Here is a 144,179-nt window from a genome sequence, read left to right on the forward strand (position 1 = left end):
ACAAGAACTGTCTTAGCGAAAGGCTTCTTGAGGGGAAAGCTGTAACTCTGTGAGATGATTTCAAAGAACACAAAGAAGTTTCTCAGAAAACTTCTTTCTCTTTGTTATCGGAGGATTTTTCCTTTGGACCTATAGTCTTCAAAGGGATCCGAAATATCTGTTCTCAGATTCCTCAGAAATAAGGCTAGCAAGGAGATCCACGAAACACCGATGTAACTCTGTGAGATGAATTAAGAGAACACTCAGCAGTTTCTCAGAAAGCTTTTTTCCAGATTTCATCGAAGGATATTTCCTTTTTCACCATAGTCCTCTATGTGCTTCCAAATATGACTTTGCCAATTCCACAAGAACTGTCTTAGCGAAAGGCTTCTTGAGGGGAAAGCTGTAACTCTGTGAGATGATTTCACAAAACCAAAGAAGTTTCTCAGAAAGCTTCTTTCTGTTTGTTATCGGAGGATATTTCCTTTGGCCCTATAGTCTTCAAAGGATCCGAAATATCTGTTCTCAGATTCCACAGAAAGAAGGCTAGCAAAGAGATCCACGAAATACAGATGTAACTCGGTGAGGTGAATTAACAGAACACTCAACAGTTTCTCAGAAAGCTCCTTTCGAGATTTCATCTGAGGATATTTCCTTTTTCACCATAGCCCTCTTTGGGCTTCCAAATAGCACTTTGCCAATTCCACAAGAACTGTCTTAGCGAAAGGCTTCTTGAGGGTAAAGCTGTAACTCTGTGAGATGATTTCACAGAACACAAAGCAGTTTCTCAGAAAGCTTCTTTCTCTTTGTTATCGGAGGATATTTCCTTTGGACCTATAGTCTCCAAAGGGATCCGAAATATCTGTTCTCAGATTCCACAGAAATAAGGCTAGCAAAGAGATACACGAAATACAGATGTAACTCTGTGAGATGAATTAACAGAACACTCAGCAGTTTCTCAGAAAGCTTCTTTCCATATTTCATCAGAGGATATTTCCTTTTTCACCATAGCCCTCCATGGGCTTCCAAATATCACTTTGCCAATTCCACAAGAACTGTCTTAGCGAAAGGCTTCTTGAGGGCAAAGCTGTAACTCTGTGAGATGATTTCACAGAACACAAAGAAGTTTTTCAGAAAGCTTCTTTCTCTTTGTTAGCGGAGGATATTTCCTTTGGCCCTATAGTCTTCAAAGAGATCCGAAATATCTGTTCTCAGATTCCACAGAAATAAGGCTGGAAAAGAGATCCACGAAATACAGATGTAACTCTGTGAGATGAATTAACAGAACACTCAGCAGTTTCTCAGAAAGCTTCTTTCCAGATTTCATTTGAGGATATTTACTTTTTCACCATAGCCCTCTAAGGGCTTCCAAATATCACTTAGCCAATCCCACAAGAACTGTCTTAGCGAAAGGCTTCTTGAGGAGAAAGCTGTAACTCTGTGAGATGATTTCACAGAACACAAAGATGTTTCTCAGAAAGCTTCTTTCTCTTTGTTATCGGAGGATATTTCCTATGGCCCTATAGTCTTCAAAGGGATCCGAAATATCTGTTCTCAGATTCCACAGAAATAAGGCTGGAAAAGAGATCCATGAAATACACATGTAACTCTGTGACATGAATTAAGAGAACACTCAGAAGTTTCTCAGAAAACTTCTTTCCAGATTTCATCTGAGTATATTTCCTTTTTCACCTTAGCCCTCTATGGGCTTCCAAATATCACTTTGCCAATTCCACAAGAACTGTCTTAGCGAAAGGCTTCTTGAGGGCAAAGCTGTAACTCTGTGAGATGATTTCACAGAACACAAAGAAGTTTCTCAGAAAGCTTCTTTCTCTTTTTTATCGGAGGATTTTTCCTTTGGCCCTATAGTCTTCAAAGGGATCCGAAATATCTGTTATCAGATTCCTCAGAAATAAGGCTAGCAAGGAGATCCACGAAATACAGATGTAACTCTGTGAGATGAATTAACAGAACACTCAGCAGTTTCTCAGAGAGCTTCTTTCCGGATTTCATCTGAGGGTATTTCCTTTTTCACCGTAGCCCTCTATGGGCTTCCAAATATCACTTTGCCAATTCCACAAAAACTGTCTTAGCGAGAGGCTTCTTGAGGGTCAAGCTGTAACTCTGTGAGATGATTTCACAGAACACAAAGAAGTTTTTCAGAAAGCTTCTTTCTCTTTGTTAGCGGAGGATATTTCCTTTGGCCCTATAGTCTTCAAAGGGATCCGAAATATCTGTTCTCAGATTCCACATAAATAAGGCTAGCATAGAGATTCACGAAATACAGATGTAATTCTGTGAGATGAATTAACAGAACACACAGCAGTTTCTCAGAAAGCTTCTTTCCAGATTTCATCTGAGGATATTTCCTTTTTCACCATAGCCCTCTATGGGCTTCCAAATATCACTTTGCCAATTCCACAAGAACTGTCTTAGCGAAAGGCTTCTTGAGGGGAAAGCTGTAACTCTGTGAGATGATTTCAAAGAACACAAAGAAGTTTCTCAGAAAGCTTCTTTCTCTTTTTTATCGGAGGATTTTTCCTTTGGCCCTGTAGTCTTCCAAGTGATGCGAAATATCTGTTCTCAGATTTCACAGAAATAAGGCTAGCAAAGAGATCCATGAAATACAGATGTAACTCTGTGAGATGAATTAACAGAGCACTAAGCAGTTTCTCAGAAAGCTTCTTTCCAGGTTTCATCTGAGGATATTTCCTTTTTCACCATAGCCCTCTATGGGCTTCCAAATATCACTTTGCCAATTCCACAAGAATTGTCTTAGCGAAAGGCTTCTTGAGTGGAAAGCTGTAACTCTGTGAGATGATTTCAAAGAAAACAAAGAAGTTTCTCAGAAAACTTCTTTCTCTTTGCTATCGGAGGATATTTCCTTTGGCCCTACAGTCTTCAAAGGGATCCGAAATATCTGTTCTCAGATTCCTCAGAAATAAGGCTAGCAAAGAGATCCACGAAATACAGATGTAACTCTGTGAGATGAATTAACAGAACACTCAGCAGTTTCTCAGAAAGCTTCTTTCCAGATTTCATCTGAGAATATTTCCTTTTTCACGATAGCCCTCTATGGGCTTCCAAATATCACTTTGCCAACACCACAAGAACTGTCTTAGCGAAAGGCTTCTTGAAGGGAAAGCTGTAATTCTGTGAGATGATATCACAGAACACAAAGAAGTTTCTCAGAAAGCTTCTTTCTCTTTGTTATCGGAGGATATTTCCTTTGGCCCTATAGTCTTCAAAGGGATCCGAAATATCTCTTCTCAGTTTCCACAGAAATAAGGCTAGCAAAGAGATCCACGAAATACAGAGGTAACTCTGTGAGATGAATTAACAGAACACTCAGCAGATTCTCCGAAAGCTTCTTTCCAGATTTCATCTGAGGATATTTCCTTTTTCACCATAGCCCTCTAAGGGCTTCCAAATATCACTTTGCCAATTCCACAAGAACTGTCTTAGCGAGAGGCTTCTTGAGGGGAAAGTTGTAACTCTGTGAGATGATTTCACAGAACACAAAGAAGTTCCTCAGAAAGCTTCTTTCCCTGTCTTTTCGGAGGATATTTACTTAGGCCATATAGTCTTCAAAGGGATCGGAAGTATCTGTTCTCAGATTCCACAGCAATAAGGCTAGCAAAGAGATCCACGAAATACAGATGTAACTCTGTGAGATGAATTAACAGAACACTCAGCAGTTTCTGAGAAAGCTTCTTTCCAGATTTCATCTAAGGATATTTCCTTTTTCACCATAGCCCTCTAAGGGCTTCCAAATATCACTTTGCAAATTCCAGAAGAACTGTCTTAGCCAAAGGCTTCTTGAGGGGAAAGCTGTAACTCTGTGAGATGATTTCACAGAACACAAAGAAGTTTCTCAGAAAGCTTCTTTCTCTTTGTTATCGGAGGATATTTCCTTTGGCCCTATAGTCTTCAAAGGGATCCGAAATATCTGTTCTCAGATTCCAAAGAAATAAGGCTAGCAAAGAGATCCACGAAATACAGATGTAACTCTGTGAGATGAATTAACAGAACACTCAGCAGTTTCTCAGAAAGCTTTTTTCCAGATTTCATCTGAGGATATTTCCTTTTTCACCATAGCGCTCTATGGGCTTCCAAATATCACTTTGCCAATTCCACAAGAACTGTCTTGGCGAGAGGCTTCTTGAGGGGAATTCTGTAACTCGGTGAGATGATTTCACAGAACACAAAGAAGTTTCTCAGAAAGCTTCTTTCTCTTGGTTATCGGAGGATATTTCCTTTGGCCCTAAACACTTCAAAGGGATCCGAAATATCTGTTCTCAGATTCCACAGAAATAAGGCTAGCAAAGAGATCCACGAAATACAGAGGTAACTCTGTGAGATGAATTAACAGAACACTAAGCAGTTTCTCAGAAAGCTTCTTTCCAGATTTCATCTGAGGATATTTCCTTTTTCACCATAGCCCTCTATGGGCTTCCAAATATCACTTTGCCAATTCCAGAAGAACTGTCTTAGCGAAAGTCTTCTTGAGAGGAAAGCTGTAACTCTGTGAGATGATTTCAAAGAACACAAAGAAGTTTCTCAGAAAGCTTCTTTCTCTTTGTTATGGGAGGATATTTCCTTTGGCCCTATAGTCTTCAAAGGGATCCGAAATATCTGTTCTCAGATTCCACAGAAATAAGGCTAGCAAAGAGATCCACGAAATACAGATGTACCTCTGTGAGATGAATTAACAGAACACACAGCAGTTTCTCAGAAAGCTTCTTTCCAGATTTCATCTGAGGATATTTCCTTTTTCACCATAGCCCTCTACGGGCTTCCAAATATCACTTTGCCAATTCCACAAGAACTGTCTTAGCGAAAGGCTTCTTAAGGGGAAAGCTGTAACTCTGTGAGATGATTTCACAGAACACAAAGAAGTTTCTCAGAAAGCTTCTTTCTCTTTGTTATCGGAGGGTATTTCCTTTGGCCCTATAGTCTTCAAAGGGATCCGAAATATCTGTTCTCAGATTCCACAGAAATAAGGCTAGCAAAGAGATCCACGAAATACAGATGTAACTCTGTGAGATGAATTAACAGAACACTCAGCTGTTTCTCAGAGAGCTTCTATCCAGATTTCATCTGAGGATATTTCCTTTTTCACCATAGCCCTCTATGGGCTTCCAAATATCACTTTGCCAATTCCACAAGAACTGTCTTAGCGAAAGGCTTCTTTAGGGGAAAGCTGTAACTTTGTGAGATGATTTCAAGGAACACGAAGAAGTTTCTCAGAAAGCTTCTTTCTCTTTGTTATCGGAGGATATTTCCTTTGGCCCTATAGTCTTCAAAGTGATCCGAAATATCTGTTCTCAGATTCCACAGATATAAGGCTAGCAAAGAGATCCACGAAATACAGATGTAACTCTGTGAGATGAATTAACAGAACACTAAGCAGTTTCTCAGAAAGCTTCTTTCCAGATTTCAATTGAGGATATTTCCTTTTTCACCATAGCCCTCTACGGGCTTCCAAATATCACTTTGCCAATTCCACAAGAACTGTCTTAGCGAAAGGCTTCTTAAGGGGAAAGCTGTAACTCTGTGAGATGATTTCACAGAACACAAAGAAGTTTCTCAGAAAGCTTCTTTCTCTTTGTTTTTTTGTTTTTTTTTTTTTTAATTTATTTATTATTATTATACTTTAAGTTGTAGGGTACATGTACATAACGTGCAGTTTTGTTACATATGTATACTTGTGCCATGTTGCTGTGCTGCACCCATCAACTCGTCATTTACATCAGGTATAACTCCCAATGCAATCCCTCCCCCCACCCCCCTCCCCCCTCCCCATGATAGGCCCCGGTGTGTGATGTTCCCCTTCCTGAGTCCGAGTGATCTCATTGTTCGGTTCCCACCTATGAGTGAGAACATGCGGTGTTTGGTTTTCTGTTCTTGTGATAGTTTGCTAAGAATGATGGATTCCAGCTGCATCCAAGTCCCTACAAAGGACTCAAACTCATCCTTTTTTATGGCTGCATAGTATTCCATGGTGTATATGTGCCACATTTTCTTAATCCAATCTGTCACTGATGGACATTTGGGTTGATTCCAAGTCTTTGCTATTGTGAATAGTGCTGCAATAAACATACGTGTGCATGTGTCTTTATAGCAGCATAATTTATAATCCTTTGGGTATATACCCACTAATGGGATGGCTGGGTCATATGGTACATCTAGTTCTAGATCCTTGAGGAATCGCCATACTGTTTTCCATAATGGTTGAACTAGCTTACAATCCCACCAACAGTGTAAAAGTTTTCCTATTTCTCCACATCCTCTCCAGCACCTGTTGTTTCCTGACTTTTTAATGATTGCCATTCTAACTGGTGTGAGATGGTATCTCATTGTGGTTTTGATTTGCATTTCTCTGATGGCCAGTTATCGGAGGGTATTTCCTTTGGCCCTATAGTCTTCAAAGGGATCCGAAATATCTGTTCTCAGATTCCACAGATATAAGGCTAGCAAAGAGATCCACGAAATACAGATGTAACTCTGTGAGATGAATTAACAGAACACTCAGCAGTTTCTCAGAAAGCTTCTTTCCAGATTTCATCTGAGGATATTTCCTTTTTCACCATAGCCCTCTATGGGCTTCCAAATATCACTTTGCCAATTCCACAAGAACTGTCTTAGCGAAAGGCTTCTTTAGGGGAAAGCTGTAACTCTGTGAGATGATTTCAAAGAACATGAAGAAGTTTCTCAGAAAGCTTCTTTCTCTTTGTTATCGGAGGATATTTCCTTTGTCCCTATAGTCTTCAAAGTGATCCGAAATATCTGTTCTCAGATTCCACAGATATAAGGCTAGCAAAGAGATCCACGAAATACAGATGTAACTCTGTGAGATGAATTAACAGAACACTAAGCAGTTTCTCAGAAAGCTTCTCTCCAGATTTCAATTGAGGATATTTCCTTTTTCACCATAGCCCTCTACGGGCTTCCAAATGTCACATTCCCAATTCCACAAGAACTGTCATCGCGAAAGGCTTCTTGAGGGGAAAGCTGTAACTGTGTGAGATGATTTCACAGAACACGAAAAAGTTTCTCAGAAAGCTTCTTTCTCTTTGTTATCGGAGGATATTTCCTTTGGCCCTATAGTCTTCAAAGGGATCCAAAATATCTGTTCTCAGTTTCCACAGAAATAAGGCTAGCAAAGAGATCCACGAAATACAGAGGTAACTCTGTGAGATGAATTAACAGAACACTAAGCAGTTTCTCAGAAAGCTTCTTTCCAGATTTCATGTGAGGATATTTCCTTTTTCACCATAGCCCTCTAAGGGCTTCCAAATATCACTTTGCCAATTCCACAAGAACTGTCTTAGCGAAAGGATTCTTGAGGGGAAAGCTGTAACTCTGTGAGATGATTTCACAGAACACAAAGAAGATTCTCAGAAAGCTTCTTTCTCTTTGTTATAGGAGGATATTTCCTTTGGCCCTATAGTCTTCAAAGGGATCCGAAATATCTGTTCTCAGATTCCACAGAAGTAAGGCTAGCAAAGAGATTCACGAAATACAGATGTTACTCTGTGAGTTGAATTAACAGAACACTAAACAGTTTCTGAGAAAGCTTCTTTCCAGATTTCAACTGAGGATATTTCCTTTTTCACCATAGCCCACTATGGGCTTCCAAATATCACTTTGCCAATTCCACAAGAACTGTCTTAGCGAGAGGCTTCTTGAGGGGAAAGCTGTAACTCTGTGAGATGATTTCACAAAACACAAAGACGTTTCTCAGAAAGCTTCTTTTTCTTTGTTATCGGAGGATATTTCCTTTGACCCTATGGTCTTCAAAGGGATCCGAAATATCTGTTCTCAGATTCCACAGTAATAAGGCTGCCAAAGAGATCCACGACATACAGATGTAACTCTGTGAGATGAATTAAGAGAACACTCAGCAGTTTCTCAGAAAGCTTCTTTCCAGATTTCATCTGAGGATATTTCCTTTTTCACCGTAGACCTCTATGGGCTTCCAAATATCACCTTGCCAATTCCACAAGAACTGTCTTAGCGAAAGGCTTCTTGAGGGGAAAGCTGTAACTCTGTGAGATGATTTCAAAGAACACAAAGAAGTTTCTCAGAAAACTTCTTTCTCTTTGTTATCGGAGGATTTTTCCTTTGGACCTATAGTCTTCAAAGGGATCCGAAATATCTGTTCTCAGATTCCTCAGAAATAAGGCTAGCAAGGAGATCCACGAAACACCGATGTAACTCTGTGAGATGAATTAAGAGAACACTCAGCAGTTTCTCAGAAAGCTTTTTTCCAGATTTCATCGAAGGATATTTCCTTTTTCACCATAGTCCTCTATGTGCTTCCAAATATGACTTTGCCAATTCCACAAGAACTGTCTTAGCGAAAGGCTTCTTGAGGGGAAAGCTGTAACTCTGTGAGATGATTTCACAAAACCAAAGAAGTTTCTCAGAAAGCTTCTTTCTGTTTGTTATCGGAGGATATTTCCTTTGGCCCTATAGTCTTCAAAGGATCCGAAATATCTGTTCTCAGATTCCACAGAAAGAAGGCTAGCAAAGAGATCCACGAAATACAGATGTAACTCGGTGAGGTGAATTAACAGAACACTCAACAGTTTCTCAGAAAGCTCCTTTCGAGATTTCATCTGAGGATATTTCCTTTTTCACCATAGCCCTCTTTGGGCTTCCAAATAGCACTTTGCCAATTCCACAAGAACTGTCTTAGCGAAAGGCTTCTTGAGGGTAAAGCTGTAACTCTGTGAGATGATTTCACAGAACACAAAGCAGTTTCTCAGAAAGCTTCTTTCTCTTTGTTATCGGAGGATATTTCCTTTGGACCTATAGTCTCCAAAGGGATCCGAAATATCTGTTCTCAGATTCCACAGAAATAAGGCTAGCAAAGAGATACACGAAATACAGATGTAACTCTGTGAGATGAATTAACAGAACACTCAGCAGTTTCTCAGAAAGCTTCTTTCCATATTTCATCAGAGGATATTTCCTTTTTCACCATAGCCCTCCATGGGCTTCCAAATATCACTTTGCCAATTCCACAAGAACTGTCTTAGCGAAAGGCTTCTTGAGGGCAAAGCTGTAACTCTGTGAGATGATTTCACAGAACACAAAGAAGTTTTTCAGAAAGCTTCTTTCTCTTTGTTAGCGGAGGATATTTCCTTTGGCCCTATAGTCTTCAAAGAGATCCGAAATATCTGTTCTCAGATTCCACAGAAATAAGGCTGGAAAAGAGATCCACGAAATACAGATGTAACTCTGTGAGATGAATTAACAGAACACTCAGCAGTTTCTCAGAAAGCTTCTTTCCAGATTTCATTTGAGGATATTTACTTTTTCACCATAGCCCTCTAAGGGCTTCCAAATATCACTTAGCCAATCCCACAAGAACTGTCTTAGCGAAAGGCTTCTTGAGGAGAAAGCTGTAACTCTGTGAGATGATTTCACAGAACACAAAGATGTTTCTCAGAAAGCTTCTTTCTCTTTGTTATCGGAGGATATTTCCTATGGCCCTATAGTCTTCAAAGGGATCCGAAATATCTGTTCTCAGATTCCACAGAAATAAGGCTGGAAAAGAGATCCATGAAATACACATGTAACTCTGTGACATGAATTAAGAGAACACTCAGAAGTTTCTCAGAAAACTTCTTTCCAGATTTCATCTGAGTATATTTCCTTTTTCACCTTAGCCCTCTATGGGCTTCCAAATATCACTTTGCCAATTCCACAAGAACTGTCTTAGCGAAAGGCTTCTTGAGGGCAAAGCTGTAACTCTGTGAGATGATTTCACAGAACACAAAGAAGTTTCTCAGAAAGCTTCTTTCTCTTTTTTATCGGAGGATTTTTCCTTTGGCCCTATAGTCTTCAAAGGGATCCGAAATATCTGTTATCAGATTCCTCAGAAATAAGGCTAGCAAGGAGATCCACGAAATACAGATGTAACTCTGTGAGATGAATTAACAGAACACTCAGCAGTTTCTCAGAGAGCTTCTTTCCGGATTTCATCTGAGGGTATTTCCTTTTTCACCGTAGCCCTCTATGGGCTTCCAAATATCACTTTGCCAATTCCACAAAAACTGTCTTAGCGAGAGGCTTCTTGAGGGTCAAGCTGTAACTCTGTGAGATGATTTCACAGAACACAAAGAAGTTTTTCAGAAAGCTTCTTTCTCTTTGTTAGCGGAGGATATTTCCTTTGGCCCTATAGTCTTCAAAGGGATCCGAAATATCTGTTCTCAGATTCCACATAAATAAGGCTAGCATAGAGATTCACGAAATACAGATGTAATTCTGTGAGATGAATTAACAGAACACACAGCAGTTTCTCAGAAAGCTTCTTTCCAGATTTCATCTGAGGATATTTCCTTTTTCACCATAGCCCTCTATGGGCTTCCAAATATCACTTTGCCAATTCCACAAGAACTGTCTTAGCGAAAGGCTTCTTGAGGGGAAAGCTGTAACTCTGTGAGATGATTTCAAAGAACACAAAGAAGTTTCTCAGAAAGCTTCTTTCTCTTTTTTATCGGAGGATTTTTCCTTTGGCCCTGTAGTCTTCCAAGTGATGCGAAATATCTGTTATCAGATTCCTCAGAAATAAGGCTAGCAAAGAGATCCACGAAATACAGATGTAACTCTGTGAGATGAATTAAGAGAACACTCAGCAGTTTCTCGAAAGCTTCTTTCCGCATTTCCTCTGAGGGTATTTCCTTTTTCACCATAGCCCTCTATGGGCTTCCAAATATCACTTTTCCAATTCCACAAGAACTGTCTTAGCGAAAGGCTTCTTGAGGGGAAAGCTGTAACTCTGTGAGATGATTTCACAGAACACAAAGAAGTTTCTCAGAAAGCTTCTTTCTCTTTGTTATCGGAGGATATTTCCTTTGGCCCTATAGTCTTCAAAGGGATCCGAAATATCTGTTCTCAGATTCCACAGAAATAAGGCTAGCAAAGAGATCCACGAAATACAGATGTAACTCTGTGAGATGAATTAACAGAACACTCAGCAGTTTCTCAGAAAGCTTCTTTCCAGATTTCATCTGAGGATATTTCCTTTTTCACCATAGCCCTTTATGGGCTTCCAAATATCACTTTGCCAATTCCACAAGAACTGCATTAGCGAAAGGCTTCTTGAGGGGAAAGCTGTAACTCTGTGAGATGATTTAGAAGAACACAAAGAAGTTTCTTAGAAAGCTTCTTTCTCTTTGTTATCGGAGGATATTTCCTTTGGCAGTGTAGTCTACAAAGGGATCCGAAATATCTGTTCTCAGATTCCACAGAAATAAGGCTAGCAAAGAGATCCACGAAATACAGATGTAACTCTGTGAGATGAATTAACAGAATACTCAGCAGTTTCTCAGAAAGCTTCTTTCCAGATTTCATCTGAGTATATTTCCTTTTTCACCATAGCCCTCCATGGGCTTCCAAATATCTCTTTGCCAATTCCACAAGAACTGTCTTAGCGAAAGGCTTCTTGAGGGCAAAGCTGTAACGCTGTGAGATGATTTCACAGAACACAAAAAAGTTTCTCAGAAAGCTTCTTTCTCTTTGTTACCGGAAGATATTTCCTTTGGCCCTGTAGTCTTCAAAGGGATCCGAAATATCTGTTCTCAGACTCCACAGAAATAAGGCTAGCAAAGAGATCCACGAAATACAGATGTAACTCTGTGAGATGAATTAACAGAACACTCAGCGGTTTCTCAGAAATCTTCTTTCCAGATTTCATCTGAGGATATTTCCTTTTTCACCATAGCCCTCTATGGGCTTCCAAATATCACTTTGCCAATTCCACAAGAACTGTCTTAGCGAAAGTCTTCTTGAAGGGAAAGCTCTAACTCTGTGAGATTATTTAACAGAACACAAAGAAGTTTCTCAGAAAGCTTCTTTCTCCTTGTTATCGGAGGATATTTCCTTTGGCCCTGTAGTCTTCAAAGGGATCCGAAATATCTGTTCTCAGATTCCACAGAAATAAGGCTAGCAAAGAGATACACGAAATACAGATGTAACTCTGTGAGATGAATTAACAGAACACTCAGCAGTTTCTCAGAAAGCTTCTTTCCAGATTTCATCTGAGGATATTTCCTTTTTCACCATCGCCCTCTATGGGCTTCCAAATATCACTTTGCCAATTCCACAAGAACTGTCTTAGCGAAAGGCTTCTTGAGGACAAAGCTGTAACTCTGTGAGATGATTTCACAGAACACAAAGAAGTTTCTCAGAAATCATCTTTCTCTTTGTTATAGGAGGATATTTCCTTTGGCCCTGTAGTCTTCAAAGGGATCTGAAATATCTGCTCTCAGGTTCCACAGAAATAAGGCTAGCAAAGAGATCCACGAAATACAGATGTAACTCTGTGAGATGAATTAACAGAACACTAAACAGTTTCTCAGAAAGCTTCTTTCCAGATTTCATCTGAGGATATTTCCTTTTTCACCATAGCCCTCTATGGGCCTCCAAATATCACTTTGCCAATTCCACAAGATTGTCTTAGCGAAAGGCTTCTTGAGAGGAAAGCTGTAACTCAGTGAAATGATTTCACAGATCACAAAGAAGTTTCTTAGAAAGCTTCTTTCTCTTTGTTATCGGAGGATATTTCCTTTGGCAGTGTAGTCTACAAAGGGATCCGAAATATCTGTTCTCAGATTCCACAGAAATAAGGCTAGCAAAGAGATCCACGAAATACAGATGTAACTCTGTGAGATGAATTAACAGAATACTCAGCAGTTTCTCAGAAAGCTTCTTTCCAGATTTCATCTGAGTATATTTCCTTTTTCACCATAGCCCTCCATGGGCTTCCAAATATCTCTTTGCCAATTCCACAAGAACTGTCTTAGCGAAAGCCTTCTTGAGGGAAAAGCTGTAACTCAGTGAGATGATTTCACAGAACAAAAAGAAGTTTCTCAGAAAGCTTCTTTCTCTTTGTTATCGGAGGATATTTCCTTTGGCCCTATAGTCTTCAAAGGGATCCGAAATATCTGTTCTCAGATTCCACAGAAATAAGGCTACCAAAGAGATGCGCGAAATACAGATGTAACTCTGTGCGATGAATTAACAGAACACTCAACAGTTTCTCAGAGAGCTTCTTTCTAGATTTCATCTGAGGATATTTCCTTTTTCACCATAGCCCTCTATGGGCTTCCAAATATCACTTTTCCAATTCCACAAGAACTGTCTTAGCGAAAAGCTTCTTGAGGGGAAAGCTGTAACTCTGTGAGATGATTTCACAGAACACAAAGAAGTTTCTCAGAAAGCTTCTTTCTCTTTGTTATCGGAGGATATTTCCTTTGGCCCCGTAGACTTCAAAGGGATCCGAAATATCTGTTGTCAGATTCCACAGAAATAAGGCTAGCAAAGAGATCCACGAAATACAGATGTAACTCTGTGAGATGAATTAACAGAACACTCAGCAGTTTCTCAGAAAGCTTCTTTCCAGATTTCATCTGAGGATATTTCCTTTTTCACCATAGCCCTTTATGGGCTTCCAAATATCACTTTGCCAATTCCACAAGAACTGTATTAGCGAAAGGCTTCTTGAGGGGAAAGCTGTAACTCTGTGAGATGATTTAGAAGAACACAAAGAAGTTTCTCAGAAAGCTTCTTTCTCTTTGTTATCGGAGGATATTTCCTTTGGCACTGTAGTCTTCAAAGGGATCCGAAATATCTGTTCTCAGATTCCACAGAAATAAGGCTAGCAAAGAGATCCACGAAATACAGATGTAACTCTGTGAGATGAATTAACAGAATACTCAGCAGTTTCTCAGAAAGCTTCTTTCCAGATTTCATCTGCGGATATTTCCTTTTCCATAGCCCTCTATGGGCTTCCAAATATCACTTTGCCAATTCCACAAGAACTGTCTTAGCGAAAGGCTTCTTGAGGGCAAAGCTGTAACTCTGTGAAATGATTTCACAGAACATAAAGAAGTTTCTCAGAAAGCTTCTTTCTCTTTGTTATCGGAGGATATTTCCTTTGGCCCTGTAGTCTTCAAAGGGATCCGAAATATCTGTTCTCAGATTCCACAGAAATAATGCTAGCAAAGAGATCCGCGAAATACAGATGTAACTCTGTGAGATGAATTAACAGAACACTCAGCAGTTTCTCAGAAATCTTCTTTCCAGATTTCATCTGAGGATATTTCCTTTTTCACCATAGCCCAATATGGGCTTCCAAATATCACTTTGCCAACTCCACAAGAACTGTCTTAGCGAGAGGCTTCTTGAGGGGAAAGCTGTAACTCTGAGATGATTTCACAGAACACGAATACGTTTCTCAGAAAGCTTCTTTCTCTTTGTTATCGGAGGATATTTTTTGGCCCTATAGTCTTCAAAGGGATCCGAAATATCTGTTCTCAGATTCCACAGAAATAAGGCTAGCAAAGAGATCCGCGAAATACAGATGTAACTCTGTGAGATGAATTAACAGAACACTCAGCAGTTTCTCAGAAAGCTTCTTTCCAGATTTCATCTGAGGATATTTCCTTTTTCACCATAGCCCTCTATGGGCTTCCAAATATCACTTTGCCAATTCCACAAGAACTGTCTTAGCGAAAGTCTTCTTGAAGGGAAAGCTCTAACTCTGTGAGATTATTTAACAGAACACAAAGAAGTTTCTCAGAAAGCTTCTTTCTCCTTGTTATCGGAGGATATTTCCTTTGGCCCTGTAGTCTTCAAAGGGATCCGAAATATCTGTTCTCAGATTCCACAGAAATAAGGCTAGCAAAGAGATACACGAAATACAGATGTAACTCTGTGAGATGAATTAACAGAACACTCAGCAGTTTCTCAGAAAGCTTCTTTCCAGATTTCATCTGAGGATATTTCCTTTTTCACCATCGCCCTCTATGGGCTTCCAAATATCACTTTGCCAATTCCACAAGAACTGTCTTAGCGAAAGGCTTCTTGAGGACAAAGCTGTAACTCTGTGAGATGATTTCACAGAACACAAAGAAGTTTCTCAGAAATCATCTTTCTCTTTGTTATAGGAGGATATTTCCTTTGGCCCTGTAGTCTTCAAAGGGATCTGAAATATCTGCTCTCAGGTTCCACAGAAATAAGGCTAGCAAAGAGATCCACGAAATACAGATGTAACTCTGTGAGATGAATTAACAGAACACTAAACAGTTTCTCAGAAAGCTTCTTTCCAGATTTCATCTGAGGATATTTCCTTTTTCACCATAGCCCTCTATGGGCCTCCAAATATCACTTTGCCAATTCCACAAGATTGTCTTAGCGAAAGGCTTCTTGAGAGGAAAGCTGTAACTCAGTGAAATGATTTCACAGATCACAAAGAAGTTTCTTAGAAAGCTTCTTTCTCTTTGTTATCGGAGGATATTTCCTTTGGCAGTGTAGTCTACAAAGGGATCCGAAATATCTGTTCTCAGATTCCACAGAAATAAGGCTAGCAAAGAGATCCACGAAATACAGATGTAACTCTGTGAGATGAATTAACAGAATACTCAGCAGTTTCTCAGAAAGCTTCTTTCCAGATTTCATCTGAGTATATTTCCTTTTTCACCATAGCCCTCCATGGGCTTCCAAATATCTCTTTGCCAATTCCACAAGAACTGTCTTAGCGAAAGCCTTCTTGAGGGAAAAGCTGTAACTCAGTGAGATGATTTCACAGAACAAAAAGAAGTTTCTCAGAAAGCTTCTTTCTCTTTGTTATCGGAGGATATTTCCTTTGGCCCTATAGTCTTCAAAGGGATCCGAAATATCTGTTCTCAGATTCCACAGAAATAAGGCTACCAAAGAGATGCGCGAAATACAGATGTAACTCTGTGCGATGAATTAACAGAACACTCAACAGTTTCTCAGAGAGCTTCTTTCTAGATTTCATCTGAGGATATTTCCTTTTTCACCATAGCCCTCTATGGGCTTCCAAATATCACTTTTCCAATTCCACAAGAACTGTCTTAGCGAAAAGCTTCTTGAGGGGAAAGCTGTAACTCTGTGAGATGATTTCACAGAACACAAAGAAGTTTCTCAGAAAGCTTCTTTCTCTTTTTTATCGGAGGATTTTTCCTTTGGCCCTATAGTCTTCAAAGGGATCCGAAATATCTGTTATCAGATTCCTCAGAAATAAGACTAGCAAGGAGATCCACGAAATACAGATGTAACTCTGTGAGATGAATTAACAGAACACTCAGCAGTTTCTCAGAGAGCTTCTTTCCGGATTTCATCTGAGGGTATTTCCTTTTTCACCGTAGCCCTCTATGGGCTTCCAAATATCACTTTGCCAATTCCACAAAAACTGTCTTAGCGAGAGGCTTCTTGAGGGTCAAGCTGTAACTCTGTGAGATGATTTCACAGAACACAAAGAAGTTTTTCAGAAAGCTTCTTTCTCTTTGTTAGCGGAGGATATTTCCTTTGGCCCTATAGTCTTCAAAGGGATCCGAAATATCTGTTCTCAGATTCCACATAAATAAGGCTAGCATAGAGATTCACGAAATACAGATGTAATTCTGTGAGATGAATTAACAGAACACACAGCAGTTTCTCAGAAAGCTTCTTTCCAGATTTCATCTGAGGATATTTCCTTTTTCACCATAGCCCACTATGGGCTTCCAAATATCACTTTGCCAATTCCACAAGAACTGTCTTAGCGAAAGGCTTCTTGAGGGGAAAGCTGTAACTCTGTGAGATGATTTCACAGAACACAAAGAATTTTCTCAGAAAGCTTCTTTCTCTTTGTTATCGGAGGATATTTCCTATGGCCCTATAGTCTTCAAAGGGATCCGAAATATCTGTTCTCAGATTCCACAGAAATAAGGCTAGCAAAGAGATCCACGAAATACAGATGTAACTCTGTGAGATGAATTAAGAGAACACTCAGAAGTTTCTCAGAAAGTTTCTTTCCAGATTTCACCTGAGGATATTTCCTTTTTCACCTTATCCCTCTATGGGCTTCCAAATATCACTTTGCCAATTCCACAAGAACTGTCTTAGCGAAAGGCTTCTTGAGGGGAAAGCTGTAACTCTGTGAGATGATTTCAAAGAACACAAAGAAGTTTCTCAGAAAGCTTCTTTCTCTTTTTTATCGGAGGATTTTTCCTTTGGCCCTGTAGTCTTCCAAGTGATGCGAAATATCTGTTATCAGATTCCTCAGAAATAAGGCTAGCAAAGAGATCCACGAAATACAGATGTAACTCTGTGAGATGAATTAAGAGAACACTCAGCAGTTTCTCGAAAGCTTCTTTCCGCATTTCCTCTGAGGGTATTTCCTTTTTCACCATAGCCCTCTATGGGCTTCCAAATATCACTTTTCCAATTCCACAAGAACTGTCTTAGCGAAAGGCTTCTTGAGGGGAAAGCTGTAACTCTGTGAGATGATTTCACAGAACACAAAGAAGTTTCTCAGAAAGCTTCTTTCTCTTTGTTATCGGAGGATATTTCCTTTGGCCCTATAGTCTTCAAAGGGATCCGAAATATCTGTTCTCAGATTCCACAGAAATAAGGCTAGCAAAGAGATCCACGAAATACAGATGTAACTCTGTGAGATGAATTAACAGAACACTCAGCAGTTTCTCAGAAAGCTTCTTTCCAGATTTCATCTGAGGATATTTCCTTTTTCACCATAGCCCTTTATGGGCTTCCAAATATCACTTTGCCAATTCCACAAGAACTGCATTAGCGAAAGGCTTCTTGAGGGGAAAGCTGTAACTCTGTGAGATGATTTAGAAGAACACAAAGAAGTTTCTTAGAAAGCTTCTTTCTCTTTGTTATCGGAGGATATTTCCTTTGGCAGTGTAGTCTACAAAGGGATCCGAAATATCTGTTCTCAGATTCCACAGAAATAAGGCTAGCAAAGAGATCCACGAAATACAGATGTAACTCTGTGAGATGAATTAACAGAATACTCAGCAGTTTCTCAGAAAGCTTCTTTCCAGATTTCATCTGAGTATATTTCCTTTTTCACCATAGCCCTCCATGGGCTTCCAAATATCTCTTTGCCAATTCCACAAGAACTGTCTTAGCGAAAGGCTTCTTGAGGGCAAAGCTGTAACGCTGTGAGATGATTTCACAGAACACAAAAAAGTTTCTCAGAAAGCTTCTTTCTCTTTGTTACCGGAAGATATTTCCTTTGGCCCTGTAGTCTTCAAAGGGATCCGAAATATCTGTTCTCAGACTCCACAGAAATAAGGCTAGCAAAGAGATCCACGAAATACAGATGTAACTCTGTGAGATGAATTAACAGAACACTCAGCGGTTTCTCAGAAATCTTCTTTCCAGATTTCATCTGAGGATATTTCCTTTTTCACCATAGCCCTCTATGGGCTTCCAAATATCACTTTGCCAATTCCACAAGAACTGTCTTAGCGAAAGTCTTCTTGAAGGGAAAGCTCTAACTCTGTGAGATTATTTAACAGAACACAAAGAAGTTTCTCAGAAAGCTTCTTTCTCCTTGTTATCGGAGGATATTTCCTTTGGCCCTGTAGTCTTCAAAGGGATCCGAAATATCTGTTCTCAGATTCCACAGAAATAAGGCTAGCAAAGAGATACACGAAATACAGATGTAACTCTGTGAGATGAATTAACAGAACACTCAGCAGTTTCTCAGAAAGCTTCTTTCCAGATTTCATCTGAGGATATTTCCTTTTTCACCATCGCCCTCTATGGGCTTCCAAATATCACTTTGCCAATTCCACAAGAACTGTCTTAGCGAAAGGCTTCTTGAGGACAAAGCTGTAACTCTGTGAGATGATTTCACAGAACACAAAGAAGTTTCTCAGAAATCATCTTTCTCTTTGTTATAGGAGGATATTTCCTTTGGCCCTGTAGTCTTCAAAGGGATCTGAAATATCTGCTCTCAGGTTCCACAGAAATAAGGCTAGCAAAGAGATCCACGAAATACAGATGTAACTCTGTGAGATGAATTAACAGAACACTAAACAGTTTCTCAGAAAGCTTCTTTCCAGATTTCATCTGAGGATATTTCCTTTTTCACCATAGCCCTCTATGGGCCTCCAAATATCACTTTGCCAATTCCACAAGATTGTCTTAGCGAAAGGCTTCTTGAGAGGAAAGCTGTAACTCAGTGAAATGATTTCACAGATCACAAAGAAGTTTCTTAGAAAGCTTCTTTCTCTTTGTTATCGGAGGATATTTCCTTTGGCAGTGTAGTCTACAAAGGGATCCGAAATATCTGTTCTCAGATTCCACAGAAATAAGGCTAGCAAAGAGATCCACGAAATACAGATGTAACTCTGTGAGATGAATTAACAGAATACTCAGCAGTTTCTCAGAAAGCTTCTTTCCAGATTTCATCTGAGTATATTTCCTTTTTCACCATAGCCCTCCATGGGCTTCCAAATATCTCTTTGCCAATTCCACAAGAACTGTCTTAGCGAAAGCCTTCTTGAGGGAAAAGCTGTAACTCAGTGAGATGATTTCACAGAACAAAAAGAAGTTTCTCAGAAAGCTTCTTTCTCTTTGTTATCGGAGGATATTTCCTTTGGCCCTATAGTCTTCAAAGGGATCCGAAATATCTGTTCTCAGATTCCACAGAAATAAGGCTACCAAAGAGATGCGCGAAATACAGATGTAACTCTGTGCGATGAATTAACAGAACACTCAACAGTTTCTCAGAGAGCTTCTTTCTAGATTTCATCTGAGGATATTTCCTTTTTCACCATAGCCCTCTATGGGCTTCCAAATATCACTTTTCCAATTCCACAAGAACTGTCTTAGCGAAAAGCTTCTTGAGGGGAAAGCTGTAACTCTGTGAGATGATTTCACAGAACACAAAGAAGTTTCTCAGAAAGCTTCTTTCTCTTTGTTATCGGAGGATATTTCCTTTGGCCCCGTAGACTTCAAAGGGATCCGAAATATCTGTTGTCAGATTCCACAGAAATAAGGCTAGCAAAGAGATCCACGAAATACAGATGTAACTCTGTGAGATGAATTAACAGAACACTCAGCAGTTTCTCAGAAAGCTTCTTTCCAGATTTCATCTGAGGATATTTCCTTTTTCACCATAGCCCTTTATGGGCTTCCAAATATCACTTTGCCAATTCCACAAGAACTGTATTAGCGAAAGGCTTCTTGAGGGGAAAGCTGTAACTCTGTGAGATGATTTCACAGAACACAAAGAAGTTTCTCAGAAAGCTTCTTTCTCTTTGTTATCGGAGGATATTTCCTTTGGCACTGTAGTCTTCAAAGGGATCCGAAATATCTGTTCTCAGATTCCACAGAAATAAGGCTAGCAAAGAGATCCACGAAATACAGATGTAACTCTGTGAGATGAATTAACAGAATACTCAGCAGTTTCTCAGAAAGCTTCTTTCCAGATTTCATCTGCGGATATTTCCTTTTCCATAGCCCTCTATGGGCTTCCAAATATCACTTTGCCAATTCCACAAGAACTGTCTTAGCGAAAGGCTTCTTGAGGGCAAAGCTGTAACTCTGTGAAATGATTTCACAGAACATAAAGAAGTTTCTCAGAAAGCTTCTTTCTCTTTGTTATCGGAGGATATTTCCTTTGGCCCTGTAGTCTTCAAAGGGATCCGAAATATCTGTTCTCAGATTCCACAGAAATAATGCTAGCAAAGAGATCCGCGAAATACAGATGTAACTCTGTGAGATGAATTAACAGAACACTCAGCAGTTTCTCAGAAATCTTCTTTCCAGATTTCATCTGAGGATATTTCCTTTTTCACCATAGCCCAATATGGGCTTCCAAATATCACTTTGCCAACTCCACAAGAACTGTCTTAGCGAGAGGCTTCTTGAGGGGAAAGCTGTAACTCTGAGATGATTTCACAGAACACGAATACGTTTCTCAGAAAGCTTCTTTCTCTTTGTTATCGGAGGATATTTTTTGGCCCTATAGTCTTCAAAGGGATCCGAAATATCTGTTCTCAGATTCCACAGAAATAAGGCTAGCAAAGAGATCCGCGAAATACAGATGTAACTCTGTGAGATGAATTAACAGAACACTCAGCAGTTTCTCAGAAAGCTTCTTTCCAGATTTCATCTGAGGATATTTCCTTTTTCACCATAGCCCTCTATGGGCTTCCAAATATCACTTTGCCAATTCCACAAGAACTGTCTTAGCGAAAGTCTTCTTGAAGGGAAAGCTCTAACTCTGTGAGATTATTTAACAGAACACAAAGAAGTTTCTCAGAAAGCTTCTTTCTCCTTGTTATCGGAGGATATTTCCTTTGGCCCTGTAGTCTTCAAAGGGATCCGAAATATCTGTTCTCAGATTCCACAGAAATAAGGCTAGCAAAGAGATACACGAAATACAGATGTAACTCTGTGAGATGAATTAACAGAACACTCAGCAGTTTCTCAGAAAGCTTCTTTCCAGATTTCATCTGAGGATATTTCCTTTTTCACCATCGCCCTCTATGGGCTTCCAAATATCACTTTGCCAATTCCACAAGAACTGTCTTAGCGAAAGGCTTCTTGAGGACAAAGCTGTAACTCTGTGAGATGATTTCACAGAACACAAAGAAGTTTCTCAGAAATCATCTTTCTCTTTGTTATAGGAGGATATTTCCTTTGGCCCTGTAGTCTTCAAAGGGATCTGAAATATCTGCTCTCAGGTTCCACAGAAATAAGGCTAGCAAAGAGATCCACGAAATACAGATGTAACTCTGTGAGATGAATTAACAGAACACTAAACAGTTTCTCAGAAAGCTTCTTTCCAGATTTCATCTGAGGATATTTCCTTTTTCACCATAGCCCTCTATGGGCCTCCAAATATCACTTTGCCAATTCCACAAGATTGTCTTAGCGAAAGGCTTCTTGAGAGGAAAGCTGTAACTCAGTGAAATGATTTCACAGATCACAAAGAAGTTTCTTAGAAAGCTTCTTTCTCTTTGTTATCGGAGGATATTTCCTTTGGCAGTGTAGTCTACAAAGGGATCCGAAATATCTGTTCTCAGATTCCACAGAAATAAGGCTAGCAAAGAGATCCACGAAATACAGATGTAACTCTGTGAGATGAATTAACAGAATACTCAGCAGTTTCTCAGAAAGCTTCTTTCCAGATTTCATCTGAGTATATTTCCTTTTTCACCATAGCCCTCCATGGGCTTCCAAATATCTCTTTGCCAATTCCACAAGAACTGTCTTAGCGAAAGCCTTCTTGAGGGAAAAGCTGTAACTCAGTGAGATGATTTCACAGAACAAAAAGAAGTTTCTCAGAAAGCTTCTTTCTCTTTGTTATCGGAGGATATTTCCTTTGGCCCTATAGTCTTCAAAGGGATCCGAAATATCTGTTCTCAGATTCCACAGAAATAAGGCTACCAAAGAGATGCGCGAAATACAGATGTAACTCTGTGCGATGAATTAACAGAACACTCAACAGTTTCTCAGAGAGCTTCTTTCTAGATTTCATCTGAGGATATTTCCTTTTTCACCATAGCCCTCTATGGGCTTCCAAATATCACTTTTCCAATTCCACAAGAACTGTCTTAGCGAAAAGCTTCTTGAGGGGAAAGCTGTAACTCTGTGAGATGATTTCACAGAACACAAAGAAGTTTCTCAGAAAGCTTCTTTCTCTTTGTTATCGGAGGATATTTCCTTTGGCCCCGTAGACTTCAAAGGGATCCGAAATATCTGTTGTCAGATTCCACAGAAATAAGGCTAGCAAAGAGATCCACGAAATACAGATGTAACTCTGTGAGATGAATTAACAGAACACTCAGCAGTTTCTCAGAAAGCTTCTTTCCAGATTTCATCTGAGGATATTTCCTTTTTCACCATAGCCCTTTATGGGCTTCCAAATATCACTTTGCCAATTCCACAAGAACTGTATTAGCGAAAGGCTTCTTGAGGGGAAAGCTGTAACTCTGTGAGATGATTTAGAAGAACACAAAGAAGTTTCTCAGAAAGCTTCTTTCTCTTTGTTATCGGAGGATATTTCCTTTGGCACTGTAGTCTTCAAAGGGATCCGAAATATCTGTTCTCAGATTCCACAGAAATAAGGCTAGCAAAGAGATCCACGAAATACAGATGTAACTCTGTGAGATGAATTAACAGAATACTCAGCAGTTTCTCAGAAAGCTTCTTTCCAGATTTCATCTGCGGATATTTCCTTTTCCATAGCCCTCTATGGGCTTCCAAATATCACTTTGCCAATTCCACAAGAACTGTCTTAGCGAAAGGCTTCTTGAGGGCAAAGCTGTAACTCTGTGAAATGATTTCACAGAACATAAAGAAGTTTCTCAGAAAGCTTCTTTCTCTTTGTTATCGGAGGATATTTCCTTTGGCCCTGTAGTCTTCAAAGGGATCCGAAATATCTGTTCTCAGATTCCACAGAAATAATGCTAGCAAAGAGATCCGCGAAATACAGATGTAACTCTGTGAGATGAATTAACAGAACACTCAGCAGTTTCTCAGAAATCTTCTTTCCAGATTTCATCTGAGGATACTTCCTTTTTCACCATAGCCCAATATGGGCTTCCAAATATCACTTTGCCAACTCCACAAGAACTGTCTTAGCGAGAGGCTTCTTGAGGGGAAAGCTGTAACTCTGAGATGATTTCACAGAACACGAATACGTTTCTCAGAAAGCTTCTTTCTCTTTGTTATCGGAGGATATTTTTTGGCCCTATAGTCTTCAAAGGGATCCGAAATATCTGTTCTCAGATTCCACAGAAATAAGGCTAGCAAAGTGATCCGCGAAATACAGATGTAACTCTGTGAGATGAATTAACAGAACACTCAGCAGTTTCTCAGAAAGCTTCTTTCCAGATTTCATCTGAGGATATTCCTTTTTCACCATAGCCCTCTATGGGCTTCCAAATATCACTTTGCCAATTCCACAAGAACTGTCTTAGCGGAAGGCTTCTTGAGCGAAAAGCTGTAACTCTGTGAGATGATTTCACAGAACACAAAGAAGTTTCTGAGAATGCTTCTTTCTCTTTGTTATCGGAGGATATTTCCTTTGGCCCTATAGTCTTCAAAGGGATCCGAAATATCTATTCTCAGATTCCACAGAAATAAGGCAAGCAAAGAGATCCGCGAAATACAGATGTAACTCTGTGAGATGAATTAACAGAACACTCAGCAGTTTCTCAAAAAGCTTCTTTCCAGATTTCATCTGAGGATATTTCCTTTTTCACCATAGCCCTCTATGGGCTTCCAAATATCACTTTGCCGGTTCCACAAGAACTGTCTTAGCGAAATGCTTCTTGAGAGCAAAGCTGTAACGCTGTGAGATGATTTCACAGAACACAAAGAAGTTTCTCAGAAAGCTTCTTTCTCTTTGTTATCGGAGGATATTTCCTTTGGCCCTATAGTCTTCAAAAGGATCCGAAATATCTGTTCTCAGATTCCACAGAAATAAGGATAGCAAAGAGATCCACGAAATACAGATGTAACTCTGTGAGATGAATTAACAGAACACTCAGCAGTTTCTCAGAAAGCTTCTTTCCAGATTTCATCTGAGGATATTTCCTTTTTCACCATAGCCCTCTATGGGCTTCCAAATATCACTTTGCCAATTCCACAAGAACTGTCTTAGCGAAAGTCTTCTTGAAGGGAAAGCTGTAACTCTGTGAGATTATTTAACAGAACACAAAGAAGTTTCTCAGAAAGCTTCTTTCTCTTTGTTATCAGAGGATATTTCCTTTGGCCCTGTAGTCTTCAAAGGGATCCGAAATATCTGTTCTCAGATTCCACAGAAATAAGGCTAGCAAAGAGATCCGCGAAATACAGATGTAACTCTGTGAGATGAATTAACAGAACACTCAGCAGTTTCTCAGAAAGCTTCTTTCCAGATTTCATCTGAGGATAGTTCCTTTTTCACCATAGCCCTCTATGGGCCTCCAAATATCACTTTGCCAATTCCACAAGATTGTCTTAGCGAAAGGCTTCTTGAGAGGAAAGCTGTAACTCAGTGAAATGATTTCACAGATCACACAGAAGTTTCTTAGAAAGCTTCTTTCTCTTTGTTATCGGAGGATATTTCCTTTGGCCCTATAGTCTTCAAAGGGATCCGAAATATCTGTTTTCAGATTCCACAGAAATAAGGCTAGCAAAGAGATCCACGAAATAGAGAAGTAACTCTGTGAGATGAATTAAGAGAACACTCAGCAGTTTCTCAGAAAGCTTCTTTCCAGATTTCATCTGAGGATATTTCCTTTTTCACCATAGCCCTCTATGGGCTTCCAAATATCACTTTGCCAATTCCACAAGAACTGTCTTAGCGAAAGTCTTCTTGAAGGGAAAGCTGTAACTCTGTGAGATTATTTAACAGAACACAAAGAAGTTTCTCAGAAAGCTTCTTTCTCTTTGTTATCGGAGGATATTTCCTTTGGCCCTGTAGTCTTCAAAGGGATCCGAAATATCTGTTCTCAGATTCCACAGAAATAAGGCTAGCAAAGAGATCCGCGAAATACAGATGTAACTCTGTGAGATGAATTAACAGAACACTCAGCAGTTTCTCAGAAAGCTTCTTTCCAGATTTCATCTGAGGATATTTCCTTTTTCACCATAGCCCTCTATGGGCCTCCAAATATCACTTTGAAAATTCCACAAGATTGTCTTAGCGAAAGGCTTCTTGAGAGGAAAGCTGTAACTCAGTGAAATGATTTCACAGATCACAAAGAAGTTTCTTAGAAAACTTCTTTCTCTTTGTTATCAGAGGATATTTCCTTTGGCCCTATACTCTTCAAAGGGATCCGAAATATCTGTTCTCAGATTCCACAGAAATAAGGCTACCAAAGAGATCCACGAAATACAGATGTAACTCTGTGAGATGAATTAACAGAATACTCAGCACTTTCTCAGAAAGCTTCTTTCCAGATTTCATCTGAGGATATTTCCTTTTTCACCGTAGCCCTCGATGGGCTTCCAAATATCACTTTGCCTATTCCACCAGAACTGTCTTAGCGAAAGCCTTCTTGAGGGAAAAGCTGTAACTCAGTGAGATGATTTCACAGAACACAAAGAAGTTTCTCAGAAAGCTCCTTTCTCTTTGTTATCGGAGGATATTTCCTTTGGCCCTATAGTCTTCAAAGGGATCCGAAATATCTGTTCTCAGATTCCACAGAAATAAGGCTACCAAAGAGATCCGCGAAATACAGATGTACCTCTGTGCGATGAATTAACAGAACACTCAACAGTTTCTCAGAGAGCTTCTTTCTAGATTTCATCTGAGGATATTTCCTTTTTCACCATAGCCCTCTATGGGCTTCCAAATATCACTTTTCCAATTCCACAAGAACTGTCTTAGCGAAAAGCTTCTTGAGGGGAAAGCTGTAACTCTGTGAGATGATTTCACAGAACACAAAGAAGTTTCTCAGAAAGCTCCTTACTCTTTGTTATCGGAGGATATTTCCTTTGGCCCTATAGTCTTCAAAGGGATCTGAAATATCTGTTCTCAGATTCCACAGAAATAAGGCTAGCAAAGAGATCCACGAAATACAGATGTAACTCTGTGAGGTGAATTAACAGAACACTCAGTAGTTTCTCAGAAAGCTTCTTTCCAGATTTCATCTGAGGATATTTCCTTTTTCACCATAGCCCTCTATGGGCTTCCAAATATCACTTTGCCAATTCCACAAGAACTGTCTTAGCGAAAGGCTTCTTGAGGGGAAAGCTGTAACTCTGTGACATGATTTCAAAGAACACAAAGAAGTTTCTCAGAAAGCTTCTTTCTCGTTGTTATTGGAGGATATTTCCTTTGGCCCTATAGTCTTCAAAGGGATCCGAAATATCTGTTCTCAGATTCCAAAGAAATCAGGCTAAAAAAAGAGATGCACGAAATACAGATGTAACTCTGTGAGATGAATTAACAGAGCACTCAGCAGTTTCTCAGAGATCTTCTTTCCAGATTTCATCTGAGGATATTTCCTTTTTCACCATAGCCCAATATGGGCTTCCAAATATCACTTTGCCAACTCCACAAGAACTGTCTTAGCGGAATGCTTCTTGAGGGGAAAGCTGTAACTCTGAGATGATTTCACAGAACACGAATACGTTTCTCAGAAAGCTTCTTTCTCTTTGTTATCGGAGGATATTTTTTGGCCCTATAGTCTTCAAAGGGATCCGAAATATCTGTTCTCAGATTCCACAGAAATAAGGCTAGCAAAGAGATCCGCGAAATACAGATGTAACTCTGTGAGATGAATTAACAGAACACTCAGCAGTTTCTCAGAAAGCTTCTTTCCAGATTTCATCTGAGGATATTCCTTTTTCACCATAGCCCTCTATGGGCTTCCAAATATCACTTTGCCAATTCCACAAGAACTGTCTTAGCGGAAGGCTTCTTGAGCGAAAAGCTGTAACTCTGTGAGATGATTTCACAGAACACAAAGAAGTTTCTGAGAATGCTTCTTTCTCTTTGTTATCAGAGGATATTTCCTTTGGCCCTATAGTCTTCAAAGGGATTCGAAATATCTATTCTCAGATTCCACAGAAATAAGGCTAGCAAAGAGATCCGCGAAATACAGATGTAACTCTGTGAGATGAATTAACAGAACACTCAGCAGTTTCTCAGAAAGCTTCTTTCCAGATTTCATCTGAGGATATTTCCTTTTTCACCATTGCCCTCTATGGGCTTCCAAATATCACTTTGCCAATTCCACAAGAACTGTCTTAGCGAAATGCTTCTTGACAGCAAAGCTGTAACGCTGTGAGATGATTTCACAGAACACAAAGAAGTTTCTCAGAAAGCTTCTTTCTCTTTGTTATCGGAGGATATTTCCTTTGGCCCTATAGTCTTCAAAAGGATCCGAAATATCTGTTCTCAGATTCCACAGAAATAAGGATAGCAAAGAGATCCACGAAATACAGATGTAACTCTGTGAGATGAATTAACAGAACACTCAGCAGTTTCTCAGAGATCTTCTTTCCAGATTTCATGTGAGGATATTTCATTTTTCATCATTGCCCTCTCTGGGCTTCCAAATATCACTTTGCCAATTCCACAAGAAGTGTCTTAGCGAAAGTCTTATTTAGGGGAAAGCTGTAACTCTGTGAGATGATTTAACGGAACACAAAGAAGTTTCTCAGAAAGCTTCTTTCTCTTTGTTATCGGAGGATATTTCCTTTGGCCCTATAGTCTTCAAAGGGATCCGAAATATCTGTTCTCAGATTCCACAGAAATAAGGCTAGCAAAGAGATCCACGACATACAGATATAACTCTGTGAGATGAATTAACAGAACACTCAGTAGTTTCTCAGAAAGCTTCTTTCCAGATTTCATCTGAGGATATTTCCTTTTTCACCATAGCCCTCTAAGGGCTTCCAAATATCACTTTGCCAATTCCACAAGAACTGTCTTAGCGAAAGCCTTCTTGAGGCAAAAGCTGTATCTCAGTGAGATGATTTCACAGAACACAAAGAAGTTTCTCAGAAAGCTTCTTTCTCTTTGTTATCGGAGGATATTTCCTTTGGCCCTATAGTCTTCAAAGGGATCCGAAATATCTGTTCTCAGATTCCACAGAAATAAGGCTAGCAAAGAGATCCGCGAAATACAGATGTAACTCTGTGAGATGAATTAACAGAACACTCAGCAGTTTCTCAGAAAGCTTCTTTCCAGATTTCATCTGAGGATATTTCCTTTTTCACCATAGCCCTCTATTGGCTTCCAAATATCACTTTGCCAATTCCAAAAGAACTGTCTTAGCCAAAGGCTTCTTGAGGGGAAAGCTGTAACTCTGTGAGATGATTTCACAGAACACACAGAAGTTTCTCAGAAAGCTTCTTTCTCTTTGTTATCGGAGGATATTTCCTTTGGCCCTATAGTCTTCAAAGGGATCCGAAATATCTGTTCTCAGATTCCACAGAAATAAGGCTAGCAAAGAGATGCACTAAATACAGATGTAACTCTGTGAGATGAATTAACAGAACACTCAGCAGTTTTTCAGAAAGCTTCTTTCCAGATTTCATCTGTGGATATTTCCTTTTTCAACATAGCCCTCTATGGGCTTCCAAATATCACTTTGCCAATTCCACAAGAACTGTCTTAGCGAAAGGCTTCTTGAGGGGAAAGCTGTAACTCTGTGAGATGATTTCACAGAACACAAAGAAGTTTCTCAGAAAGCTTCTTTCACTTTGTTATCGGAGGATATTTCCTCTGGCCCTATAGTCTTCAAAGGGATCCGAAATATCTGTTCTCAGATTCCACAGAAATAAGGCTAGCAAAGAGATCCACGAAATACAGATGTAACTCTGTGAGATGAATTAACAGAACACTCAGCAGATTCTCAGAAAGCTTCTTTCCAGATTTCATCTGAGGATATTTCCTTTTTCACCATAGCCCTCTATGGGCTTCCAAATATCACTTTGCCAATTCCACAAGAACTGTATTAGCGAAAGGCTTCTTGAGGGGAAAGCTGTAACTCTGTGAGATGATTTCAAAGAACACAAAGAAGTTTCTCAGAAAGCTTCTTTCTCGTTGTTATCGGAGGATATTTCCTTTGGCCCTTTAGCCTTCAAAGGGATCCGAAATATCTGTTCTCAGATTCCACAGAAATAAGGCTAGCAAAGAGATCCACGAAATACAGATGTAACTCTGTGAGATGAATTAACAGAACACTCAGCAGATTCTCAGAAATCTTCTTTCCAGATTTCATCTGAGGATATTTCCTTTTTCACCATAGCCCTCTATGGGCTTCCAAATATCACTTTGCCAATTCCACAAGAACTGTCTTATCGAAAGGCTTCTTGAGGGGAAAGCTATAACTCTGTGAGATGATTTCAAAGAACACAAAGAAGTTTCTCAGAAAGCTTCTTTCTCGTTGTTATCGGAGGATATTTCCTTTGGCCCTTTAGTCTTCAAAGGGATCCGAAATATCTGTTCTCAGATTCCACAGAAATAAGGCTACCAAAGAGATGCACGAAATACAGATGTAACTCTGTGAGATGAATTAACAGAACACTCAGCAGTTTCTCAGAAAGCTTCTTTCCAGATTTCATATGAGGATATTTCCTTTTTCACCATGGCCCTCTATGGGCTTCCAAATATCACTTTGGCAATTACACAAGAACTGTCTTAGCGAAAGGCTTCTTGAGGGGAAAGCTGTAACTCTGTGAGATGATTTCACAGAACACAAAGAAGTTTCTCAGAAAGCTTCTTTCTCTTTGTTATCGGAGGATATTTCCTTTGGCCCTATAGTCTTCAAAGGGATCCGAAATATCTGTTCTGAGATTCCACAGAAATAAGGCTAGCAAAGAGATCCACGACATACAGATGTAACTCTGTGAGATGAATTAACAGAACACGCAGCACTTTCTCAGAAAGCTTCTTTCCAGATTTCATCTGAGGATATTTCCTTTTTCACCATAGCCCAATATGGGCTTCCAAATATCACTTTGTCAATTCCACAAGAACTGTCTTAGCGAGAGGCTTCTTGAGGGGAAAGCTGTAACTCTGAGATGATTTCACAGAACACGAAGACGTTTCTCAGAAAGCTTCTTTCTCTTTGTTATCGGAGGATATTTCCTTTCGCCCTATAGTCTTCAAAGGGATCCGAAATATCTGTTCTCAGATTCCACAGAAATAAGGCTAGCAAAGAGATCCACGATATACAGATGTAACTCTGTGAGATGAATTAACAGAACACTCAGCAGTTTCTCAGAAAGCTTCTTTCCAGATTTCATCTGAGGATATTTCCTTTTTCACCATAGCCCTCTATGGGCTTCCAAATATCACTTTGCCAATTCCACAAGAACTGTCTTAGCGAAAGGCTTCTTGAGGGGAAAGCTGTAACTCTGTGAGATGATTTCACAGAACACAAAGAAGTTTCTCAGAAAGCTTCCTTCTCTTTGTTATCGGAGGATATTTCTTTTGGCCCTATAGTTTTCAAAGGGATCCGAAATATCTGTTCTCAGATTCCACACAAATAAGGCTAGCAAAGAGATCCGCGAAATACAGATGTAACTCTGTGAGATGAATTAACAGAACACTCAGCAGTTTCTCAGAAAGCTTCTTTCCAGATTTCATCTGAGGATATTTCCTTTTTCACCATAGCCCTCTATGGGCTTCCAAATATCACTTTGCCAATTCCACAAGAACTGTCTTAGCGAAAGGCTTCTTGAGGGGAAAGCTGTAACGCTGTGAGATGATTTCACAGAACACAAAGAAGTTTCTCAGAAAGCTTCTTTCTCTTTGTTATCGGATGATATTTCCTTTGGCCCTATAGTCTTCAAAGGGATACGAAATATCTGTTCTCAGATTCCACAGAAATAAGGTTAGCAAAGAGATCCACGAAATACAGATGTAACTCTGTGAGATGAATTAACAGAACACTCAGCAGTTTCTCAGAGATCTTCTTTCCAGATTTCATGTGAGGATATTTCATTTTTCATCATAGCCCTCTATGGGCTTCCAAATATCACTTTGCCAATTCCACAAGAAGTGTCTTAGCGAAAGTCTTATTTAGGGGAAAGCTGCAACTCTGTGAGATGATTTAACAGAACACAAAGAAGTTTCTCAGAAAGCTTCTTTCTCTTTGTTATCGGAGGATATTTCCTTTGGCCCTATAGTCTTCAAAGGGATCCGAAATATCTCTTCTCAGATTCCACAGAAATAAGGCTAGCAAGGAGATCCACGACATACAGATGTAACTCTGTGAGATGAATTAACAGAACACTCAGTAGTTTCTCAGAAAGCTTCTTTCCAGATTCCATCTGAGGATATTTCCTTTTTCACCATAGCCCTCTAAGGGCTTCCAAATATCACTTTTCCAATTCCACAAGAACTGTCTTAGCGAAAGCCTTCTTGAGGCAAAAGGTGTATCTCAGTGAGATGATTTCACAGAACACAAAGATGTTTCTCAGAAAGCTTCTTTCTCTTTGTTATCGGAGGATATTTCCTTTGGCCCTATAGTCTTCAAAAGGGATCCGAAATTTCTGTTCTCAGATTCCAGAGAAATAAGGCTAGCAAAGAGATCCACGAAATACAGATGTAACTCTGTGAGATGAATTAACAGAACACTCAGCAGTTTCTCAGAAAGCTTCTTTCCAGATTTCATCTGAGGATATTTCCTTTTTCACCATAGCACTCTATGGGCCTCCAAATATCACTTTGCCAATTCCACAAGATTGTCTTAGCGAAAGGCTTCTTGAGAGGAAAGCTGTAACACAGTGAAATGATTTCACAGAACAAAAAGAAGTTTCTTAGAAAGCTTCTTTCTCTTTGTTATCGGAGGATATTTCCTTTGGCCCTATAGTCTTCAAAGGGATCCGAAATATCTGTTCTCAGGTTCCACAGAAATAAGGCTACCAAAGAGATACACGACATACAGATGTAACTCTGTGAGATGAATTAACAGAACACTCAGTAGTTTCTCAGAAAGCTTCTTTCCAGATTTCATCTGAGGATATTTCCTTTTTCACCATAGCCCTCTAAGGGCTTCCAAATATCACTTTTCCAATTCCACAAGAAGTGTCTTAGCGAAAGCCTTCTTGAGGCAAAAGCTGTATCTCAGTGAGATGATTTCACAGAACACAAAGAAGTTTCTCAGAAAGCTTCTTTCTCTTTGTTATCGGAGGATATTTGCTTTGGCCCTATATTCTTCAAAGGGATCCGAAATATCTGTTCTCAGATTCCACAGAAATAAGGCTAGCAAGGAGATCCACGAAATACAGATGTAACTCTGTGAGATGAATTAACAGAACACTCAGCAGTTTGTCAGAGAGCTTCTTTCCAGATTTCATCAGAGGATATTTCATTTTTCACCATAGCCTCTATGGGCTTCCAAATATCACTTTGCCAATTCCACAAGAACTGTCTTAGCGAGAGGCTTCTTGAGGGGAAAGCTGTAACTCAGTGAGATGATTTCACAGAACACAAAGATGTTTCTCAGAAAGCTTCTTTCTCTTTGTTATCGGAGGATATTTCCTTTGGCCCTATAGTCTTCAAAAGGGATCCGAAATTTCTGTTCTCAGATTCCACAGAAATAAGGCTAGCAAAGAGATCTACGAAATACAGATGTAACTCTGTGAGATGAATTAACAGAACACTCAGCAGTTTCTCAGAAAGCTTGTTTCCAGATTTCATCTGAGGATATTTCCTTTTTCACCATAGCCCTCTATGGGCCTCCAAATATCACTTTGCCAATTCCACAAGATTGTCTTAGCGAAAGGCTTCTTGAGAGGAAAGCTGTAACACAGTGAAATGATTTCACAGAACAAAAAGAAGTTTCCTAGAAAGCTTCTTTCTCTTTGTTATCGGAGGATATTTCCTTTGGCCCTATAGTCTTCAAAGGGATCCGAAATATCTGTTCTCAGATTCCACAGAAATAAGGCTACCAAAGAGATCCACGAAATACAGATGTAACTCTCTGAGATGAATTAACAGAATACTCAGCAGTTTCTCAGAAAGCTTCTTTCCAGATTTCATCTGAGGATATTTCCTTTTTCACCGTAGCCCTCTATGGGCTTCCAAATATCACTTTGCCTATTCCACCAGAACTGTCTTAGCGAAAGCCTTCTTGAGGGAAAAGCTGTAACTCAGTGAGATGATTTCACAGAACACAAAGAAGTTTCTCAGAAAGCTTCTTTCTCTTTGTTATCGGAGGATATTTCCTTTGGCCCTATAGTGTTCAAAGGGATCCGAAATATCTGTTCTCAGATTCCACAGAAATAAGGCTAGCAAAGAGATCCGCGAAATACAGATGTAACTCTGTGAGATGAATTAACAGAACACTCAGCAGTTTCTCAGAAAGCTTCTTTCCAGATTTCATCTGAGGATATTTCCTTTTTCACCATAGCCCTCTATGGGCTTCCAAATATCACTTTGCCAATTCCAAAAGAACTGTCTTAGCGAAAGGTTTCTTGAGGGGAAAGCTGTAACTCTGTGAGATGATTTCACAGAACACAAAGAAGTTTCTCAGAAAGCTTCTTTCTCTTTGTTATCGGAGGATATTTCCTTTGGCCCTATAGTCTTCAAAGGGATCCGAAATATCTGTTCTCAGATTCCACAGAAATAAGGCTAGCAAACAGATACACGAAATACAGATGTAACTCTGTGAGATGAATTAACAGAACACTCAGCAGTTTCTCAGAAAGCTTCTTTCCAGATTTCATCTGTGGATATATCCTTTTTCACCATAGTCCTCTATGTGTTTCCAAATATCACTTTGCCAGTTCCACAAGAACTGTCTTAGCGAAAGGCGCTGGAGGGGAGAGCTGTAACTCTGTGAGATGATTTCACAGAACACAAAGAAGTTTCTCAGAAAGCTTCTTTCTCTTTGTTATCGGAGGATATTTCCTTTGGCCCTGTAGTCTTCAAAGGGATCCGAAATATCTGTTCTCAGATTCCACAGAAATAAGGCTAGCAAAGAGATCCGCGAAATACAGATGTAACTCTGTGAGATGAATTAACAGAACACTCAGCAGTTTCTCAGAAAGCTTCTTTCCAGATTTCATCTGAGGATATTTCCTTTTTCACCATAGCCCTCTATGGGCTTCCAAATATCACTTTGCCAATTCCACAAGAACTGTCTTAGCGAGAGGCTTCTTGAGGGGAAAGCTGTAACTCTGTGAGATGTTTTCACAGAACACAAAGAAGTTTCTCAGAAAGCTTCTTTCTCTTTGTTATCGGAGGATATTTCCTTTGGCCCCATAGTCTTCAAAGGGATCCGAAATATCTCTTCTCAGATTCCACAGAAATAAGGCTAGCAAAGAGATTCACGAAATACAGATGTAACTCTGTGAGATGAATTAACAGAACACTCAGCAGTTTCTCAGAGAGCTTCCTTCCAGATTTCATCTGAGGATATTTCATTTTTCACCATAGCCCTCTATGGGCTTCCAAATATCACTTTGCCAATTCCACAAGAACTGTCTTAGCGAAAGGCTTCTTGAGGGGAAAGCTGTAACTCAGTGAGATGATTTCACAGAACACAAAGAAGTTTCTCAGAAAGCTTCTTTCTCTTTGTTATCGGAGGATATTTCCTTTGGTCCTATAGTCTTCAAAAGGGATCCGAAATATCTGTTCTCAGATTCCACAGAAATAAGGCTAGCAAAGAGATCCACGAAATGCAGATGTAACTCTGTGAGATGAATTAACAGAACACTCAGCAGTTTCTCAGAAAGCTTCTTTCCAGATTTCATCTGAGGATATTTCCTTTTTCACCATAGCCCTCTAAGGGCTTCCAAATATCACTGTGCCAATTCCACAAGAACTGTCTTACGAAAGGCTTCTTGAGGGGAAAACTGTAACTCTGTGAGATGATTACACAGAACACAAAGAAGTTTCTCAGAAAGCTTCTTTCTCTTTGTTATCGGAGGATATTTCCTTTGGCCCTATAGTCTTCAAAGGGATCCGAAATATCTGTTTTCAGATTCCTCAGAAATAAGGCTAGCAAAGAGATCCACAACATACAGATGTAACTCTGTGAGATGAATTAACAGAACACGCAGGATTTTCTCAGAAAGCTTCTTTATACATTTCATCTGAGGATATTACCTTTTTCACCGTAGCCCTCTATGGGCTTCCAAATATCACTTTGCCAATTCCACAAGAACTGTCTTAGCGAAAGTCTTATTTAGGGGAAAGCTGTAACTCTGTGAGATGATTTAACAGAACACAAGGAAGTTTCTCAGAAAGCTTCTTTCTCTTTGTTATCGAAGGATATTTCCTTTGGCCCTATAGTCTTCAAAGGGATCCGAAATATCTGTTTTCAGATTCCTCAGAAATAAGGCTAGCAAAGAGATCCACAGCATACAGATGTAACTCTGTGAGATGAATTAACAGAACACGCAGCAGTTTCTCAGAAAGCTTCTTTCGAGATTTCATCTGAGGATATTTCCTTTTTCACCATAGCCCTCTTTGGGCTTCCAAATATCACTTTGCCAATTCCAAAAGAACTGTCTTAGCGAAAGGCTTCTTGAGGGGAAAGCTGTAACTCTGTGAGATGATTTCACAGAACACAAAGAAGTTTCTCAGAAAGCTTCTTTCTCTTTGTTATCGGAGGATATTTCCTTTGGCCCTATACTCTTCAAAGGGATCCGAAATATCTGTTCTCAGATTCCACAGAAAAAAGGACAGCAAAGAGATCCACGACCTACAGATGTAACTCTGTGAGATGAATTAACAGAACACGCAGCAGTTTCTCAGAAAGCTTCTTTCCAGATTTCATCTGAGGATATTTCCTTTTTCACCATAGCCCTCTATGGGCTTCCAAATATCACTTTGCCAATTCCACAAGAACTGTCTTAGCGAGAGGCTTCTTGAGGGGAAAGCTGTAACTCTGTGAGATGATTTAAGAGAACACAAAGAAGTTTCTCAGAAAGCTTCTTTCTCTTTGTTATCGGAGGATATTTCCTTTGGCCCTATAGTCTCCAAAGGGATCCGAAATATCTGTTCTCAGATTCCACAGAAATAAGGCTAGCAAAGAGATCCACGAAACACAGATGTAACTCTGTGAGATGAATTAACAGAACACTCAGCAGTTTCTCAGAAAGCTTCTTTCCAGATTTCATCTGAGGATATTTCCTTTTTCAGCATAGCCCTCTATGGGCTTCCAAATATCACTTTGCCAATTCCACAAGAACTGTCTTAGCGAAAGGCTTCTTGAGGGTAAAGCTGTAACTCTGTGAGATGATTTAACAGAACACAAGGAAGTTTCTCAGAAAGCTTCTTTCTCTTTGTTTCGGAGGATATTTCCTTTGGCCCTATAGTCTTCAAAGGGGTCCGAAATATCTGTTCTAAGATTCCACAGAAATAAGGCTAGCAAAGAGATCCACGATATACAGATGTAACTCTGTGAGATGAATTAACAGAACACTCAGCAGTTTCTCAGAAAGCTTCTTTCCAGATTTCATCTGAGGATATTTCCTTTTTCACCATAGCCCTCTATGGGCTTCCAAATATCACATTGCCAATTCCACAAGAACTGTCTTAGCGAAAGGCGTCTTGAGGGGAAAGCTGTACCTCTGTGAGATGATTTCACAGAACACAAAGAAGTTTCTCAGAAAGCTTCTTTCTCTTTGTTATTGGAGGATATTTCCTTTGGCCCTATACTCTTCAAAGGGATCCGAAATATCTGTTCTCAGATTCCACAGAAATAAGGTTAGCAAAGAGATCCACGACATACAGATGTAACTCTGTGAGATGAATTAACAGAACACGCAGCAGTTATTCAGAAAGCTTCTTTCCAGATTTCATCTGAGGATATTTCCTTTTTCACCATAGCCCTCTATGGGCTTCCAAATATCACTTTGCCAATTCCACAAGAACTGTCTTAGCGAAAGGCTTCTTGGGCGGAAAGCTGTAACTCTGTGAGATGATTTCACAGAACACAAAGAACTTTCTCAGAAAGCTTCTTTCTCTTTGTTATCGGAGGATATTTCCTTTGGCCCTATACTCTTCAAAGGGATCCGAAATATCTGTTCTCAGATTCCACAGAAAAAAGGATAGCAAAGAGATCCACGACATACAGATGTAACTCTGTGAGATGAATTAACAGAACACGCAGCAGTTTCTCAGAAAGCTTCTTTCCAGATTTCATCTGAGGATATTTCCTTTTTCACCATAGCCCTCTATGGGCTTCCAAATATCACTTTGCCAATTCCACAAGAACTGTCTTAGCGAAAGGCTTCTTGAGGGGAAGCTGTAACTCTGTGAGATGATTTAAGAGAACACAAAGAAGTTTCTCAGAAAGCTTCTTTCTCTTTGTTATCGGAGGATATTTCCTTTGGCCCTATAGTCTCCAAAGGGATCCGAAATATCTGTTCTCAGATTCCACAGAAATAAGGCTAGCAAAGAGATCCACGAAATACAGATGTAACTCTGTGAGATGAATTAACAGAACACTCAGCAGTTTCTCAGAAAGCTTCTTTCCAGATTTCATCTGAGGATATTTCCTTTTTCAGCATAGACCTCAATGGGCTTCCAAATATCACTTTGCCAATTCCACAAGAACTGTCTTAGCGAAAGGCTTCTTGAGGGGAAAGCTGTAACTCTGTGAGATGATTTCAAAGAACACAAAGAAGTTTCTCAGAAAGCTTCTTTCTCTTTGTTTTCGGAGGATATTTCCTTTGGCCCTATAGTCTTCAAAGGGATCCTAAATATCTGTTCTCAGATTCCACAGAAATAAGGCTAGCAAAGAGGTTCACGAAATACAGATGTAACTCTGTGAGATGAAATAACAGATCACTCAGGAGTTTCTCAGAAATCTTCATTCCAGATTTCATCTGAGGATATTTCCTTTTTCACCATAGCCCTCAAAGGGGTTCCAAATATCACTTTGCCAATTCCACAAGAACTGTCTTAGCGAAAGGCTTCTTGAGGGGAAAGCTGTAACTCTGTGAGATGATTTCACAGAACACAAAGAAGTTTCTCAGAAAGCTTCTTTCTCTTTGTTATCGGAGGATATTTCCTTAGGCCCTATAGTCTTCAAAGGGATCCGAAATATCTGTTCTCAGATTCCACAGAAATAAGGTTAGCAAAGAGATCCACGACATACAGATGTAACTCTGTGAGATGAATTAACAGAACACGCAGCAGTTTCTCAGAAAGCTTCTTTCCAGATTTCATCTGAGGATATTTCCTTTTTGACAATAGCCCTCTATGGGCTTCCAAATATCACTTTGCCAATTCCAAAAGAACAGTCTTAGCGAAAGGCTTCTTGAGGGGAAAGCTGTAACTCTGTGAGATGATTTAACAGAACACAAAGAAGTTTCTCAGAAAGCTTCTTTCTCTTTGTTATCGGAGGATATTTCCTTTGGCCCTATAGTCTTCAAAGGGATCCGAAATATCTGTTCTCAGATTCCACAGAAATAAGGCTAGCAAGGAGATCCACGAAATACAGATGTAACTCTGTGAGATGAATTAACAGAACACTCAGCAGTTTCTCAGAGAGCTTCTTTCCAGATTTCACCAGAGGATATTTCATTTTTCACCATAGCCTCTATGGGCTTCCAAATATCACTTTGCCAATTCCACAAGAACTGTCTTAGCGAGAGGCTTCTTGAGGGGAAAGCTGTAACTCAGTGAGATGATTTCACAGAACACAAAGACGTTTCTCAGAAAGCTTCTTTCTCTTTGGTATCAGAGGATATTTCCTTTGGCCCTATAGTCTTCAAAAGGGATCCGAAATTTCTGTTCTCAGATTCCACAGAAATAAGGCTAGCAAGGAGATCCACGAAATACAGATGTAACTCTGTGAGATGAATTAACATAACACTCAGCTGTTTCTCAGAAAGCTTCTTTCCAGATTTCATCTGAGGATATTTCCTTTTTCACCATAGCCCTCTATGGGCCTCCAAATATCACTTTGCCAATTCCACAAGATTGTCTTAGCGAAAGGCTTCTTGAGAGGAAAGCTGTAACACAGTGAAATGATTTCACAGAACACAAAGAAGTTTCTTAGAAAGCTTCTTTCTCTTTGTTATCGGAGGATATTTCCTTTGGCCCTATAGTCTTCAAAGGGATCCGAAATATCTCTTCTCAGATTCCACAGAAATAAGGCTACCAAGGAGATCCACGAAATACAGATGTAACTCTGTGAGATGAATTAACAGAACACTCAACAGTTTCTCAGAGAGCTTCTTTCTAGATTTCATCTGAGGATATTTCCTTTTTCACCATAGCCCTCTATGGGCTTCCAAATATCACTTTGCCAATTCCACAAGAACTGTCTTAGGGAAAGGCTTCTTGAGGGGAAAGCTGTAACTCTGTGAGATGATTTCACAAAACACAAAGAAGTTTCTCAGAAAGCTTCTTTCTCTTTGTTATCGGAGGATATTTCCTTTGGCCCTATAGTCTTCAAAGGGATCCAAAATATCTGTTCTCAGATTTCACAGAAATAAGGCTAGCAAAGAGATCCACGAAATACAGATGTAACCCTGTGAGATGAATTAACAGAACACTCAGCAGTTTCTCAGAAAGCTTCTTTCCAGATTTCAACTGAGGATATTTCCTTTTTAACCATAGCCCTCTATGGGCTTCCAAATATCACTTTGCCAATTCCACAAGAACTGTCTTAGCGAAAGGCTTCTTGAGGGGAAAGCTGTAACTCTGTGAGATGATTTCACAGAACACAAAGAAGTTTCTCAGAAAGCTTCTTTCTCTTTGTTATCGGAGGATATTTCCTTTGGCCCTATAGTCTACAAAGGGATCCGAAATATCTTTTCTCAGATTCCACAGAAATAAGGCTAGCAAACAGATCCACGAAACACAGATGTAACTCTGTGAGATGAATTAACAGAACACTCAGCAGTTTCTCAGAGAGCTTCTTTCCAGATTTCATCTGAGGATATTTCCTTTTTCTCCATAGCCCAATATGGGCTTCCAAATATCACTTTGCCAATTCCACAAGAACTGTCTTAGCGAAAGGCTTCTTGAGGGGAAAGCTGTAACTCTGTGAGATGATTTCACAGAACACAAAGACGTTTCTCAAAAAGCTTCTTTATCTTTGTTATCGGAGGATATTTCCTTTGGCCCTATAGTCTTCAAAGGGATCCGAAATATCTGTTCTCAGATTCCACAGAAATAAGGCTAGCAAAGAGATCCACGAAATACAGATGTAACTCTGTGAGATGAATTAACAGAACACTCAGCAGATTCTCAGAAAGCTTCTTTCCAGATTTCATCTGAGGATATTTCTTTTTCACCCTAGCCCTCTATGAGCTTCCAAATATCACTTTGCCAATTCCACAAGAACTGTCTTAGCGAAAGGCTTCTTGAGGGGAAAGCTGTAACTCTGTGAGATGATTTCACAGAACACAAAGAAGTTTCTCAGAAAGCTTCTTTCTCTTTGTTATCGGAGGATATTTCCTTTGGCCCTATAGTCTACAAAGGGATCCGAAATATCTTTTCTCAGATTCCACAGAAATAAGGCTAGCAAACAGATCCACGAAACACAGATGTAACTCTGTGAGATGAATTAACAGAACACTCAGCAGTTTCTCAGAGAGCTTCTTTCCAGATTTCATCTGAGGATATTTCCTTTTTCTCCATAGCCCAATATGGGCTTCCAAATATCACTTTGCCAATTCCACAAGAACTGTCTTAGCGAAAGGCTTCTTGAGGGGAAAGCTGTAACTCTGTGAGATGATTTCACAGAACACAAAGACGTTTCTCAAAAAGCTTCTTTATCTTTGTTATCGGAGGATATTTCCTTTGGACCTATAGTCTTCAAAGGGATCCGAAATATCTGTTCTCAGATTCCACAGAAATAAGGCTAGCAAAGAGATCCACGAAATACAGATGTAACTCTGTGAGATGAATTAACAGAACACTCAGCAGATTCTCAGAAAGCTTCTTTCCAGATTTCATCGGAGGATATTTCCTTTTTCACCATAGCCCTCTATGGGCTTCCAAATATCACTTTGCCAATTCCACAAGAACTGTCTTAGCGAAAGGCTTCTTGAGGGGAAAGCTGTAACTCTGTGAGATGATTTCAAAGAACACAAAGAAGTTTCTCAGAAAGCTTCTTTCTCGTTGTTATCGGAGGATATTTCCTTTGGCCCTATAGTCTTCAAAGGGATCCGAAATATCTGTTCTCAGATTCCACAGAAATAAGGCTAGCAAAGAGATGCACGAAATACAGATGTAACTCTGTGAGATGAATTAACAGAACACTCAGCAGTTTCTCAGAAAGCTTCTTTCCAGATTTCATCTGAGGATATTTCTTTTTCACCCTAGCCCTCTATGGGCTTCCAAATATCACTTTGCCAATTCCACAAGAACTGTCTTAGCGAAAGGCTTCTTGAGGGGAAAGCTGTAACTCTGTGAGATGATTTCACAGAACACAAAGAAGTTTCTCAGAAAGCTTCTTTCTCTTTGTTATCGGAGGATATTTTTTGGCCCTATAGTCTTCAAAGGGATCCGAAATATCTGTTCTCAGATTCCACAGAAATAAGGCTAGCAAAGAGATCCGCGAAATACAGATGTAACTCTGTGAGATGAATTAACAGAACACTCAGCAGTTTCTCAGAAAACTTCTTTCCAGATTTCATCTGAGGATATTCCTTTTTCACCATAGCCCTCTATGGGCTTCCAAATATCACTTTGCCAATTCCACAAGAACTGTCTTAGCGAAAGGCTTCTTGAACGAAAAGCTGTAACTCTGTGAGATGATTTCACAGAACACAAAGAAGTTTCTGAGAAAGCGTCTTTCTCTTTGTTATCGGAGGATATTTCCTTTGGCCCTATAGTCTTCAAAGGGATCCGAAATATCTGTTCTCAGATTCCACAGAAATAAGGCTAGCAAAGAGATACACGAAATACAGATGTAACTCTGTGAGATGAATTAACAGAACACTCAGCAGTTTCTCAGAGATCTTCTTTCAGGATTTCATGTGAGGATATTTCATTTTTCATCATACCCTCTATGGGCTTCCAAATATCACTTTGCCAATTCCACAAGAAGTGTCTTAGCGAAAGTCTTATTTAGGGGAAAGCTGTAACTCTGTGAGATGATTTAACAGAACACAAAGAAGTTTCTCAGAAAGCTTCTTTCTCTTTGTTATCGGAGGATATTTTCTTTGGCCCTATAGTCTTCAAAGGGATCCGAAATATCTGTTCTCAGATTCCACAGAAATAAGGCTAGCAAGGAGATCCACGACATACAGATGTAACTCTGTGAGATGAATTAACAGAACACTCAGTAGTTTCTCAGAAAGCTTCTTTCCAGATTTCATCTGAGGATATTTCCTTTTTCACCATAGCCCTCTAAGGGCTTCCAAATATCACTTTGCCAATTCCACAAGAACTGTCTTAGCGAAAGCCTTCTTGAGGCAAAAGCTGTATCTCAGTGAGATGATTTCACAGAACACAAAGAAGTTTCTCAGAAAGCTTCTTTCTCTTTGTTATCCGAGGATATTTCCTTTGGCCTTATAGTCTTCAAAGGGATCCGAAATATCTGTTCTCAGATTCCACAGAAATAAGGCTAGCAAAGAGATACACGAAATACAGATGTAACCCTGTGAGATGAATTAACAGAACACTCAGAAGATTCTCAGAAAGCTTCTTTCCAGATTTCATCTGAGGATATTTCCTTTTTCACCATAGCCCTCTATGGGCTTCCAAATATCACTTTGCCAATTCCACAAGAACTGTCTTAGCGAAAGGCTTCTTGAGGGGAAAGCTGTAACTCTGTGAGATGATTTCAGAGAACACAAAGAAGATTCTCAGAAAGCTTCTTTCTCGTTGTTATCGGAGGATATTTCCTTTGGCCCTATAGTCTTCAAAGGGATCCGAAATATCTGTTCTCAGATTCCACAGAAATAAGGCTACCAAAGAGATGCACGAAATACAGATGTAACTCTGTGAGATGAATTAACAGAACACTCAGCAGTTTCTCAGAAAGCTTCTTTCCAGATTTCATCTGAGGATATTTCCTTTTTCACCATAGCCCTCTATGGGCTTCCAAATATCACTTTGCCAATTCCACAAGAACTGTCTTAGCGAAAGGCTTCTTGAAGGGGAAGCTGTAACTCTGTGAGACGATTTCACAGAACACAAAGAAGTTTCTCAGGAGGCTTCTTCCTCTTTGTTATCGGAGGATATTTCCTTTGGCCCTATAGTCTTCAAAGGGATCCGAAATATCTGTTCTGAGATTCCACAGAAATAAGGCTAGCAAAGGGATCCACGACATACAGATGTAACTCTGTGAGATGAATTAACAGAACACGCAGCAGTTTCTCAGAGAGCTTCTTTCCAGATTTCATTTGAGGATATTTTCTTTTTCACCATAGCCCAATATGGGCTTCCAAATATCACTTTGCCAATTCCACAAGAACTGTCTTAGGGAGAGGCTTCTTGAGGGGAAAGCTGTAACTCTGAGATGATTTCACAGAACACGAAGACGTTTCTCAGAAAGCTTCTTTCTCTTTGTTATCGGAGGATATTTCCTTTGGCCCTATAGTCTTCAAAGGGATCCGAAATATCTGTTCTCAGATCCCACAGAAATAAGGCTAGCAAAGAGATCCACGATATACAGATGTAACTCTGTGAGATGAATTAACAGAACACTCAGCAGTTTCTCAGAAAGCTTCTTTCCAGATTTCATCTGAGGATATTTCCTTTTTCACCATAGCCCTCTATGGGCTTCCAAATATCGCTTTGCCAATTCCACAAGAACTGTCTTAGCGAAAGGCTTCTTGAGGGCAAAGCTGTAACGCTGGGACATGATTTCACAGAACACAAAGAAGTTTCTCAGAAAGCTTCTTTCTCTTTGTTATCGGAGGATATTTCCTTTGCCCTATAGTCTTCAAAAGGATCCGAAATATCTGTTCTCAGATTCCACAGAAATAAGGATAGCAAAGAGATCCACGAAATACAGATGTAACTCTGTTAGATGAATTAAAAGAACACTCAGCAGTTTCTCAGAGATCTTCTTTCCAGATTTCATGTGAGGATATTTCATTTTTCATCATAGCCCTCTATGGGCTTCCAAATATCACTCTGCCAATTCCACAAGAAGTGTCTTAGCGAAAGTCTTATTTAGGGGAAAGCTGTAACTCTGTGAGATGATTTAACAGAACACAAAGAAGTTTCTGAGAAAGATTCTTTCTCTTTGATATCGGAGGATATTTCCTTTGGCCCTATAGTCTTCAAAGGGATCCGAAATATCTGTTCTCAGATTCCACAGAAATAAGGCTAGCAAAGAGATCCACGACATACAGATGTAACTCTGTGAGATGAATTAGCAGAACACTCAGTAGTTTCTCAGAAGGTTCTTTCCAGATTTCATCTGAGGATATTTCCTTTTTCACCATAGCCCTCTAAAGGCTTCCAAATATCACTTTGCCAATTCCACAAGAACTGTCTTAGCGAAAGCCTTCTTGCGGCAAAAGCTGTATCTCAGTGAGATGATTTCACAGAACACAAAGAAGTTTCTGAGAAAGGTTCTTTCTCTTTGTTATCGGAGGATATTTCCTTTGGCCCTATAGTCTTCAAAGGGATCCGAAATATCTGTTCTCAGATTCCACAGAAATAATGCTAGCAAAGAGATCCACGACATACAGATGTAACTCTGTGAGATGAATTAACAGAACACTCAGCAGATTCTCAGAAAGCTTCTTTCCAGATTTCGTCTGAGGATATTTCCTTTTTCACCATAGCCCTCTATGGGCTTCCAAATATCACTTTGCCAATTCCACAAGAACTGTCTTAGCGAAAGGCTTCTTGAGGGGAAAGCTGTAACTCTGTGAGATGATTTCAAAGAACACAAAGAAGTTTCTCAGAAAGCTTCTTTCTCGTTGTTATCGGAGGATATTTCCTTTGGCCCTATAGTCTTCAAAGGATCCGAAATATGTGTTCTCAGATTCCACAGAAATAAGGCTACCAAAGAGATGCACGAAATACAGATGTAACTCTGTGAGATGAATTAGCAGAACACTCAGTAGTTTCTCGGAAACCTTCTTTCCAGATTTCATCTGAGGATATTCCTTTTTCACCATAGCCCTCTATGGGCTTCCAAATATCACTTTGCCAATTCCACAAGAACTGTCTTAGCGAAAGGCTTCTTGAGCGAAAAGCTGTAACTCTGTGAGATGATTTCACAGAACACAAAGAAGTTTCTGAGAAAGCTTCTTTCTCTTTGTTATCGGAGGATATTTCCTTTGGCCCTATAGTCTTCAAAGGGATCCGAAATATCTGTTCTCAGATTCCACAGAAATAAGGCTAGCAAAGAGATCCGCGAAATACAGATGTAACTCTGTGAGATGAATTAACAGAACACTCAGCAGTTTCTCAGAAATCTTCTTTCCAGATTTCATCTGAGGATATTTCCTTTTTCACCATAGCCCTCTATGGGCTTCAAAATATCACTTTGCCAATTCCACAAGAACTGTCTTAGCGAAAGGCTTCTTGAGGGCAAAGCTGTAACTCTGTGAGATGATTTCACAGAACACAAAGAAGTTTCTCAGAAAGCTTCTTTCTCTTTGTTAGCGGAGGATATTTCCTTTGGCCCTATAGTCTTCAAAAGGATCCGAAATATCTGTTATCAGATTCCACAGAAATAAGGATACCAAAGAGATCCACGAAATACAGATGTAACTCTGTGAGATGAATTAACAGAACACTCAGCAGTTTCTCAGAGATCTTCTTTCAGGATTTCATGTGAGGATATTTCATTTTTCATCATAGCCCTCTATGGGCTTCCAAATATCACTTTGCCAATTCCACAAGAAGTGTCTTAGCGAAAGTCTTATTTAGGGGAAAGCTGTAACTCTGTGAGATGATTTAACAGAACACAAAGAAGTTTCTCAGAAAGCTTCTTTCTCTTTGTTATCGGAGGATATTTTCTTTGGCCCTATAGTCTTCAAAGGGATCCGAAATATCTGTTCTCAGATTCCACAGAAATAAGGCTAGCAAGGAGATCCACGACATACAGATGTAACTCTGTGAGATGAATTAACAGAACACTCAGTAGTTTCCCAGAAAGCTTCTTTCCAGATTTCATCTGAGGATATTTCCTTTTTCACCATAGCCCTCTAAGGGCTTCCAAATATCACTTTGCCAATTCCACAAGAACTGTCTTAGCGAAAGCCTTCTTGAGGCAAAAGCTGTATCTCAGTGAGATGATTTCACAGAACACAAAGAAGTTTCTCAGAAAGCTTCTTTCTCTTTGTTATCGGAGGATATTTCCTTTGGCCCTATAGTCTTCAAAGGGATCCGAAATATCTGTTCTCAGATTCCACAGAAATAAGGCTAGCAAAGAGATACACGAAATACAGATGTAACTCTGTGAGATGAATTAACACAACACTCAGAAGATTCTCAGAAAGCTTCTTTCCAGATTTCATCTGAGGATATTTCCTTTTTCACCATAGCCCTCTATGGGCTTCCAAATATCACTTTGCCAATTCCACAAGAACTGTCTTAGCGAAAGGCTTCTTGAGGGGAAAGCTGTAACTCTGTGAGATGATTTCAGAGAACACAAAGAGGATTCTCAGAAAGCTTCTTTCTCGTTGTTATCGGAGGATATTTCCTTTGGCCCTATATTCTTCAAAGGGATCCGAAATATCTGTTCTCAGATTCCACAGAAATAAGGCTACCAAAGAGATGCACGAAATACAGATGTAACTCTGTGAGATGAATTAACAGAACACTCAGCAGTTTCTCAGAAAGCTTCTTTCCAGATTTCATCTGAGGATATTTCCTTTTTCACCATAGCCCTCTAAGGGCTTCCAAATATCACTTTGCCAATTCCACAAGAACTGTCTTAGCGAAAGCCTTCTTGCGGCAAAAGCTGTATCTCAGTGAGATGATTTCACAGAACACAAAGAAGTTTCTCAGAAAGCTTCTTTCTCTTTGTTATCGGATGATATTTCCTTTGGCCCTATAGTCTTCAAAGGGATCCGAAATATCTGTTCTCAGATTCCACAGAAATAATGCTAGCAAACAGATCCACGACATACAGATGTAACTCTGTGAGATGAATTAACAGAACACTCAGCAGATTCTCAGAAAGCTTCTTTCCAGATTTCGTCTGAGGATATTTCCTTTTTCACCATAGCCCTCTATGGGCTTCCAAATATCACTTTGCCAATTCCACAAGAACTGTCTTAGCGAAAGGCTTCTTGAGGGGAAAGCTGTAACTCTGTGAGATGATTTCAAAGAACACAAAGAAGTTTCTGAGAAAGCTTCTTTCTCGTTGTTATCGGAGGATATTTCCTTTGGCCCTATAGTCTTCAAAGGGATCCGAAATATGTGTTCTCAGATTCCACAGAAATAAGGCTACCAAAGAGATGCACGAAATACAGATGTAACTCTGTGAGATGAATTAACAGAACACTCAGCAGTTTCTCAGAAAGCTTCTTTCCAGATTTCATCTGAGGATATTTCCTTTTTCACCATAGCCCTCTATGGGCCTCCAAATATCACTTTGCCAATTCCACAAGAACTGTCTTAGCGAAAGGCTTCTTGAGGGGAAAGCTGTAACTCTGTGAGATGATTTCACAGAACACAAAGAAGTTTCTCAGAAAGCTTCTTTCTCTTTGTTATCGGTGGATATTTCCTTTGGCCCTATAGTCTTCAAAGGGATCCGAAATATCTGTTCTGAGATTCCACAGAAATAAGGCTAGCAAAGAGATCCACGACATACAGATGTAACTCTGTGAGATGAATTAACAGAACACGCAACAGTTTCTCAGAGAGCTTCTTTCCAGATTTCATCTGAGGATATTTCCTTTTTCACCATAGCCCAATATGGGCTTCCAAATATCACTTTGTCAATTCCACAAGAACTGTCTTAGCGAGAGGCTTCTTGAGGGGAAAGCTGTAACTCTGAGATGATTTCACAGAACACGAAGACGTTTCTCAGAAAGCTTCTTTCTCTTTGTTATCGGAGGATATTTCCTTTGGCCCTGTAGTCTTCAAAGGGATCCGAAATATCTGTTCTCAGATTCCACAGAAATAAGGCTAGCAAAGAGATCTGCGAAATACAGATGTAACTCTTTGAGATGAATTAACAGAACACTCAGCAGTTTCTGAGAAAGCTTCTTTCCAGATTTCATCTGAGGATATTTCCTTTTTCACCATAGCCCTCTATGGGCTTCCAAATATCACTTTGCCAATTCCACAAGAACTGTCTTAGCGAAAGGCTTCTTGAGGGCAAAGCTGTAACGCTGTGAGATGATTTCACAGAACACAAAGAAGTTTCTCAGAAAGCTTCTTTCTCTTTGTTATCGGAGGATATTTCCTTTGGCCCTATAGTCTTCAAAAGGATCCGAAATATCTGTTCTCAGATTCCACAGAAATAAGGATAGCAAAGAGATCCACGAAATACAGATGTAACTCTGTGAGATGAATTAACAGAACACTCAGTAGTTTCTAAGAAAGCTTCTTTCCAGATTTCATCTGAGGATATTTCCTTTTTCACCATAGCCCTCTAAGGGCTTCCAAATATCACTTTGCCAATTCCACAAGAACTGTCTTAGCGAAAGGCTTCTTGAGGGGAAAGCTGTAACTCTGTGAGATGATTTCACAGAACACAAAGAAGTTTCTCAGAAAGCTTCTTTCTCTTTGTTATCGGACGATATTTCCTTTGGCCCTATAGTCTTCAAAGGGATCCGAAATATCTGTTCTCAGATTCCACAGAAATAAGGCTAGCAAAGAGATGCACGAAATACAGATGTAACTCTGTGAGATGAATTAACAGAACACTCAGCAGTTTCTCAGAAAGCTTCTTTCAAGATTTCATCTGTGGATATTTCCTTTTTCAACATAGCCCTCTATGGGCTTCCAAATATCACTTTGCCAATTCCACAAGAACTGTCTTAGCGAAAGGCTTCTTTAGGGGAAAGCTGTAACTCTGTGAGATGATTTCAAAGAACACAAAGAAGTTTCTCAGAAAGCTTCTTTCTCTTTGTTATCGGAGGATATTTCCTTTGGCCCTATAGTCTTGAAAGGGATCCGAAATATCTGTTCTCAGATTCCACAGAAATAAGGCTAGCAAAGAGATCCACGAAATACAGATGTAACTCTGTGAGATGAATTAACAGAACACTCAGCAGATTCTCAGAAAGCTTCTTTCCAGATTTCATCTGAGGATATTTCCTTTTTCACCATAGCCCTCTATGGGCTTCCAAATATAACTTTGCCAATTCCACAAGAACTGTCTTAGCGAAAGGCTTCTTGAGGGGAAAGCTGTAACTCTGTGAGATGATTTCAAAGAACACAAAGAAGTTTCTCAGAAAGCTTCTTTCTCGTTGTTATCGGAGGATATTTCCTTTGGCCCTATAGTCTTCAAAGGTATCCGAAATATCTGTTTTCAGATTCCACAGAAATAAGGCTAGCAAAGAGATGCACGAAATACAGATGTAACTCTGTGAGATGAATTAACAGAACACTCAGCAGTTTCTCAGAAAGCTTCTTTCCAGATTTCATCTGAGGATATTTCCTTTTTCACCATAGCCCTCTATGGGCTTCCAAATATCACTTTGCCAATTCCACAAGAACTGTCTTAGCGAAAGGCTTCTTGAGGGGAAAGCTGTAACTCTGTGAGATGATTTCACAGAACACAAAGAAGTTTCTCAGAAAGCTTCTTTCTCTTTGTTATCGGAGGATATTTCCTTTGGCCCTATAGTCTTCAAAGGGATCCGAAATATCTGTTCTGAGATTCCACAGAAATAAGGCTAGCAAAGAGATGCACGACATACAGATGTAACTCTGTGAGATGAATTAACAGAACACGCAGCAGTTTCTCAGAGAGCTTCTTTCCAGATTTCATCTGATGATATTTCCTTTTTCACCATAGCCCAATATGGGCTTACAAATATCACTTTGCCAATTCCACAAGAACTGTCTTAGCGAGAGGCTTCTTGAGGGGAAAGCTGTAACTCTGAGATGATTTCACAGAACACGAAGACGTTTCTCAGAAAGCTTCTTTCTCTTTGTTATCGGAGGATATTTCCTTTGGCCCTATAGTCTTCAAAGGGATCCGAAATATCTGTTCTGAGATTCCACAGAAATAAGGCTAGCAAAGAGATCCGCGAAATACAGATGTAACTCTGTGAGATGAATTAACAGAACACTCAGCAGTTTCTCAGAAAGCTTCTTTCCAGATTTCATCTGAGGATATTTCCTTTTCCACCATAGCCCTCTATGGGCTTCCAAATATCACTTTGCCAATTCCACAAGAACTGTCTTAGCGAAAGGCTTCTTGAGGGCAAAGCTGTAACGCTGTGAGATGATTTCACAGAACACAAAGAAGTTTCTCAGAAACCTTCTTTCTCTTTGTTATCGGAGGATATTTCCTTTGGCCCAATAGTCTTCAAAAGGATCCGAAATATCTGTTCTCAGATTCCACAGAAATAAGGTTAGCAAAGAGATCCACGAAATACAGATGTAACTCTGTGAGATGAATTAACAGAACACTCATCAGTTTCTCAGAGATCTTCTTTCCAGATTTCATATGAGGATATTTCATTTTTCATCATAGCCCTCTATGGGCTTCCAAATATCACTTTGCCAATTCCAAAAGAACTGTCTTAGCGAAAGTCTTATTTAGGGGAAAGCTGTAACTCTGTGAGATGATTTAACAGAACACAAAGAAGTTTCTCAGAAAGCTTCTTTCTCTTTGTTATCGGAGGATATTTCCTTTGGCCCTATAGTCTTCAAAGGGATCCGAAATATCTGTTCTCAGATTCCACAGAAATAAGGCTAGCAAGGAGATCCACGACATACCGATGTATCTCTGTGAGATGAATTAACAGAACACTCAGTAGTTTCTCAGAAAGCTTCTTTCCAGATTTCATCTGAGGATATTTCCTTTTTCACCATAGCCCTCTATGGGCTTGCAAATATCACTTTGCCAATTCCACAAGAACTGTCTTAGCGAAAGACTTCTTGAAGGGGAAGCTGTAACTCTGTGAGATGATTTCACAGAACACAAAGAAGTTTCTCAGAAAGCTTCTTCTTCTTTGTTATCGGAGGATATTTCCTTTGGCCCTATAGTCTTCAAAGGGATCCGAAATATCTGTTCTCAGATTCCACAGAAATAAGGCTACCAAAGAGATGCACGAAATACAGATGTAACTCTGTGAGATGAATTAACAGAACACTCAGCAGTTTCTCAGAAAGCTTCTTTCCAGATTTCATCTGAGGATATTTCCTTTTTCACCATAGCCCTCAATGGGCCTCCAAATATCACTTTGCCAATTCCACAAGAACTGTCTTAGCGAAAGGCTTCTTGAGGGGAAAGCTGTAACTCTGTGAGATGATTTCACAGAACACAAAGAAGTTTCTCTGAAAGATTCTTTCTCTTTGTTATCGGTGGATATTTCCTTTGGCCCTATAGTCTTCAAAGGGATCCGAAATATCTGTTCTCAGATTCCACAGAAATAAGGCTAGCAAAGAGATCCACGACATACAGATGTAACTCTGTGTGATGAATTAACAGAACACGCAGCAGTTTCTAAGAGAGCTTCTTTCCAGATTTCATCTGAGGATATTTCCTTTTTCACCATAGCCCTCTATGGGCTTCCAAATATCGCTTTGCCAATTCCACAAGAACTGTCTTAGCGAAAGGCTTCTTGAGGGCAAAGCTGTAACGCTGTGACATGATTTCACAGAACACAAAGAAGTTTCTCAGAAAGCTTCTTTCTCTTTGTTATCGGAGGATATTTCCTTTGCCCTATAGTCTTCAAAAGGATCCGAAATATCTGTTCTCAGATTCCACAGAAATAAGGATAGCAAAGAGATCCACGAAATACAGATGTAACTCTGTTAGATGAATTAAAAGAACACTCAGCAGTTTCTCAGAGATCTTCTTTCCAGATTTCATGTGAGGATATTTCATTTTTCATCATAGCCCTCTATGGGCTTCCAAATATCACTTTGCCAATTCCACAAGAACTGTCTTAGCGAAAGTCTTATTTAGGGGAAAGCTGTAACTCTGTGAGATGATTTAACAGAACACAAAGAAGTTTCTCAGAAAGCTTCTTTCTCTTTGATATCGGAGGATATTTCCTTTGGCCCTATAGTCTTCAAAGGGATCTGAAATATCTGTTCTCAGATTCCACAGAAATAAGGGTAGCAAAGAGATCCACGACATACAGATGTAACTCTGTGAGATGAATTAGCAGAACACTCAGTAGTTTCTCAGAAACCTTCTTTCCAGATTTCATCTGAGGATATTTCCTTTTTCACCATAGCCCTCTAAGGGCTTCTAAATATCACTTTGCCAATTCCACAAGAACTGTCTTAGCGAAAGCCTTCTTGCGGCAAAAGCTGTATCTCAGTGAGATGATTTCACAGAACACAAAGAAGTTTCTCAGAAAGCTTCTTTCTCTTTGTTATCGGATGATATTTCCTTTGGCCCTATAGTCTTCAAAGGGATCCGAAATATCTGTTCTCAGATTCCACAGAAATAATGCTAGGAAACAGATCCACGACATACAGATGTAACTCTGTGAGATGAATTAACAGAACACTCAGCAGATTCTCAGAAAGCTTCTTTCCAGATTTCGTCTGAGGATATTTCCTTTTTCACCATAGCCCTCTATGGGCTTCCAAATATCACTTTGCCAATTCCACAAGAACTGTCTTAGCGAAAGGCTTCTTGAGGGGAAAGCTGTAACTCTGTGAGATGATTTCAAAGAACACAAAGAAGTTTCTCAGAAAGCTTCTTTCTCGTTGTTATCGGAGGATATTTCCTTTGGCCCTATAGTCTTCAAAGGGATCCGAAATATGTGTTCTCAGATTCCACAGAAATAAGGCTACCAAAGAGATGCACGAAATACAGATGTAACTCTGTGAGATGAATTAACAGAACACTCAGCAGTTTCTCAGAAAGCTTCTTTCCAGATTTCATCTGAGGATATTTCCTTTTTCACCATAGCCCTCTATAGGCCTCCAAATATCACTTTGCCAATTCCACAAGAACTGTCTTAGCGAAAGGCTTCTTGAGGGGAAAGCTGTAACTCTGTGAGATGATTTCACAGAACACAAAGAAGTTTCTCAGAAAGCTTCTTTCTCTTTGTTATCGGTGGATATTTCCTTTGGCCCTATAGTCTTCAAAGGGATCCGAAATATCTGTTCTGAGATTCCACAGAAATAAGGCTAGCAAAGAGATCCACGAAATACAGATGTAACTCTGTGAGATGAATTAACAGAACACGCAACAGTTTCTCAGAGAGCTTCTTTCCAGATTTCATCTGAGGATATTTCCTTTTTCACCATAGCCCAATATGGGCTTCCAAATATCACTTTGCCAATTCCACAAGAACTGTCTTAGCGAGAGGCTTCTTGAGGGGAAAGCTGTAACTCTGAGATGATTTCACAGAACACGAAGACGTTTCTCAGAAAGCTTCTTTCTCTTTGTTATCGGAGGATATTTCCTTTGGCCCTGTAGTCTTCAAAGGGATCCGAAATATCTGTTCTCAGATTCCACAGAAATAAGGCTAGCAAAGAGATCCGCGAAATACAGATGTAACTCTTTGAGATGAATTAACAGAACACTCAGCAGTTTCTGAGAAAGCTTCTTTCCAGATTTCATCTGAGGATATTTCCTTTTTCACCATAGCCCTCTATGGGCTTCCAAATATCACTTTGCCAATTCCACAAGAACTGTCTTAGCGAAAGGCTTCTTGAGGGCAAAGCTGTAACGCTGTGAGATGATTTCACAGAACACAAAGAAGTTTCTCAGAAAGCTTCTTTCTCTTTGTTATCGGAGGATATTTCCTTTGGCCCTATAGTCTTCAAAAGGATCCGAAATATCTGTTCTCAGATTCCACAGAAATAAGGATAGCAAAGAGATCCACGAAATACAGATGTAACTCTGTGAGATGAATTAACAGAACACTCAGTAGTTTCTAAGAAAGCTTCTTTCCAGATTTCATCTGAGGATATTTCCTTTTTCACCATAGCCCTCTAAGGGCTTCCAAATATCACTTTGCCAATTCCACAAGAACTGTCTTAGCGAAAGGCTTCTTGAGGGGAAAGCTGTAACTCTGTGAGATGATTTCACAGAACACAAAGAAGTTTCTCAGAAAGCTTCTTTCTCTTTGTTATCGGACGATATTTCCTTTGGCCCTATAGTCTTCAAAGGGATCCGAAATATCTGTTCTCAGATTCCACAGAAATAAGGCTAGCAAAGAGATGCACGAAATACAGATGTAACTCTGTGAGATGAATTAACAGAACACTCAGCAGTTTCTCAGAAAGCTTCTTTCCAGATTTCATCTGTGGATATTTCCTTTTTTAACATAGCCCTCTATGGGCTTCCAAATATCACTTTGCCAATTCCACAAGAACTGTCTTAGCGAAAGGCTTCTTTAGGGGAAAGCTGTAACTCTGTGAGATGATTTCACAGAACACAAAGAAGTTTCTCAGAAAGCTTCTTTCTCTTTGTTATCGGAGGATATTTCCTTTGGCCCTATAGTCTTCAAAGGGATCCGAAATATCTGTTCTCAGATTCCACAGAAATAAGGCTAGCAAAGAGATCCACGAAATACAGATGTAACTCTGTGAGATGAATTAACAGAACACTCAGCAGATTCTCAGAAAGCTTCTTTCCAGATTTCATCTGAGGATACTTCCTTTTTCACCATAGCCCTCTATGGGCTTCCAAATATCACTTTGCCAATTCCACAAGAACTGTCTTAGCGAAAGGCTTCTTGAGGGGAAAGCTGTAACTCTGTGAGATGATTTCAAAGAACACAAAGAAGTTTCCCAGAAAGCTTCTTTCTCGTTGTTATCGGAGGATATTTCCTTTGGCCCTATAGTCTTCAAAGGTATCCGAAATATCTGTTTTCAGATTCCACAGAAATAAGGCTACCAAAGAGATGCACGAAATACAGATGTAACTCTGTGAGATGAATTAACAGAACACTCAGCAGTTTCTCAGAAAGCTTCTTTCCAGATTTCATCTGAGGATATTTCCTTTTTCACCATAGCCCTCTATGGGCTTCCAAATATCACTTTGCCAATTCCACAAGAACTGTCTTAGCGAAAGGCTTCTTGAGGGGAAAGCTGTAACTCTGTGAGATGATTTCACAGAACACAAAGAAGTTTCTCTGAAAGCTTCTTTCTCTTTGTTATCGGAGGATATTTCCTTTGGCCCTATAGTCTTCAAAGGGATCCGAAATATCTGTTCTGAGATTCCACAGAAATAAGGCTAGCAAATAGATCCGCGAAATACAGATGTAACTCTGTGAGATGAATTAACAGAACACTCAGCAGTTTCTCAGAAAGCTTCTTTCCAGATTTCATCTGAGGATATTTCCTTTTCCACCATAGCCCTCTATGGGCTTCCAAATATCACTTTGCCAATTCCACCAGAACTGTCTTAGCGAAAGGCTTCTTGAGGGCAAAGCTGTAACGCTGTGAGATGATTTCACAGAACACAAAGAAGTTTCTCAGAAACCTTCTTTCTCTTTGTTATCGGAGGATATTTCCTTTGGCCCAATAGTCTTCAAAAGGATCCGAAATATCTGTTCTCAGATTCCACAGAAATAAGGTTAGCAAAGAGATCCACGAAATACAGATGTAACTCTGTGAGATGAATTAACAGAACACTCAGCAGTTTCTCAGAGATCTTCTTTCCAGATTTCATATGAGGATATTTCATTTTTCATCATAGCCCTCTATGGGCTTCCAAATATCACTTTGCCAATTCCAAAAGAACTGTCTTAGCGAAAGTCTTATTTAGGGGAAAGCTGTAACTCTGTGAGATGATTTAACAGAACACAAAGAAGTTTCTCAGAAAGCTTCTTTCTCTTTGTTATCGGAGGATATTTCCTTTGGCCCTATAGTCTTCAAAGGGATCCGAAATATCTGTTCTCAGATTCCACAGAAATAAGGCTAGCAAGGAGATCCACGACATACCGATGTATCTCTGTGAGATGAATTAACAGAACACTCAGTAGTTTCTCAGAAAGCTTCTTTCCAGATTTCATCTGAGGATATTTCCTTTTTCACCATAGCCCTCTAAGGGCTTCCAAATATCACTTTGCCAATTCCACAAGAACTGTCTTAGCGAAAGCCTTCTTGAGGCAAAAGCTGTATCTCAGTGAGATGATTTCACAGAACACAAAGAAGTTTCTCAGAAAGCTTCTTTCTCTTTGTTATCGGAGGATATTTCCTTTGGCCCTATAGTCTTCAAAGGTATCCGAAGTATCTGTTCTCAGATTCCACGGAAATAAGGCTAGCAAAGAGATCCGCGAAATACAGATGTAACTCTGTGAGATGAATTAACAGAACACTCAGCAGTTTGTCAGAAAGCTTCTTTCCAGATTTCATCTGAGGATATTTCCTTTTTCACCATAGCCCTCTATGGGCTTCCAAATATCACTTTGCCAATTCCAAAAGAACTGTCTTAGCGAAAGGCTTCTTCAGGGGAAAGCTGTAACTCTGTGAGATGATTTCACAGAACACAAAGAAGTTTCTCAGAAAGCTTCTTTCTCTTTGTTATCGGAGGATATTTCCTTTGGCCCTATAATCTTCAAAGGGATCCGAAATATCTGTTCTCAGATTCCACAGAAATAAGGCTAGCAAAGAGATCCACGAAATACAGATGTAACTCTGTGAGATGAATTAACAGAACACTCAGTAGTTTCTCAGAAAGCTTCTTTCCAGATTTCATCTGAGGATATATCCTTTTTCACCATAGCCCTCTATGGGCTTCCAAATATCACTTTGCCAATTCCACAAGAACTGTCTTAGCGAAAGGCTTCTTGAGGGGAAAGCTGTAACTCTGTGAGATGATTTCACAGAACACAAAGAAGTTTCTCAGAAAGCTTCTTTCTCTTTGTTATCGGAGGATATTTCCTTTGGCCCTATAGTCTTCAAAGGGATCCGAAATATCTGTTCTCAGATTCCACAGAAATAAGGCTAGCAAAGAGATCCGCGAAATACAGATGTAACTCTGTGAGATGAATTAACAGAACACTCAGCAGTTTCTCAGAAAGCTTCTTTCCAGATTTCATCTGAGGATATTTCCTTTTTCACCATAGCCCTCTATGGGCTTCCAAATATCACTTTGCCAATTCCACAAGAACTGTCTTAGCGAAAGGCTTCTTGAGGGGAAAGCTGTAATTCAGTAAGATGATTTCACAGAACACAAAAACGTTTCTCAGAAAGCTTCTTTCTCTTTGTTATCGGAGGGTATTTCCTTTGGCCCTATAGTCTTCAAAAGGGATCCGAAATATGTGTTCTCAGATTCCACAGAAATAAGGCTAGCAAAGAGATCCGCGAAATACAGATGTTACTCTGTGAGATGAACTAACAGAACACTCAGCAGTTTCTCAGAAAGTTTCTTTCCAGATTTCATCTGAGGATATTCCTTTTTCACCATAGCCCTCTATGGGCTTCCAAATATCACTTTGCCAATTCCACAAGAACTGTCTTAGCGAAAGGCTTCTTGAGCGAAAAGCTGTAACTCTGTGAGATGATTTCACAGAACACAAAGAAGTTTCTGAGAAAGCTTCTTTCTCTTTGTTATCGGAGGATATTTCCTTTGGCCCTATAGTCTTCAAAGGGATCCGAAATATCTGTTCTCAGATTCCACAGAAATAAGGCTAGCAAAGAGATCCGCGAAATACAGATGTAACTCTGTGAGATGAATTAACAGAACACTCAGCAGTTTCTCAGAAAGCTTCTTTCCAGATTTCATCTGAGGATATTTCCTTTTCCACCATAGCCCTCTATGGGCTTCCAAATATCACTTTGCCAATTCCACTAGAACTGTCTTAGCGAAAGGCTTCTTGAGGGGAAAGCTGTAACTCTGTGAGATGATTTCACAGAACACAAAGAAGTTTCTCAGAAAGCTTCTTTCTCTTTGTTATCGGAGGATATTTCCTTTGGCCCTATAGTCTTCAAAAGGGATCCGAAATATCTGTTCTCAGATTCCACAGAAATAAGGCTAGCAAAGAGATCCGCGAAATACAGATGTTACTCTGTGAGATGAATTAACAGAACACTCAGCAGTTTCTCAGAAAGTTTCTTTCCAGATTTCATCTGAGGATATTCCTTTTTCACCATAGCCCTCTATGGGCTTCCAAATATCACTTTACCAATTCCACAAGAACTGTCTTAGCGAAAGGCTTCTTGAGCGAAAAGCTGTAACTCTGTGAGATGATTTCAGAGAACACAAAGAAGTTTCTGAGAAAGCTTCTTTCTCTTTGTTATCGGAGGATATTTCCTTTGGCCCTCTAGTCTTCAAAGGGATCCGAAATATCTGTTCTCAGATTCCACAGAAATAAGGCTAGCAAAGAGATCCGCGAAATACAGATGTAACTCTGTGAGATGAATTAACAGAACACTCAACAGTTTCTCAGAAAGCTTCTTTCCAGATTTCATCTGAGGATAATTCCTTTATCACCATAGCCCTCTATGGGCTTCCAAATATCCCTTTGCCAATTCCACCAGAACTGTCTTAGCGAAAGGCTTCTTGAGGGCAAAGCTGTAACGCTGTGAGATGATTTCACAGAACACAAAGAAGTTTCTCAGAAACCTTCTTTCTCTTTGTTATCGGAGGATATTTTCTTTGGCCCAATAGTCTTCAAAAGGATCCGAAATATCTGTTCTCAGATTCCACAGAAATAAGGTTAGCAAAGAGATCCACGAAATACAGATGTAACTCTGTGAGATGAATTAACAGAACACTCAGCAGTTTCTCAGAAAGCTTCTTTCCAGATTTCATATGAGGATATTTCATTTTTCATCATAGCCCTCTATGGGCTTCCAAATATCACTTTGCCAATTCCACAAGAAGTGTCTAAGCGAAAGTCTTATTTAGGGGAAAGCTGTAACTCTGTGAGATGATTTAACAGAACACAAAGAAGTTTCTCAGAAACCTTCTTTCTCTTTGTTATCGGAGGATATTTCCTTTGGCCCTATAGTCTTCAAAGGGATCCGAAATATCTGTTCTCAGATTCCACAGAAATAAGGCTAGCAAAGAGATCCGCGAAATACAGATGTAACTCTGTGAGATGAATTAACAGAACACTCAGCAGTTTGTCAGAAAGCTTCTTTCCAGATTTCATCTGAGGATATTTCCTTTTTCACCATAGCCCTCTATGGGCTTCCAAATATCACTTTGCCAATTCCAAAAGAACTGTCCTAGCGAAAGGCTTCTTCAGGGGAAAGCTGTAACTCTGTGAGATGATTTCACAGAACACAAAGAAGTTTCTCAGAAAGCTTCTTTCTCTTTGTTATCGGAGGATATTTCCTTTGGCCCTATAGTCTTCAAAGGGATCCGAAATATCTGTTCTCAGATTCCACAGAAATAAGGCTAGCAAAGAGATCCACGAAATACAGATGTAACTCTGTGAGATGAATTAACAGAACACTCAGCAGTTTCTCAGAAAGCTTCTTTCCAGATTTCATCTGAGGATATTTCATTTTTCACCATAGCCCACTATGGGCTTCCAAATATCACTTTGCCAATTCCACAAGAACTGTCTTAGCGAAAGGCTTCTTGAGGGGAAAGCTGTAATTCAGTAAGATGATTTCACAGAACACAAAGACGTTTCTCAGAAAGCTTCTTTCTCTTTGTTATCGGAGGATATTTCCTTTGGCCCTATAGTCTTCAAAAGGGATCCGAAATATCTGTTCTCAGATTCCACAGAAATAAGGCTAGCAAAGAGATCCGCGAAATACAGATGTTACTCTGGGAGATGAATTAACACAACACTCAGCAGTTTCTCAGAAAGTTTCTTTCCAGATTTCATCTGAGGATATTCCTTTTTCACCATAGCCCTCTATGGGCTTGCAAATATCACTTTGCCAATTCCACAAGAACTGTCTTAGCGAAAGGCTTCTTGAGGGCAAAGCTGTAACGCTGTGAGATGATTTCACAGAACACAAAGAAGTTTCTCAGAAACCTTCTTTCTCTTTGTTATCGGAGGATATTTCCTTTGGCCCAATAGTCTTCAAAAGGATCCGAAATATCTGTTCTCAGATTCCACAGAAATAAGGTTAGCAAAGAGATCCACGAAATACAGATGTAACTCTGTGAGATGAATTAACAGAACACTCAGCAGTTTCTCAGAGATCTTCTTTCCAGATTTCATATGAGGATATTTCATTTTTCATCATAGCCCTCTATGGGCTTCCAAATATCACTTTGCCAATTCCAAAAGAACTGTCTTAGCGAAAGTCTTATTTAGGGGAAAGCTGTAACTCTGTGAGATGATTTAACAGAACACAAAGAAGTTTCTCAGAAAGCTTCTTTCTCTTTGTTATCGGAGGATATTTCCTTTGGCCCTATAGTCTTCAAAGGGATCCGAAATATCTGTTCTCAGATTCCACAGAAATAAGGCTAGCAAGGAGATCCACGACATACCGATGTATCTCTGTGAGATGAATTAACAGAACACTCAGTAGTTTCTCAGAAAGCTTCTTTCCAGATTTCATCTGAGGATATTTCCTTTTTCACCATAGCCCTCTAAGGGCTTCCAAATATCACTTTGCCAATTCCACAAGAACTGTCTTAGCGAAAGCCTTCTTGAGGCAAAAGCTGTATCTCAGTGAGATGATTTCACAGAACACAAAGGAGTTTCTCAGAAAGCTTCTTTCTCTTTGTTATCGGAGGATATTTCCTTTGGCCCTATAGTCTTCAAAGGTATCCGAAGTATCTGTTCTCAGATTCCACAGAAATAAGGCTAGCAAAGAGATCCGCGAAATACAGATGTAACTCTGTGAGATGAATTAACAGAACACTCAGCAGTTTGTCAGAAAGCTTCTTTCCAGATTTCATCTGAGGATATTTCCTTTTTCACCATAGCCCTCTATGGGCTTCCAAATATCACTTTGCCAATTCCAAAAGAACTGTCTTAGCGAAAGGCTTCTTCAGGGGAAAGCTGTAACTCTGTGAGATGATTTCACAGAACACAAAGAAGTTTCTCAGAAAGCTTCTTTCTCTTTGTTATCGGAGGATATTTCCTTTGGCCCTATAGTCTTCAAAGGGATCCGAAATATCTGTTCTCAGATTCCACAGAAATAAGGCTAGCAAAGAGATCCACGAAATACAGATGTAACTCTGTGAGATGAATTAACAGAACACTCAGTAGTTTCTCAGAAAGCTTCTTTCCAGATTTCATCTGAGGATATATCCTTTTTCACCATAGCCCTCTATGGGCTTCCAAATATCACTTTGCCAATTCCACAAGAACTGTCTTAGCGAAAGGCTTCTTGAGGGGAAAGCTGTAACTCTGTGAGATGATTTCACAGAACACAAAGAAGTTTCTCAGAAAGCTTCTTTCTCTTTGTTATCGGAGGATATTTCCTTTGGCCCTATAGTCTTCAAAGGGATCCGAAATATCTGTTCTCAGATTCCACAGAAATAAGGCTAGCAAAGAGATCCGCGAAATACAGATGTAACTCTGTGAGATGAATTAACAGAACACTCAGCAGTTTCTCAGAAAGCTTCTTTCCAGATTTCATCTGAGGATATTTCCTTTTTCACCATAGCCCTCTATGGGCTTCCAAATATCACTTTGCCAATTCCACAAGAACTGTCTTAGCGAAAGGCTTCTTGAGGGGAAAGCTGTAATTCAGTAAGATGATTTCACAGAACACAAAAACGTTTCTCAGAAAGCTTCTTTCTCTTTGTTATCGGAGGGTATTTCCTTTGGCCCTATAGTCTTCAAAAGGGATCCGAAATATGTGTTCTCAGATTCCACAGAAATAAGGCTAGCAAAGAGATCCGCGAAATACAGATGTTACTCTGTGAGATGAATTAACAGAACACTCAGCAGTTTCTCAGAAAGTTTCTTTCCAGATTTCATCTGAGGATATTCCTTTTTCACCATAGCCCTCTATGGGCTTCCAAATATCACTTTGCCAATTCCACAAGAACTGTCTTAGCGAAAGGCTTCTTGAGCGAAAAGCTGTAACTCTGTGAGATGATTTCACAGAACACAAAGAAGTTTCTGAGAAAGCTTCTTTCTCTTTGTTATCGGAGGATATTTCCTTTGGCCCTATAGTCTTCAAAGGGATCCGAAATATCTGTTCTCAGATTCCACAGAAATAAGGCTAGCAAAGAGATCCGCGAAATACAGATGTAACTCTGTGAGATGAATTAACAGAACACTCAGCAGTTTCTCAGAAAGCTTCTTTCCAGATTTCATCTGAGGATATTTCCTTTTCCACCATAGCCCTCTATGGGCTTCCAAATATCACTTTGCCAATTCCACTAGAACTGTCTTAGCGAAAGGCTTCTTGAGGGCAAAGCTGTAACGCTGTGAGATGATTTCACAGAACACAAAGAAGTTTCTCAGAAAGCTACTTTCTCTTTGTTATCGGAGGATATTTCCTTTGGCCCAATAGTCTTCAAAAGGATCCGAAATATCTGTTCTCAGATTCCACAGAAATAAGGTTAGCAAAGAGATCCACGAAATACAGATGTAACTCTGTGAGATGAATTAACAGAACACTCAGCAGTTTCTCAGAGATCTTCTTTCCAGATTTCATATGAGGATATTTCATTTTTCACCATAGCCCTCTATGGGCTTCCAAATATCACTTTGCCAATTCCACAAGAAGTGTCTTAGCGAAAGTCTTATTTAGGGGAAAGCTGTAACTCTGTGAGATGATTTAACAGAACACAAAGAAGTTTCTCAGAAAGCTTCTTTCTCTTTGTTATCGGAGGATATTTCCTTTGGCCCTATAGTCTTCAAAGGGATCCGAAATATCTGTTCTCAGATTCCACAGAAATAAGACTAGCAAGGAGATCCACGACATACAGATGTATCTCTGTGAGATGAATTAACAGAACACTCAGCAGATTCTCAGAAAGCTTCTTTCCAGATTTCATCTGAGGATATTTCCTTTTTCACCATAGCCCTCTAAGGGCTTCCAAATATCACTTTGCCAATTCCACAAGAACTGTCTTAGCTAAAGGCTTCTTGAGGCAAAAGCTGTAACTCTGTGAGATGATTTCACAGAACACAAAGAAGTTTCTCAGAAAGCTTCTTTCTCTTTGTTATCGGTGGATATTTCCTTTGGCCCTATAGTCTTCAAAGGGATCCGAAATATCTGTTCAGAGATTCCACAGAAATAAGGCTAGCAAAGAGATCCGCGACATACAGATGTAACTCTGTGAGATGAATTAACAGAACACGCAGCAGTTTCTCAGAGAGCTTCTTTCCAGATTTCATCTGAGGATATTTCCTTTTTCACCATAGCCCAATATGGGCTTCCAAATATCACTTTGCCAATTCCACAAGAACTGTCTTAGCGAGAGGCTTCTTGAGGGGAAAGCTGTAACTCTGAGATGATTTCACAGAACACGAAGACGTTTCTCAGAAAGCTTCTTTCTCTTTGTTATCGGAGGATATTTCCTTTGGCCCTGTAGTCTTCAAAGGGATCCGAAATATCTGTTCTCAGATTCCACAGAAATAAGGCTAGCAAAGAGATCCGCGAAATACAGATGTAACTCTTTGAGATGAATTAACAGAACACTCAGCAGTTTCTCAGAAATCTTCTTTCCAGATTTCATCTGAGGATATTTCCTTTTTCACCATAGCCCTCTACGGGCTTCCAAATATCACTTTGCCAATTCCACAAGAACTGTCTTAGCGAAAGGCTTCTTGAGGGCAAAGCTGTAACACTGTGAGATGATTTCACAGAACACAAAGAAGTTTCTCAGAAAGCTTCTTTCTCTTTGTTATCGGAGGATATTTCCTTTGGCCCTATAGTCTTCAAAAGGATCCGAAATATCTGTTCTCAGATTCCACAGAAATAAGGATAGCAAAGAGATCCACGAAATACAGATGTAACTCTGTGAGATGAATTAACAGAACACTCAGTAGTTTCTCAGAAAGCTTCTTTCCAGATTTCATCTGAGGATATCTCCTTTTTCACCATAGCCCTCTAAGGGCTTCCAAATATCACTTTGCCAATTCTACAAGAACTGTCTTAGCGAAAGGCTTCTTGAGGGGAAAGCTGTAACTCTGTGAGATGATTTCACAGAACACAAAGAAGTTTCTCAGAAAGCTTCTTTCTCTTTGTTATCGGAGGATATTTCCTTTGGCCCTATAGTCTTCAAAGGGATCCGAAATATCTGTTCTCAGATTCCACAGAAATAAGGCTAGCAAAGAGATGCACGAAATACAGATGTAACTCTGTGAGATGAATTAACAGAACACTCAGCAGTTTCTCAGAAAGCTTCTTTCCAGATTTCATCTGTGGATATTTCCTTTTTCAACATAGCCCTCTATGGTCTTCCAAATATCACTTTGCCAATTCCACAAGAACTGTCTTAGCGAAAGGCTTCTTGAGGGGAAAGCTGTAACTCTGTGAGATGATTTCACAGAACACAAAGAAGTTTCTCAGAAAGCTTCTTTCTCTTTGTTATCGGAGGATATTTCCTTTGGCCCTATAGTCTTCAAAAGGGATCCGAAATATCTGTTCTCAGATTCCACAGAAATAAGGCTAGCAAAGAGATCCGCGAAATACAGATGTTACTCTGTGAGATGAATTAACAGAACACTCAGCAGTTTCTCAGAAAGTTTCTTTCCAGATTTCATCTGAGGATATTCCTTTTTCACCATAGCCCTCTATGGGCTTCCAAATATCACTTTGCCAATTCCACAAGAACTGTCTTAGCGAAAGGCTTCTTGAGCGAAAAGCTGTAACTCTGTGAGATGATTTCAGAGAACACAAAGAAGTTTCTGAGAAAGCTTCTTTCTCTTTGTTATCGGAGGATATTTCCTTTGGCCCTCTAGTCTTCAAAGGGATCCGAAATATCTGTTCTCAGATTCCACAGAAATAAGGCTAGCAAAGAGATCCGCGAAATACAGATGTAACTCTGTGAGATGAATTAACAGAACACTCAACAGTTTCTCAGAAAGCTTCTTTCCAGATTTCATCTGAGGATATTTCCTTTATCACCATAGCCCTCTATGGGCTTCCAAATATCCCTTTGCCAATTCCACCAGAACTGTCTTAGCGAAAGGCTTCTTGAGGGCAAAGCTGTAACGCTGTGAGATGATTTCACAGAACACAAAGAAGTTTCTCAGAAACCTTCTTTCTCTTTGTTATCGGAGGATATTTCCTTTGGCCCAATAGTCTTCAAAAGGATCCGAAATATCTGTTCTCAGATTCCACAGAAATAAGGTTAGCAAAGAGATCCACGAAATACAGATGTAACTCTGTGAGATGAATTAACAGAACACTCAGCAGTTTCTCAGAAAGCTTCTTTCCAGATTTCATATGAGGATATTTCATTTTTCATCATAGCCCTCTATGGGCTTCCAAATATCACTTTGCCAATTCCACAAGAAGTGTCTAAGCGAAAGTCTTATTTAGGGGAAAGCTGTAACTCTGTGAGATGATTTAACAGAACACAAAGAAGTTTCTCAGAAACCTTCTTTCTCTTTGTTATCGGAGGATATTTCCTTTGGCCCTATAGTCTTCAAAGGGATCCGAAATATCTGTTCTCAGATTCCACAGAAATAAGGCTAGCAAAGAGATCCGCGAAATACAGATGTAACTCTGTGAGATGAATTAACAGAACACTCAGCAGTTTGTCAGAAAGCTTCTTTCCAGATTTCATCTGAGGATATTTCCTTTTTCACCATAGCCCTCTATGGGCTTCCAAATATCACTTTGCCAATTCCAAAAGAACTGTCCTAGCGAAAGGCTTCTTCAGGGGAAAGCTGTAACTCTGTGAGATGATTTCACAGAACACAAAGAAGTTTCTCAGAAAGCTTCTTTCTCTTTGTTATCGGAGGATATTTCCTTTGGCCCTATAGTCTTCAAAGGGATCCGAAATATCTGTTGTCAGATTCCACAGAAATAAGGCTAGCAAAGAGATCCACGAAATACAGATGTAACTCTGTGAGATGAATTGACAGAACACTCAGCAGTTTCTCAGAAAGCTTCTTTCCAGATTTCATCTCAGGATATATCCTTTTTCACCATAGCCCTCTATGGGTTTCCAAATATCACTTTGCCAATTCCACAAGAAATGTCTTAGCGAAAGTTTTCTTGAGGGGAAAAGCTGTAACTCTGTGAGATGATTTCACAGAACACAAAGAAGTTTCTCAGAAACCTTCTTTCTCTTTGTAATCGGAGGATATTTCCTTTGGCCCTATAGTCTTCAAAGGGATCCGAAGTATCTGTTCTCAGATTCCACAGAAATAAGGCTAGCAAAGAGATCCACGATATACAGATGTAACTCTGTGAGATGAATTAACAGAACACTCAGCAGTTTCTCAGAGAGCTTCTTTGCAGATTTCATCTGAGGATATTTCCTTTTACACCACAGCCCTCTATGGGCTTCCAAATATCACTTTGCCAATTCCACAAGAACTGTCTTAGCGAAAGGCTTCTTGAGGGGAAAGCTGTAACTCTGTGAGATGATTTCAAAGAACACAAAGAAGTTTCTCAGAAAGCTTCTTTCTCGTTGTTATCGGAGGATATTTCCTTTGGCCCTATAGTCTTCAAAAGGAATCCGAAATATCTGTTTTCAGATTCCACAGAAATAAGGCTACCAAAGAGATGCACGAAATACAGATGTAACTCTGTGAGATGAATTAACAGAACACTCAGCAGTTTCTCAGAAAGCTTCTTTCCAGATTTCATCTGAGGTTATCTCCTTTTTCACCATAGCCATCTATGGGCTTCCAAATATCACTTTGCCAATTCCACAAGAACTGTCTTAGCGAAAGGCTTCTTGAGGGGAAAGTTGTTACTCTGTGAGATGATTTCACAGAACACAAAGAAGTTTCTCAGAAAGCTTCTTTCTCTTTGTTATCGGAGGATATTTCCTTTGGCCCTATAGTCTTCAAAGGGATACGAAATATCTGTTCTGAGATTCCACAGAAATAAGGCTAGCAAAGAGATGCACGACATACAGATGTAACTCTGTGAGATGAATTAACAGAACACGCAGCAGTTTCTCAGAGAGCTTCTTTCCAGATTTCATCTGATGATATTTCCTTTTTCACCATAGCCCAATATGGGCTTCCAAATATCACTTTGCCAATTCCACAAGAACTGTCTTAGCGAGAGGCTTCTTGAGGGGAAAGCTGTAACTCTGATATGATTTCACAGAACACGAAGACGTTTCTCAGAAAGCTTCTTTCTCTTTGTTATCGGAGGATATTTCCTTTCGCCCTATAGTCTTCAAAGGGATAGGAAATATCTGTTCTCAGATTCCACAGAAATAAGGCTAGCAAAGAGATCCACGATATACAGATGCAACTCTGTGAGATGAATTAACTGAACACTCAGCATTTCCTCAGAAAACTTCTTTCCAGATTTCATCTGAGGATATTTCCTTTTTCACCATAGCCCTCTATGAGCTTCCAAATATCACTTTGCCAATTCCACAAGAACTGTCTTAGCGAAAGGCTTCTTGAGGGGAAAGCTGTAACTCTGTGAGATGATTTCACAGAACACAAAGAAGTTTCTGAGAAAGCTTCTTTCTCTTTGTTATCGGAGGATATTTCCTTTGGCCCTATAGTCTTCAAAGGGATCCGAAATATCTGTTCTCAGATTCCACAGAAATAAGGCTAGCAAAGAGATCCGCGAAATACAGATGTAACTCTGTGAGGTGAATTAACAGAACACTCAGCAGTTTCTCAGAAAGCTTCTTTCCAGATTTCATCTGAGGATATTTCCCTTTCCACCATAGCCCTCTATGGGCTTCCAAATATCACTTTGCCAATTCCACCAGAACTGTCTTAGCGAAAGGCTTCTTGAGGGCAAAGCTGTAACGCTGTTAGATGATTTCAAAGAACACAAAGAAGTTTCTCAGAAACCTTCTTTCTCTTTGTTATCGGAGGATATTTCCTTTGGCCCAATAGTCTTCAAAAGGATCCGAAATATCTGTTCTCAGATTCCACAGAAATAAGGTTAGCAAAGAGATCCACGAAATACAGATGTAACTCTGTGAGATGAATTAACAGAACACTCAGCAGTTTCTCAGAGATCTTCTTTCCAGATTTCATATGAGGATATTTCATTTTTCATCATAGCCCTCTATGGGCTTCCAAATATCACTTTGCCAATTCCACAAGAAGTGTCTTAGCGAAAGTCTTATTTAGGGGAAAGCTGTAACTCTGTGAGATGATTTAACAGAACACAAAGAAGTTTCTCAGAAAGCTTCTTTCTCTTTGTTATCGGAGGATATTTCCTTTGGCCCTATAGTCTTCAAAGGGATCCGAAATATCTGTTCTCAGATTCCACAGAAATAAGGCTAGCAAGGAGATCCACGACATACAGATGTATCTCTGTGAGATGAATTAACAGAACACTCAGTAGTTTCTCAGAAAGCTTCTTTCCAGATTTCATCTGAGGATATTTCCTTTTTCACCATAGCCCTCTAAGGGCTTCCAAATATCACTTTGCCAATTCCTCAAGAACTGTCTTAGCGAAAGCCTTCTTGAGGCAAAAGCTGTATCTCAGTGAGATGATTTCACAGAACACAAAGAAGTTTCTCAGAAAGCTTCTTTCTCTTTGTTATCGGAGGATATTTCCTTTGGCCCTATAGTCTTCAAAGGGATCCGAAGTATCTGTTCTCAGATTCCACAGAAATAAGGCTAGCAAAGAGATCCGCGAAATACAGATGTAACTCTGTGAGATGAATTAACAGAACACTCAGCAGTTTGTCAGAAAGCTTCTTTCCAGATTTCATCTGAGGATATTTCCTTTTACACCATAGCCCTCTATGGGCTTCCAAATATCACTTTGCCAATTTCAAAAGAACTGTCCTAGCGAAAGGCTTCTTCAGGAGAAAGCTGTAACTCTGTGAGATGATTTCACAGAACACAAATAAGTTTCTCAGAAAGCTTCTTTCTCTTTGTTATCGGAGGATATTACCTTTGGCCCTATAGTCTTCAAAGGGATCCGAAATATCTGTTCTCAGATTCCACAGAAATAAGGCTAGCAAAGAGATCCACGAAATACAGATGTAACTCTGTGAGATGAATTAACAGAACACTCAGCAGTTTGTCAGAAAGCTTCTTTCCAGATTTCATCTGAGGATATTTCCTTTTTCACCATAGCCCTCTATGGGCTTCCAAATATCACTTTGCCAATTCCAAAAGAACTGTCCTAGCGAAAGGCTTCTTCAGGGGAAAGCTGTAACTCTGTGAGATGATTTCACAGAACACAAAGAAGTTTCTCAGAAAGCTTCTTTCTCTTTGTTATCGGAGGATATTTCCTTTGGCCCTATAGTCTTCAAAGGGATCCGAAATATCTGTTCTCAGATTCCACAGAAATAAGGCTAGCAAAGAGATCCACGAAACACAGATGTAACTCTGTGAGATGAATTAACAGAACACTCAGCAGTTTCTCAGAAAGCTTCTTTCCAGATTTCATCTGAGGATATTTCATTTTTCACCATAGCCCTCTATGGGCTTCCAAATATCACTTTGCCAATTCCACAAGAACTGTCTTAGCGAAAGGCTTCTTGAGGGGAAAGCTGTAATTCAGTAAGATGATTTCACAGAACACAAAGACGTTTCTCAGAAAGCTTCTTTCTCTTTGTTATCGGAGGATATTTCCTTTGGCCCTATAGTCTTCAAAAGGGATCCGAAATATCTGTTCTCAGATTCCACAGAAATAAGGCTAGCAAAGAGATCCGCGAAATACAGATGTTACTCTGTGAGATGAATTAACACAACACTCAGCAGTTTCTCAGAAAGTTTCTTTCCAGATTTCATCTGAGGATATTCCTTTTTCACCGTAGCCCTCTATGGGCTTGCAAATATCACTTTGCCAATTCCACAAGAACTGTCTTAGCGAAAGACTTCTTGAGCGAAAAGCTGTAACTCTGTGAGATGATTTCACAGAACACAAAGAAGTTTCTGAGAAAGCTTCTTTCTCTTTGTTATCGGAGGATATTTCCTTTGGCCCTATAGTCTTCAAACGGATCCGAAATATCTGTTCTCAGATTCCACAGAAATAAGGCTAGCAAAGAGATCCGCGAAATACAGATGTAACTCTGTGAGATGAATTAACAGAACACTCAGCAGTTTCTCAGAAAGCTTCTTTCCAGATTTCATCTGAGGATATTTCCTTTTCCACCATAGCCCTCTATGGGCTTCCAAATATCCCTTTGCCAATTCCACCAGAACTGTCTTAGCGAAAGGCTTCTGGAGGGCAAAGCTGTAACGCTGTGAGATGATTTCACAGAACACAAAGAAGTTTCTCAGAAACCTTCTTTCTCTTTGTTATCGGAGGATATTTCCTTTGGCCCAATAGTCTTCAAAAGGATCCGAAATATCTGTTCTCAGATTCCACAGAAATCAGGTTAGCAAAGAGATCCACGATATACAGATGTAACTCTGTGAGATGAATTAACAGAACACTCAGCAGTTTCTCAGAGATCTTCTTTCCAGATTTCATATGAGGATATTTCATTTTTCATCATAGCCCTCTATGGGCTTCCAAATATCACTTTGCCAATTCCACAAGAAGTGTCTTAGCGAAAGTCTTATTTAGGGGAAAGCTGTAACTCTGTGAGATGATTTCACAGAACACAAAGAAGTTTCTCAGAAAGCTTCTTTCTCTTTGTTATCGGAGGATATATCCTTTGGCCCTATAGTCTTCAAAGGGATCCGAAATATCTGTTCTCAGATTCCACAGAAATAAGGCTAGCAAGGAGATCCACGACATACAGATGTATCTCTGTGAGATGAATTAACAGAACACTCAGTAGTTTCTCAGAAAGCTTCTTTCCAGATTTCATCTGAGGATATTTCCTTTTTCACCATAGCCCTCTAAGGGCTTCCAAATATCACTTTGCCAATTCCACAAGAACTGTCTTAGCGAAAGCCTTCTTGAGGCAAAAGCTGTATCTCAGTGAGATGATTTCACAGAACACAAAGAAGTTTCTCAGAAAGCTTCTTTCTCTTTGTTATCGGAGGATATTTCCTTTGGCCCTATAGTCTTCAAAGGGATCCGAAGTATCTGTTCTCAGATTCCACAGAAATAAGGCTAGCAAAGAGATCCGCGAAATACAGATGTAACTCTGTGAGATGAATTAACAGAACACTCAGCAGTTTGTCAGAAAGCTTCTTTCCAGATTTCATCTGAGGATATTTCCTTTTTCACCATAGCCCTCTATGGGCTTCCAAATAACACTTTGCCAATTCCAAAAGAACTGTCTTAGCGAAAGGCTTCCTGAGGGGAAAGCTGTAACTCTGTGAGATGATTTCACAGAACACAAAGAAGTTTCTCAGAAAGCATCTTTCTCTTTGTTATCGGAGGATATTTCCTTAGGCCCTATAGTCTTCAAAGGGATCCGAAATATCTGTTCTCAGATTCCACAGAAATAAGGCTAGCAAAGAGATCCACGATATACAGATGTAACTCTGTGAGATGAATTAACAGAACACTCAGCAGTTTCTCAGAGAGCTTCTTTGCAGATTTCATCTGAGGATATTTCCTTTTACACCATAGCCCTCTATGGGCTTCCAAATATCACTTTGCCAATTCCACAAGAAATGTCTTAGCGAGAGGCTTCTTGAGGGGAAAGCTGTAACTCTGTGAGATGATTTCACAGAACACAAAGACGCTTCTCAGAAAGCTTCTTTCTCTTTGTTATCGGAGGATATTTCCTTTGGCCCTATAGTCTTCAAAGGGATCCGAAATATCTGTTCTCAGATTCCACAGAAATAAGGCTAGCAAAGAGATCCACGAAATACAGATGTAACTCTGTGAGATGAATTAACAGAACACTCAGCAGTTTCTCAGAAAGCTTCTTTCCAGATTTCATCTGAGGATATTTCCTTTTTCACCATAGCCCTCTAAGGGCTTCCAAATATCACTTTGCCAATTCCACAAGAACTGTCTTAGCGAAAGTCTTCTTGAGGGGAAAGCTGTAACTCTGTGAGATGATTTCACAGAACACAAAGAATTTTCTCAGAAAGCTTCTCTCTCTTTGTTTTCGGAGGATATTTCCTTAGGCCCTATAGTCTTCAAAGGGATCCGAAATATCTGTTGTCAGATTCCACAGAAATAAGGCTAGCAAAGAGATCCACGAAATACAGATGTAACTCTGTGAGATGAATTAACAGAACACTCAGCAGTTTCTCAGAAAGCTTCTTTCCAGATTTCATCTGAGGATATTTCCTTTTTCACCATAGCCCTCTATGGGCTTACAAATATCACATTGCCAATTCCACAAGAACTATCTTAGCGAAAGGCTTCTTGAGGGGAAAGCTGTAACTCTGTGAGATGATTTCACAGAACACAAATAGTTTCTCTGAAAGCTTCTTTCTCTTTGTTATCGGAGGATATTTCCTTTGGCCCTATAGTCTTCAAAGGGATCCGAAATATCTGTTCTCAGATTCCACAGAAATAAGGTTAGCAAAGAGATCCACGACATACAGATGTAACTCTGTGAGATGAATTAACAGAACACGCAGCAGTTTCTCAGAAAGCTTCTTTCCAGATTTCATCTGAGGATATTTCCTTTCTTACCATAGCCCTCTATGGGCTTCCAAATATCACTTTGCCAATTCCACAAGAACTGTCTTAGCGAAAGGCTTCTTGAGGGGAAAGCTGTAACTCTGTGACATGATTTAACAGAACACAAGGAAGTTTCTCAGAAAGCTTCTTTCTCTTTGTTATCGGAGGATATTTCATTTGGCCCTATAGTCTTCAAAGGGATCCGAAATATCTGTTTTCAGATTCCACAGAAATAAGGCTAGCAAAGAGATCCACGAAATACAGATGTAACTCTGTGAGATGAATTAACAGAACACTTAGCAGTTTCTAAGAAAGCTTCTTTCCAGATTTCATCTGAGGATATTTCCTTTTTCACCATAGCCCTCTATGGGCTTCCAAATATCACTTTGCCAATTCCACAAGAACTGTCTTAGCGAAAGGCTTCTTGAGGGGAAAGCTGTAACTCTGTGAGATGATTTCACAGAATACAAAGAAGTTTCTCTGAAAGCTTCTTTCGCTTTGTTATCGGAGAATATTTCCTTTGGCCCTATAGTCTTCAAAGGGATCCGAAATATCTGTTCTCAGATTCCACAGAAATAAGGCTACCAAAGAGATGCACGAAATACAGATGTAACTCTGTGAGATGAATTAACAGAACACTCAGCAGTTTCTCAGAAAGCTTCTTTCCAGATTTCATCTGAGGATATTTCCTTTATCACCATAGCCCTCTATGGGCTTCCAAATATCACTTTGCCAATTCCACAAGAACTGTCTTAGCGAAAGGCTTCTTGAGGGGAAAGCTGTAACTCTGTGAGATGATTTCACAGAACACAAAGAAGTTTCTCAGAAAGCTTCTTTCTCTTTGTTATTGGAGGATATTTCCTTTGGCCCTATAGTCTTCAAAGGGATCCGAAATATCTGTTCTGAGATTCCACAGAAATAAGGCTAGCAAAGAGATCCACGACATACAGATGTAACTCTGTGAGATGAATTAACAGAACACTCAGCAGATTCTCAGAAAGCTTCTTTCCAGATTTCATCTGAGGATATTTCCTTTTTCACCATAGCCCTCTATGGGCTTCCAAATATCACTTTGCCAATTCCACAAGAACTGTCTTAGCGAAAGGCTTCTTGAGGGGAAAGCTGTAACTCTGTGAGATGATTTCACAGAACACAAAGAAGTTTCTCAGAAAGCTTCTTTCTCTTTGTTATCGGAGGATATTTCCTTTGGCCCTATAGTCTTCAAAGGGATCCGAAATATCTGTTCTCAGATTCCACAGAAATAAGGCTAGCAAAGAGATCCACGAAATACAGATGTAACTCTGTGAGATGAATTAACAGAACACTCAGCAGTTTCTCAGAAAGCTTCTTTCCAGATTTCATCTGAGGATATTTCCTTTTTCACCATAGCCCTCTATGGGCTTCCAAATATCACTTTGCCAATTACACAAGAACTGTCTTAGCGAAAGGCTTCTTGAGGGGAAAGCTGTAACTCTGTGAGATGATTTCACAGAACACAAAGAAGTTTCTCAGAAAGCTTCTTTCGCTTTGTTATCGGAGAATATTTTCTTTGGCCCTATAGTCTTCAAAGGGATCCGAAATATCTGTTCTCAGATTCCACAGAAATAAGGCTAGCAAAGAGATCCGCGAAATACAGATGTAACTCTGTGAGATGAATTAACAGAACACTCAGCAGTTTCTCAGAAAGCTTCTTTCCAGATTTCATCTGAGGTTATTTCCTTTTTCACCAGAGCCCTCTATGGGCTTCCAAATATCACTTTGCCAATTCCACAAGAACTGTCTTAGCGAAAGGCTTCTTGAGGGCAAAGCTGTAACGCTGTGAGATGATTTCACAGAACACAAAGAAGTTTCTCAGAAACCTTCTTTCTCTTTGTTATCGGAGGATATTTCCTTTGGCCCAATAGTCTTCAAAAGGATCCGAAATATCTGTTCTCAGATTCCACAGAAATAAGGTTAGCAAAGAGATCCACGAAATACAGATGTAACTCTGTGAGATGAATTAACAGAACACTCAGCAGTTTCTCAGAGATCTTCTTTGCAGATTTCATATGAGGATATTTCATTTTTCATCATAGCCCTCTATGGGCTTCCAAATATCACTTTGCCAATTCCACAAGAAGTGTCTAAGCGAAAGTCTTATTTAGGGGAAAGCTGTAACTCTGTGAGATGATTTAACAGAACCCAAAGAAGTTTCTCAGAAAGCTTCTTTCTCTTTGTTATCGGAGGATATTTCCTTTGGCCCTATAGTCTTCAAAGGGATTCGAAATATCTGTTCTCAGATTCCACAGAAATAAAGCTAGCAAAGAGATCCGCGAAATACAGATGTAACTCTGTGAGATGAATTAACAGAACACTCAGCAGTTTGTCAGAAAGCTTCTTTCCAGATTTCATCTGAGGATATTTCCTTTTTCACCATAGCCCTCTATGGGCTTCCAAATATCACTTTGCCAATTCCAAAAGAACTGTCCTAGCGAAAGGCTTCTTCAGGGGAAAGCTGTAACTCTGTGAGATGATTTCACAGAACACAAAGAAGTTTCTCAGAAAGCTTCTTTCTCTTTGTTATCGGAGGATATTTCCTTTGGCCCTATAGTCTTCAAAGGGATCCGAAATATCTGTTCTCAGATTCCACAGAAATAAGGCTAGCAAAGAGATCCACGAAATACAGATGTAACTCTGTGAGATGAATTAACAGAACACTCAGCAGTTTCTCAGAAAGCTTCTTTCCAGATTTCATCTGAGGATATTTCATTTTTCACCATAGCCCTCTATGGGCTTCCAAATATCACTTTGCCAATTCCACAAGAACTGTCTTAGCGAAAGGCTTCTTGAGGGGAAAGCTGTAATTCAGTAAGATGATTTCACAGAACACAAAGACGTTTCTCAGAAAGCTTCTTTCTCTTTGTTATCGGAGGATATTTCCTTTGGCCCTATAGTCTTCAAAAGGGATCCGAAATATCTGTTCTCAGATTCCACAGAAATAAGGCTAGCAAAGAGATCCACGAAATACAGATGTAACTCTGTGAGATGAATTAACAGAACACTCAGCAGTTTCTCAGAAAGCTTCTTTCCAGATTTCATCTGAGGATATTTCCTTTTTCACCATAGCCCTCTAAGGGCTTCCAAATATCACTTTGCCAATTCCACAAGAACTGTCTTAGCGAAAGTCTTCTTGAGGGGAAAGCTGTAACTCTGTGAGATGATTTCACAGAACACAAAGAATTTTCTCAGAAAGCTTCTCTCTCTTTGTTTTCGGAGGATATTTCCTTTGGCCCTGTAGTCTTCAAAGGGATCCGAAATATCTGTTCTCAGATTCCACAGAAATAAGGCTAGCAAAGAGATCCACGAAATACAGATGTAACTCTGTGAGATGAATTAACAGAACACTCAGCAGTTTCTCAGAAAGCTTCTTTCCAGATTTCATCTGAGGATATTTCCTTTTTCACCATAGCCCTCTATGGGCTTACAAATATCACATTGCCAATTCCACAAGAACTATCTTAGCGAAAGGCTTCTTGAGGGGAAAGCTGTAACTCTGTGAGATGATTTCACAGAACACAAATAGTTTCTCTGAAAGCTTCTTTCTCTTTGTTATCGGAGGATATTTCCTTTGGCCCTATAGTCTTCAAAGGGATCCGAAATATCTGTTCTCAGATTCCACAGAAATAAGGTTAGCAAAGAGATCCACGACATACAGATGTAACTCTGTGAGATGAATTAACAGAACACGCAGCAGTTTCTCAGAAAGCTTCTTTATAGATTTCATCTGAGGATATTTCCTTTCTTACCATAGCCCTCTATGGGCTTCCAAATATCACTTTGCCAATTCCACAAGAACTGTCTTAGCGAAAGGCTTCTTGTGGGGAAAGCTGTAACTCTGTGACATGATTTAACAGAACACAAGGAAGTTTCTCAGAAAGCTTCTTTCTCTTTGTTATCGGAGGATATTTCCTTTGGCCCTATAGTCTTCAAAGGGATCCGAAATATCTGTTCTCAGATTCCACAGAAATAAGGCTAGCAAAGAGATGCACGAAATACAGATGTAACTCTGTGAGATGAATTAACAGAACACTCAGCAGATTCTCAGAAAGCTTCTTTCCAGATTTCATCTGAGGATATTTCCTTTTTCACCATAGCCCTCTATGGGCTTCCAAATATCACTTTGCCAATTCCACAAGAACTGTCTTAGCGAAAGGCTTCTTGAGGGGAAAGCTGTAACTCTGTGAGATGATTTCAAAGAACAGAAAGAAGTTTCTCAGAAAGCTTCTTTCTCGTTGTTATCGGAGGATATTTCCTTTGGCCCTATAGTCTTCAAAGGGATCCGAAATATCTGTTCTCAGATTCCACAGAAATAAGGCTACCAAAGAGATGCACGAAATACAGATGTAACTCTGTGAGATGAATTAACAGAACACTCAGCAGTTTCTCAGAAAGCTTCTTTCCAGATTTCATCTGAGGATATTTCCTTTTTCACCATAGCCCTCTATGGGCTTCCAAATATCACTTTGCCAATTCCACAAGAACTGTCTTAGCGAAAGGCTTCTTGAGGGGAAAGCTGTAACTCTGTGAGAAGATTTCAAAGAACACTAAGAAGTTTCTCAGAAAGCTTCTTTCTCGTTGTTATCGGAGGATATTTGCTTTGGCCCTATAGTCTTCAAAGGGATCCGAAATATCTGTTTTCAGATTCCACATAAATAAGGCTACCAAAGAGATGCACGAAATACAGATGTAACTCTGTGAGATGAATTAACAGAACACTCAGCAGTTTCTCAGAAAGCTTCTTTCCAGATTTCATCTGAGGATATTTCCTTTTTCACCATAGCCCTCTATGGGCTTCCAAATATCACTTTGCCAATTCCACAAGAACTGTCTTAGCGAAAGGCTTCTTGAGGAGAAAGCTGTAACTCTGTGAGATGATTTCACAGAACACAAAGACGCTTCTCAGAAAGCTTCTTTCTCTTTGTTATCGGAGGATATTTCCTTTGGCCCTATAGTCTTCAAAGGGATCCGAAATATCTGTTCTCAGATTCCACAGAAATAAGGCTAGCAAAGAGATCCACGAAGTACAGATGTAACTCTGTGAGATGAATTAACAGAACACTCAGCAGTTTCTCAGAAAGCTTCTTTCCAGATTTCATCTGAGGATATTTCCTTTTTCACCATAGCCCTCTATGGGCTTCCAAATATCACTTTGCCAATTCCACAAGAACTGTCTTAGCGAAAGGCTTCTTGAGGGGAAAACTGTAACTCTGTGAGATGATTTCACAGAACACAAAGAAGTTTCTCAGAAAGCTTCTTTCTCTTTGTTTTCGGAGGATATTTCCTTTGGCCCTATAGTCTTCAAAGGGATCCGAAATATCTGTTCTGAGATTCCACAGAAATAAGGCTAGCAAAGAGATCCACGAAATACAGATGTAACTCTGTGAGATGAATTAACAGAACACTCAGCAGATTCTCAGAAAGCTTCTTTCCAGATTTCATCTGAGGATATTTCCTTTTTCACCATAGCCCTCTATGGGCTTCCAAATATCACTTTGCCAATTCCACAAGAACTGTCTTAGCGAAAGTCTTCTTGAGGGGAAAGCTGTAACTCTGTGAGATGATTTCAAAGAACACTAAGAAGTTTCTCAGAAAGCTTCTTTCTCGTTGTTATCGGAGGATATTTCCTTTGGCCCTATAGTCTTCAAAGGGATCCGAAATATCTGTTTTCAGATTCCACAGAAATAAGGCTAGCAAAGAGATCCACGAAATACAGATGTAACTCTGTGAGATGAATTAACAGAACACTTAGCAGTTTCTAAGAAAGCTTCTTTCCAGATTTCATCTGAGGATATTTCCTTTTTCACCATAGCCCTCTATGGGCTTCCAAATATCACTTTGCCAATTCCACAAGAACTGTCTTAGCGAAAGGCTTCTTGAGGGGAAAGCTGTAACTCTGTGAGATGATTTCACAGAATACAAAGAAGTTTCTCTCAAAGCTTCTTTCGCTTTGTTATCGGAGAATATTTCCTTTGGCCCTATAGTCTTCAAAGGGATCCGAAATATCTGTTCTCAGATTCCACAGAAATAAGGCTACCAAAGAGATGCACGAAATACAGATGTAACTCTGTGAGATGAATTAACAGAACACTCAGCAGTTTCTCAGAAAGCTTCTTTCCAGATATCATCTGAGGATATTTCCTTTATCACCATAGCCCTCTATGGGCTTCCAAATATCACTTTGCCAATTCCACAAGAACTGTCTTAGCGAAAGGCTTCTTGAGGGGAAAGCTGTAACTCTGTGAGATGATTTCACAGAACACAAAGAAGTTTCTCAGAAATCTTCTTTCTCTTTGTTATTGGAGGATATTTCCTTTGGCCCTATAGTCTTCAAAGGGATCCGAAATATCTGTTCTGAGATTCCACAGAAATAAGGCTAGCAAAGAGATCCACGACATACAGATGTAACTCTGTGAGATGAATTAACAGAACACTCAGCAGATTCTCAGAAAGCTTCTTTCCAGATTTCATCTGAGGATATTTCCTTTTTCACCGTAGCCCTCTATGGGCTTCCAAATATCACTTTGCCAATTCCACAAGAACTGTCTTAGCGAAAGGCTTCTTGAGGGGAAAGCTGTAACTCTGTGACATGATTTAACAGAACACAAGGAAGTTTCTCAGAAAGCTTCTTTCTCTTTGTTATCGGAGGATATTTCCTTTGGCCCTATAGTCTTCAAAGGGATCCGAAATATCTGTTCTCAGATTCCACAGAAATAAGGCTAGCAAAGAGATGCACGAAATACAGATGTAACTCTGTGAGATGAATTAACAGAACACTCAGCAGATTCTCAGAAAGCTTCTTTCCAGATTTCATCTGAGGATATTTCCTTTTTCACCATAGCCCTCTATGGGCTTCCAAATATCACTTTGCCAATTCCACAAGAACTGTCTTAGCGAAAGGCTTCTTGAGGGGAAAGCTGTAACTCTGTGAGATGATTTCAAAGAACAGAAAGAAGTTTCTCAGAAAGCTTCTTTCTCGTTGTTATCGGAGGATATTTCCTTTGGCCCTATAGTCTTCAAAGGGATCCGAAATATCTGTTCTCAGATTCCACAGAAATAAGGCTACCAAAGAGATGCACGAAATACAGATGTAACTCTGTGAGATGAATTAACAGAACACTCAGCAGTTTCTCAGAAAGCTTCTTTCCAGATTTCATCTGAGGATATTTCCTTTTTCACCATAGCCCTCTATGGGCTTCCAAATATCACTTTGCCAATTCCACAAGAACTGTCTTAGCGAAAGGCTTCTTGAGGGGAAAGCTGTAACTCTGTGAGATGATTTCAAAGAACACTAAGAAGTTTCTCAGAAAGCTTCTTTCTCGTTGTTATCGGAGGATATTTCCCTTGGCCCTATAGTCTTCAAAGGGATCCGAAATATCTGTTTTCAGATTCCACAGAAATAAGGCTAGCAAAGAGATGCACGAAATACAGATGTAACTCTGTGAGATGAATTAACAGAACACTCAGCAGTTTCTCAGAAAGCTTCTTTCCAGATTTCATCTGAGGATATTTCCTTTTTCACCATAGCCCTCTATGGGCTTCCAAATATCACTTTGCCAATTCCACAAGAACTGTCTTAGCGAAAGGCTTCTTGAGGGGAAAGCTGTAACTCTGTGAGATGATTTCACAGAACACAAAGACGCTTCTCAGAAAGCTTCTTTCTCTTTGTTATCGGAGGATATTTCCTTTGGCCCTATAGTCTTCAAAGGGATCCGAAATATCTGTTCTCAGATTCCACAGAAATAAGGCTAGCAAAGAGATCCACGAAGTACAGATGTAACTCTGTGAGATGAATTAACAGAACACTCAGCAGTTTCTCAGAAAGCTTCTTTCCAGATTTCATCTGAGGATACTTCCTTTTTCACCATAGCCCTCTATGGGCTTCCAAATATCACTTTGCCAATTCCACAAGAACTGTCTTAGCGAAAGGCTTCTTGAGGGGAAAGCTGTAACTCTGTGAGATGATTTCACAGAACACAAAGAAGTTTCTCAGAAAGCTTCTTTCTCTTTGTTTTCGGAGGATATTTCCTTTGGCCCTATAGTCTTCAAAGGGATCCGAAATATCTGTTCTGAGATTCCACAGAAATAAGGCTAGCAAAGAGATCCACGAAATACAGATGTAACTCTGTGAGATGAATTAACAGAACACTCAGCAGATTCTCAGAAAGCTTCTTTCCAGATTTCATCTGAGGATATTTCCTTTTTCACCATAGCCCTCTATGGGCTTCCAAATATCACTTTGCCAATTCCACAAGAACTGTCTTAGCGAAAGTCTTCTTGAGGGGAAAGCTGTAACTCTGTGAGATGATTTCAAAGAACACTAAGAAGTTTCTCAGAAAGCTTCTTTCTCGTTGTTATCGGAGGATATTTCCTTTGGCCCTATAGTCTTCAAAGGGATCCGAAATATCTGTTTTCAGATTCCACAGAAATAAGGCTAGCAAAGAGATCCACGAAATACAGATGTAACTCTGTGAGATGAATTAACAGAACACTTAGCAGTTTCTAAGAAAGCTTCTTTCCAGATTTCATCTGAGGATATTTCCTTTTTCACCATAGCCCTCTATGGGCTTCCAAATATCACTTTGCCAATTCCACAAGAACTGTCTTAGCGAAAGGCTTCTTGAGGGGAAAGCTGTAACTCTGTGAGATGATTTCACAGAATACAAAGAAGTTTCTCTGAAAGCTTCTTTCGCTTTGTTATCGGAGAATATTTCCTTTGGCCCTATAGTCTTCAAAGGGATCCGAAATATCTGTTCTCAGATTCCACAGAAATAAGGCTACCAAAGAGATGCACGAAATACAGATGTAACTCTGTGAGATGAATTAACAGAACACTCAGCAGTTTCTCAGAAAGCTTCTTTCCAGATTTCATCTGAGGATATTTCCTTTCTCACCATAGCCCTCTATGGGCTTCCAAATATCACTTTGCCAATTCCACAAGAACTGTCTTAGCGAAAGGCTTCTTGAGGGGAAAGCTGTAACTCTGTGAGATGATTTCACAGAACACAAAGAAGTTTCTCAGAAAGCTTCTTTCTCTTTGTTATTGGAGGATATTTCCTTTGGCCCTATAGTCTTCAAAGGGATCCGAAATATCTGTTCTGAGATTCCACAGAAATAAGGCTAGCAAAGAGATCCACGACATACAGATGTAACTCTGTGAGATGAATTAACAGAACACTCAGCAGATTCTCAGAAAGCTTCTTTCCAGATTTCATCTGAGGATATTTCCTTTTTCACCATAGCCCTCTATGGGCTTCCAAATATCACTTTGCCAATTCCACAAGAACTGTCTTAGCGAAAGGCTTCTTGAGGGGAAAGCTGTAACTCTGTGAGATGATTTCACAGAACACAAAGAAGTTTCTCAGAAAGCTTCTTTCTCTTTGTTATCGGAGGATATTTCCTTTGGCCCTATAGTCTTCAAAGGGATCCGAAATATCTGTTCTCAGATTCCACAGAAATAAGGCTAGCAAAGAGATCCACGAAATACAGATGTAACTCTGTGAGATGAATTAACAGAACACTCAGCAGTTTCTCAGAAAGCTTCTTTCCAGATTTCATCTGAGGATATTTCCTTTTTCACCATAGCCCTCTATGGGCTTCCAAATATCACTTTGCCAATTACACAAGAACTGTCTTAGCGAAAGGCTTCTTGAGGGGAAAGCTGTAACTCTGTGAGATGATTTCACAGAACACAAAGAAGTTTCTCAGAAAGCTTCTTTCGCTTTGTTATCGGAGAATATTTTCTTTGGCCCTATAGTCTTCAAAGGGATCCGAAATATCTGTTCTCAGATTCCACAGAAATAAGGCTAGCAAAGAGATCCGCGAAATACAGATGTAACTCTGTGAGATGAATTAACAGAACACTCAGCAGTTTCTCAGAAAGCTTCTTTCCAGATTTCATCTGAGGTTATTTCCTTTTTCACCAGAGCCCTCTATGGGCTTCCAAATATCACTTTGCCAATTCCACAAGAACTGTCTTAGCGAAAGGCTTCTTGAGGGCAAAGCTGTAACGCTGTGAGATGATTTCACAGAACACAAAGGAGTTTCTCAGAAACCTTCTTTCTCTTTGTTATCGGAGGATATTTCCTTTGGCCCAATAGTCTTCAAAAGGATCCGAAATATCTGTTCTCAGATTCCACAGAAATAAGGTTAGCAAAGAGATCCACGAAATACAGATGTAACTCTGTGAGATGAATTAACAGAACACTCAGCAGTTTCTCAGAGATCTTCTTTGCAGATTTCATATGAGGATATTTCATTTTTCATCATAGCCCTCTATGGGCTTCCAAATATCACTTTGCCAATTCCACAAGAAGTGTCTAAGCGAAAGTCTTATTTAGGGGAAAGCTGTAACTCTGTGAGATGATTTAACAGAACCCAAAGAAGTTTCTCAGAAAGCTTCTTTCTCTTTGTTATCGGAGGATATTTCCTTTGGCCCTATAGTCTTCAAAGGGATTCGAAATATCTGTTCTCAGATTCCACAGAAATAAAGCTAGCAAAGAGATCCGCGAAATACAGATGTAACTCTGTGAGATGAATTAACAGAACACTCAGCAGTTTGTCAGAAAGCTTCTTTCCAGATTTCATCTGAGGATATTTCCTTTTTCACCATAGCCCTCTATGGGCTTCCAAATATCACTTTGCCAATTCCAAAAGAACTGTCCTAGCGAAAGGCTTCTTCAGGGGAAAGCTGTAACTCTGTGAGATGATTTCACAGAACACAAAGAAGTTTCTCAGAAAGCTTCTTTCTCTTTGTTATCGGAGGATATTTCCTTTGGCCCTATAGTCTTCAAAGGGATCCGAAATATCTGTTCTCAGATTCCACAGAAATAAGGCTAGCAAAGAGATCCACGAAATACAGATGTAACTCTGTGAGATGAATTAACAGAACACTCAGCAGTTTCTCAGAAAGCTTCTTTCCAGATTTCATCTGAGGATATTTCATTTTTCACCATAGCCCTCTATGGGCTTCCAAATATCACTTTGCCAATTCCACAAGAACTGTCTTAGCGAAAGGCTTCTTGAGGGGAAAGCTGTAATTCAGTAAGATGATTTCACAGAACACAAAGACGTTTCTCAGAAAGCTTCTTTCTCTTTGTTATCGGAGGATATTTCCTTTGGCCCTATAGTCTTCAAAAGGGATCCGAAATATCTGTTCTCAGATTCCACAGAAATAAGGCTAGCAAAGAGATCCACGAAATACAGATGTAACTCTGTGAGATGAATTAACAGAACACTCAGCAGTTTCTCAGAAAGCTTCTTTCCAGATTTCATCTGAGGATATTTCCTTTTTCACCATAGCCCTCTAAGGGCTTCCAAATATCACTTTGCCAATTCCACAAGAACTGTCTTAGCGAAAGTCTTCTTGAGGGGAAAGCTGTAACTCTGTGAGATGATTTCACAGAACACAAAGAATTTTCTCAGAAAGCTTCTCTCTCTTTGTTTTCGGAGGATATTTCCTTTGGCCCTGTAGTCTTCAAAGGGATCCGAAATATCTGTTCTCAGATTCCACAGAAATAAGGCTAGCAAAGAGATCCACGAAATACAGATGTAACTCTGTGAGATGAATTAACAGAACACTCAGCAGTTTCTCAGAAAGCTTCTTTCCAGATTTCATCTGAGGATATTTCCTTTTTCACCATAGCCCTCTATGGGCTTACAAATATCACATTGCCAATTCCACAAGAACTATCTTAGCGAAAGGCTTCTTGAGGGGAAAGCTGTAACTCTGTGAGATGATTTCACAGAACACAAATAGTTTCTCTGAAAGCTTCTTTCTCTTTGTTATCGGAGGATATTTCCTTTGGCCCTATAGTCTTCAAAGGGATCCGAAATATCTGTTCTCAGATTCCACAGAAATAAGGTTAGCAAAGAGATCCACGACATACAGATGTAACTCTGTGAGATGAATTAACAGAACACGCAGCAGTTTCTCAGAAAGCTTCTTTATAGATTTCATCTGAGGATATTTCCTTTCTTACCATAGCCCTCTATGGGCTTCCAAATATCACTTTGCCAATTCCACAAGAACTGTCTTAGCGAAAGGCTTCTTGAGGGGAAAGCTGTAACTCTGTGACATGATTTAACAGAACACAAGGAAGTTTCTCAGAAAGCTTCTTTCTCTTTGTTATCGGAGGATATTTCCTTTGGCCCTATAGTCTTCAAAGGGATCCGAAATATCTGTTCTCAGATTCCACAGAAATAAGGCTAGCAAAGAGATGCACGAAATACAGATGTAACTCTGTGAGATGAATTAACAGAACACTCAGCAGATTCTCAGAAAGCTTCTTTCCAGATTTCATCTGAGGATATTTCCTTTTTCACCATAGCCCTCTATGGGCTTCCAAATATCACTTTGCCAATTCCACAAGAACTGTCTTAGCGAAAGGCTTCTTGAGGGGAAAGCTGTAACTCTGTGAGAAGATTTCAAAGAACACTAAGAAGTTTCTCAGAAAGCTTCTTTCTCGTTGTTATCGGAGGATATTTGCTTTGGCCCTATAGTCTTCAAAGGGATCCGAAATATCTGTTTTCAGATTCCACATAAATAAGGCTACCAAAGAGATGCACGAAATACAGATGTAACTCTGTGAGATGAATTAACAGAAAACTCAGCAGTTTCTCAGAAAGCTTCTTTCCAGATTTCATCTGAGGATATTTCCTTTTTCACCATAGCCCTCTATGGGCTTCCAAATATCACTTTGCCAATTCCACAAGAACTGTCTTAGCGAAAGGCTTCTTGAGGAGAAAGCTGTAACTCTGTGAGATGATTTCACAGAACACAAAGACGCTTCTCAGAAAGCTTCTTTCTCTTTGTTATCGGAGGATATTTCCTTTGGCCCTATAGTCTTCAAAGGGATCCGAAATATCTGTTCTCAGATTCCACAGAAATAAGGCTAGCAAAGAGATCCACGAAGTACAGATGTAACTCTGTGAGATGAATTAACAGAACACTCAGCAGTTTCTCAGAAAGCTTCTTTCCAGATTTCATCTGAGGATATTTCCTTTTTCACCATAGCCCTCTATGGGCTTCCAAATATCACTTTGCCAATTCCACAAGAACTCTCTTAGCGAAAGGCTTCTTGAGGGGAAAGCTGTAACTCTGTGAGATGATTTCACAGAACACAAAGAAGTTTCTCAGAAAGCTTCTTTCTCTTTGTTTTCGGAGGATATTTCCTTTGGCCCTATAGTCTTCAAAGGGATCCGAAATATCTGTTCTGAGATTCCACAGAAATAAGGCTAGCAAAGAGATCCACGAAATACAGATGTAACTCTGTGAGATGAATTAACAGAACACTCAGCAGATTCTCAGAAAGCTTCTTTCCAGATTTCATCTGAGGATATTTCCTTTTTCACCATAGCCCTCTATGGGCTTCCAAATATCACTTTGCCAATTCCACAAGAACTGTCTTAGCGAAAGTCTTCTTGAGGGGAAAGCTGTAACTCTGTGAGATGATTTCAAAGAACACTAAGAAGTTTCTCAGAAAGCTTCTTTCTCGTTGTTATCGGAGGATATTTCCTTTGGCCCTATAGTCTTCAAAGGGATCCGAAATATCTGTTTTCAGATTCCACAGAAATAAGGCTAGCAAAGAGATCCACGAAATACAGATGTAACTCTGTGAGATGAATTAACAGAACACTTAGCAGTTTCTAAGAAAGCTTCTTTCCAGATTTCATCTGAGGATATTTCCTTTTTCACCATAGCCCTCTATGGGCTTCCAAATATCACTTTGCCAATTCCACAAGAACTGTCTTAGCGAAAGGCTTCTTGAGGGGAAAGCTGTAACTCTGTGAGATGATTTCACAGAATACAAAGAAGTTTCTCTGAAAGCTTCTTTCGCTTTGTTATCGGAGAATATTTCCTTTGGCCCTATAGTCTTCAAAGGGATCCGAAATATCTGTTCTCAGATTCCACAGAAATAAGGCTACCAAAGAGATGCACGAAATACAGATGTAACTCTGTGAGATGAATTAACAGAACACTCAGCAGTTTCTCAGAAAGCTTCTTACCAGATATCATCTGAGGATATTTCCTTTATCACCATAGCCCTCTATGGGTTTCCAAATATCACTTTGCCAATTCCACAAGAACTGTCTTAGCGAAAGGCTTCTTGAGGGGAAAGCTGTAACTCTGTGAGATGATTTCACAGAACACAAAGAAGTTTCTCAGAAATCTTCTTTCTCTTTGTTATTGGAGGATATTTCCTTTGGCCCTATAGTCTTCAAAGGGATCCGAAATATCTGTTCTGAGATTCCACAGAAATAAGGCTAGCAAAGAGATCCACGACATACAGATGTAACTCTGTGAGATGAATTAACAGAACACTCAGCAGATTCTCAGAAAGCTTCTTTCCAGATTTCATCTGAGGATATTTCCTTTTTCACCGTAGCCCTCTATGGGCTTCCAAATATCACTTTGCCAATTCCACAAGAACTGTCTTAGCGAAAGGCTTCTTGAGGGGAAAGCTGTAACTCTGTGAGATGATTTCACAGAACACAAAGAAGTTTCTCAGAAAGCTTCTTTCTCTTTGTTATAGGAGGATATTTCCTTTGGCCCTATAGTCTTCAAAGGGATCCGAAAAATCTGTTTTCAGATTCCACAGAAATAAGGCTAGCAAAGAGATCCACGAAACACAGATGTAACTCTGTGAGATGAATTAACAGAACACTCAGCAGTTTCTCAGAAAGCTTCTTTCCAGATTTCATCTGAGGATATTTCCTTTTTCACCATAGCCCTCTATGGGCTTCCAAATATCACTTTGCCAATTACACAAGAACTGTCTTAGCGAAAGGCTTCTTGAGGGGAAAGCTGTAACTCTGTGAGATGATTTCACAGAACACAAAGAAGTTTCTCAGAAAGCTTCTTTCGCTTTGTTATCGGAGAATATTTTCTTTGGCCCTATAGTCTTCAAAGGGATCCGAAATATCTGTTCTCAGATTCCACAGAAATAAGGCTAGCAAAGAGATCCGCGAAATACAGATGTAACTCTGTGAGATGAATTAACAGAACACTCAGCAGTTTCTCAGAAAGCTTCTTTCCAGATTTCATCTGAGGTTATTTCCTTTTTCACCAGAGCCCTCTATGGGCTTCCAAATATCACTTTGCCAATTCCACAAGAACTGTCTTAGCGAAAGGCTTCTTGAGGGGAAAAGCTGTAACTCTGTGAGATCATTTAACAGAACACAAAGAAGTTTCTCAGAAAGCTTCTTTCTCTTTTTTATCGGAGGATATTTCCTTTGGCCCTATAGTCTTCAAAGGGATCCGAAGTATCTGTTCTCAGATTCCACAGAAATAAGGCTAGCAAAGAGATCCACGATATACAGATGTAACTCTGTGAGATGAATTAACAGAACACTCAGCAGTTTCTCAGAGAGCTTCTTTGCAGATTTCATCTGAGGATATTTCCTTTTACACCCTAGCCCTCTATGGGCTTCCAAATATCACTTTGCCAATTCCACAAGAAATGTCTTAGCGAGAGGCTTCTTGAGGGGAAAGCTGTAACTCTGTGAGATGATTTCACAGAACACAAAGACGCTTCTCAGAAAGCTTCTTTCTCTTTGTTACCGGAGGATATTTCCTTTGGCCCTATAGTCTTCAAAGGGATCCGAAATATCTGTTCTCAGATTCCACAGAAATAAGGCTAGCAAAGAGATCCACGAAATACAGATGTAACTCTGTGAGATGAATTAACAGAACACTCAGCAGTTTCTCAGAAAGCTTCTTTCCAGTTTTCATCTGAGGATATTTCCTTTTTCACCATAGCCCACTATGGGCTTCCAAATATCACTTTGCCAATTCCACAAGAACTGTCTTAGCGAAAGGCTTCTTGAGGGGAAAGCTGTAACTCTGTGAGATGATTTCACAGAACACAAAGAAGTTTCTCAGAAAGCTTCTTTCTCTTTGTTTTCGGAGGATATTTCCTTTGGCCCTATAGTCTTCAAAGGGATCCGAAATATCTGTTGTCAGATTCCACAGAAATAAGGCTAGCAAAGAGATCCACGAAATACAGATGTCACTCTGTGAGATGAATTAACAGAACACTCAGCAGTTTCTCAGAAAGCTTCTTTCCAGATTTCATCTGAGGATATTCCCTTTTTCACCATAGCCCTCTATGGGCTTCCAAATATCACTTTGCCAATTCCACAAGAAGTATCTTAGCGAAAGGCTTCTTGAGGCGAAAGCTGTAACTCTGTGAGATGATTTCACAGAACACAAAGAAGTTTCTCAGAAAGCTTCTTTCTCTTTGTTATCGGAGGATATTTCCTTTGGCCCTATAGTCTTCAAAGGGATCCGAAATATCTGTTCTCAGATTCCACAGAAATAAGGTTAGCAAAGAGATCCACGACATACAGATGTAACTCTGTGAGATGAATTAACAGAACACGCAGCAGTTTCTCAGAAAGCTTCTTTATAGATTTCATCTGAGGATATTTCCTTTCTCACCATAGCCCTCTATGGGCTTCCAAATATCACTTTGCCAATTCCACAAGAACTGTCTTAGCGAAAGGCTTCTTGAGGGGAAAGCTGTAACTCTGTGTGATGATTTCACAGAACACAAAGAAGTTTCTGAGAAAGCTTCTTTCTCTTTGTTATCGGAGGATATTTCTTTTGGCCCTATAGTCTTCAAAGGGATCCGAAATATCTGTTCTCAGATTCCACAGAAATAAGGCTAGCAAAGAGATCCGCGAAATACAGATGTAACTCTGTGAGATGAATTAACAGAACACTCAGCAGTTTCTCAGAAAGCTTCTTTCCAGATTTCATCTGAGGATATTTCCTTTTTCACCATAGCCCTCTATGGGCTTCCAAATATCACTTTGCCAATTCCACAAGAACTGTATTAGCGAAAGGCTTCTTGAGGGCAAAGCTGTAACGCTGTGAGATGATTTCACAGAACACAAAGAAGTTTCTCAGAAACCTTCTTTCTCTTTGTTATCGGAGGATATTTCCTTTGGCCCAATAGTCTTCAAAAGGATCCGAAATATCTGTTCTCAGATTCCACAGAAATAAGGCTAGCAAAGAGACCCACGAAATACAGATTTAACTCTGTGAGATGAATTAACAGAACACTCAGCAATTTCTCAGAGATCTTCTTTCCAGATTTCATGTGAGGATATTTCATTTTTCATCATAGCCCTCTATGGGCTTCCAAATATCACTTTGCCAATTCCACAAGAAGTGTCTTAGCGAAAGTCTTATTAAGGGGAAAGCTGTAACTCTGTGAGATGATTTAACAGAACACAAAGAAGTTTCTCAGAAAGCTTCTTTCTCTTTGTTATCGGAGGATATTTCCTTAGGCCCTATAGTCTTCAAAGGGATCCGAAGTATCTGTTCTCAGATTCCACAGAAATAAGGCTAGCAAAGAGATCCGCGAAATACAGATGTAACTCTGTGAGATGAATTAACAGAACACTCAGCAGTTTCTCAGAAAGCTTCTTTCCAGATTTCATCTGAGGATATTTCCTTTTTCACCATAGCCCTCTATGGGCTTCCAAATATCACTTTGCCAATTCCAAAAGAACTGTCTTAGCGAAAGGCTTCTTGAGGGGAAAGCTGTAACTCTGTGAGATGATTTCACAGAACACCAAGAAGTTTCTCAGAAAGCTTCTTTCTCTTTGTTATCGGAGGATATTTCCTTTGGCCCTATAGTCTTCAAAGGGATCCGAAATATCTGTTCTCAGATTCCACAGAAATAAGGCTAGCAAAGAGATACACGAAATACAGATGTAACTCTGTGAGATGAATTAACACAACACTCAGCAGTTTCTCAGAAAGCTTCTTTCTAGATTTCATCTGTGGATATGTCCTTTTTCACCATAGCCCTCTATGGGCTTCCAAATATCACTTTGCCAATTCCACAAGAACTGTCTCAGAGAAAGGCTTCTTGAGGGGAAAGCTGCAACTCTGTGAGATGATTTCACAGAACACAAAGAAGTTTCTCAGAAAGCTTCTTTCTCTTTGTTTTCGGAGGATATTTCCTTTGGCCCTATAGTCTTCAAAGGGATCCGAAATATCTGTTCTCAGATTCCACAGAAATAAGGCTAGCAAAGAGATCCACGATATACAGATGTAACTCTGTGAGATGAATTAACAGAACACTCAGCAGTTTCTCAGAGAGCTTCTTTGTAGATTTCATCTGAGGATATTTCCTTTTACACCATAGCCCTCTATGGGCTTCCAAATATCACTTTGCCAATTCCACAAGAAATGTCTTAGCGAGAGGCTTCTTCAGGGGAAAGCTGTAACTCTGTGAGATGATTTCACAGAACACAAAGAAGTTTCTCAGAAAGCTTCTTTCTCTTTGTTATCGGAGGATATTTCCTTTGGCCCTATCGTCTTCAAAGGGATCCGAAATATCTGTTCTCAGATACCACAGAAATAAGGCTAGCAAAGAGATCCACGAAATACAGATGTAACTCTGTGAGATGAATTAACAGAACACTCAGCAGTTTCTCAGAAAGCTTCTTTCCAGATTTCATCTGAGGATATTTCCTTTTTCACCATAGCCCTCTATGGGCTTCCAAATATCACTTTGCCAATTCCACAAGAACTGTCTTAGCGAAAGGCTTCTTGAGGGGAAAGCTGTAACTCTGTGAGATGATTTCACAGAACACAAAGAAGTTTCTCAGAAAGCTTCTTTCTCTTTGTTTTCGGAGGATATTTCCTTTGGCCCTATAGTCTTCAAAGGGATCCGAAATATCTGTTGTCAGATTCCACAGAAATAAGGCTAGCAAAGAGATCCACGATATACAGATGTAACTCTGTGAGATGAATTAACAGAACACTCAGCAGTTTCTCAGAAAGCTTCTTTCCAGATTTCATCTGAGGTTATCTCCTTTTTCACCATAGCCATCTATGGGCTTCCAAATATCACTTTGCCAATTCCACAAGAACTGTCTTAGCGAAAGGCTTCTTTAGGGGAAAGTTGTTACTCTGTGAGATGATTTCACAGAACACAAAGAAGTTTCTCAGAAAGCTTCTTTCTCTTTGTTATCGGAGGATATTTCCTTTGGCCCTATAGTCTTCAAAGGGATACGAAATATCTGTTCTGAGATTCCACAGAAATAAGGCTAGCAAAGAGATGCACGACATACAGATGTAACTCTGTGAGATGAATTAACAGAACACGCAGCAGTTTCTCAGAGAGCTTCTTTCCAGATTTCATCTGATGATATTTCCTTTTTCACCATAGCCCAATATGGGCTTCCAAATATCACTTTGCCAATTCCACAAGAAGTGTCTTAGCGAGAGGCTTCTTGAGGGGAAAGCTGTAACTCTGAGATGATTTCACAGAACACGAAGACGTTTCTCAGAAAGCTTCTTTCTCTTTGTTATCGGAGGATATTTCCTTTCGCCCTATAGTCTTCAAAGGGATACGAAATATCTGTTTTCAGATTCCACAGAAATAAGGCTAGCAAAGAGATCCACGATATACAGATGTAACTCTGTGAGATGAATTAACAGAACACTCAGCAGTTTCTCAGAAAGCTTCTTTCTAGATTTCATCTGAGGATATTTCCTTTTTCACCATAGCCCTCTATGAGCTTCCAAATATCACTTTGCCAATTCCACAAGAACTGTCTTAGCGAAAGGCTTCTTGAGGGGAAAGCTGTAACTCTGTGACATGATTTCACAGAACACAAAGAAGTTTCTCAGAAAGCTTCTTTCTCTTTGTTATCGGAGGATATTTCTTTTGGCCCTATAGTCTTCAAAGGGATCCGAAATATCTGTTCTCAGATTCCACAGAAATAAGGCTAGCAAAGAGATCCGCGAAATACAGATGTAACTCTGTGAGATGAATTAACAGAACACTCAGCAGTTTCTGAGAAAGCTTCTTTCCAGATTTCATCTGAGGATATTTCCTTTTTCACCATAGCCCTCTAAGGGCTTCCAAATATCACTTTGCCAATTCCACAAGAACTGTCTTAGCGAAAGTCTTCTTGAGGGGAAAGCTGTAACTCTGTGAGATGATTTCACAGAACACAAAGAAGTTTCTCAGAAGGCTTCTTTCTCTTTGTTATCGGAGGATATTTCCTTTGGCCCTATAGTCTTCAAAGGGATCCGAAATATCTGTTCTCAGATTCCACAGAAATAAGGCTACCAAAGAGATGCACGAAATACAGATGTAACTCTGTGAGATGAATTAACAGAACACTCAGCAGTTTCTCAGAAAGCTTCTTTCCAGATTTCATCTGTGGATATTTCCTTTTTCAACATAGCCCTCTATGGGCTTCCAAATATCACTTTGCCAATTCCACAAGAACTGTCTTAGCGAAAGGCTTCTTGAGGGGAAAGCTGTAACTCTGTGAGATGATTTCACAGAACACAAATAGTTTCTCTGAAAGCTTCTTTCTCTTTGTTATCGGAGGATATTTCCTTTGGCCCTATAGTCTTCAAAGGGATCCGAAATATCTGTTCTCAGATTCCACAGAAATAAGGTTAGCAAAGAGATCCACGACATACAGATGTAACTCTGTGAGATGAATTAACAGAACACGCAGCAGTTTCTCAGAAAGCTTCTTTATAGATTTCATCTGAGGATATTTCCTTTCTTACCATAGCCCTCTATGGGCTTCCAAATATCACTTTGCCAATTCCACAAGAACTGTCTTAGCGAAAGGCTTCTTGAGGGGAAAGCTGTAACTCTGTGACATGATTTAACAGAACACAAGGAAGTTTCTCAGAAAGCTTCTTTCTCTTTGTTATCGGAGGATATTTCCTTTGGCCCTATAGTCTTCAAAGGGATCCGAAATATCTGTTCTCAGATTCCACAGAAATAAGGCTAGCAAAGAGATGCACGAAATACAGATGTAACTCTGTGAGATGAATTAACAGAACACTCAGCAGATTCTCAGAAAGCTTCTTTCCAGATTTCATCTGAGGATATTTCCTTTTTCACCATAGCCCTCTATGGGCTTCCAAATATCACTTTGCCAATTCCACAAGAACTGTCTTAGCGAAAGGCTTCTTGAGGGGAAAGCTGTAACTCTGTGAGAAGATTTCAAAGAACACTAAGAAGTTTCTCAGAAAGCTTCTTTCTCGTTGTTATCGGAGGATATTTGCTTTGGCCCTATAGTCTTCAAAGGGATCCGAAATATCTGTTTTCAGATTCCACATAAATAAGGCTACCAAAGAGATGCACGAAATACAGATGTAACTCTGTGAGATGAATTAACAGAAAACTCAGCAGTTTCTCAGAAAGCTTCTTTCCAGATTTCATCTGAGGATATTTCCTTTTTCACCATAGCCCTCTATGGGCTTCCAAATATCACTTTGCCAATTCCACAAGAACTGTCTTAGCGAAAGGCTTCTTGAGGAGAAAGCTGTAACTCTGTGAGATGATTTCACAGAACACAAAGACGCTTCTCAGAAAGCTTCTTTCTCTTTGTTATCGGAGGATATTTCCTTTGGCCCTATAGTCTTCAAAGGGATCCGAAATATCTGTTCTCAGATTCCACAGAAATAAGGCTAGCAAAGAGATCCACGAAGTACAGATGTAACTCTGTGAGATGAATTAACAGAACACTCAGCAGTTTCTCAGAAAGCTTCTTTCCAGATTTCATCTGAGGATATTTCCTTTTTCACCATAGCCCTCTATGGGCTTCCAAATATCACTTTGCCAATTCCACAAGAACTCTCTTAGCGAAAGGCTTCTTGAGGGGAAAGCTGTAACTCTGTGAGATGATTTCACAGAACACAAAGAAGTTTCTCAGAAAGCTTCTTTCTCTTTGTTTTCGGAGGATATTTCCTTTGGCCCTATAGTCTTCAAAGGGATCCGAAATATCTGTTCTGAGATTCCACAGAAATAAGGCTAGCAAAGAGATCCACGAAATACAGATGTAACTCTGTGAGATGAATTAACAGAACACTCAGCAGATTCTCAGAAAGCTTCTTTCCAGATTTCATCTGAGGATATTTCCTTTTTCACCATAGCCCTCTATGGGCTTCCAAATATCACTTTGCCAATTCCACAAGAACTGTCTTAGCGAAAGTCTTCTTGAGGGGAAAGCTGTAACTCTGTGAGATGATTTCAAAGAACACTAAGAAGTTTCTCAGAAAGCTTCTTTCTCGTTGTTATCGGAGGATATTTCCTTTGGCCCTATAGTCTTCAAAGGGATCCGAAATATCTGTTTTCAGATTCCACAGAAATAAGGCTAGCAAAGAGATCCACGAAATACAGATGTAACTCTGTGAGATGAATTAACAGAACACTTAGCAGTTTCTAAGAAAGCTTCTTTCCAGATTTCATCTGAGGATATTTCCTTTTTCACCATAGCCCTCTATGGGCTTCCAAATATCACTTTGCCAATTCCACAAGAACTGTCTTAGCGAAAGGCTTCTTGAGGGGAAAGCTGTAACTCTGTGAGATGATTTCACAGAATACAAAGAAGTTTCTCTGAAAGCTTCTTTCGCTTTGTTATCGGAGAATATTTCCTTTGGCCCTATAGTCTTCAAAGGGATCCGAAATATCTGTTCTCAGATTCCACAGAAATAAGGCTACCAAAGAGATGCACGAAATACAGATGTAACTCTGTGAGATGAATTAACAGAACACTCAGCAGTTTCTCAGAAAGCTTCTTACCAGATATCATCTGAGGATATTTCCTTTATCACCATAGCCCTCTATGGGTTTCCAAATATCACTTTGCCAATTCCACAAGAACTGTCTTAGCGAAAGGCTTCTTGAGGGGAAAGCTGTAACTCTGTGAGATGATTTCACAGAACACAAAGAAGTTTCTCAGAAATCTTCTTTCTCTTTGTTATTGGAGGATATTTCCTTTGGCCCTATAGTCTTCAAAGGGATCCGAAATATCTGTTCTGAGATTCCACAGAAATAAGGCTAGCAAAGAGATCCACGACATACAGATGTAACTCTGTGAGATGAATTAACAGAACACTCAGCAGATTCTCAGAAAGCTTCTTTCCAGATTTCATCTGAGGATATTTCCTTTTTCACCGTAGCCCTCTATGGGCTTCCAAATATCACTTTGCCAATTCCACAAGAACTGTCTTAGCGAAAGGCTTCTTGAGGGGAAAGCTGTAACTCTGTGAGATGATTTCACAGAACACAAAGAAGTTTCTCAGAAAGCTTCTTTCTCTTTGTTATAGGAGGATATTTCCTTTGGCCCTATAGTCTTCAAAGGGATCCGAAAAATCTGTTTTCAGATTCCACAGAAATAAGGCTAGCAAAGAGATCCACGAAACACAGATGTAACTCTGTGAGATGAATTAACAGAACACTCAGCAGTTTCTCAGAAAGCTTCTTTCCAGATTTCATCTGAGGATATTTCCTTTTTCACCATAGCCCTCTATGGGCTTCCAAATATCACTTTGCCAATTACACAAGAACTGTCTTAGCGAAAGGCTTCTTGAGGGGAAAGCTGTAACTCTGTGAGATGATTTCACAGAACACAAAGAAGTTTCTCAGAAAGCTTCTTTCGCTTTGTTATCGGAGAATATTTTCTTTGGCCCTATAGTCTTCAAAGGGATCCGAAATATCTGTTCTCAGATTCCACAGAAATAAGGCTAGCAAAGAGATCCGCGAAATACAGATGTAACTCTGTGAGATGAATTAACAGAACACTCAGCAGTTTCTCAGAAAGCTTCTTTCCAGATTTCATCTGAGGTTATTTCCTTTTTCACCAGAGCCCTCTATGGGCTTCCAAATATCACTTTGCCAATTCCACAAGAACTGTCTTAGCGAAAGGCTTCTTGAGGGGAAAAGCTGTAACTCTGTGAGATCATTTAACAGAACACAAAGAAGTTTCTCAGAAAGCTTCTTTCTCTTTTTTATCGGAGGATATTTCCTTTGGCCCTATAGTCTTCAAAGGGATCCGAAGTATCTGTTCTCAGATTCCACAGAAATAAGGCTAGCAAAGAGATCCACGATATACAGATGTAACTCTGTGAGATGAATTAACAGAACACTCAGCAGTTTCTCAGAGAGCTTCTTTGCAGATTTCATCTGAGGATATTTCCTTTTACACCCTAGCCCTCTATGGGCTTCCAAATATCACTTTGCCAATTCCACAAGAAATGTCTTAGCGAGAGGCTTCTTGAGGGGAAAGCTGTAACTCTGTGAGATGATTTCACAGAACACAAAGACGCTTCTCAGAAAGCTTCTTTCTCTTTGTTACCGGAGGATATTTCCTTTGGCCCTATAGTCTTCAAAGGGATCCGAAATATCTGTTCTCAGATTCCACAGAAATAAGGCTAGCAAAGAGATCCACGAAATACAGATGTAACTCTGTGAGATGAATTAACAGAACACTCAGCAGTTTCTCAGAAAGCTTCTTTCCAGTTTTCATCTGAGGATATTTCCTTTTTCACCATAGCCCACTATGGGCTTCCAAATATCACTTTGCCAATTCCACAAGAACTGTCTTAGCGAAAGGCTTCTTGAGGGGAAAGCTGTAACTCTGTGAGATGATTTCACAGAACACAAAGAAGTTTCTCAGAAAGCTTCTTTCTCTTTGTTTTCGGAGGATATTTCCTTTGGCCCTATAGTCTTCAAAGGGATCCGAAATATCTGTTGTCAGATTCCACAGAAATAAGGCTAGCAAAGAGATCCACGAAATACAGATGTCACTCTGTGAGATGAATTAACAGAACACTCAGCAGTTTCTCAGAAAGCTTCTTTCCAGATTTCATCTGAGGATATTCCCTTTTTCACCATAGCCCTCTATGGGCTTCCAAATATCACTTTGCCAATTCCACAAGAAGTATCTTAGCGAAAGGCTTCTTGAGGCGAAAGCTGTAACTCTGTGAGATGATTTCACAGAACACAAAGAAGTTTCTCAGAAAGCTTCTTTCTCTTTGTTATCGGAGGATATTTCCTTTGGCCCTATAGTCTTCAAAGGGATCCGAAATATCTGTTCTCAGATTCCACAGAAATAAGGTTAGCAAAGAGATCCACGACATACAGATGTAACTCTGTGAGATGAATTAACAGAACACGCAGCAGTTTCTCAGAAAGCTTCTTTATAGATTTCATCTGAGGATATTTCCTTTCTCACCATAGCCCTCTATGGGCTTCCAAATATCACTTTGCCAATTCCACAAGAACTGTCTTAGCGAAAGGCTTCTTGAGGGGAAAGCTGTAACTCTGTGTGATGATTTCACAGAACACAAAGAAGTTTCTGAGAAAGCTTCTTTCTCTTTGTTATCGGAGGATATTTCTTTTGGCCCTATAGTCTTCAAAGGGATCCGAAATATCTGTTCTCAGATTCCACAGAAATAAGGCTAGCAAAGAGATCCGCGAAATACAGATGTAACTCTGTGAGATGAATTAACAGAACACTCAGCAGTTTCTCAGAAAGCTTCTTTCCAGATTTCATCTGAGGATATTTCCTTTTTCACCATAGCCCTCTATGGGCTTCCAAATATCACTTTGCCAATTCCACAAGAACTGTATTAGCGAAAGGCTTCTTGAGGGCAAAGCTGTAACGCTGTGAGATGATTTCACAGAACACAAAGAAGTTTCTCAGAAACCTTCTTTCTCTTTGTTATCGGAGGATATTTCCTTTGGCCCAATAGTCTTCAAAAGGATCCGAAATATCTGTTCTCAGATTCCACAGAAATAAGGCTAGCAAAGAGACCCACGAAATACAGATTTAACTCTGTGAGATGAATTAACAGAACACTCAGCAATTTCTCAGAGATCTTCTTTCCAGATTTCATGTGAGGATATTTCATTTTTCATCATAGCCCTCTATGGGCTTCCAAATATCACTTTGCCAATTCCACAAGAAGTGTCTTAGCGAAAGTCTTATTAAGGGGAAAGCTGTAACTCTGTGAGATGATTTAACAGAACACAAAGAAGTTTCTCAGAAAGCTTCTTTCTCTTTGTTATCGGAGGATATTTCCTTAGGCCCTATAGTCTTCAAAGGGATCCGAAGTATCTGTTCTCAGATTCCACAGAAATAAGGCTAGCAAAGAGATCCGCGAAATACAGATGTAACTCTGTGAGATGAATTAACAGAACACTCAGCAGTTTCTCAGAAAGCTTCTTTCCAGATTTCATCTGAGGATATTTCCTTTTTCACCATAGCCCTCTATGGGCTTCCAAATATCACTTTGCCAATTCCAAAAGAACTGTCTTAGCGAAAGGCTTCTTGAGGGGAAAGCTGTAACTCTGTGAGATGATTTCACAGAACACCAAGAAGTTTCTCAGAAAGCTTCTTTCTCTTTGTTATCGGAGGATATTTCCTTTGGCCCTATAGTCTTCAAAGGGATCCGAAATATCTGTTCTCAGATTCCACAGAAATAAGGCTAGCAAAGAGATACACGAAATACAGATGTAACTCTGTGAGATGAATTAACACAACACTCAGCAGTTTCTCAGAAAGCTTCTTTCTAGATTTCATCTGTGGATATGTCCTTTTTCACCATAGCCCTCTATGGGCTTCCAAATATCACTTTGCCAATTCCACAAGAACTGTCTCAGAGAAAGGCTTCTTGAGGGGAAAGCTGCAACTCTGTGAGATGATTTCACAGAACACAAAGAAGTTTCTCAGAAAGCTTCTTTCTCTTTGTTTTCGGAGGATATTTCCTTTGGCCCTATAGTCTTCAAAGGGATCCGAAATATCTGTTCTCAGATTCCACAGAAATAAGGCTAGCAAAGAGATCCACGATATACAGATGTAACTCTGTGAGATGAATTAACAGAACACTCAGCAGTTTCTCAGAGAGCTTCTTTGTAGATTTCATCTGAGGATATTTCCTTTTACACCATAGCCCTCTATGGGCTTCCAAATATCACTTTGCCAATTCCACAAGAAATGTCTTAGCGAGAGGCTTCTTCAGGGGAAAGCTGTAACTCTGTGAGATGATTTCACAGAACACAAAGAAGTTTCTCAGAAAGCTTCTTTCTCTTTGTTATCGGAGGATATTTCCTTTGGCCCTATCGTCTTCAAAGGGATCCGAAATATCTGTTCTCAGATACCACAGAAATAAGGCTAGCAAAGAGATCCACGAAATACAGATGTAACTCTGTGAGATGAATTAACAGAACACTCAGCAGTTTCTCAGAAAGCTTCTTTCCAGATTTCATCTGAGGATATTTCCTTTTTCACCATAGCCCTCTATGGGCTTCCAAATATCACTTTGCCAATTCCACAAGAACTGTCTTAGCGAAAGGCTTCTTGAGGGGAAAGCTGTAACTCTGTGAGATGATTTCACAGAACACAAAGAAGTTTCTCAGAAAGCTTCTTTCTCTTTGTTTTCGGAGGATATTTCCTTTGGCCCTATAGTCTTCAAAGGGATCCGAAATATCTGTTGTCAGATTCCACAGAAATAAGGCTAGCAAAGAGATCCACGATATACAGATGTAACTCTGTGAGATGAATTAACAGAACACTCAGCAGTTTCTCAGAAAGCTTCTTTCCAGATTTCATCTGAGGTTATCTCCTTTTTCACCATAGCCATCTATGGGCTTCCAAATATCACTTTGCCAATTCCACAAGAACTGTCTTAGCGAAAGGCTTCTTTAGGGGAAAGTTGTTACTCTGTGAGATGATTTCACAGAACACAAAGAAGTTTCTCAGAAAGCTTCTTTCTCTTTGTTATCGGAGGATATTTCCTTTGGCCCTATAGTCTTCAAAGGGATACGAAATATCTGTTCTGAGATTCCACAGAAATAAGGCTAGCAAAGAGATGCACGACATACAGATGTAACTCTGTGAGATGAATTAACAGAACACGCAGCAGTTTCTCAGAGAGCTTCTTTCCAGATTTCATCTGATGATATTTCCTTTTTCACCATAGCCCAATATGGGCTTCCAAATATCACTTTGCCAATTCCACAAGAAGTGTCTTAGCGAGAGGCTTCTTGAGGGGAAAGCTGTAACTCTGAGATGATTTCACAGAACACGAAGACGTTTCTCAGAAAGCTTCTTTCTCTTTGTTATCGGAGGATATTTCCTTTCGCCCTATAGTCTTCAAAGGGATACGAAATATCTGTTTTCAGATTCCACAGAAATAAGGCTAGCAAAGAGATCCACGATATACAGATGTAACTCTGTGAGATGAATTAACAGAACACTCAGCAGTTTCTCAGAAAGCTTCTTTCTAGATTTCATCTGAGGATATTTCCTTTTTCACCATAGCCCTCTATGAGCTTCCAAATATCACTTTGCCAATTCCACAAGAACTGTCTTAGCGAAAGGCTTCTTGAGGGGAAAGCTGTAACTCTGTGACATGATTTCACAGAACACAAAGAAGTTTCTCAGAAAGCTTCTTTCTCTTTGTTATCGGAGGATATTTCTTTTGGCCCTATAGTCTTCAAAGGGATCCGAAATATCTGTTCTCAGATTCCACAGAAATAAGGCTAGCAAAGAGATCCGCGAAATACAGATGTAACTCTGTGAGATGAATTAACAGAACACTCAGCAGTTTCTGAGAAAGCTTCTTTCCAGATTTCATCTGAGGATATTTCCTTTTTCACCATAGCCCTCTAAGGGCTTCCAAATATCACTTTGCCAATTCCACAAGAACTGTCTTAGCGAAAGTCTTCTTGAGGGGAAAGCTGTAACTCTGTGAGATGATTTCACAGAACACAAAGAAGTTTCTCAGAAGGCTTCTTTCTCTTTGTTATCGGAGGATATTTCCTTTGGCCCTATAGTCTTCAAAGGGATCCGAAATATCTGTTCTCAGATTCCACAGAAATAAGGCTACCAAAGAGATGCACGAAATACAGATGTAACTCTGTGAGATGAATTAACAGAACACTCAGCAGTTTCTCAGAAAGCTTCTTTCCAGATTTCATCTGTGGATATTTCCTTTTTCAACATAGCCCTCTATGGGCTTCCAAATATCACTTTGCCAATTCCACAAGAACTGTCTTAGCGAAAGGCTTCTTGAGGGGAAAGCTGTAACTCTGAGATGATTTCACAGAACACGAAGACGTTTCTTAGAAAGCTTCTTTCTCTTTGTTATCGGAGGATATTTCCTTTCGCCCTATAGTCTTCAAAGGGATACGAAATATCTGTTCTCAGATTCCACAGAAATAAGGCTAGCAAAGAGATCCACGATATACAGATGTAACTCTGTGAGATGAATTAACAGAACACTCAGCAGTTTCTCAGAAAGCTTCTTTCCAGATTTCATCTGATGATATTTCCTTTTTCACCATAGCCCTCTATGAGCTTCCAAATATCACTTTGCCAATTCCACAAGAACTGTCTTAGCGAAAGGCTTCTTGAGGGGAAAAGCTGTAACTCTGTGACATGATTTCACAGAACACAAAGAAGTTTCTCAGAAAGCTTCTTTCTCTTTGTTATCGGAGGATATTTCTTTTGGCCCTATAGTCTTCAAAGGGATCCGAAATATCTGTTCTCAGATTCCACAGAAATAAGGCTAGCACAGAGATCCGCGAAATACAGATGTTACTCTGTGAGATGAATTAACAGAACACTCAGCAGTTTCTCAGAAAGTTTCTTTCCAGATTTCATCTGAGGATATTCCTTTTTCACCATAGCCCTCTATGGGCTTCCAAATATCACTTTGCCAATTCCACAAGAACTGTCTTAGCGAAAGGCTTCTTGAGCGAAAAGCTGTAACTCTGTGAGATGATTTCACAGAACACAAAGAAGTTTCTGAGAAAGCTTCTTTCTCTTTGTTATCGGAGGATATTTCCTTTGGCCCTATAGTCTTCAAAGGGATCCGAAATATCTGTTCTCAGATTCCACAGAAATAAGGCTAGCAAAGAGATCCGCGAAATACAGATGTAACTCTGTGAGATGAATTAACAGAACACTCAGCAGTTTCTCAGAAAGCTTCTTTCCAGATTTCATCTGAGGATATTTCCTTTTCCACCATAGCCCTCTATGGGCTTCCAAATATCACTTTGCCAATTCCACCAGAACTGTCTTAGCGAAAGGCTTCTTGAGGGCAAAGCTGTAACGCTGTGAGATGATTTCACAGAACACAAAGAAGTTTCTCAGAAACCTTCTTTCTCTTTGTTATCGGAGGATATTTCCTTTGGCCCAATAGTCTTCAAAAGGATCCGAAATATCTGTTCTCAGATTCCACAGAAATAAGGTTAGCAAAGAGATCCACGAAATACAGATGTAACTCTGTGAGATGAATTAACAGAACACTCAGCAGTTTCTCAGAGATCTTCTTTGCAGATTTCATATGAGGATATTTCATTTTTCATCATAGCCCTCTATGGGCTTCCAAATATCACTTTGCCAATTCCACAAGAAGTGTCTAAGCGAAAGTCTTATTTAGGGGAAAGCTGTAACTCTGTGAGATGATTTAACAGAACACAAAGAAGTTTCTCAGAAAGCTTCTTTCTCTTTGTTATCGGAGGATATTTCCTTTGGCCCTATAGTCTTCAAAGGGATCCGAAATATCTGTTCTCAGATTCCACAGAAATAAGGCTAGCAAAGAGATCCGCGAAATACAGATGTAACTCTGTGAGATGAATTAACAGAACACTCAGCAGTTTGTCAGAAAGCTTCTTTCCAGATTTCATCTGAGGATATTTCCTTTTTCACCATAGCCCTCTATGGGCTTCCAAATATCACTTTGCCAATTCCAAAAGAACTGTCCTAGCGAAAGGCTTCTTCAGGGGAATGCTGTAACTCTGTGAGATGATTTCACAGAACACAAAGAAGTTTCTCAGAAACCTTCTTTCTCTTTGTTATCGGAGGATATTTCCTTTGGCCCAATAGTCTTCAAAAGGATCCGAAATATCTGTTCTCAGATTCCACAGAAATCAGGTTAGCAAAGAGATCCACGAAATACAGATGTAACTCTGTGAGATGAATTAACAGAACACTCAGCAGTTTCTCAGAGATCTTCGTTCCAGATTTCATATGAGGATATTTCATTTTTCATCATAGCCCTCTAAGGGCTTCCAAATATCACTTTGCCAATTCCACAAGAACTGTCTTAGCGAAAGTCTTATTTAGGGGAAAGCTGTAACTCTGTGAGATGATTTAACAGAACACAAAGAAGTTTCTCAGAAAGCTTCTTTCTCTTTGTTATCGGAGGATATATCCTTTGGCCCTATAGTCTTCAAAGGGATCCGAAATATCTGTTCTCAGATTCCACAGAAATAAGGCTAGCAAGGAGATCCACGACATACAGATGTATCTCTGTGAGATGAATTAACAGAACACTCAGTAGTTTCTCAGAAAGCTTCTTTCCAGATTTCATCTGAGGATATTTCCTTTTTCACCATAGCCCTCTAAGGGCTTCCAAATATCACTTTGCCAATTCCACAAGAACTGTCTTAGCGAAAGCCTTCTTGAGGCAAAAGCTGTATCTCAGTGAGATGATTTCACAGAACACAAAGAAGTTTCTCAGAAAGATTCTTTCTCTTTGTTATCGGAGGATATTTCTTTGGCCCTATAGTCTTCAAAGGGATCCGAAGTATCTGTTCTCAGATTCCACAGAAATAAGGCTAGCAAAGAGATCCGCGAAATACAGATGTAACTCTGTGAGATGAATTAACAGAACACTCAGCAGTTTGTCAGAAAGCTTCTTTCCAGATTTCTTCTGAGGATATTTCCTTTTTCACCATAGACCTCTATGGGCTTCCAAATAACACTTTGCCAATTCCAAAAGAACTGTCTTAGCGAAAGGCTTCTTGAGGGGAAAGCTGTAACTCTGTGAGATGATTTCACAGAACACAAAGAAGTTTCTCAGAAAGCATCTTTCTCTTTGTTATCGGAGGATATTTCCTTTGGCCCTATAGTCTTCAAAGGGATCCGAAATATCTGTTCTCAGATTCCACAGAAATAAGGCTAGCAAAGAGATCCACGAAATACAGATGCAACTCTGTGAGATGAATTAACAGAACACTCAGCAGTTTCTCAGAAAGCTTCTTTCCAGATTTCATCTGAGGATATATCCTTTTTCACCATAGCCCTCTATGGGTTTCCAAATATCACTTTGCCAATTCCACAAGAACTGTCTTAGCGAAAGGTTTCTTGAGGGGAAAAGCTGTAACTCTGTGAGATGATTTCACAGAACACAAAGAAGTTTCTCAGAAAGCTTCTTTCTCTTTGTTATCGGAGGATATTTCCTTTGGCCCTATAGTCTTCAAAGGGATCCGAAGTATCTGTTCTCAGATTCCACAGAAATAAGGCTAACAAAGAGATCCACGATATACAGATGTAACTCTGTGAGATGAATTAACAGAACACTCAGCAGTTTCTCAGAGAGCTTCTTTGCAGATTTCATCTGAGGATATTTCCTTTTACACCATAGCCCTCTATGGGCTTCCAAATATCACTTTGCCAATTCCACAAGAAATGTCTTAGCGAGAGGCTTCTTGAGGGGAAAGCTGTAACTCTGTGAGATGATTTCACAGAACACAAAGACGCTTCTCAGAAAGCTTCTTTCTCTTTGTTATCGGAGGATATTTCCTTTGGCCCTATAGTCTTCAAAGGGATCCGAAATATCTGTTCTCAGATTCCACAGAAATAAGGCTAGCAAAGAGATCCACGAAATACAGATATAACTCTGTGAGATGAATTAACAGAACACTCAGCAGTTTCTCAGAAAGCTTCTTTCCAGATTTCATCTGAGGATATTTCCTTTTTCACCATAGCCCTCTAAGGGCTTCCAAATATCACTTTGCCAATTCCACAAGAACTGTCTTAGCGAAAGTCTTCTTGAGGGGAAAGCTGTAACTCTGTGAGATGATTTCACAGAACACAAAGAATTTTCTCAGAAAGCTTCTCTCTCTTTGTTTTCGGAGGATATTTCCTTTGGCCCTATAGTCTTCAAAGGGATCCGAAATATCTGTTGTCAGATTCCACAGAAATAAGGCTAGCAAAGAGATCCACGAAATACAGATGTAACTCTGTGAGATGAATTAACAGAACACTCAGCAGTTTCTCAGAAAGCTTCTTTCCAGATTTCATCTGAGGATATTTCCTTTTTCACCATAGCCCTCTAAGGGCTTACAAATATCACATTGCCAATTCCACAAGAACTATCTTAGCGAAAGGCTTCTTGAGGGGAAAGCTGTAACTCTGTGAGATGATTTCACAGAACACAAATAGTTTCTCTGAAAGCTTCTTTCTCTTTGTTAACGGAGGATATTTCCTTTGGCCCTATAGTCTTCAAAGGGATCCGAAATATCTGTTCTCAGATTCCACAGAAATAAGGTTAGCAAAGAGATCCACGACATACAGATGTAACTCTGTGAGATGAATTAACAGAACACGCAGCAGTTTCTCAGAAAGCTTCTTTATAGATTTCATCTGAGGATATTTCCTTTCTCACCATAGCCCTCTATGGGCTTCCAAATATCACTTTGCCAATTCCACAAGAACTGTCTTAGCGAAAGGCTTCTTGAGGGGAAAGCTGTAACTCTGTGACATGATTTAACAGAACACAAGGAAGTTTCTCAGAAAGCTTCTTTCTCTTTGTTATCGGAGGATATTTCCTTTGGCCCTATAGTCTTCAAAGGGATCCGAAATATCTGTTCTCAGATTCCACAGAAATAAGGCTAGCAAAGAGATGCACGAAATACAGATGTAACTCTGTGAGATGAATTAACAGAACACTCAGCAGTTTGTCAGAAAGCTTCTTTCCAGATTTCATCTAAGGATATTTCCTTTTTCACCATAGCCCTCTATGGGCTTCCAAATATCACTTTGCCAATTCCAAAAGAACTGTCCTAGCGAAAGGCTTCTTCAGGGGAAAGCTGTAACTCTGTGAGATGATTTCACAGAACACAAAGAAGTTTCTCAGAAACCTTCTTTCTCTTTGTTATCGGAGGATATTTCCTTTGGCCCAATAGTCTTCAAAAGGATCCGAAATATCTGTTCTCAGATTCCACAGAAATCAGGTTAGCAAAGAGATCCACGAAATACAGATGTAACTCTGTGAGATGAATTAACAGAACACTCAGCAGTTTATCAGAGATCTTCTTTCCAGATTTCATATGAGGATATTTCATTTTTCATCATAGCCCTCTAAGGGCTTCCAAATATCACTTTGCCAATTCCACAAGAAGTGTCTTAGCGAAAGTCTTATTTAGGGGAAAGCTGTAACTCTGTGAGATGATTTAACAGAACACAAAGAAGTTTCTCAGAAAGCTTCTTTCTCTTTGTTATCGGAGGATATATCCTTTGGCCCTATAGTCTTCAAAGGGATCCGAAATATCTGTTCTCAGATTCCACAGAAATAAGGCTAGCAAGGAGATCCACGACATACAGATGTATCTCTGTGAGATGAATTAACAGAACACTCAGTAGTTTCTCAGAAAGCTTCTTTCCAGATTTCATCTGAGGATATTTCCTTTTTCACCATAGCCCTCTAAGGGCTTCCAAATATCACTTTGCCAATTCCACAAGAACTGTCTTAGCGAAAGCCTTCTTGAGGCAAAAGCTGTATCTCAGTGAGATGATTTCACAGAACACAAAGAAGTTTCTCAGAAAGCTTCTTTCTCTTTGTTATCGGAGGATATTTCCTTTGGCCCTATAGTCTTCAAAGGGATCCGAAGTATCTGTTCTCAGATTCCACAGAAATAAGGCTAGCAAAGAGATCCGCGAAATACAGATGTAACTCTGTGAGATGAATTAACAGAACACTCAGCAGTTTCTCAGAAAGCTTCTTTCCAGATTTCATCTGAGGATATTTCCTTTTTCACCATACCCCTCTATGGGCTTCCAAATAACACTTTGCCAATTCCAAAAGAACTGTCTTAGCGAAAGGCTTCTTGAGGGGAAAGCTGTAACTCTGTGAGATGATTTCACAGAACACAAAGAAGTTTCTCAGAAAGCATCTTTCTCTTTGTTATCGGAGGATATTTCCTTTGGCCCTATAGTCTTCAAAGGGATCCGAAATATCTGTTCTCAGATTCCACAGAAATAAGGCTAGCAAAGAGATCCACGAAATACAGATGTAACTCTGTGAGATGAATTAACAGAACACTCAGCAGTTTCTCAGAAAGCTTCTTTCCAGATTTCATCTGAGGATATATCCTTTTTCACCATAGCCCTCTATGGGTTTCCAAATATCACTTTGCCAATTCCACAAGAACTGTCTTAGCGAAAGGTTTCTTGAGGGGAAAAGCTGTAACTCTGTGAGATGATTTCACAGAACACAAAGAAGTTTCTCAGAAAGCTTCTTTCACTTTGTTATCGGAGGATATTTCCTTTGGCCCTATAGTCTTCAAAGGGATCCGAAGTATCTGTTCTCAGATTCCACAGAAATAAGGCTAGCAAAGAGATCCACGATATACAGATGTAACTCTGTGAGATGAATTAACAGAACACTCAGCAGTTTCTCAGAGAGCTTCTTTGCAGATTTCATCTGAGGATATTTCCTTTTACACCATAGCCCTCTATGGGCTTCCAAATATCACTTTGCCAATTCCACAAGAAATGTCTTAGCGAGAGGCTTCTTGAGGGGAAAGCTGTAACTCTGTGAGATGATTTCACAGAACACAAAGACGCTTCTCAGAAAGCTTCTTTCTCTTTGTTATCGGAGGATATTTCCTTTGGCCCTATAGTCTTCAAAGGGATCCGAAATATCTGTTCTCAGATTCCACAGAAATAAGGCTAGCAAAGAGATCCACGAAATACAGATGTAACTCTGTGAGATGAATTAACAGAACACTCAGCAGTTTCTCAGAAAGCTTCTTTCCAGATTTCATCTGAGGATATTTCCTTTTTCACCATAGCCCTCTAAGGGCTTTCAAATATCACTTTGCCAATTCCACAAAACTGTCTTAGCGAAAGTCTTCTTGAGGGGAAAGCTGTAACTCTGTGAGATGATTTCACAGAACACAAAGAATTTTCTCAGAAAGCTTCTCTCTCTTTGTTTTCGGAGGATATTTCCTTTGGCCCTATAGTCTTCAAAGGGATCCGAAATATCTGTTGTCAGATTCCACAGAAATAAGGCTAGCAAAGAGATCCACGAAATACAGATGTAACTCTGTGAGATGAATTAACAGAACACTCAGCAGTTTCTCAGAAAGCTTCTTTCCAGATTTCATCTGAGGATATTTCCTTTTTCACCATAGCCCTCTAAGGGCTTACAAATATCACATTGCCAATTCCACAAGAACTATCTTAGCGAAAGGCTTCTTGAGGGGAAAGCTGTAACTCTGTGAGATGATTTCACAGAACACAAAGAATTTTCTCAGAAAGCTTCTCTCTCTTTGTTTTCGGAGGATATTTCCTTTGGCCCTATAGTCTTCAAAGGGATCCGAAATATCTGTTGTCAGATTCCACAGAAATAAGGCTAGCAAAGAGATCCACGAAATACAGATGTAACTCTGTGAGATGAATTAACAGAACACTCAGTAGTTTCTCAGAAAGCTTCTTTCCAGATTTCATCTGAGGATATTTCCTTTTTCACCCTAGCCCTCTATGGGCTTACAAATATCACATTGCCAATTCCACAAGAACTATCTTAGCGAAAGGCTTCTTGAGGGGAAAGCTGTAACTCTGTGAGATGATTTCACAGAACACAAATAGTTTCTCTGAAAGCTTCTTTCTCTTTTTTATCGGAGGATATTTCCTTTGGCCCTATAGTCTTCAAAGGGATCCGAAATATCTGTTCTCAGATTCCACAGAAATAAGGTTAGCAAAGAGATCCACGACATACAGATGTAACTCTGTGAGATGAATTAACAGAACACGCAGCAGTTTCTCAGAAAGCTTCTTTATAGATTTCATCTGAGGATATTTCCTTTCTCACCATAGCCCTCTATGGGCTTCCAAATATCACTTTGCCAATTCCACAAGAACTGTCTTAGCGAAAGGCTTCTTGAGGGGAAAGCTGTAACTCTGTGACATGATTTAACAGAACACAAGGAAGTTTCTCAGAAAGCTTCTTTCTCTTTGTTATCGGAGGATATTTCCTTTGGCCCTATAGTCTTCAAAGGGATCCGAAATATCTGTTCTCAGATTCCACAGAAATAAGGCTAGCAAAGAGATGCACGAAATACAGATGTAACTCTGTGAGATGAATTAACAGAACACTCAGCAGTTTGTCAGAAAGCTTCTTTCCAGATTTCATCTGAGGATATTTCCTTTTTCACCATAGCCCTCTATGGGCTTCCAAATATCACTTTGCCAATTCCAAAAGAACTGTCCTAGCGAAAGGCTTCTTCAGGGGAAAGCTGTAACTCTGTGAGATGATTTCACAGAACACAAAGAAGTTTCTCAGAAACCTTCTTTCTCTTTGTTATCGGAGGATATTTCCTTTGGCCCAATAGTCTTCAAAAGGATCCGAAATATCTGTTCTCAGATTCCACAGAAATCAGGTTAGCAAAGAGATCCACGAAATACAGATGTAACTCTGTGAGATGAATTAACAGAACACTCAGCAGTTTCTCAGAGATCTTCTTTCCAGATTTCATATGAGGATATTTCATTTTTCATCATAGCCCTCTAAGGGCTTCCAAATATCACTTTGCCAATTCCACAAGAAGTGTCTTAGCGAAAGTCTTATTTAGGGGAAAGCTGTAACTCTGTGAGATGATTTAACAGAACACAAAGAAGTTTCTCAGAAAGCTTCTTTCTCTTTGTTATCGGAGGATATATCCTTTGGCCCTATAGTCTTCAAAGGGATCCGAAATATCTGTTCTCAGATTCCACAGAAATAAGGCTAGCAAGGAGATCCACGACATACAGATGTATCTCTGTGAGATGAATTAACAGAACACTCAGTAGTTTCTCAGAAAGCTTCTTTCCAGATTTCATCTGAGGATATTTCCTTTTTCACCATAGCCCTCTAAGGGCTTCCAAATATCACTTTGCCAATTCCACAAGAACTGTCTTAGCGAAAGCCTTCTTGAGGCAAAAGCTGTATCTCAGTGAGATGATTTCACAGAACACAAAGAAGTTTCTCAGAAAGCTTCTTTCTCTTTGTTATCGGAGGATATTTCCTTTGGCCCTATAGTCTTCAAAGGGATCCGAAGTATCTGTTCTCAGATTCCACAGAAATAAGGCTAGCAAAGAGATCCGCGAAATACAGATGTAACTCTGTGAGATGAATTAACAGAACACTCAGCAGTTTCTCAGAAAGCTTCTTTCCAGATTTCATCTGAGGATATTTCCTTTTTCACCATAGCCCTCTAAGGGCTTACAAATATCACATTGCCAATTCCACAAGAACTATCTTAGCGAAAGGCTTCTTGAGGGGAAAGCTGTAACTCTGTGAGATGATTTCACAGAACACAAATAGTTTCTCTGAAAGCTTCTTTCTCTTTGTTATCGGAGGATATTTCCTTTGGCCCTATAGTCTTCAAAGGGATCCGAAATATCTGTTCTCAGATTCCACAGAAATAAGGTTAGCAAAGAGATCCACGACATACAGATGTAACTCTGTGAGATGAATTAACAGAACACGCAGCAGTTTCTCAGAAAGCTTCTTTATAGATTTCATCTGAGGATATTTCCTTTCTCACCATAGCCCTCTATGGGCTTCCAAATATCACTTTGCCAATTCCACAAGAACTGTCTTAGCGAAAGGCTTCTTGAGGGGAAAGCTGTAACTCTGTGACATGATTTAACAGAACACAAGGAAGTTTCTCAGAAAGCTTCTTTCTCTTTGTTATCGGAGGATATTTCCTTTGGCCCTATAGTCTTCAAAGGGATCCGAAATATCTGTTCTCAGATTCCACAGAAATAAGGCTAGCAATGAGATGCACGAAATACAGATGTAACTCTGTGAGATGAATTAACAGAACACTCAGCAGATTCTCAGAAAGCTTCTTTCCAGATTTCATCTGAGGATATTTCCTTTTTCACCATAGCCCTCTATGGGCTTCCAAATATCACTTTGCCAATTCCACAAGAACTGTCTTAGCGAAAGGCTTCTTGAGGGGAAAGCTGTAACTCTGTGAGATGATTTCAAAGAACAGAAAGAAGTTTCTCAGAAAGCTTCTTTCTCGTTGTTATCGGAGGATATTTCCTTTGGCCCTATAGTCTTCAAAGGGATCCGAAATATCTGTTCTCAGATTCCACAGAAATAAGGCTACCAAAGAGATGCACGAAATACAGATGTAACTCTGTGAGATGAATTAACAGAACACTCAGCAGTTTCTCAGAAAGCTTCTTTCCAGATTTCATCTGAGGATATTTCCTTTTTCACCATAGCCCTCTATGGGCTTCCAAATATCACTTTGCCAATTCCACAAGAACTGTCATAGCGAAAGGCTTCTTGAGGGGAAAGCTGTAACTCTGTGAGATGATTTCACAGAACACAAAGAAGTTTCTCAGAAAGCTTCTTTCTCTTTGTTATCGGAGGATATTTCCTTTGGCCCTATAGTCTTCAAAGGGATCCGAAATATCTGTTCTGAGATTCCACAGAAATAAGGCTAGCAAAGAGATCCACGAAATACAGATGTAACTCTGTGAGTTGAATTAACAGAACACTCAGCAGATTCTCAGAAAGCTTCTTTCCAGATTTCATCTGAGGATATTTCCTTTTTCACCATAGCCCTCTATGGGCTTCGAAATATCACTTTGCCAATTCCACAAGAACTGTCTTAGCGAAAGGCTTCTTGAGGGGAAAGCTGTAACTCTGTGAGATGATTTCAAAGAACACTAAGAAGTTTCTCAGAAAGCTTCTTTCTCGTTGTTATCGGAGGATATTTCCTTTGGCCCTATAGTCTTCAAAGGGATCCGAAATATCTGTTTTCAGATTCCACAGAAATAAGGCTACCAAAGAGATGCACGAAATACAGATGTAACTCTGTGAGATGAATTAACAGAACACTCAGCAGTTTCTCAGAAAGCTTCTTTCCAGATTTCATCTGAGGATATTTCCTTTTTCACCATAGCCCTCTATGGGCTTCCAAATATCACTTTGCCAATTCCACAAGAACTGTCTTAGCGAAAGGCTTCTTGAGGGGAAAGCTGTAACTCTGTGAGATGATTTCACAGAACACAAAGAAATTTCTCAGAAAGCTTCTTTCTCTTTGTTATCGGAGGATATTTCCTTTGGCCCTATAGTCTTCAAAGGGATCCGAAATATCTGTTCTGAGATTCCACAGAAATAAGGCTAGCAAAGAGATGCACGACATACAGATGTAACTGTGTGAGATGAATTAACAGAACACGCAGCAGTTTCTCAGAGAGCTTCTTTCCAGATTTCATCTGATGATATTTCCTTTTTCACCATAGCCCTCTATGGGCTTCCAAATATCACTTTGCCAATTCCACAAGAACTGTCTTAGCGAAAGGCTTCTTGAGGGGAAAGCTGTAACTCTGTGAGATGATTTCACAGAACACAAAGAAGTTTCTCAGAAAGCTTCTTTCGCTTTGTTATCGGAGAATATTTCCTTTGGCCCTATAGTCTTCAAAGGGATCCGAAATATCTGTTCTCAGATTCCACAGAAATAAGGCTACCAAAGAGATGCACGAAATACAGATGTAACTCTGTGAGAATAATTAACAGAACACTCAGCAGTTTCTCAGAAAGCTTCTTTCCAGATTTCATCTGAGGATATTTCCTTTTTCACCATAGCCCTCTATGGGCTTCCAAATATCACTTTGCCAATTCCACAAGAACTGTCTTAGCGAAAGGCTTCTTGAGGGGAAAGCTGTAACTCTGTGAGATGATTTCACAGAACACAAAGAAGTTTCTCAGAAAGCTTCTTTCTCTTTGTTATTGGAGGATATTTCCTTTGGCCCTATAGTCTTCAAAGGGATCCGAAATATCTGTTCTGAGATTCCACAGAAATAAGGCTAGCAAAGAGATCCACGACATACAGATGTAACTCTGTGAGATGAATTAACAGAACACTCAGCAGATTCTCAGAAAGCTTCTTTCCAGATTTCATCTGAGGATATTTCCTTTTTCACCATAGCCCTCTATGGGCTTCCAAATATCACTTTGCCAATTCCACAAGAAGTGTCTTAGCGAAAGGCTTCTTGAGGGGAAAGCTGTAACTCTGTGAGATGATTTCACAGAACACAAAGAAGTTTCTCAGAAAGCTTCTTTCTCTTTGTTATCGGAGGATATTTCCTTTGGCCCTATAGTCTTCAAAGGAATCCGAAATATCTGTTCTCAGATTCCACAGAAATAAGGCTAGCAAAGAGATGCACGACATACAGATGTAATTCTGTGAGATGAATTAACAGAACACGCAGCAGTTTCTCAGAGAGCTTCTTTCCAGATTTCATCTGATGATATTTCCTTTTTCACCATAGCCCTCTATGGGCTTCCAAATATCACTTTGCCAATTCCACAAGAACTGTCTTACGAAAGGCTTCTTGAGGGGAAAGCTGTAACTCTGTGAGATGATTTCACAGAACACAAAGAAGTTTCTCAGAAAGCTTCTTTCTCTTTGTTATCGGAGGATATTTCCTTTGGCCCTATAGTCTTCAAAGGGATCCGAAATATCTGTTTTCAGATTCCACAGAAATAAGGCTAGCAAAGAGATCCACGAAATACAGATGTAACTCTGTGAGATGAATTAACAGAACACTCAGCAGTTTCTCAGAAAGCTTCTTTCCAGATTTCATCTGAGGATATTTCCTTTTTCACCATAGCCCTCTATGGGCTGCCAAATATCACTTTGCCAATTCCACAAGAACTGTCTTAGCGAAAGGCTTCTTGAGGAGAAAGCTGTAACTCTGTGAGATGATTTCACAGAACACAAAGAAGTTTCTCAGAAAGCTTCTTTCGCTTTGTTATCGGAGAATATTTTCTTTGGCCCTATAGTCTTCAAAGGGATCCGAAATATCTGTTCTCAGATTCCACAGAAATAAGGCTAGCAAAGAGATCCGCGAAATACAGATGTAACTCTGTGAGATGAATTAACAGAACACTCAGCAGTTTCTCAGAAAGCTTCTTTCCAGATTTCATCTGAGGTTATTTCCTTTTTCACCAGAGCCCTCTATGGGCTTCCAAATATCACTTTGCCAATTCCACAAGAACTGTCTTAGCGAAAGGCTTCTTGAGGGGAAAAGCTGTAACTCTGTGAGATCATTTAACAGAACACAAAGAAGTTTCTCAGAAAGCTTCTTTCTCTTTTTTATCGGAGGATATTTCCTTTGGCCCTATAGTCTTCAAAGGGATCCGAAGTATCTGTTCTCAGATTCCACAGAAATAAGGCTAGCAAAGAGATCCACGATATACAGATGTAACTCTGTGAGATGAATTAACAGAACACTCAGCAGTTTCTCAGAGAGCTTCTTTGCAGATTTCATCTGAGGATATTTCCTTTTACACCATAGCCCTCTATGGGCTTCCAAATATCACTTTGCCAATTCCACAAGAAATGTCTTAGCGAGAGGCTTCTTGAGGGGAAAGCTGTAACTCTGTGAGATGATTTCACAGAACACAAAGACGCTTCTCAGAAAGCTTCTTTCTCTTTGTTATCGGAGGATATTTCCTTTGGCCCTATAGTCTTCAAAGGGATCCGAAATATCTGTTCTCAGCTTCCACAGAAATAAGGCTAGCAAAGAGATCCACGAAGTACAGATGTAACTCTGTGAGATGAATTAACAGAACACTCAGCAGTTTCTCAGAAAGCTTCTTTCCAGATTTCATCTGAGGATATTTCCTTTTTCACCATAGCCCTCTATGGGCTTCCAAATATCACTTTGCCAATTCCACAAGAACTGTCTTGGCGAAAGGCTTCTTGAGGGGAAAGCTGTAACTCTGTGAGATGATTTCACAGAACACAAAGAAGTTTCTCAGGAAGCTTCTTTCTCTTTGTTTTCGAAGGATATTTCCTTTGGCCCTATAGTCTTCAAAGGGATCCGAAATATCTGTTCTGAGATTCCACAGAAATAAGGCTAGCAAAGAGATCCACGAAATACAGATGTAACTCTGTGAGATGAATTAACAGAACACTCAGCAGATTCTCAGAAAGCTTCTTTCCAGATTTCATCTGAGGATATTTCCTTTTTCACCATAGCCCTCTATGGGCTTCCAAATATCACTTTGCCAATTCCACAAGAACTGTCTTAGCGAAAGTCTTCTTGAGGGGAAAGCTGTAACTCTGTGAGATGATTTCAAAGAACACTAAGAAGTTTCTCTGAAAGCTTCTTTCTCGTTGTTATCGGAGGATATTTCCTTTGGCCCTATAGTCTTCAAAGGGATCCGAAATATCTGTTTTCAGATTCCACAGAAATAAGGCTAGCAAAGAGATCCACGAAATACAGATGTAACTCTGTGAGATGAATTAACAGAACACTCAGCAGTTTCTCAGAAAGCTTCTTTCCAGATTTCATCTGAGGATATTTCCTTTTTCACCATAGCCCTCTATGGGCTTCCAAATATCACTTTGCCAATTCCACAAGAACTGTCTTAGCGAAAGGCTTCTTGAGGGGAAAGCTGTAACTCTGTGAGATGATTTCACAGAACACAAAGAAATTTCTCAGAAAGCTTCTTTCTCTTTGTTATCGGAGGATATTTCCTTTGGCCCTATAGTCTTCAAAGGAATCCGAAATATCTGTTCTGAGATTCCACAGAAATAAGGCTAGCAATGAGATGCACGACATACAGATGTAACTCTGTGAGATGAATTAACAGAACACGCAGCAGTTTCTCAGAGAGCTTCTTTCCAGATTTCATCTGATGATATTTCCTTTTTCACCATAGCCCTCTATGGGCTTCCAAATATCACTTTGCCAATTCCACAAGAACTGTCTTACGAAAGGCTTCTTGAGGGGAAAGCTGTAACTCTGTGAGATGATTTCACAGAACACAAAGAAGTTTCTCAGAAAGCTTCTTTCTCTTTGTTATCGGAGGATATTTCCTTTGGCCCTATAGTCTTCAAAGGGATCCGAAAAATCTGTTTTCAGATTCCACAGAAATAAGGCTAGCAAAGAGATCCACGAAATACAGATGTAACTCTGTGAGATGAATTAACAGAACACTCAGCAATTTCTCAGAAAGCTTCTTTCCAGATTTCATCTGAGGATATTTCCTTTTTCACCATAGCCCTCTATGGGCTTCCAAATATCACTTTGCCAATTACACAAGAACTGTCTTAGCGAAAGGCTTCTTGAGGGGAAAGCTGTAACTCTGTGAGATGATTTCACAGAACACAAAGAAGTTTCTCAGAAAGCTTCTTTCGCTTTGTTATCGGAGAATATTTTCTTTGGCCCTATAGTCTTCAAAGGGATCCGAAATATCTGTTCTCAGATTCCACAGAAATAAGGCTAGCAAAGAGATCCGCGAAATACAGATGTAACTCTGTGAGATGAATTAACAGAACACTCAGCAGTTTCTCAGAAAGCTTCTTTCCAGATTTCATCTGAGGTTATTTCCTTTTTCACCAGAGCCCTCTATGGGCTTCCAAATATCACTTTGCTAATTCCACAAGAACTGTCTTAGCGTAAGGCTTCTTGAGGGGAAAAGCTGTAACTCTGTGAGATCATTTAACAGAACACAAAGAAGTTTCTCAGAAAGCTTCTTTCTCTTTTTTATCGGAGGATATTTCCTTTGGCCCTATAGTCTTCAAAGGGATCCGAAGTATCTGTTCTCAGATTCCACAGAAATAAGGCTAGCAAAGAGATCCACGATATACAGATGTAACTCTGTGAGATGAATTAACAGAACACTCAGCAGTTTCTCAGAGAGCTTCTTTGCAGATTTCATCTGAGGATATTTCCTTTTACACCCTAGCCCTCTATGGGCTTCGAAATATCACTTTGCCAATTCCACAAGAAATGTCTTAGCGAGAGGCTTCTTGAGGGGAAAGCTGTAACTCTGTGAGATGATTTCACAGAACACAAAGACGCTTCTCAGAAAGCTTCTTTCTCTTTGTTACCGGAGGATATTTCCTTTGGCCCTACAGTCTTCAAAGGGATCCGAAATATCTGTTCTCAGATTCCACAGAAATAAGGCTAGCAAAGAGATCCACGAAACACAGATGTAACTCTGTGAGATGAATTAACAGAACACTCAGCAGTTTCTCAGAAAGCTTCTTTCCAGTTTTCATCTGAGGATATTTCCTTTTTCACCATAGCCCTCTATGGGCTTCCAAATATCACTTTGCCAATTCCACAAGAACTGTCTTAGCGAAAGGCTTCTTGAGGGGAAAGCTGTAACTCTGTGAGATGATTTCACAGAACACAAAGACGCTTCTCAGAAAGCTTCTTTCTCTTTGTTACCGGAGGATATTTCCTTTGGCCCTACAGTCTTCAAAGGGATCCGAAATATCTGTTCTCAGATTCCACAGAAATAAGGCTAGCAAAGAGATCCACGAAATACAGATGTAACTCTGTGAGATGAATTAACAGAACACTCAGCAGTTTCTCAGAAAGCTTCTTTCCAGATTTCATCTGAGGATATTCCCTTTTTCACCATAGCCCTCTATGGGCTTCCAAATATCACTTTTCCAATTCCACAAGAAGTATCTTAGCGAAAGGCTTCTTGAGGCGAAAGCTGTAACTCTGTGAGATGATTTCACAGAACACAAAGAAGTTTCTCAGAAAGCTTCTTTCTCTTTGTTATCGGAGGATATTTCCTTTGGCCCTACAGTCTTCAAAGGGATCCGAAATATCTGTTCTCAGATTCCACAGAAATAAGGTTAGCAAAGAGACCCACGACATACAGATGTAACTCTGTGAGATGAAATAACAGAACACGCAGCAGTTTCTCAGAAAGCTTCTTTATAGATTTCATCTGAGGATATTTCCTTTCTCACCATAGCCCTCTATGGGCTTCCAAATATCACTTTGCCAATTCCACAAGAACTGTCTTAGCGAAAGGCTTCTTGAGGGGAAAGCTGTAACTCTGTGTGATGATTTCACAGAACACAAAGAAGTTTCTGAGAAAGCTTCTTTCTCTTTGTTATCGGAGGATATTTCTTTTGGCCCTATAGTCTTCAAAGGGATCCGAAATATCTGTTCTCAGATTCCACAGAAATAAGGCTAGCAAAGAGATCCGCGAAATACAGATGTAACTCTGTGAGATGAATTAACAGAACACTCAGCAGTTTCTCAGAAAGCTTCTTTCCAGATTTCATCTGAGGATATTTCCTTTTTCACCATAGCCCTCTATGGGCTTCCAAATATCACTTTGCCAATTCCACCAGAACTGTCTTAGCGAAAGGCTTCTTGAGGGCAAAGCTGTAACGCTGTTAGATGATTTCAAAGAACACAAAGAAGTTTCTCAGAAACCTTCTTTCTCTTTGTTATCGGAGGATATTTCCTTTGGCCCAATAGTCTTCAAAAGGATCCGAAATATCTGTTCTCAGATTCCACAGAAATAAGGTTAGCAAAGAGATCCACGAAATACAGATGTAACTCTGTGAGATGAATTAACAGAACACTCAGCAGTTTCTCAGAGATCTTCTTTCCAGATTTCATATGAGGATATTTCATTTTTCATCATAGCCCTCTATGGGCTTCCAAATATCACTTTGCCAATTCCACAAGAAGTGTCTTAGCGAAAGTCTTATTTAGGGGAAAGCTGTAACTCTGTGAGATGATTTAACAGAACACAAAGAAGTTTCTCAGAAAGCTTCTTTCTCTTTGTTATCGGAGGATATTTCCTTTGGCCCTATAGTCTTCAAAGGGATCCGAAATATCTGTTCTCAGATTCCACAGAAATAAGGCTAGCAAGGAGATCCACGACATACAGATGTATCTCTGTGAGATGAATTAACAGAACACTCAGTAGTTTCTCAGAAAGCTTCTTTCCAGATTTCATCTGAGGATATTTCCTTTTTCACCATAGCCCTCTAAGGGCTTCCAAATATCACTTTGCCAATTCCTCAAGAACTGTCTTAGCGAAAGCCTTCTTGAGGCAAAAGCTGTATCTCAGTGAGATGATTTCACAGAACACAAAGAAGTTTCTCAGAAAGCTTCTTTCTCTTTGTTATCGGAGGATATTTCCTTTGGCCCTATAGTCTTCAAAGGGATCCGAAGTATCTGTTCTCAGATTCCACAGAAATAAGGCTAGCAAAGAGATCCGCGAAATACAGATGTAACTCTGTGAGATGAATTAACAGAACACTCAGCAGTTTGTCAGAAAGCTTCTTTCCAGATTTCATCTGAGGATATTTCCTTTTACACCATAGCCCTCTATGGGCTTCCAAATATCACTTTGCCAATTCCAAAAGAACTGTCCTAGCGAAAGGCTTCTTCAGGAGAAAGCTGTAACTCTGTGAGATGATTTCACAGAACACAAATAAGTTTCTCAGAAAGCTTCTTTCTCTTTGTTATCGGAGGATATTACCTTTGGCCCTATAGTCTTCAAAGGGATCCGAAATATCTGTTCTCAGATTCCACAGAAATAAGGCTAGCAAAGAGATCCACGAAATACAGATGTAACTCTGTGAGATGAATTAACAGAACACTCAGCAGTTTGTCAGAAAGCTTCTTTCCAGATTTCATCTGAGGATATTTCCTTTTCCACCATAGCCCTCTATGGGCTTCCAAATATCCCTTTGCCAATTCCACCAGAACTGTCTTAGCGAAAGGCTTCTGGAGGGCAAAGCTGTAACGCTGTGAGATGATTTCACAGAACACAAAGAAGTTTCTCAGAAACCTTCTTTCTCTTTGTTATCGGAGGATATTTCCTTTGGCCCAATAGTCTTCAAAAGGATCCGAAATATCTGTTCTCAGATTCCACAGAAATCAGGTTAGCAAAGAGATCCACGATATACAGATGTAACTCTGTGAGATGAATTAACAGAACACTCAGCAGTTTCTCAGAGATCTTCTTTCCAGATTTCATATGAGGATATTTCATTTTTCATCATAGCCCTCTATGGGCTTCCAAATATCACTTTGCCAATTAAACAAGAAGTGTCTTAGCGAAAGTCTTATTTAGGGGAAAGCTGTAACTCTGTGAGATGATTTCACAGAACACAAAGAAGTTTCTCAGAAAGCTTCTTTCTCTTTGTTATCGGAGGATATATCCTTTGGCCCTATAGTCTTCAAAGGGATCCGAAATATCTGTTCTCAGATTCCACAGAAATAAGGCTAGCAAGGAGATCCACGACATACAGATGTATCTCTGTGAGATGAATTAACAGAACACTCAGTAGTTTCTCAGAAAGCTTCTTTCCAGATTTCATCTGAGGATATTTCCTTTTTCACCATAGCCCTCTAAGGGCTTCCAAATATCACTTTGCCAATTCCACAAGAACTGTCTTAGCGAAAGCCTTCTTGAGGCAAAAGCTGTATCTCAGTGAGATGATTTCACAGAACACAAAGAAGTTTCTCAGAAAGCTTCTTTCTCTTTGTTATCGGAGGATATTTCCTTTGGCCCTATAGTCTTCAAAGGGATCCGAAGTATCTGTTCTCAGATTCCACAGAAATAAGGCTAGCAAAGAGATCCGCGAAATACAGATGTAACTCTGTGAGATGAATTAACAGAACACTCAGCAGTTTGTCAGAAAGCTTCTTTCCAGATTTCATCTGAGGATATTTCCTTTTTCACCATAGCCCTCTATGGGCTTCCAAATAACACTTTGCCAATTCCAAAAGAACTGTCTTAGCGAAAGGCTTCCTGAGGGGAAAGCTGTAACTCTGTGAGATGATTTCACAGAACACAAAGAAGTTTCTCAGAAAGCATCTTTCTCTTTGTTATCGGAGGATATTTCCTTAGGCCCTATAGTCTTCAAAGGGATCCGAAATATCTGTTCTCAGATTCCACAGAAATAAGGCTAGCAAAGAGATCCACGATATACAGATGTAACTCTGTGAGATGAATTAACAGAACACTCAGCAGTTTCTCAGAGAGCTTCTTTGCAGATTTCATCTGAGGATATTTCCTTTTACACCATAGCCCTCTATGGGCTTCCAAATATCACTTTGCCAATTCCACAAGAAATGTCTTAGCGAGAGGCTTCTTGAGGGGAAAGCTGTAACTCTGTGAGATGATTTCACAGAACACAAAGACGCTTCTCAGAAAGCTTCTTTCTCTTTGTTATCGGAGGATATTTCCTTTGGCCCTATAGTCTTCAAAGGGATCCGAAATATCTGTTCTCAGATTCCACAGAAATAAGGCTAGCAAAGAGATCCACGAAATACAGATGTAACTCTGTGAGATGAATTAACAGAACACTCAGCAGTTTCTCAGAAAGCTTCTTTCCAGATTTCATCTGAGGATATTTCCTTTTTCACCATAGCCCTCTAAGGGCTTCCAAATATCACTTTGCCAATTCCACAAGAACTGTCTTAGCGAAAGTCTTCTTGAGGGGAAAGCTGTAACTCTGTGAGATGATTTCACAGAACACAAAGAATTTTCTCAGAAAGCTTCTCTCTCTTTGTTTTCGGAGGATATTTCCTTTGGCCCTATAGTCTTCAAAGGGATCCGAAATATCTGTTGTCAGATTCCACAGAAATAAGGCTAGCAAAGAGATCCACGAAATACAGATGTAACTCTGTGAGATGAATTAACAGAACACTCAGCAGTTTCTCAGAAAGCTTCTTTCCAGATTTCATCTGAGGATATTTCCTTTTTCACCATAGCCCTCTATGGGCTTACAAATATCACATTGCCAATTCCACAAGAACTATCTTAGCGAAAGGCTTCTTGAGGGGAAAGCTGTAACTCTGTGAGATGATTTCACAGAACACAAATAGTTTCTCTGAAAGCTTCTTTCTCTTTGTTATCGGAGGATATTTCCTTTGGCCCTATAGTCTTCAAAGGGATCCGAAATATCTGTTCTCAGATTCCACAGAAATAAGGTTAGCAAAGAGATCCACGACATACAGATGTAACTCTGTGAGATGAATTAACAGAACACGCAGCAGTTTCTCAGAAAGCTTCTTTATAGATTTCATCTGAGGATATTTCCTTTCTTACCATAGCCCTCTATGGGCTTCCAAATATCACTTTGCCAATTCCACAAGAACTGTCTTAGCGAAAGGCTTCTTGAGGGGAAAGCTGTAACTCTGTGACATGATTTAACAGAACACAAGGAAGTTTCTCAGAAAGCTTCTTTCTCTTTGTTATCGGAGGATATTTCCTTTGGCCCTATAGTCTTCAAAGGGATCCGAAATATCTGTTTTCAGATTCCACAGAAATAAGGCTACCAAAGAGATGCACGAAATACAGATGTAACTCTGTGAGATGAATTAACAGAACACTTAGCAGTTTCTAAGAAAGCTTCTTTCCAGATTTCATCTGAGGATATTTCCTTTTTCACCATAGCCCTCTATGGGCTTCCAAATATCACTTTGCCAATTCCACAAGAACTGTCTTAGCGAAAGGCTTCTTGAGGGGAAAGCTGTAACTCTGTGAGATGATTTCACAGAATACAAAGAAGTTTCTCTGAAAGCTTCTTTCGCTTTGTTATCGGAGAATATTTCCTTTGGCCCTATAGTCTTCAAAGGGATCCGAAATATCTGTTCTCAGATTCCACAGAAATAAGGCTACCAAAGAGATGCACGAAATACAGATGTAACTCTGTGAGATGAATTAACAGAACACTCAGCAGTTTCTCAGAAAGCTTCTTTCCAGATTTCATCTGAGGATATTTCCTTTATCACCACAGCCCTCTATGGGCTTCCAAATATCACTTTGCCAATTCCACAAGAACTGTCTTAGCGAAAGGCTTCTTGAGGGGAAAGCTGTAACTCTGTGAGATGATTTCACAGAACACAAAGAAGTTTCTCAGAAAGCTTCTTTCTCTTTGTTATTGGAGGATATTTCCTTTGGCCCTATAGTCTTCAAAGGGATCCGAAATATCTGTTCTGAGATTCCACAGAAATAAGGCTAGCAAAGAGATCCACGACATACAGATGTAACTCTGTGAGATGAATTAACAGAACACTCAGCAGATTCTCAGAAAGCTTCTTTCCAGATTTCATCTGAGGATATTTCCTTTTTCACCATAGCCCTCTATGGGCTTCCAAATATCACTTTGCCAATTCCACAAGAACTGTCTTAGCGAAAGGCTTCTTGAGGGGAAAGCTGTAACTCTGTGAGATGATTTCACAGAACACAAAGAAGTTTCTGAGAAAGCTTCTTTCTCTTTGTTATCGGAGGATATTTCCTTTGGCCCTATAGTCTTCAAAGGGATCCGAAATATCTGTTCTCAGATTCCACAGAAATAAGGCTAGCAAAGAGATCCACGAAATACAGATGTAACTCTGTGAGATGAATTAACAGAACACTCAGCAGTTTCTCAGAAAGCTTCTTTCCAGATTTCATCTGAGGATATTTCCTTTTTCACCATAGCCCTCTATGGGCTTCCAAATATCACTTTGCCAATTACACAAGAACTGTCTTAGCGAAAGGCTTCTTGAGGGGAAAGCTGTAACTCTGTGAGATGATTTCACAGAACACAAAGAAGTTTCTCAGAAAGCTTCTTTCGCTTTGTTATCGGAGAATATTTTCTTTGGCCCTATAGTCTTCAAAGGGATCCGAAATATCTGTTCTCAGATTCCACAGAAATAAGGCTAGCAAAGAGATCCGCGAAATACAGATGTAACTCTGTGAGATGAATTAACAGAACACTCAGCAGTTTCTCAGAAAGCTTCTTTCCAGATTTCATCTGAGGTTATTTCCTTTTTCACCAGAGCCCTCTATGGGCTTCCAAATATCACTTTGCCAATTCCACAAGAACTGTCTTAGCGAAAGGCTTCTTGAGGGCAAAGCTGTAACGCTGTGAGATGATTTCACAGAACACAAAGAAGTTTCTCAGAAACCTTCTTTCTCTTTGTTATCGGAGGATATTTCCTTTGGCCCAATAGTCTTCAAAAGGATCCGAAATATCTGTTCTCAGATTCCACAGAAATAAGGTTAGCAAAGAGATCCACGAAATACAGATGTAACTCTGTGAGATGAATTAACAGAACACTCAGCAGTTTCTCAGAGATCTTCTTTGCAGATTTCATATGAGGATATTTCATTTTTCATCATAGCCCTCTATGGGCTTCCAAATATCACTTTGCCAATTCCACAAGAAGTGTCTAAGCGAAAGTCTTATTTAGGGGAAAGCTGTAACTCTGTGAGATGATTTAACAGAACCCAAAGAAGTTTCTCAGAAAGCTTCTTTCTCTTTGTTATCGGAGGATATTTCCTTTGGCCCTATAGTCTTCAAAGGGATTCGAAATATCTGTTCTCAGATTCCACAGAAATAAAGCTAGCAAAGAGATCCGCGAAATACAGATGTAACTCTGTGAGATGAATTAACAGAACACTCAGCAGTTTGTCAGAAAGCTTCTTTCCAGATTTCATCTGAGGATATTTCCTTTTTCACCATAGCCCTCTATGGGCTTCCAAATATCACTTTGCCAATTCCAAAAGAACTGTCCTAGCGAAAGGCTTCTTCAGGGGAAAGCTGTAACTCTGTGAGATGATTTCACAGAACACGAAGAAGTTTCTCAGAAAGCTTCTTTCTCTTTGTTATCGGAGGATATTTCCTTTGGCCCTATAGTCTTCAAAGGGATCCGAAATATCTGTTCTCAGATTCCACAGAAATAAGGCTAGCAAAGAGATCCACGAAATACAGATGTAACTCTGTGAGATGAATTAACAGAACACTCAGCAGTTTCTCAGAAAGCTTCTTTCCAGATTTCATCTGAGGATATTTCATTTTTCACCATAGCCCTCTATGGGCTTCCAAATATCACTTTGCCAATTCCACAAGAACTGTCTTAGCGAAAGGCTTCTTGAGGGGAAAGCTGTAATTCAGTAAGATGATTTCACAGAACACAAAGACGTTTCTCAGAAAGCTTCTTTCTCTTTGTTATCGGAGGATATTTCCTTTGGCCCTATAGTCTTCAAAAGGGATCCGAAATATCTGTTCTCAGATTCCACAGAAATAAGGCTAGCAAAGAGATCCACGAAATACAGATGTAACTCTGTGAGATGAATTAACAGAACACTCAGCAGTTTCTCAGAAAGCTTCTTTCCAGATTTCATCTGAGGATATTTCCTTTTTCACCATAGCCCTCTAAGGGCTTCCAAATATCACTTTGCCAATTCCACAAGAACTGTCTTAGCGAAAGTCTTCTTGAGGGGAAAGCTGTAACTCTGTGAGATGATTTCACAGAACACAAAGAATTTTCTCAGAAAGCTTCTCTCTCTTTGTTTTCGGAGGATATTTCCTTTGGCCCTGTAGTCTTCAAAGGGATCCGAAATATCTGTTCTCAGATTCCACAGAAATAAGGCTAGCAAAGAGATCCACGAAATACAGATGTAACTCTGTGAGATGAATTAACAGAACACTCAGCAGTTTCTCAGAAAGCTTCTTTCCAGATTTCATCTGAGGATATTTCCTTTTTCACCATAGCCCTCTATGGGCTTACAAATATCACATTGCCAATTCCACAAGAACTATCTTAGCGAAAGGCTTCTTGAGGGGAAAGCTGTAACTCTGTGAGATGATTTCACAGAACACAAATAGTTTCTCTGAAAGCTTCTTTCTCTTTGTTATCGGAGGATATTTCCTTTGGCCCTATAGTCTTCAAAGGGATCCGAAATATCTGTTCTCAGATTCCACAGAAATAAGGTTAGCAAAGAGATCCACGACATACAGATGTAACTCTGTGAGATGAATTAACAGAACACGCAGCAGTTTCTCAGAAAGCTTCTTTATAGATTTCATCTGAGGATATTTCCTTTCTTACCATAGCCCTCTATGGGCTTCCAAATATCACTTTGCCAATTCCACAAGAACTATCTTAGCGAAAGGCTTCTTGAGGGGAAAGCTGTAACTCTGTGACATGATTTAACAGAACACAAGGAAGTTTCTCAGAAAGCTTCTTTCTCTTTGTTATCGGAGGATATTTCCTTTGGCCCTATAGTCTTCAAAGGGATCCGAAATATCTGTTCTCAGATTCCACAGAAATAAGGCTAGCAAAGAGATGCACGAAATACAGATGTAACTCTGTGAGATGAATTAACAGAACACTCAGCAGATTCTCAGAAAGCTTCTTTCCAGATTTCATCTGAGGATATTTCCTTTTTCACCATAGCCCTCTATGGGCTTCCAAATATCACTTTGCCAATTCCACAAGAACTGTCTTAGCGAAAGGCTTCTTGAGGGGAAAGCTGTAACTCTGTGAGATGATTTCAAAGAACAGAAAGAAGTTTCTCAGAAAGCTTCTTTCTCGTTGTTATCGGAGGATATTTCCTTTGGCCCTATAGTCTTCAAAGGGATCCGAAATATCTGTTCTCAGATTCCACAGAAATAAGGCTACCAAAGAGATGCACGAAATACAGATGTAACTCTGTGAGATGAATTAACAGAACACTCAGCAGTTTCTCAGAAAGCTTCTTTCCAGATTTCATCTGAGGATATTTCCTTTTTCACCATAGCCCTCTATGGGCTTCCAAATATCACTTTGCCAATTCCACAAGAACTGTCTTAGCGAAAGGCTTCTTGAGGGGAAAGCTGTAACTCTGTGAGAAGATTTCAAAGAACACTAAGAAGTTTCTCAGAAAGCTTCTTTCTCGTTGTTATCGGAGGATATTTGCTTTGGCCCTATAGTCTTCAAAGGGATCCGAAATATCTGTTTTCAGATTCCACATAAATAAGGCTACCAAAGAGATTCACGAAATACAGATGTAACTCTGTGAGATGAATTAACAGAACACTCAGCAGTTTCTCAGAAAGCTTCTTTCCAGATTTCATCTGAGGATATTTCCTTTTTCACCATAGCCCTCTATGGGCTTCCAAATATCACTTTGCCAATTCCACAAGAACTGTCTTAGCGAAAGGCTTCTTGAGGAGAAAGCTGTAACTCTGTGAGATGATTTCACAGAACACAAAGACGCTTCTCAGAAAGCTTCTTTCTCTTTGTTTTCGGAGGATATTTCCTTTGGCCCTATAGTCTTCAAAGGGATCCGAAATATCTGTTCTGAGATTCCACAGAAATAAGGCTAGCAAAGAGATCCACGAAATACAGATGTAACTCTGTGAGATGAATTAACAGAACACTCAGCAGATTCTCAGAAAGCTTCTTTCCAGATTTCATCTGAGGATATTTCCTTTTTCACCATAGCCCTCTATGGGCTTCCAAATATCACTTTGCCAATTCCACAAGAACTGTCTTAGCGAAAGTCTTCTTGAGGGGAAAGCTGTAACTCTGTGAGATGATTTCAAAGAACACTAAGAAGTTTCTCAGAAAGCTTCTTTCTCGTTGTTATCGGAGGATATTTCCTTTGGCCCTATAGTCTTCAAAGGGATCCGAAATATCTGTTTTCAGATTCCACAGAAATAAGGCTAGCAAAGAGATCCACGAAATACAGATGTAACTCTGTGAGATGAATTAACAGAACACTTAGCAGTTTCTAAGAAAGCTTCTTTCCAGATTTCATCTGAGGATATTTCCTTTTTCACCATAGCCCTCTATGGGCTTCCAAATATCACTTTGCCAATTCCACAAGAACTGTCTTAGCGAAAGGCTTCTTGAGGGGAAAGCTGTAACTCTGTGAGATGATTTCACAGAATACAAAGAAGTTTCTCTCAAAGCTTCTTTCGCTTTGTTATCGGAGAATATTTCCTTTGGTCCTATAGTCTTCAAAGGGATCCGAAATATCTGTTCTCAGATTCCACAGAAATAAGGCTACCAAAGAGATGCACGAAATACAGATGTAACTCTGTGAGATGAATTAACAGAACACTCAGCAGTTTCTCAGAAAGCTTCTTTCCAGATATCATCTGAGGATATTTCCTTTATCACCATAGCCCTCTATGGGCTTCCAAATATCACTTTGCCAATTCCACAAGAACTGTCTTAGCGAAAGGCTTCTTGAGGGGAAAGCTGTAACTCTGTGAGATGATTTCACAGAACACAAAGAAGTTTCTCAGAAATCTTCTTTCTCTTTGTTATTGGAGGATATTTCCTTTGGCCCTATAGTCTTCAAAGGGATCCGAAATATCTGTTCTGAGATTCCACAGAAATAAGGCTAGCAAAGAGATCCACGACATACAGATGTAACTCTGTGAGATGAATTAACAGAACACTCAGCAGATTCTCAGAAAGCTTCTTTCCAGATTTCATCTGAGGATATTTCCTTTTTCACCGTAGCCCTCTAGGGGCTTCCAAATATCACTTTGCCAATTCCACAAGAACTGTCTTAGCGAAAGGCTTCTTGAGGGGAAAGCTGTAACTCTGTGACATGATTTAACAGAACACAAGGAAGTTTCTCAGAAAGCTTCTTTCTCTTTGTTATCGGAGGATATTTCCTTTGGCCCTATAGTCTTCAAAGGGATCCGAAATATCTGTTCTCAGATTCCACAGAAATAAGGCTAGCAAAGAGATGCACGAAATACAGATGTAACTCTGTGAGATGAATTAACAGAACACTCAGCAGATTCTCAGAAAGCTTCTTTCCAGATTTCATCTGAGGATATTTCCTTTTTCACCATAGCACTCTATGGGCTTCCAAATATCACTTTGCCAATTCCACAAGAACTGTCTTAGCGAAAGGCTTCTTGAGGGGAAAGCTGTAACTCTGTGAGATGATTTCAAAGAACAGAAAGAAGTTTCTCAGAAAGCTTCTTTCTCGTTGTTATCGGAGGATATTTCCTTTGGCCCTATAGTCTTCAAAGGGATCCGAAATATCTGTTCTCAGATTCCACAGAAATAAGGCTACCAAAGAGATGCACGAAATACAGATGTAACTCTGTGAGATGAATTAACAGAACACTCAGCAGTTTCTCAGAAAGCTTCTTTCCAGATTTCATCTGAGGATATTTCCTTTTTCACCATAGCCCTCTATGGGCTTCCAAATATCACTTTGCCAATTCCACAAGAACTGTCTTAGCGAAAGGCTTCTTGAGGGGAAAGCTGTAACTCTGTGAGATGATTTCAAAGAACACTAAGAAGTTTCTCAGAAAGCTTCTTTCTCGTTGTTATCGGAGGATATTTCCCTTGGCCCTATAGTCTTCAAAGGGATCCGAAATATCTGTTTTCAGATTCCACAGAAATAAGGCTAGCAAAGAGATGCACGAAATACAGATGTAACTCTGTGAGATGAATTAACAGAACACTCAGCAGTTTCTCAGAAAGCTTCTTTCCAGATTTCATCTGAGGATATTTCCTTTTTCACCATAGCCCTCTATGGGCTTCCAAATATCACTTTGCCAATTCCACAAGAACTGTCTTAGCGAAAGGCTTCTTGAGGGGAAAGCTGTAACTCTGTGAGATGATTTCACAGAACACAAAGACGCTTCTCAGAAAGCTTCTTTCTCTTTGTTATCGGAGGATATTTCCTTTGGCCCTATAGTCTTCAAAGGGATCCGAAATATCTGTTCTCAGATTCCACAGAAATAAGGCTAGCAAAGAGATCCACGAAGTACAGATGTAACTCTGTGAGATGAATTAACAGAACACTCAGCAGTTTCTCAGAAAGCTTCTTTCCAGATTTCATCTGAGGATACTTCCTTTTTCACCATAGCCCTCTATGGGCTTCCAAATATCACTTTGCCAATTCCACAAGAACTGTCTTAGCGAAAGGCTTCTTGAGGGGAAAGCTGTAACTCTGTGAGATGATTTCACAGAACACAAAGAAGTTTCTCAGAAAGCTTCTTTCTCTTTGTTTTCGGAGGATATTTCCTTTGGCCCTATAGTCTTCAAAGGGATCCGAAATATCTGTTCTGAGATTCCACAGAAATAAGGCTAGCAAAGAGATCCACGAAATACAGATGTAACTCTGTGAGATGAATTAACAGAACACTCAGCAGATTCTCAGAAAGCTTCTTTCCAGATTTCATCTGAGGATATTTCCTTTTTCACCATAGCCCTCTATGGGCTTCCAAATATCACTTTGCCAATTCCACAAGAACTGTCTTAGCGAAAGTCTTCTTGAGGGGAAAGCTGTAACTCTGTGAGATGATTTCAAAGAACACTAAGAAGTTTCTCAGAAAGCTTCTTTCTCGTTGTTATCGGAGGATATTTCCTTTGGCCCTATAGTCTTCAAAGGGATCCGAAATATCTGTTTTCAGATTCCACAGAAATAAGGCTAGCAAAGAGATCCACGAAATACAGATGTAACTCTGTGAGATGAATTAACAGAACACTTAGCAGTTTCTAAGAAAGCTTCTTTCCAGATTTCATCTGAGGATATTTCCTTTTTCACCATAGCCCTCTATGGGCTTCCAAATATCACTTTGCCAATTCCACAAGAACTGTCTTAGCGAAAGGCTTCTTGAGGGGAAAGCTGTAACTCTGTGAGATGATTTCACAGAATACAAAGAAGTTTCTCTGAAAGCTTCTTTCGCTTTGTTATCGGAGAATATTTCCTTTGGCCCTATAGTCTTCAAAGGGATCCGAAATATCTGTTCTCAGATTCCACAGAAATAAGGCTACCAAAGAGATGCACGAAATACAGATGTAACTCTGTGAGATGAATTAACAGAACACTCAGCAGTTTCTCAGAAAGCTTCTTTCCAGATTTCATCTGAGGATATTTCCTTTATCACCATAGCCCTCTATGGGCTTCCAAATATCACTTTGCCAATTCCACAAGAACTGTCTTAGCGAAAGGCTTCTTGAGGGGAAAGCTGTAACTCTGTGAGATGATTTCACAGAACACAAAGAAGTTTCTCAGAAAGCTTCTTTCTCTTTGTTATTGGAGGATATTTCCTTTGGCCCTATAGTCTTCAAAGGGATCCGAAATATCTGTTCTGAGATTCCACAGAAATAAGGCTAGCAAAGAGATCCACGACATACAGATGTAACTCTGTGAGATGAATTAACAGAACACTCAGCAGATTCTCAGAAAGCTTCTTTCCAGATTTCATCTGAGGATATTTCCTTTTTCACCATAGCCCTCTATGGGCTTCCAAATATCACTTTGCCAATTCCACAAGAACTGTCTTAGCGAAAGGCTTCTTGAGGGGAAAGCTGTAACTCTGTGAGATGATTTCACAGAACACAAAGAAGTTTCTCAGAAAGCTTCTTTCTCTTTGTTATCGGAGGATATTTCCTTTGGCCCTATAGTCTTCAAAGGGATCCGAAATATCTGTTCTCAGATTCCACAGAAATAAGGCTAGCAAAGAGATCCACGAAATACAGATGTAACTCTGTGAGATGAATTAACAGAACACTCAGCAGTTTCTCAGAAAGCTTCTTTCCAGATTTCATCTGAGGATATTTCCTTTTTCACCATAGCCCTCTATGGGCTTCCAAATATCACTTTGCCAATTACACAAGAACTGTCTTAGCGAAAGGCTTCTTGAGGGGAAAGCTGTAACTCTGTGAGATGATTTCACAGAACACAAAGAAGTTTCTCAGAAAGCTTCTTTCGCTTTGTTATCGGAGAATATTTTCTTTGGCCCTATAGTCTTCAAAGGGATCCGAAATATCTGTTCTCAGATTCCACAGAAATAAGGCTAGCAAAGAGATCCGCGAAATACAGATGTAACTCTGTGAGATGAATTAACAGAACACTCAGCAGTTTCTCAGAAAGCTTCTTTCCAGATTTCATCTGAGGTTATTTCCTTTTTCACCAGAGCCCTCTATGGGCTTCCAAATATCACTTTGCCAATTCCACAAGAACTGTCTTAGCGAAAGGCTTCTTGAGGGCAAAGCTGTAACGCTGTGAGATGATTTCACAGAACACAAAGAAGTTTCTCAGAAACCTTCTTTCTCTTTGTTATCGGAGGATATTTCCTTTGGCCCAATAGTCTTCAAAAGGATCCGAAATATCTGTTCTCAGATTCCACAGAAATAAGGTTAGCAAAGAGATCCACGAAATACAGATGTAACTCTGTGAGATGAATTAACAGAACACTCAGCAGTTTCTCAGAGATCTTCTTTGCAGATTTCATATGAGGATATTTCATTTTTCATCATAGCCCTCTATGGGCTTCCAAATATCACTTTGCCAATTCCACAAGAAGTGTCTAAGCGAAAGTCTTATTTAGGGGAAAGCTGTAACTCTGTGAGATGATTTAACAGAACCCAAAGAAGTTTCTCAGAAAGCTTCTTTCTCTTTGTTATCGGAGGATATTTCCTTTGGCCCTATAGTCTTCAAAGGGATTCGAAATATCTGTTCTCAGATTCCACAGAAATAAAGCTAGCAAAGAGATCCGCGAAATACAGATGTAACTCTGTGAGATGAATTAACAGAACACTCAGCAGTTTGTCAGAAAGCTTCTTTCCAGATTTCATCTGAGGATATTTCCTTTTTCACCATAGCCCTCTATGGGCTTCCAAATATCACTTTGCCAATTCCAAAAGAACTGTCCTAGCGAAAGGCTTCTTCAGGGGAAAGCTGTAACTCTGTGAGATGATTTCACAGAACACAAAGAAGTTTCTCAGAAAGCTTCTTTCTCTTTGTTATCGGAGGATATTTCCTTTGGCCCTATAGTCTTCAAAGGGATCCGAAATATCTGTTCTCAGATTCCACAGAAATAAGGCTAGCAAAGAGATCCACGAAATACAGATGTAACTCTGTGAGATGAATTAACAGAACACTCAGCAGTTTCTCAGAAAGCTTCTTTCCAGATTTCATCTGAGGATATTTCATTTTTCACCATAGCCCTCTATGGGCTTCCAAATATCACTTTGCCAATTCCACAAGAACTGTCTTAGCGAAAGGCTTCTTGAGGGGAAAGCTGTAATTCAGTAAGATGATTTCACAGAACACAAAGACGTTTCTCAGAAAGCTTCTTTCTCTTTGTTATCGGAGGATATTTCCTTTGGCCCTATAGTCTTCAAAAGGGATCCGAAATATCTGTTCTCAGATTCCACAGAAATAAGGCTAGCAAAGAGATCCACGAAATACAGATGTAACTCTGTGAGATGAATTAACAGAACACTCAGCAGTTTCTCAGAAAGCTTCTTTCCAGATTTCATCTGAGGATATTTCCTTTTTCACCATAGCCCTCTAAGGGCTTCCAAATATCACTTTGCCAATTCCACAAGAACTGTCTTAGCGAAAGGCTTCTTGAGGGGAAAGCTGTAACTCTGTGAGATGATTTCACAGAACACAAAGAATTTTCTCAGAAAGCTTCTCTCTCTTTGTTTTCGGAGGATATTTCCTTTGGCCCTGTAGTCTTCAAAGGGATCCGAAATATCTGTTCTCAGATTCCACAGAAATAAGGCTAGCAAAGAGATCCACGAAATACAGATGTAACTCTGTGAGATGAATTAACAGAACACTCAGCAGTTTCTCAGAAAGCTTCTTTCCAGATTTCATCTGAGGATATTTCCTTTTTCACCATAGCCCTCTATGGGCTTACAAATATCACATTGCCAATTCCACAAGAACTATCTTAGCGAAAGGCTTCTTGAGGGGAAAGCTGTAACTCTGTGAGATGATTTCACAGAACACAAATAGTTTCTCTGAAAGCTTCTTTCTCTTTGTTATCGGAGGATATTTCCTTTGGCCCTATAGTCTTCAAAGGGATCCGAAATATCTGTTCTCAGATTCCACAGAAATAAGGTTAGCAAAGAGATCCACGACATACAGATGTAACTCTGTGAGATGAATTAACAGAACACGCAGCAGTTTCTCAGAAAGCTTCTTTATAGATTTCATCTGAGGATATTTCCTTTCTTACCATAGCCCTCTATGGGCTTCCAAATATCACTTTGCCAATTCCACAAGAACTGTCTTAGCGAAAGGCTTCTTGAGGGGAAAGCTGTAACTCTGTGACATGATTTAACAGAACACAAGGAAGTTTCTCAGAAAGCTTCTTTCTCTTTGTTATCGGAGGATATTTCCTTTGGCCCTATAGTCTTCAAAGGGATCCGAAATATCTGTTCTCAGATTCCACAGAAATAAGGCTAGCAAAGAGATGCACGAAATACAGATGTAACTCTGTGAGATGAATTAACAGAACACTCAGCAGATTCTCAGAAAGCTTCTTTCCAGATTTCATCTGAGGATATTTCCTTTTTCACCATAGCCCTCTATGGGCTTCCAAATATCACTTTGCCAATTCCACAAGAACTGTCTTAGCGAAAGGCTTCTTGAGGGGAAAGCTGTAACTCTGTGAGATGATTTCAAAGAACAGAAAGAAGTTTCTCAGAAAGCTTCTTTCTCGTTGTTATCGGAGGATATTTCCTTTGGCCCTATAGTCTTCAAAGGGATCCGAAATATCTGTTCTCAGATTCCACAGAAATAAGGCTACCAAAGAGATGCACGAAATACAGATGTAACTCTGTGAGATGAATTAACAGAACACTCAGCAGTTTCTCAGAAAGCTTCTTTCCAGATTTCATCTGAGGATATTTCCTTTTTCACCATAGCCCTCTATGGGCTTCCAAATATCACTTTGCCAATTCCACAAGAACTGTCTTAGCGAAAGGCTTCTTGAGGGGAAAGCTGTAACTCTGTGAGAAGATTTCAAAGAACACTAAGAAGTTTCTCAGAAAGCTTCTTTCTCGTTGTTATCGGAGGATATTTGCTTTGGCCCTATAGTCTTCAAAGGGATCGGAAATATCTGTTTTCAGATTCCACATAAATAAGGCTACCAAAGAGATGCACGAAATACAGATGTAACTCTGTGAGATGAATTAACAGAACACTCAGCAGTTTCTCAGAAAGCTTCTTTCCAGATTTCATCTGAGGATATTTCCTTTTTCACCATAGCCCTCTATGGGCTTCCAAATATCACTTTGCCAATTCCACAAGAACTGTCTTAGCGAAAGGCTTCTTGAGGAGAAAGCTGTAACTCTGTGAGATGATTTCACAGAACACAAAGACGCTTCTCAGAAAGCTTCTTTCTCTTTGTTATCGGAGGATATTTCCTTTGGCCCTATAGTCTTCAAAGGGATCCGAAATATCTGTTCTCAGATTCCACAGAAATAAGGCTAGCAAAGAGATCCACGAAGTACAGATGTAACTCTGTGAGATGAATTAACAGAACACTCAGCAGTTTCTCAGAAAGCTTCTTTCCAGATTTCATCTGAGGATATTTCCTTTTTCACCATAGCCCTCTATGGGCTTCCAAATATCACTTTGCCAATTCCACAAGAACTGTCTTAGCGAAAGGCTTCTTGAGGGGAAAGCTGTAACTCTGTGAGATGATTTCACAGAACACAAAGAAGTTTCTCAGAAAGCTTCTTTCTCTTTGTTTTCGGAGGATATTTCCTTTGGCCCTATAGTCTTCAAAGGGATCCGAAATATCTGTTCTGAGATTCCACAGAAATAAGGCTAGCAAAGAGATCCACGAAATACAGATGTAACTCTGTGAGATGAATTAACAGAACACTCAGCAGATTCTCAGAAAGCTTCTTTCCAGATTTCATCTGAGGATATTTCCTTTTTCACCATAGCCCTCTATGGGCTTCCAAATATCACTTTGCCAATTCCACAAGAACTGTCTTAGCGAAAGTCTTCTTGAGGGGAAAGCTGTAACTCTGTGAGATGATTTCAAAGAACACTAAGAAGTTTCTCAGAAAGCTTCTTTCTCGTTGTTATCGGAGGATATTCCCTTTGGCCCTATAGTCTTCAAAGGGATCCGAAATATCTGTTTTCAGATTCCCCAGAAATAAGGCTAGCAAAGAGATCCACGAAATACAGATGTAACTCTGTGAGATGAATTAACAGAACACTTAGCAGTTTCTAAGAAAGCTTCTTTCCAGATTTCATCTGAGGATATTTCCTTTTTCACCATAGCCCTCTATGGGCTTCCAAATATCACTTTGCCAATTCCACAAGAACTGTCTTAGCGAAAGGCTTCTTGAGGGGAAAGCTGTAACTCTGTGAGATGATTTCACAGAATACAAAGAAGTTTCTCTGAAAGCTTCTTTCGCTTTGTTATCGGAGAATATTTCCTTTGGCCCTATAGTCTTCAAAGGGATCCGAAATATCTGTTCTCAGATTCCACAGAAATAAGGCTACCAAAGAGATGCACGAAATACAGATGTAACTCTGTGAGATGAATTAACAGAACACTCAGCAGTTTCTCAGAAAGCTTCTTTCCAGATATCATCTGAGGATATTTCCTTTATCACCATAGCCCTCTATGGGCTTCCAAATATCACTTTGCCAATTCCACAAGAACTGTCTTAGCGAAAGGCTTCTTGAGGGGAAAGCTGTAACTCTGTGAGATGATTTCACAGAACACAAAGAAGTTTCTCAGAAGTCTTCTTTCTCTTTGTTATTGGAGGATATTTCCTTTGGCCCTATAGTCTTCAAAGGGATCCGAAATATCTGTTCTGAGATTCCACAGAAATAAGGCTAGCAAAGAGATCCACGACATACAGATGTAACTCTGTGAGATGAATTAACAGAACACTCAGCAGATTCTCAGAAAGCTTCTTTCCAGATTTCATCTGAGGATATTTCCTTTTTCACCGTAGCCCTCTATGGGCTTCCAAATATCACTTTGCCAATTCCACAAGAACTGTCTTAGCGAAAGGCTTCTTGAGGGGAAAGCTGTAACTCTGTGAGATGATTTCACAGAACACAAAGAAGTTTCTCAGAAAGCTTCTTTCTCTTTGTTATAGGAGGATATTTCCTTTGGCCCTATAGTCTTCAAAGGGATCCGAAAAATCTGTTTTCAGATTCCACAGAAATAAGGCTAGCAAAGCGATCCACGAAATACAGATGTAACTCTGTGAGATGAATTAACAGAACACTCAGCAGTTTCTCAGAAAGCTTCTTTCCAGATTTCATCTGAGGATATTTCCTTTTTCACCATAGCCCTCTATGGGCTTCCAAATATCACTTTGCCAATTACACAAGAACTGTCTTAGCGAAAGGCTTCTTGAGGGGAAAGCTGTAACTCTGTGAGATGATTTCACAGAACACAAAGAAGTTTCTCAGAAAGCTTCTTTCGCTTTGTTATCGGAGAATATTTTCTTTGGCCCTATAGTCTTCAAAGGGATCCGAAATATCTGTTCTCAGATTCCACAGAAATAAGGCTAGCAAAGAGATCCGCGAAATACAGATGTAACTCTGTGAGATGAATTAACAGAACACTCAGCAGTTTCTCAGAAAGCTTCTTTCCAGATTTCATCTGAGGTTATTTCCTTTTTCACCAGAGCCCTCTATGGGCTTCCAAATATCACTTTGCCAATTCCACAAGAACTGTCTTAGCGAAAGGCTTCTTGAGGGGAAAAGCTGTAACTCTGTGAGATCATTTAACAGAACACAAAGAAGTTTCTCAGAAAGCTTCTTTCTCTTTTTTATCGGAGGATATTTCCTTTGGCCCTATAGTCTTCAAAGGGATCCGAAGTATCTGTTCTCAGATTCCACAGAAATAAGGCTAGCAAAGAGATCCACGATATACAGATGTAACTCTGTGAGATGAATTAACAGAACACTCAGCAGTTTCTCAGAGAGCTTCTTTGCAGATTTCATCTGAGGATATTTCCTTTTACACCCTAGCCCTCTATGGGCTTCCAAATATCACTTTGCCAATTCCACAAGAAATGTCTTAGCGAGAGGCTTCTTGAGGGGAAAGCTGTAACTCTGTGAGATGATTTCACAGAACACAAAGACGCTTCTCAGAAAGCTTCTTTCTCTTTGTTACCGGAGGATATTTCCTTTGGCCCTATAGTCTTCAAAGGGATCCGAAATATCTGTTCTCAGATTCCACAGAAATAAGGCTAGCAAAGAGATCCACGAAATACAGATGTAACTCTGTGAGATGAATTAACGGAACACTCAGCAGTTTCTCAGAAAGCTTCTTTCCAGTTTTCATCTGAGGATATTTCCTTTTTCACCATAGCCCACTATGGGCTTCCAAATATCACTTTGCCAATTCCACAAGAACTGTCTTAGCGAAAGGCTTCTTGAGGGGAAAGCTGTAACTCTGTGAGATGATTTCACAGAACACAAAGAAGTTTCTCAGAAAGCTTCTTTCTCTTTGTTTTCGGAGGATATTTCCTTTGGCCCTATAGTCTTCAAAGGGATCCGAAATATCTGTTGTCAGATTCCACAGAAATAAGGCTAGCAAAGAGATCCACGAAATACAGATGTCACTCTGTGAGATGAATTAACAGAACACTCAGCAGTTTCTCAGAAAGCTTCTTTCCAGATTTCATCTGAGGATATTCCCTTTTTCACCATAGCCCTCTATGGGCTTCCAAATATCACTTTGCCAATTCCACAAGAAGTATCTTAGCGAAAGGCTTCTTGAGGCGAAAGCTGTAACTCTGTGAGATGATTTCACAGAACACAAAGAAGTTTCTCAGAAAGCTTCTTTCTCTTTGTTATCGGAGGATATTTCCTTTGGCCCTATAGTCTTCAAAGGGATCCGAAATATCTGTTCTCAGATTCCAGAGAAATAAGGTTAGCAAAGAGATCCACGACATACAGATGTAACTCTGTGAGATGAATTAACAGAACACGCAGCAGTTTCTCAGAAAGCTTCTTTATAGATTTCATCTGAGGATATTTCCTTTCTCACCATAGCCCTCTATGGGCTTCCAAATATCACTTTGCCAATTCCACAAGAACTGTCTTAGCGAAAGGCTTCTTGAGGGGAAAGCTGTAACTCTGTGTGATGATTTCACAGAACACAAAGAAGTTTCTGAGAAAGCTTCTTTCTCTTTGTTATCGGAGGATATTTCTTTTGGCCCTATAGTCTTCAAAGGGATCCGAAATATCTGTTCTCAGATTCCACAGAAATAAGGCTAGTAAAGAGATCCGCGAAATACAGATGTAACTCTGTGAGATGAATTAACAGAACACTCAGCAGTTTCTCAGAAAGCTTCTTTCCAGATTTCATCTGAGGATATTTCCTTTTTCACCATAGCCCTCTATGGGCTTCCAAATATCACTTTGCCAATTCCACAAGAACTGTATTAGCGAAAGGCTTCTTGAGGGCAAAGCTGTAACGCTGTGAGATGATTTCACAGAACACAAAGAAGTTTCTCAGAAACCTTCTTTCTCTTTGTTATCGGAGGATATTTCCTTTGGCCCAATAGTCTTCAAAAGGATCCGAAATATCTGTTCTCAGATTCCACAGAAATAAGGCTAGCAAAGAGACCCACGAAATACAGATTTAACTCTGTGAGATGAATTAACAGAACACTCAGCAATTTCTCAGAGATCTTCTTTCCAGATTTCATGTGAGGATATTTCATTTTTCATCATAGCCCTCTATGGGCTTCCAAATATCACTTTGCCAATTCCACAAGAAGTGTCTTAGCGAAAGTCTTATTAAGGGGAAAGCTGTAACTCTGTGAGATGATTTAACAGAACACAAAGAAGTTTCTCAGAAAGCTTCTTTCTCTTTGTTATCGGAGGATATTTCCTTAGGCCCTATAGTCTTCAAAGGGATCCGAAGTATCTGTTCTCAGATTCCACAGAAATAAGGCTAGCAAAGAGATCCGCGAAATACAGATGTAACTCTGTGAGATGAATTAACAGAACACTCAGCAGTTTCTCAGAAAGCTTCTTTCCAGATTTCATCTGAGGATATTTCCTTTTTCACCATAGCCCTCTATGGGCTTCCAAATATCACTTTGCCAATTCCAAAAGAACTGTCTTAGCGAAAGGCTTCTTGAGGGGAAAGCTGTAACTCTGTGAGATGATTTCACAGAACACCAAGAAGTTTCTCAGAAAGCTTCTTTCTCTTTGTTATCGGAGGATATTTCCTTTGGCCCTATAGTCTTCAAAGGGATCCGAAATATCTGTTCTCAGATTCCACAGAAATAAGGCTAGCAAAGAGATACACGAAATACAGATGTAACTCTGTGAGATGAATTAACACAACACTCAGCAGTTTCTCAGAAAGCTTCTTTCCAGATTTCATCTGTGGATATGTCCTTTTTCACCATAGCCCTCTATGGGCTTCCAAATATCACTTTGCCAATTCCACAAGAACTGTCTCAGAGAAAGGCTTCTTGAGGGGAAAGCTGCAACTCTGTGAGATGATTTCACAGAACACAAAGAAGTTTCTCAGAAAGCTTCTTTCTCTTTGTTTTCGGAGGATATTTCCTTTGGCCCTATAGTCTTCAAAGGGATCCGAAATATCTGTTCTCAGATTCCACAGAAATAAGGCTAGCAAAGAGATCCACGATATACAGATGTAACTCTGTGAGATGAATTAACAGAACACTCAGCAGTTTCTCAGAGAGCTTCTTTGCAGATTTCATCTGAGGATATTTCCTTTTACACCATAGCCCTCTATGGGCTTCCAAATATCACTTTGCCAATTCCACAAGAAATGTCTTAGCGAGAGGCTTCTTCAGGGGAAAGCTGTAACTCTGTGAGATGATTTCACAGAACACAAAGAAGTTTCTCAGAAAGCTTCTTTCTCTTTGTTATCGGAGGATATTTCCTTTGGCCCTATCGTCTTCAAAGGGATCCGAAATATCTGTTCTCAGATACCACAGAAATAAGGCTAGCAAAGAGATCCACAAAATAAAGATGTAACTCTGTGAGATGAATTAACAGAACACTCAGCAGTTTCTCAGAAAGCTTCTTTCCAGATTTCATCTGAGGATATTTCCTTTTTCACCATAGCCCTCTATGGGCTTCCAAATATCACTTTGCCAATTCCACAAGAACTGTCTTAGCGAAAGGCTTCTTGAGGGGAAAGCTGTAACTCTGTGAGATGATTTCACAGAACACAAAGAAGTTTCTCAGAAAGCTTCTTTCTCTTTGTTTTCGGAGGATATTTCCTTTGGCCCTATAGTCTTCAAAGGGATCCGAAATATCTGTTGTCAGATTCCACAGAAATAAGGCTAGCAAAGAGATCCACGATATACAGATGTAACTCTGTGAGATGAATTAACAGAACACTCAGCAGTTTCTCAGAAAGCTTCTTTCCAGATTTCATCTGAGGTTATCTCCTTTTTCACCATAGCCATCTATGGGCTTCCAAATATCACTTTGCCAATTCCACAAGAACTGTCTTAGCGAAAGGCTTCTTGAGGGGAAAGTTGTTACTCTGTGAGATGATTTCACAGAACACAAAGAAGTTTCTCAGAAAGCTTCTTTCTCTTTGTTATCGGAGGATATTTCCTTTGGCCCTATAGTCTTCAAAGGGATACGAAATATCTGTTCTGAGATTCCACAGAAATAAGGCTAGCAAAGAGATGCACGACATACAGATGTAACTCTGTGAGATGAATTAACAGAACACGCAGCAGTTTCTCAGAGAGCTTCTTTCCAGATTTCATCTGATGATATTTCCTTTTTCACCATAGCCCAATATGGGCTTCCAAATATCACTTTGCCAATTCCACAAGAAGTGTCTTAGCGAGAGGCTTCTTGAGGGGAAAGCTGTAACTCTGAGATGATTTCACAGAACACGAAGACGTTTCTCAGAAAGCTTCTTTCTCTTTGTTATCGGAGGATATTTCCTTTCGCCCTATAGTCTTCAAAGGGATACGAAATATCTGTTTTCAGATTCCACAGAAATAAGGCTAGCAAAGAGATCCACGATATACAGATGTAACTCTGTGAGATGAATTAACAGAACACTCAGCAGTTTCTCAGAAAGCTTCTTTCCAGATTTCATCTGAGGATATTTCCTTTTTCACCATAGCCCTCTATGAGCTTCCAAATATCACTTTGCCAATTCCACAAGAACTGTCTTAGCGAAAGGCTTCTTGAGGGGAAAGCTGTAACTCTGTGACATGATTTCACAGAACACAAAGAAGTTTCTCAGAAAGCTTCTTTCTCTTTGTTATCGGAGGATATTTCTTTTGGCCCTATAGTCTTCAAAGGGATCCGAAATATCTGTTCTCAGATTCCACAGAAATAAGGCTAGCAAAGAGATCCGCGAAATACAGATGTAACTCTGTGAGATGAATTAACAGAACACTCAGCAGTTTCTGAGAAAGCTTCTTTCCAGATTTCATCTGAGGATATTTCCTTTTTCACCATAGCCCTCTAAGGGCTTCCAAATATCACTTTGCCAATTCCACAAGAACTGTCTTAGCGAAAGTCTTCTTGAGGGGAAAGCTGTAACTCTGTGAGATGATTTCACAGAACACAAAGAAGTTTCTCAGAAGGCTTCTTTCTCTTTGTTATCGGAGGATATTTCCTTTGGCCCTATAGTCTTCAAAGGGATCCGAAATATCTGTTCTCAGATTCCACAGAAATAAGGCTACCAAAGAGATGCACGAAATACAGATGTAACTCTGTGAGATGAATTAACAGAACACTCAGCAGTTTCTCAGAAAGCTTCTTTCCAGATTTCATCTGTGGATATTTCCTTTTTCAACATAGCCCTCTATGGGCTTCCAAATATCACTTTGCCAATTCCACAAGAACTGTCTTAGCGAAAGGCTTCTTGAGGGGAAAGCTGTAACTCTGAGATGATTTCACAGAACACGAAGACGTTTCTTAGAAAGCTTCTTTCTCTTTGTTATCGGAGGATATTTCCTTTCGCCCTATAGTCTTCAAAGGGATACGAAATATCTGTTCTCAGATTCCACAGAAATAAGGCTAGCAAAGAGATCCACGATATACAGATGTAACTCTGTGAGATGAATTAACAGAACACTCAGCAGTTTCTCAGAAAGCTTCTTTCCAGATTTCATCTGAGGATATTTCCTTTTTCACCATAGCCCTCTATGAGCTTCCAAATATCACTTTGCCAATTCCACAAGAACTGTCTTAGCGAAAGGCTTCTTGAGGGGAAAAGCTGTAACTCTGTGACATGATTTCACAGAACACAAAGAAGTTTCTCAGAAAGCTTCTTTCTCTTTGTTATCGGAGGATATTTCTTTTGGCCCTATAGTCTTCAAAGGGATCCGAAATATCTGTTCTCAGATTCCACAGAAATAAGGCTAGCACAGAGATCCGCGAAATACAGATGTTACTCTGTGAGATGAATTAACAGAACACTCAGCAGTTTCTCAGAAAGTTTCTTTCCAGATTTCATCTGAGGATATTCCTTTTTCACCATAGCCCTCTATGGGCTTCCAAATATCACTTTGCCAATTCCACAAGAACTGTCTTAGCGAAAGGCTTCTTGAGCGAAAAGCTGTAACTCTGTGAGATGATTTCACAGAACACAAAGAAGTTTCTGAGAAAGCTTCTTTCTCTTTGTTATCGGAGGATATTTCCTTTGGCCCTATAGTCTTCAAAGGGATCCGAAATATCTGTTCTCAGATTCCACAGAAATAAGGCTAGCAAAGAGATCCGCGAAATACAGATGTAACTCTGTGAGATGAATTAACAGAACACTCAGCAGTTTCTCAGAAAGCTTCTTTCCAGATTTCATCTGAGGATATTTCCTTTTCCACCATAGCCCTCTATGGGCTTCCAAATATCACTTTGCCAATTCCACCAGAACTGTCTTAGCGAAAGGCTTCTTGAGGGCAAAGCTGTAACGCTGTGAGATGATTTCACAGAACACAAAGAAGTTTCTCAGAAACCTTCTTTCTCTTTGTTATCGGAGGATATTTCCTTTGGCCCAATAGTCTTCAAAAGGATCAGAAATATCTGTTCTCAGATTCCACAGAAATAAGGTTAGCAAAGAGATCCACGAAATACAGATGTAACTCTGTGAGATGAATTAACAGAACACTCAGCAGTTTCTCAGAGATCTTCTTTGCAGATTTCATATGAGGATATTTCATTTTTCATCATAGCCCTCTATGGGCTTCCAAATATCACTTTGCCAATTCCACAAGAAGTGTCTAAGCGAAAGTCTTATTTAGGGGAAAGCTGTAACTCTGTGAGATGATTTCACAGAACACAAAGAAGTTTCTCAGAAAGCTTCTTTCTCTT

Source organism: Macaca mulatta, chromosome 7 (genome assembly GCF_049350105.2).
Source record: "Macaca mulatta isolate MMU2019108-1 chromosome 7, T2T-MMU8v2.0, whole genome shotgun sequence".
Classification (NCBI taxonomy): domain Eukaryota; kingdom Metazoa; phylum Chordata; class Mammalia; order Primates; family Cercopithecidae; genus Macaca; species Macaca mulatta.